At 37.3% G+C, this 144,179-nt stretch overlaps 1 protein-coding gene across 1 annotated transcript; it reads right to left on the reverse strand.

Annotated features, from left to right (window-relative positions):
• Window positions 1-44,051: 44,051 nt before the first annotated feature.
• On the reverse strand, window positions 44,052-107,522 carry LOC150099132 (uncharacterized). Its single transcript, XM_090404264.1, has 3 exons — window positions 107,387-107,522; window positions 68,287-69,653; window positions 44,052-45,443 (listed from the first exon to the last, which is right to left on the reverse strand). Exons 2-3 carry the CDS (start codon window positions 69,552-69,554, stop codon window positions 44,156-44,158), a joined length of 2,556 nt encoding a protein of 851 aa, XP_090260390.1. The 5' UTR covers window positions 69,555-69,653; window positions 107,387-107,522; the 3' UTR covers window positions 44,052-44,155.
• Window positions 107,523-144,179: the final 36,657 nt, after the last annotated feature.

Raw genomic sequence — 144,179 nt, forward strand, 5'->3', positions numbered from 1 at the left:
AACACAAAAAACAATTAGTTTTATCAAGTGACTGAATAAGGTTCATAGACATTTTCAGAATGCGCAATATATTTCTCAACAAATAGGGCAATTAGAGACAACTAAGAATATATAGACACTACCTAATAATCACATCTCCCCTCCAACAGAAACTGTTGTATAGACTGGAGCAAACCACATGTATGGTTTTGCTAGACATTACCCCATCATGAATGTGTTAAAACTAAGAAATATATAGTGAATGTATTTCAAATATTATGGAAATCGGTTTAAGAGACCTAACATTTCAATTCAGTTGTCAGCTTGTTTTGTTTGGGTCGTGTGATCTTTTGTTAATACAGGTAATAATGAAAATTAAAGAAGGGATACAGGGATATCCGAAGTTTCAGAAACACTGGTCTATTCAAAATATTTAGTCTGAAACATAGGTGTACATTACGATGTTCGTTTTCTTAAATCCCGCTTCGAATTTGGATAGACCAAATAGCATCTATCCAAATACGCACTTCTTACATTTTTTTTTTCAGTGTCATTTCAATTTTGAATGTGAAACATATTGAGTGTATTGTGTATTCCGTGTTTAAGTGACTTTGGACAATTTTTGACTTTGATTTAATTGTGCACTTATTTTTGAGTTTTCGATAGACAAATAAAATTTTTATTTGTCTATCGAAATTATTTTTTAATTATTTAAATTAATTATTTTAATTTAATTTAATTTTATCATTGATAAATAGCAAGCACTTCCATAGCGCAATTAGAAGAACGACGGTACGTTGTGCCCATCGATTAGAAAAGACCTAAGTTCGATTCTCGTCATGACGAGAGGAATCTTTATATATGGACTTTTCAATTGAAGGTGAGTTAGTCGATCTCATACGGAAGTAGCAGGTTTTTTCTGCCGGAAACTCGGGTTTTTCATCCCGCATAACAAATTAGCTCTTTAGAACATACGCAATTTACAGACAAAAATACCAGCTGTAGTGGTGGGCAGTAGATGGGGTTGATGTAGGTGATTGGTAGTAGAGTTTCGGTGTAGTAGTGGAGATGGAGTGTTGTATAGTAGGTGTTCTCCTGCGATGAGTCTTCGGACTCCTTGGAGGTGTCACGAATAATAGTAATGGTAATAATAAAACTCTTTATGTGATCTAGGTTTGTTTACACATACTGCAATTGGCCCTTTCTTGATATCTTTTTGGTGTATTTTTGCATCTCATCATTTTGTGTGTTACAGTGTTAGTGTGCAGTTGCCTTTTGTTTTATAAAATATTTTTATGGTTGTTTAGTAAATTTTTTTGTGAATTTGGATTATTATTCACATAAAGTAAGTACGTCTATTATATATTTGCTAAGTTTGAAAATCAGTTAAATTATTATCAATTGTTATCAATAAATTGTTGAAAATCAGTTAATATTATATAGAAAATAAATAACTTTCAATAAGAGATTTATTTATATTTGTTCTTGTTCTGGTTGGAAGACATTGATGTTGGGATCCTTTTACTAATTTCCTTAATAAATAATTTTGATATTCTAGAAATTTCTTAATTCTAAGTAATAAGTCTAACCAAGTGTGTTAACCCCTAGATGTCGGAAAAAAAGCCAAAGAAGTTATCTGGTGCACAACTGGACATAAACTGGCTGGATCGCTGAATAAATTTTTAAATTAAGGACCACATAAAAAACGAAGAACACAAAGATCTGACAAAGCAAGTACTCCATGTAGCTCTACTCCAGAAAAAGAGAGGACACAAGATAACTATGTTACATGCGAAAATGAAACTGGCCTGACTGGACTCTCTACAGAAGTCGCAGCAGAAGAAATATTGCATTCCGAATCAGCGAAACACGAAACTTCAAATTTTTCTTTAAATTTTAATGTTAATGATCCAGGTACTTGGCCGAATCATATAACTACCAAAGTTGGTGATTGTTTAGTTGAGCATTGCCCGTGTCAAGTAGTTAATAAAGAATTTCCCAAAAATGAATCTGGCCGCAAGGTTTCCGATTCATACTATTATCGAACTTTTACAAATGGAAAAAAACTTTTACGAAGTTATTTAGTTTATTCAGAATCGCGAAATTCGGTTTTCTATTATTATTGCAAAATATTTGGTAGTCAAAATTCGCAACTTACTAACGAATACTGTTGTAACGATTGGCGACATTTGAATCATATACTAAAAATTCACGAGATAAGTTCCGCGCACATTGAAAACTGTTCAAAATACAGCGGACTTAAAATGTCGTTGATTAAGAAATGCACTGTTGATTGCACACAACAAAGATTATACGAAACTGAGAAAAAATATTGGCAATCTGTTATAGAACGGTTAATCTACATAATAAAATATTTATCAAGACAGTGTATGGCTTTTAGAGGTTCTTCACAAAAACGTTTTGAAAATGATAACGGCATTTTTTTAAAGTTAGTAGAAACTGTCGTTAAATTTGATTCGGTAATGGCAGAACACTTGCATCGCATTCAAACATCACAAAAAAGGAACATTGCTCATTATTTAGGTGATAAAATACAAAACGAAATCATCCGTATAATTTCTGAAACTATAAAACAAAAAATTTAAAAATGGTTAAAGACGCGAAATATTATTCATTAATTCTTGACACTACTCCGGTTATGAGCCACACAGAACAATTATCTATTGTTATTAGATTTGTTAATCAAAATAAAGATACAAATATTGCAGAAATTCATGTACATTTTTTGGGTTTTCAATCTGTAGAAGATACCACTGGGCAAGGACTATTTCAATTTATAAAAAATTATTTAAAATTATTGAATTTTAACATTTCAGATTTATGCGGCCAAGCTTATGATAACGGTTCAAATATGCGAGGCAAACATAATGAACTGCAGAAAAAAAAAATCCTTCAAATAAATTCAAGGGCTTTTTTCATTCCGTGTGCTACTCATTCATTAAATTTGGTAGATAATGATGCAGCTAAGATATCTGTGAAACTGTAAATTTTTTTGGGGGGTAATACAGGAATTGTATAATTATTTTTCAATATTTGTGAAGGGTTGGGCTATATTAAAAAACAAATTTGTGTTTTAAATTTGAAACCACTTTCTGCTACTAGGTGGGAAAGTAGGGTAGAAGCAATAAAGCCACTTAAAAATAATATCAAGGAAATTTACCAGGCTCTTTTTGATATTACGGAAGATGAAACTAAAGATATCGATTCTAGAGTTCAGGCAGACAACTTAATTTCAAAGATTTATTCGTTTAAATTTATTTGCTCTGTTCATGTTTGGTATGAAATCTTAAGTCTCGTAAATGTTGCAAGCAAAATAATGCAGCATCCGACATTTGATATAGGAAAAATTACAGAAAATCTTGATTATGTTGTATAATAATTAAATACTCGCCAAACAGACCAATATTTTGAAAATATTATTAGAACTGCAAAAGAAGTAGCAAACGATCTTAATATTAATCCTATTTTTCCAGACATTCGCAAAAGAACAAAAACAAAAATGTTTGGTACGAAGCATCAGATGAGACAACGCATGATCCTAAACAAAATTTAAAATAAATTTTTTCTTCGCGATTTTAGTCACGACAATAACTTCGGTCAAGAGAATATTCATACTATTAAAACAACATAGCGAGGACTTTAAAGTTATAAGATACATTAGCAAATTAAAAGATTGGAGCGATGAAGATTTAATGAAACATTGTAAAGATTTGCCCTTAAAACTGAGCGACAATCAAGATTCCGACAATCGCGATATTGATGGTATGACTTTATTTGAGGAATTAAAAACTTTGCAATGTTTTATTAAAACAGAGTCGGCTCCTCAGGATGTTTTAAATTATATATACGAAAATAAATTAACCGACACGTTTCCGAATACGATTGTGATTCATATTTATTTAATATTACCAATATCGGTAGCATCTGGGGAAAGATGTTTTTCAAAACTGAAACTAATAAAAAATTATTTGCGGTCAACAATGTTGTGTGGAGAACGTCTAACGGATTTATCGCAGAACGCAGAACGATACTGACTTGATGGGTGAAGCATATATGCTTTTCATATTCCCCTTTGTCTGAGAAGGAAAGTTCTTTGAGTGGAGAATTATTGAGCTTTAAGCTCGCCCTGAAAGGGCAGTGAGATTAGCTGTGTTCAGCTGAGCATAGAATTGATTTGGGTCTCTTGTATTTGCAGAAATCTGCTTCATTGTAGTCTGATCAAGCTAAACACATAAGCTCAAATTCGGATAATTATTTTTCCTGATGAAGAATTTTTCTGCTAGGTCATGAAGGAGGGATGGGATGTAGGGAATGTCGACTTCTCTGTGAATCATGGGGCAACCAAACTCATTCTCAGACATTTGTTCTGTATTCTTTATAGCTTTTGAATATTTGTGTTCGAGGCATGGCTCCATGCAGGAGATGCGTTAGTGATGACTGGGCGTATTACCATCTTGTATATGAGTAGTTTGTTCTGAGTGTCCAGTTTACTTTTTCTGTTGATCATGGGGTAGAGCTGCGCAATTACTTTGGATGTCTTTGAGCTTATGTGTTTTATATGACTGGTGAATTGTAGTTTTTTGTCGAGCATTACGCCGAGATATTTGACTGTATTCTGCCATGGGATTTTAACTCCTAGCATATATATATCTTCCTTGATCTGAGACTTCTTTCTAGTGAACAGTATGGCTGAGCTCTTCTGTGGATTTGCTTGGACCCTCCAGTTCATCAATCATTTCTCTAGTGTGTGTGAATACTGTTTTGGAGTCTTTTGAAGGCTAGTTTGGGACTGAGTGATCTTGCTAATAATGCAGTATCATCTGCATATAATGCAGTGATTGCTGAGCTTTGGTTTTGAGGAATATGAGCTATATAGATAGAAAACAGCAAGGGGACCAGGAGTGAGCCCTGCTGCACTTCCGCCAGGACCTTGCGTTTGGTTGATACACTTTCATTTATTTTCACTTGCATGTATCTGTGTTTCAGGTATGAGTGAATTATTTTAACTAGATTAGTAGGCATATTGAATGTGATGAGCTTGTAGAGAAGATCCTGATGCCACACCTCATCAAAAGCCTTCGCAGCATCTATAAAACCGCAGCTGTGTGGAGGTTCCAGTTGAAGCCTTCGGAGATGAATTCGATCAGCCTGTGGATCTGTTGAACGGTGGTGTGGTTTTTCCTAAATCCAAACTGCTCATTAGGAATTATACCTAGTTTATCCATTTCTGATTGAAGCCTTGTAAGGATTACTTTTTCTGTGATCTTTCCAAGTCTGGACAGAAGACTGATAGGTCTCTAGCTTTCAGGGAGTTGGGTGTTTTTTCCAATTCTTAACATGGAATACGCTGTCTTCCATGTTAAGGGAAAATACTTGAGTCCGAGGATGGCATTAATTATGTTGACTAAATGTACAATGCGTTTTCTGGGGAGTAGTTTGATTATTTTGTTTGTGATTCCATCTGAACCTGGGGCGTTATTGTTGTTCAGGTGGGTTATGATATTTATAACTTCTGTTGGAGAAGTGGGTGTGACAGGTTCTAGGTCATCCTTTTGTTGTGTTATAGCCTGCTCGACTCGAATTTAAACGGATTTATCAATTATATCAATTGAAAATAATATTATGGATTCATTAAACATATTATTAAAAATTCCTTATTAATGAAATTCAGTGATTACAATGTTCAACTACTATCCTGATGGCTTCAACCGGCATTTTAAGGCCCACAACCTTCCAAGCATGCTTGGATTTCGTAACCGAAATACGAGGATAGAACGGTCATTCCTATGCCTCGAAGCATTCTTGGCTGTGTGTTCACGGGGCAGGTTTGCGGGATGAAAAACACCTGATAAACTGGCGGAAAAACCTGCTATCCATGCCCAAGACCGACTAACTTGGCTATGGCTGAGGAAGATCCTTCAGCTCCTCACGACTCTGACAGGAATTGAACCTAGGACACTCCTTCCCCAGGCATAGGGTTGCAAAGCGCAAAGCCACTAGGCTAACTGCGCTGACAATGTTCTACTACTGTTAAATAAAATTTATTTTTATGTATTCGTATAAACGGTTTTGTACTTTTAACAAATAAAATTTTTCGCAAAAATATTTCATGGAAACTTATTTCATGGGGGACGCTGAAAAAAGTTTTGCACAAGGGTGCCTCCTACCCACGGAGTGGCACAGTGCTTTACAATCAAATTTCAAGAGCACTGTAAGGATCGCAAGCATTTTATTCTAAATACGCATTCATGAGCTCAAAATCCGTTGCTAAACTGTTACCATCATCATCATTATAAATGAATACGTGTATTGTACGTCCACAGATGCGAGACCCTTCGACACTTCCACGAATGTCAGAAGAAGGAGAATCCATTCCGATCTTAGGGTAATATATGCGTTTCGGGAGATGAGTGTTTATTATTATGGGTCGAAAAATTAGCTTATCTTATATGAAAATTCTAGTTTTTAAAGTGGTAACTATTTTGCTCATGCAACAGTTGCATATTTTATGTATAAAGCAAGTAATAGCGCCTGTTGGTGACCAATTCGCATATTCATTTATCTATTTCTTCCCTTCACCATGAATTGACTATTCTTGGCACGTTGCCAGCCTCGATTCTACAAAGTATGGGTGTACAATAGCTGATGGTGGGAAAACAGGTGTGTTTTGTCTAGTTTGAAGAGAAAATATACACTGAGTTGGCTTAGCATTAGGAACACCCACCCCATAACGCGTTGGTCCATTGGTCCACCTCTCTGTGCAGTCACGGCTTGCAGAGGCCTAGGAACAGATTTCACAAGGTGTCGAACATCCTCTATATATAACTCGACCCATGTCCGTTGCAGCAACTCCGTCAGTTCACGTTCATTCCATGGAGGAGGATCAGAAGTTCTCACATGCGTTCTAGCATATCCCACACATGTTCAATTGGGTTATGGTCAGGGGAGTTTGGAGGCCAAGACAATGCAACATATTTCTTGTAGCGTTCCCAAAACCACTCAGCAATTGTACGAGTCCGATGAAACGGTACCTTGTCCTGTGGAAAGATAGCATGGTAGACCTTCTGCAGATATGTGTCGAGATAGTCGCATAACAGGTTCCTGTAGTGTTAACCATTCAGTGTTTGTGGGATGATAACCAACGGATCTTGAACGTGCCAGGGGAAAGCTCAGACCATAACACCACCTCAACTGGTCTGTTGAACTCCCCAACTGTGAAACCAGGGGATAGTGCTTTGTGCTCCGTTCCTGGTCCTTTCTCGATGGGTAGCGACGATTTCTTGCTAGGTTACCAAACGGGATGTTGATGTTGGTCCCTAGATCTGGAACTTAGAAGGTTAATGATGGCATTGCATCATTTTCCGCTGTTTTCGATGTTGTTGATGTTTATACGCAAAGAAGGAAGTTGATGTCAACTCTGGTTGTAGAAATCTGGACAATTTCTGCCTTGGATCCTTGGGAAGCTATAATTCCAAAGAGGTGAAGCTTGAAATCCAAATAATACCGAACAAGGTAACTTCTAACATGGTTGAATTGCAGTATCCTATTGTGGAAAGCAATGTTACTCATGTATCATTTTTTAGGACTTGGAGGCAGAATCTCTAGCTTTCCAGGAGGTTGAAGGATCCTATATCAACTTTCTGGCGTTATTTGTGCAAGAATAACTTTAACTGTGTAGGGTTTCCTGTACCTCCGGTTCTCTTGATGTTCTGAGACATCTATTATATTAATATTGCTAAAATGAGCACACATTGTCTTGATTACTGGGTCCTAGGAGGAAAGTGACATTAGTCTGTTTTCCAGTCTCTCAGGCTCTCGCTGGTCCTGGCGATGAGATGTTCTTCATCGACTTCAGGCTGAGCCGAAAAAGGAATCCCTAGAATGGTCTTCCTTGTGGACAACAGCCATTAGGATGTTAACGGGGTCAAAAACTCCACAGCTCAGTACATATGATGTATTGAGCTGTGTCTTGTCGGAATTTGCTTGCAGTCGTGGGATTTTAAATCTCTCTAGGATGTTAAGAAGATTCCTTATGAAGTCATTGTCCCTAATGTGCGCACTACGTCATTCGCGTAGTTGTTATTTTCGATTCCATAATGACGAGTGGAACTGATATTCCACTAATGGCACGAGAGTTGCTGACTGCCAATACAAAAGCCTTTAGGACCAGAGCAAAAGAAGTGGGATGAGAGGACATCCTTGTTTGACCCCTTTGGATGGTCAAACAAGTAGGGTAATGGGGTAGAACAAATGTCTGTTTATTTGAATACTTCTGGTAGCTTCCCAAAAAATGGAAGCCCCTAATAACCTCAACTTACTGAAGGATATGGAATAGATATAGGTTTCCGACACTGTCAAAAGCTCGGTTGAGATCAGTTGAAAGTAATACCATTGGAATTTTCTTGGCGGATAGGACACAGAGCAGATGTGTTATTAAGTACATATAAAATTCTATCAATTGGCCTGTGATGCCATAAACTTGGGTGCTTTTGATGATGCATTTCATCCAGGCTTTCACTGTATTGTTCATGACACCGTCTAGGAACTTAAATCCTTGTTAGAGACTTATCGGAAGTTAGTTCTTGATCATAAAGGAAACCCTGTTGGTCTTGCGGATGAAAATCAGTATGGCATTCCATGAACTCAACAGACACTGGTCCAGTTGTAAAGAACAGTTGTAGAATTTTAACTCTTGTTCTTAGGGAGCCGATTCCTCTCTGCATATTGCTGCTTTTCATGGATCACTTGGTGGCAGCGAGGGTGACCTGTGATATTTCTCCCCTCTTCAAATTATACATTTTCTGCAGGGGAAGGGTCATTGGCTTGAGAGTGAAGAGCCTTACCTCGGTTTTACTGGCTGCTCATGTTGCCGGTAGAACGACCTCTTCTGTAGGAGTTTCCAGTTCAGATGGTATTTCCAGCTCTTCTTCTGATGTTGATTTTGTTGGTTTCTCCGATGTGTTTTCCGGCTAGATGGTAGTTGCCGATGCCCTCTTAGCTGCTGATTTTTTTGCGAACGAAGTAGCTACAGGAGTTTCAGTCATAGCTACTTTCTTTATCTTCACGAGGACTGTCTCTGAGAAGGTCTTCTCCATCTTGTTCTTAGGGAGCTGTGGAAATTCACCCTGATTCCTGTTATGGTAGGCTGTAGTAATTTTGGCTCATTTGGCCCTTGCTCTCTCCGTGAAGGTGCCCAGCGGACAGCTGGTAATCGGATGGTCTGAATTGCTTCACTTTCGGCAGGGTTAGGCCACTGGCTGGAGATGTGCCCAACACTAAGATAATTGAAACACTTGACTCGGGGATAGTCTTTGCTTAGATGGTCGACCGAACATCAGAGTAAACGTTGTTGCTACACTCCAGTAGTTTACAATTGCCCGTGCAGTTCCGATTTTAACTAAGTAGGCCACAGGTTATATCACGTCTTGCAAATGTCACTTTCCCGGAGAAGCAAGCGGGATCTTCTCTGGAAATGGTGCGTTTTATGTTTCTCTCTTTTCCTCAATTCGGAAAAGCTTGTATTAACATTTCGTCTGCGGCTTCCATCGGGAACCTATCTGTTTTGAGATTTCGCACTTGGCTTCCTACCATAGCTAATGTTGCATGGTTGCTTTGTACAGAGAAACTCTCTAAAAGTTTCTCTCTCGAATCTGTGTTCTTGACGACGATGAAGAACTTACCCCCTTATGGAGTGAAGTGCATGTTGTATGCATCGATTATCTCCTTTAACACTTTTGTTAATAAGTGTTAAGTAGGGGAGTGAAAAATCCCGTCATCAGTCTATCGAAAAATAAAAGGGGCTAGTTTTCCACGGGAAAAAAGAAAAAGAAGGGACAGAAAACGACAGTGAGGTTGATGTGTGGAAAGGATAGAAGAATTGGAGAGGTAAGGAATGGGATTGGAAGGGAAGGTGGGGAGTGGAGGTTGAAGGAAAATAGGCATCAGCTCATATTACTAGCTCAGTGCTATCTGATGATAATTTTCTTCACAGTCTGCAAAGGTCTGTCTCAGATTGAAAGGACCAAGAAATTAACCGGTGCCCGGGTGATCCGCTTCTTTAGAGTGGTCCATGTCCAGTACATCTGTTCTGCCTGAGATTTTCCTCCGATTACCTCCGTGGAAGCGCATGAAACAAACTTGACCGAAGAACACTCAACCAAGACACAAAGACCAGAAATCAGAAATCATGGTCAACGTGCACATGAAACGAGCCTCCAAAGAAAATGCAACTGTGTACGGGTGAAATGACTAAGAGAAGGGAAATGACTGAATTTGGATAGAATTCCAATCAACAATCCATGATCCCATACTGAGATAGAAGGGAGTAAATGATAGTGCTAACGGCATGGGATGACCCACCACACTGACGAACATTACCGTAGGGTGGTACGAAGGATAATATTTAAAAACCGATGTTGAATGCGGAGTACAGAAAGTCGATGAGAACACGAAACGTCATCTTTAATAGTACAAAGAAAGTGTACATTGGAACGTAAAAGCTCTGAGTTATGTAGTTAAGAATCACGATGTTGAAAGTTTATTTTTCACTTGGTCGGACTATAATAAACTTAGTTTAATCCTTTATCCAAGTGTGTGTAAACAAACTTTGCGCCTGAAAGTATCTTCAGGACTGGAGTAAAGTGGTACAACACCGGGCAACTCCTTGCAAAGGTGGAGCAAGGTACCAACACTCCTATCTCAGTATCTCCCATATGCCCGATGAGCGTCTCTTACCAGAATGCGCAACCCGAACGATGAAATTCAGAGGTGGCAGTGTGATGGTATGGTTATTTTTCCCGGTGTGGCTTCGGATCTCTGTGATGCCATGAACGTTGATCTCAGAGAAGTAACTGAACATTCTGATGCATGCAATGCTGCTTTTTTCTGGTGTTTCTACGGAACTGAAAATTGCCCCTTTTAGCAAGACAATGCAATGGTCATAAGGTTGCTGTAACTGCGTAGTTTGAGGAAATGAGCGTCACGACACTTGACTGGCATATACAGATTCCTGATCTCGAATCTACTGAACATCTGAGGCATGAACTAGAGCTTCGGTTGAGGTCGAGGGACGTCCGCTACACAACAATATAGGAACTCATTACATGCTTGCAAGAAGAATTATCTAAAATTACTATCAATTGCTATCGTGCATGTGTGGAAATTGTGCCCCTTAGGATTGCGATAGTCATCCTCAGCGAAAGGAGGTCCTACAACTTAAAAAGGTGGGCATGGTGGACTCTGTTCCAAGCAGTGTAAGTCTCCTCTTTAGTTCGGAAAGGAGAGTAACTCCTTTCTCTATTTACTTTGCCACTGTATGCAAAGACAGAATGTGTAGTTCAGCTATTTGAAAATTAGTTGCAATAGCATCGTTGCTATACTAAGTGGAAAAGCAACCACATGTCGATTGCTGTAAAGATATAACTGCTGCCGCAAAGAAATCAAACCATCCAACTGAAGAAAATCGTTACTTTATGGAGGCGAAAGAAAATAGAGAGAGAGAGAGAGAGAGAGAGAGAGAGAGAGAGAGAGACCTTTTTCTTGAAGGCGAAAATACACGTAAATGATTGCATTACAGTAAAAAAAAAGAACAGGTTTCACTTTCCTGCCACTGAAAGCTTTGGAAACCATTATTTAGGTTTTCCCTACATTACATCAAAAACATTAAAAACCAATTGAAATGAAAACATTAAGAAAAATAGTCAATAAAATAAAATTGACAAAGCAAATAATGAAAATATCTTGCTCACTTTCCTAATATATATCAACCAGGTGTATGTAGTATGGTGCACAGTGCTACTGCTACGTTGGATGAAGAGTTAGAGGTTCATGAAAATGAGGTTGAAGAGCTTTTGCATGACCTGGATAACAATTTGTCAATAGCGACAGATGGAATATCTGCCCATTTGTTAAAGGAATATTCAGCTGAATTGGATAGGCCATTCGCACATTTGTATAACTTGAGTCTCAGCTCAGGAATGACACCACAGGAATGGAAGGAATGTATGATAGTTCCACCGCACAAGGGTGGTGCAAAAACTGATGTGTTTAACTACCGACCTATTAGTATTTCTGGTGTGGTAGTGAATATTTTAGAGAAGTTAGTAAGAACTAGCATACAGAAATGGGTAGACAATCATTCTATACTCTGCAGGGAACAGCATAGGTTTACTAAAAGAAGGTCATGTTTTAGAAATGTACTCATATTTTATAACAATGATAAGGCCGATTTGGATAAAGGGAATGGATACATTATGATAATGTTGGATTTTTCTAAGGCATCTGATAGGATACCTCACGATAGGCTGTTGCGTAAACTGGAGAATATGGGATTGGAACATAATCTATTGAATTGGGTCAGGGGATGGTTAACAGACAGATATCAAAAAGTGGTATACAGTTGGTGTGAATCTGTAAGATTTAAGGTATAGATTTAAGATTTAAGACTGGTCCCTGGTGTACCTGAGGGATCAGTCCTTGGGCCATTATTGTTCAATTTGTACATTAATGACTTTAAGCACGGTCTGTCATCAAATTTGCAATTGTTTGCTGATGATGCGAAGATAGGCAGGGCAATCAGAAATGCTTCTGATATTCAGCAATTACAAAATGATTTGAATAGACTAGAAATCTGGGCAAACGAAAATGGCTTTCAGTTTAATGTTAGTAAGTGTAAAGTTATGTACTTTGGCGTGATTAGAGTTCCAGTGGCATATTATATTAGCGGGGTTATGCTACAAGAAACTGAAGAGGCAAGGGATTTTGGTGTACTGGTGGATAAGAATTTAAAGTTCAAAGGCTACATAGCAAAAGTTGCAAATACAACTCAGAGGATAATTTCTATGCTGAAGCGAACCTTGATATGTAAGGATAAGGAAGTAATTTTTCCTCTTTATAAGGCTTTGATAAGACAACGTGCACAGATTTGGTCTCCCTGGTTTCAAGGGGATAATGAAGCTGTGGAAAGGGTGCAAGGAAGAGTTACAAAGATTATATCCGGATTATGGGATTTAGATTATGAGGACAGATTGCGAGTATGTGGATTACAGACTCTGGTTAACAGGAGAAAGAGGGGTGATATGATAAAGGTCTATAAACTTTTGAATGGGTGTTACAGCATTTCAAATGATGAAATTTTTCGTTATATGGAAGGCAGGGAGAGAACATGGGGGCATCCATGGAAGTTAAATTTATTTGCAGTCAAGGAAAGGGTAAGAGCTAGGTTTTTCTCTCAGAGCAGTGAGTGAGAGGAATAGTTTGCTCTCGGGGGTAGAGAGTTCATCTAGCTTAAATTAATTTAAGGGAAGGTACGATAGCTGGGTTGGGTAATTTACAGCATCCCTCGATGAGTCCTTGACTCCCTGGAGGTCTCAGAAAATAAGAAAAAATAATAATATTTCTGAAGAATGTCAGTTAGAATTCATAAATACATGGATAAGCCAGAGAAGATCGATTGGAATCAACTTGTTAATAAAACTGATCCAAAAAGGATATACACACCTGCCATTGAATTCGAGACATTCTTGTTAGTGTATGTCAACCTCACTTACCCAGTGTACATGCAAAATACTTCATCCCGTGTGTCAATGCGAGTTCTATTTCTGAATGTCACTGCTGGTCAACAGTTCTGATCGCAATGAGAAAATCAAAAGATCCTTCGGTTTCTATAAAGTGCTTATTGTGCGTCGTCTGGCCGGAGCCATAATTCTGATAACAGCAGAGCCAACTGTTTTCTCAAAAGATGATATATCCCAGGTGTTTAATCAATTGAAAAATAACCCACTTTCTTGTCTAGGAGAATGTCGGGAACGAGCTCGCGTTTTCCGAGAGGAATTGTACAGAAAATTGAACTTATTGTGTGCAGCAATTGCACAAAGCATGTAATGAAGACTGTTCTACAACCACATATCACTAAATTGTGCGCGGGTAATTGAATATGATAGGTATTGGCGGTTGCGTGCCTGTATGCAACTAAAAATTTCTAATTTAGTGGCTGGTATGTGTTGTTAAACTCTAAAGAGACTGGAAACCACAAACACGAAAAGTGAAGTTAGTAGGATCGGCCACGAAAGCGATGGAAAGGCTGCTTGCCTGGAATTATAGAGATGCAATATGCTCAGAGCAAGAAGAAGAAGAAGATGAAAATGACAAAGTGTAGTGGAAAAATTGGCAAATGAAAACGAGACCAGTGGATACCGCTGTTCACAAAATTGTAGACCAAGTTTACATTCCATTGAAGATCTTTGACTTACAGAAACAACAACAACGACAACAAAAAAAAGTGGAGTTTTTATGGATGTTAATGATAGTTTTAGGGTTTGAAAATAAAAAGTCTGTTGAGAGCAGAAAGGATCTCAGAAATTATTGGATGCATGCAGGAGAACAACTCATTATAAATTACTGAACTGCAGGTCAGATTGTGCGTTTTAGGATATTTAAAAGGGATAAACCATTTCGGGAGAATTTTATACACGAAATAATTTAACCGCCAATGTTTTTAATGCAATGATGCGTTAACGTTATTTTCAAATGCAAGGTAATTTTATAGTGGAGAAATTAATCCTATATATTCAAACATTGTGAACTACAAATGGATTCCCTTTGTACTTCACAATGTGCTTTAGTAGTTCACTTCACGATTTTATTTTTCCTCGTCAAGCCTGTTAAAACAGCCATAGTACCAATAATGGGTGGACGCATATTTTTGGTGGTAACCGCTTCGGCCTTAATTCGAAGAACACCACAATCTCACTTACCTCCTGTCAGTTCTTGCGATATTTAGGATTTTGGTAATTCTAATAATCAGAAGAAAAATGTGGAAAACTGCTTACAATACGAGATGAGTTTCCTCCCACAAAATTTGATTGTGTTTAAATCATTACTTCGCTATCATTATTTTCCCCTGAAAATAAGAACACATTTCCGTACCTGATAACTAATATCTGTGGGTTTCATCAGAGAGCACAATCGTTTAACACAATGCAAAGAAGATAGAGAAGATTACTTCGCTATCTTCTTTGCATTGTGTTAAACGATTGTGCTCTCTGATGAAACCCACAGATATTAGTTATCAGGTACGGAAATGTGTTCTTATTTTCAGGGGAGGAATATATATTGTTCAGTGGAAGTGGCGTTTGTTTCTTCAGCATTAAGCCCCCTAAAGAAAGACCTGAGTTTGATTCTGAATGCTGACTACACCAACTTTTTCTAAGCCTTTCTTTGATCGGTTCCCTGTTCCGCCCAATCGCTGGAACAGGCAGGCGAGTTTTTTCGTCCCGTGAACTCAAGAAAATCGACCACAGAAAACACACTAATTTCAGATAATAACGTGTCGTATTAGGGACGAGAGATAGCGGTATCTGTTTGCCATCCCTGTACTGCAATCCACTTAAAATTAGTGATAGTCTTGGGCCGACTACCTTTTATTAGCTACTGATGGAGTTAGTAGTTAGGATGCGTTAACGTTATTTTCAAATGCAAGGTAATTTTATAGTGGAGAAATTAATCCTATATATTCAAACATTGTGAACTACAAATGGATTCCCTTTGTACTTCACAATGTGCTTTAGTAGTTCACTTCACGATTTTATTTTTCCTCGTCAAGCCTGTTAAAACAGCCATAGTACCAATAATGGGTGGACGCATATTTTTGGTGGTAACCGCTTCGGCCTTAATTCGAAGAACACCACAATCTCACTTACCTCCTGTCAGTTCTTGCGATATTTAGGATTTTGGTAATTCTAATAATCAGAAGAAAAATGTGGAAAACTGCTTACAATACGAGATGAGTTTCCTCCCACAAAATTTGATTGTGTTTAAATCATTACTTCGCTATCATTATTTTCCCCTGAAAATAAGAACACATTTCCGTACCTGATAACTAATATCTGTGGGTTTCATCAGAGAGCACAATCGTTTAACACAATGCAAAGAAGATAGAGAAGATTACTTCGCTATCTTCTTTGCATTGTGTTAAACGATTGTGCTCTCTGATGAAACCCACAGATATTAGTTATCAGGTACGGAAATGTGTTCTTATTTTCAGGGGAGGAATATATATTGTTCAGTGGAAGTGGCGTTTGTTTCTTCAGCATTAAGCCCCCTAAAGAAAGACCTGAGTTTGATTCTGAATGCTGACTACACCAACTTTTTCTAAGCCTTTCTTTGATCGGTTCCCTGTTCCGCCCAATCGCTGGAACAGGCAGGCGAGTTTTTTCGTCCCGTGAACTCAAGAAAATCGACCACAGAAAACACACTAATTTCAGATAATAACGTGTCGTATTAGGGACGAGAGATAGCGGTATCTGTTTGCCATCCCTGTACTGCAATCCACTTAAAATTAGTGATAGTCTTGGGCCGACTACCTTTTATTAGCTACTGATGGAGCTCATTCTCCCAAAATCAGATAGGATTAAAAGTCTCTCCTACTCCCTATAAGGAATAACAAGGCGTTACAGATTTCTTTTTATATTCATAGTATTTGCATTTCTGACAATAATCCATTTTTTTAAATAGAATAAACACATTTTCTAAATAACTCCGCTAAATTTAGTGATCATTTTATGCGAGCTATTTCTGATTGGTTTACAGTAGACGTTGACTTCCTGCAGTCTCCAAAAGTTAAATATGGCTAAGCTGTATTTTGAGTTCGAATCTAGTTGCCGACTAGAGGAACTTTTTTCTAACATTTTCTTCAACTGCTTCGCGAATTAGTTAAATTCTACCAAGTGCAAGAAGATTTTTTTTTCTTCTAGAAATATTAAGTTTTACGTCCCAAAAGCTCAAAAGCATATCATACATCCACACTATTTCATTGAATAAATATATTGTGTTCCGGTTAGGGACTACAAGATTGAAGCACTGAATGCATTTCTTCGCTGGATGTCGATTTAGTGACAGTTTTGCGCCAGGCGTCTTTGACTGATACTGGCAGAGACTGAGTCTTTCCCTTAGCCTCCTCAAAGTTAGATAGGGCTAAACAGCCTCACCTATTCCCTAGAGGACAATAAAATGAGTTAATACATTTTTTATATTTTTACAAATCCTCAAAAAGCTTTCCTGTTTCACAAAGTGAGTGCTGTTTCAAACCAACCATGGGAAATCTTTGAGCCACCGTCTCCACTTATCCGTAACCAAAGGAGAACTCATTGTTATCTAATAATCTTCAAATAATTCATGATTATTTGGTGATCATCGCAGCACTGGAATGCTTCGTCCATGATTTCTACCATTCATAGAGGAACTGATATTACAGAACATCATTTTGTACTGAGAATCGTATTTCATATTATTGGAATTTTCTCTAGTGTTGTAGCATTTCTGTGGTCTTTTTTTTTTTTTCTGACATGCGTATTTAAAAAAATTTTCTGCACAACGCTATTTGCTTGTGCAAGACATTCACCAACACTCAGCATGTCGTTATGTTAATTGAACTTTGATGCAGACAAGTAGCTTTTTTCCTCTGCAAGATGCTCTGGTTTTTATCCATATAGAATAGACCTGAACGACCATAGAACTCACAAAATTTCAGACAATATGCACTAATTTCGTATTCGAATATACGCGATGGAAGTTAGTGTCCGTACTTCGTTCCTGTGGACTTGAAATTCTTCGATGGTCATCGCTAGTGAAGACTACTATGGGTGAAGAGTGTCTGATAAATTGCGAAAGTTGTGTATTTCCTAACATTAGCTTGAATACGTTATTATTAATATCTTTACTTGAAATATTTTCACATATGAATGTTGGTTTCGGTGTTTGTTTATTTTAATTGAATTTGGCTTCAAGCGTTAGTATACCTGTAATGAACCATACTGAAATCTTGGAGTGTGCTGGCAAAGTACTATTCCTGCTGCAGCCAACCAGCAAAAGCAGGGCCTAATTTAATTTATTGTACATCCCCCCCGGCCTTATATAATCCAAAATAGTGCCTATTTATTTGCTGAATATGTTTTAGCAATAAAATATATACTTTTGTTATAATTGTATCATAACTTGAGCAAATTTGGAATCTATCTTTATTAGCTGATAAACATAATGAATTAACTGCTATTAATAACCGTCAAATCCTTTGTTAGCTGCACTTTGACGCTCTTTGCCTTTCACTCAGTAGAGCCAAAGTCAAAAGAATAGACAAAAAAAAAAAAAGGATAATCTGGATTGGCAAGTCAAACATCAGAAGGAGAAAAAATTGTTCATTCTCTCTCTCTCTCTCATGCAACTTATATATTGATGGAATCAGCATTTCGTCTGGATGAACTATGACTACTCCTGGATGCCTCGAATACCAATTTCCTACTTTTCATGTGCTCATCCAAATAGTCGCTGATTTCACTTTACTCCATAAATTGTTGTTTCACAAAGTGAAACATTGACCCAACACTCTTTTGCTGAGATCAGTGCGACCGAATCATCGGAAAGTGGTGAAATAAATATTGTGTTACATAACATCTGGACCAGAAGCAATAGCCCAAATTCTGATGACAGTCTTATTTATAGTTTTCTTAAACATGTTGTAGAGAAAGGTCTTATGTAAAGTGTACACTCTGTAAAAAGGTTGCTTGGATTTCTTTTTTCTATAAATACTGCAACCTAGTGAAAAATCAGGCTGCAAGGCAAAGCAGAAAGGTGGGGGTACATTAAACGACTGTACATGTGTAAACTGCTGGAGAGGTGTGTTTACACTTAATTGCCATCATGATGCTGTCATCTTAGTTACGAATCAATCGATATCATTGCAGAAAAATTAGCACGCCTGAGATCTACTGGGGTTGTCTTTAAATGGTGTGATTGTGAAAAGAAACTCAATAACCAGCCAAGCAAGCAGACCACTAAACTGGCATAATGAGACCATAAGAGAAATGAAAAGCGTTGTGTGGTCTGTCATGTCACTAGATTCTCTCAATTACCAGTCGAGAGTGCGCAGTTCATGGTTCTTCTTTGAGCATTTGCATACCAAGTTCAAACTCATCATGTACGTACTGCAGTAGACGTGACAATCATTAACCCAACACACTTACGCAGAGATCACTGTGATCGGATCATTAGAAAGTGGTGGTATGAATATCGTGTTTGTTCCTCTATATCACTAGCTTCCAAGTGAATGGATGAATCAGTTTGGAGATTAGTACCGCCAAGACAACTTTAGCATTGTGTATTGTCTCATCTGTTAAGCTTAGTGATGTTGTATCATAATGCTCAGGGCAGGTGCTAGAGTTCATGTCGCCCGAGGGGAGACATGCATTTTACGTCCCTTATCCCCCCCCCCCCTACATAAAATGAAATAAAAAATTTGTTTTTTGAAATACCTTACCTATCAGAAGTGGGAAGAAATTTTCCAATGTTTTTAAAATTAAATTTTATTTAAAATATTTAACTTAGATAGGGTAAATGCCCCACCTGCTCCCTATATGGGAACAAATAGGCGTTAGCTGTTTCTTTTTCTTTTTTTTTTTTTAAATTTCACTTACATTACTACAGTAGTTTCACTGTTCGTTATTTTCATGGTTTCCTTAACAGTGCCTTTTCGTTTTCGTGAGAAAACGAAAAGGCACTTTTAAGAAATGTTAAAAATGTACTTGATGAGCTTTCTGGGCTGCAAATTCTTTAACAATTTCCTTGAAATCTAAATGTGCAAGCTCGTGTTCGATGGAAATAGATGCCACATGACCAAGTCGCTGTTCAGACATCGACGATCGAAGATAATTTTTAATTAATTTTAAATTGGAGAAGCGCTTTTCAGAGCTCGCCACACTTACTGGTAACGTTAATAATATTCTCAAATCCACTACCATGTTTGGGAATAAATCACGTTGACTTACGTAACTGAGTACTTCTAAGGGTGGGCTTCCTTTCTTATCAGAGCTTGATAAAACACCAATTCATCTGCCAGTTCAATTGCATCTCTGTCTTTTACATTTTTCGTGTGACCAGATAATTCACTTTCTAAATTTTTACATTTTAAAACAAGACCACTTATCTCAATTTCTTGTAATTTGTGAAGGCCATATAAAAATGTCTGTAATTGTCTTTTGTAATATGATGGTTTGAATCGGCGACCACAACTGTCTTACGGAAAATTAAATTTATTTTCTTCATCAGAGTTAGCAATTTGTACCGGTCCCTTCTCTACCATGAACTATCTAAATGAATCATTCATTATCTGAGACCATTCTGCAGGATCGTACGAAATTTCACTTCTTTCAGTTTCGTTAGCGGCGTTAGTGCTTTTAAATTCTTGTGATTCTGATTTTTACTTTTCTCATAACACTTCGGAAATCGGCTCTTTAGAAAAACGTAATTTCTAACATTACATTTTTCTCATTAGTTTCTAGACTTTGTGAAGTTGAAGCAACTATTTCACCAACACTCTCGTTAGAATTATCTGATTTTAAAAATTTACTCAAAGAACCACTCTTTTTTTTTAATATTTGCGTCTTTTTCCGCTTTACTTCCATGGTACTGAGCCCCCGATAAACCATTTTCTTCCGTATCCCGACATAATTCACGAGATTTCGGGAAATGCTTTCCTATGAAGGTAGTCACGCCACTGCGTGCCACCAAAAGTTCTAAGATTCGCAAAGTAAGCAAATCTGCGCGATCTTGAATGTGAGCGCACATGAGGAACTTGCTCAGTCAATCAATATTCAACTCGCGCCGTGTAATATAAATAAAATATATTAAAAAATAATACCCCTGAAAATTTCGTATAAATTTATGAAAATTTGTCGCCCTGTACGATTGCCTAGTGGACCCATGTGGTAGCGTCGGCCCTGATGCTTCTTGTGCAGATTAGAATCCCTTGCCGCAGTTGTGGTGACGTTTATATCCATAAACCACGTGTTTACACCAGCAGCTTTATATGTGGAAACATTGAATTGTGTGGAAGTCCAGATTCCTCTTGGATTTTAATGTTTGTGTCACCACAGAAGTCCAAGGATAAATCATGAAAAAAGGCCATCTTAGGGCCACCTCCGAATTTTAGTTGGTGTAATGCACTCTGGAAAGCTTCTCCCATATCAGTCCATGTGCTCGGTAGAGAATTTAGTGATATTTGTCACTCCATAACACAGCTTCCAGGTCACACTGTACATTCTCTTTCCTCCACATAAGATGATCGCACATGTTGGTTTCGTAATAATAACTGTTAATCTTATACAAATCACAAATCCTCCCAGCATTCAAACACTAATCTCACATATGGAGTGTGGCCCTACCCCATAAGCTCCAAACTCAATCCACTTGCTTTCGCACAGATGATTGGTCTCTTCAATATGTGTATTCTGCAATTTTTCCATGGAAAATGTTCATCTGAAATAGCATCAATAAATCCCCCACTTAGTACAAAACGCTTTGGAACATGCACAGCTGCTGCTCAATATTCGTTTACAATGCAACTTGAAACCCACAGAACAAGTTTCTTTTCCCTCTCTTTCATCCCTGCAACTGCTGTACTGTGAAAATTCTTCCACCTGTTGTGTTCCCCAAGGAATGCAACATGGAGCTCTTATGTGGAGCTCAACACAAAAATTTTATATTATTATTTTTATTAACAGAGACCTCCAGGGAGTGAGGAACTCGTCGAGGAAGGACACATACTCCACACACATCAGCTGTCATACTTATTCTTGAATTCATTCACATTGCTTGCGCTCACATTCAATGGCAATCCATTCCAATCACGCACCATCCTATGAGAGAAGAATCTAGCCCTCACCCCTTCTTAGCAGCATTCATTCTCAGTTTCCAGGGATGCCCTCTTGTTCTTTGCCCATCCTCCATAAATTAAAAAATTCCATCAAATGCAATCCTGCTTGATGCGTTCAGAAGTTTGTAAGTCAATCATATCACCCATTTATCCTGTTTGCTACTGTCTGCATCCTAGAAATTCTCAATTTGTCTTCATAATTAGTATTCCACAATCCAGGTATCACTTTAAAGTGATACCAGGATGAGTACAAAGTAGAGTATACTCTGTCCACTATATCAGAATCACAGCAGAAACCAGATCTGCATACAATAGTCCAAGTGAGGTCTTATCAAGGCCTTGTAAAGATGCAAAATGGAATCCTTATCTTTACATATGAATGTTCGTTTCAGCATTGCAATTTTCTTTTGAGTTGTATTTGCAACCTTTTGCTACATGTCACTTCAACTTCAACTTCGTATCTACTAACACTCCAAGATCCCTCCCTACCTTCGCCAGTTTCTTCTAGCATAATCCCAGCAATATAATACGACATTGGATATCTAATCACACCGAAGTGAATGACTTTACATTTACTGACGTTGAACTGACACCCCCTTTTCCCATGCCCACAATTCCTCCATTCAAATCATTCTGCGAGTACTGCATATCAGCATTCCTGATTATCCTACTTATATTTGCATCAGCAAATAACTGTATGTCCCTTGTCAAATCCATCCCAACATCATTAATGTACAGATTGAATAATAGTGGACCAAATACTGATCTTTGTGGTACACCATTTGTTACTTTAAGTCTTGCAGACCCACAACCACCGTATATCGTATTTTGATATCTTCAGTCAGCATATTGTAGTTGGTACTACCATGCAAGCATCAGTTCTAAATGACAGTCGATGCCTGGAACTCTGCATTCTACGTGTCGGCAGACTAATGGCAGTATTTAAATACACTTCATAGCATCCTATGCTCACGTTCGTCAGTGTGTGGTGGGTCGTCCACTGCAGGTGGAACGTGTAGTTGACCCTCTGCCCTTCCATCTCAGTATGGTATCACTGCATGTTGACCTGGGATGTTCCAATTTGTCAACAATTCGCCAAACATCTATGCCCGCAGCATAGCATCTTACCATGCCTCTTTGAAACTATCAGCTCTACTTCTTGCAACCATTTCACATGGATACAGTTAAACTGGCTTGGATCATATTCCTCCAGTTTACACTGGCTATGAACATGTGACTTATTATATGGCACAATGCACCTTGCTCATCGGGCATCCGCTATTTTCCAAGCACCTGTATATTATATACAGGCTGCCAAGTCCTTTCAAATTCACTTCTCAAACGGATATGATTTTAGTTCCATCGTTAATGGTTTTTCATTTCCTTTACCAAAAGCAACTGTGCTTTTCTTAATAACTCGAAATTCAGGATCTCAAGTGCTATTTAGATCAGTTTCCCCAGTACACAATATTCAATGCTTTTTTGTACTGAAGGTGGAATTTGCGCATAGAACATGTTAACAATGAAAAATAAATAAAATAAAGGGCTAAATAGGCAGCAGATTTTGTCATTTTATCGAATTCTAACTTAGAATATGTTGTTTTAGACATGATTTATTTTCTGTATCTATCGTTATACTAATATCACTAACCCTAATGTTTAACTTTAGGAAAATCGAAATCACTTTCCTTGTGAACGATAGCGGTCATGTTCTTTGGATATCTTAATATTCTATTGAGATGCTCAGACATTTGCAAATTTCTCGTATCTTCTGGCATAAAACTATCCCTAAATTTTTAATAAGCATCCAGCAAAAACATGCAAACAGGTACTGCCATCTCTTGGTCCCTAACAATATCATAATGTATTTATTGTTTGAAGTATTGTAAGTTGTAAGGTCGATTTTCTTGAGTTTATGGGACAAAAATAATAAATATGCCTACCCTCCTCGACTACCAAATTTCAAAATCATACACTTTGCAATATTCAATAGTAGTTACCATATCTTCTTGTAAGACTTCCTGCTCGACTTCTCACAGTTATTTCCAACTTTTCATCATCTGCAAGCAAACAGCTGCCTTTCTCCAGTTAAGTATGTGCTAATGTCACTAAAATACAAGTTAATGAATAATGACACCTGAACAGATCCATGTGGCACGCCATTAATGCTCTTCCTCTTTTAGGATACCACTCTTACACAACCTGTAGTTACTTATCTCAATAGTCTCCTATCCAATCCTCTTCTAATTTAGTTACCAGTTTGTTGTTTGATAATCTCTGAAAGGTTATGACTAAATCCAAGTAATATCACTGTACATGCATCTTCCTAATTCGATTAATGTTATTCAATGAATTTTAATAACTTTTTTTAAATCAACAATATATTTCACACACATTATTAAGGGAAATGACATGGAGATTATAAAAATAAATACTTTACATTTAACTTCATTTACTTTCATAAACTTAAACCAAAAATTAAGTTTGAGCAAACTTTAGTATCATTTTCTGTAATACAGTGTACAGAGAGAGAGCAAAAGTTCACCCGCCCCGTAATAATAACGGTAAGTTCATTTGTGGTCGTTTCTTGTTTTTATGAGAAGCGTTGCATGTGCTTGTTTAAAAAAGCTATTTACTTCATATTGTATTGGGCATTATCTGCTGCAGTATAAATGCCTAACAATGGTGGCAGCACGCCATTGTTTTCCCCAAGACACTCAGCATGCAAGCATTCACCATCCACTCTGGCAATGCTTTTCACACATGCACTGGTCACCATGCAAAAAATCTCCATTTCACTTCCTTAGGTGACCTTTGTAATTTGTAACTTTGTAATTCTTCTATCACCTGTTACCCTGCAATAATTCTATATATATCAGACAAGTTCCTCTTAAAAACTTTTCTCACTCATAGCAGATATTTACCAACCCCTGCAGGCATTCCATTACTGCCTCATACTCAATAGTATCGAATCATAGCCAGGCTTTATCTGCCCCTGCACTCACTCCTATGTTTCCTTACCATCTGTATAACAAGGTGACCAGATCTCTAGAGAGAAATCCAAATGTGGCCCGATTAGTACGTTTTACAGTGGAAATACTACTTCTTTATCCATACTTATCAGTTTCTTCAAATTACAGCAAATATTTTCACAACTTTTGCGCTATATCCACTGAAATTCAGTTCCCTATCCAACAGATCGCTTGGCTCTGCCTCCTGAGACAAAATTACTCCCGTTTGATAAACCAATATGAAGTGATATCTCCATTCTTCGGCTTAAATCACCAGCCTATTAAAATCCTCTTACAACAACATCACAGCAGGAGTTCCCGATTATGTATCATCAGCAAACAACTGAATATCATCTCTTAAACCTTGAACTATATATCACTGATATAAATGATAAACAACAGTGGTCCTAGAATAGATTGTATGGTACTCGGGCCATCACCTTGCTTTTTCAGAATGCTACATCCTCATACACAATTTGCTGGATCCTATCTGCCAACCATCCTTGCAATCAAACTATCCATCTCAATCCTGTCCAATTTCTACAGAGGTTTGACATGTGGTACTCTATCAAATGGCTTAACAAAATACAGACAAACCATTGTATAATTATCTCCTTGGTGCGATACACCAATCACCCGATTATGCAATGTAACCAGTTATAAAGCAAGATCCATTAACACTCCCATGTTGCTGTTAGATTTCCAATGTCATCAATTTAAGTTTGTATTTTGGTTCTAGCCGGCTTTTCTTAACACATTCACCATCAGACCAGATATATACACTTGTAGTTGGAGACCATTCACCCGATTACCTTTTGCAATGCAGTGTTTTTCTTTCTTTCTATGCCTTCTGGAACTGTTTCTGTTGTCAGATTCTTGTTGAACAATCATGTGAGGGGCAATGCCAGTTTATTTGTGTACTCCCTTAATATATATGGTCATATTCTATTGAATCTCCATATTATCATCAAGGGTATTTAATTCTTAATAAAGAATCAAACTTGAATATAGACCTGAACACCCTGGAAGAGTACATTAAGCAGTGTTAAGCAGTGGCACTTGAAGCCAAAATCAACGAAAAGTCTTCTCAGTATTCCACCTGTACAATCATTGTCCTTTGCTCAGAATACCAATTTATTATTATTATTATTCATGCCTCCATGGAGTCAAAAGAACTCATCGTGGGAGGTCCTTCGTAAGAAACATAAAGTCTATCATACCACTCTTTAAAGTCAGTGACCGTTCTCGCTCCCGCCACTCCATCAGGCAATGCATTCCACGGTTCAACCAACCTCCACGCAAAGAAACCACTCCTTACCCTCTTGCTCACAGTTTCTTTTCGTAACTTGCAGAGATGGCCTCTTGTCATCACTCCTTCCCGCTGTTCAACCAAGCGAAAGAACTCCCCGGTGTCAACCCTGTAACCACCTCTCAACAGTTTAAAAGTCTCAATCATATCACCTCTCCTTCTTCTATCCACCAAACTCTGCAGTCCACATTCTCTCAGCCGATCCTCATAACTATCCTTGTACAGTCCTGAAACCATCTTTGTATCCTTTCACAGTTAATTTATCCCCTTCAAATCCTGGGGACCAAATCTGAGAACAATAGTCCAAGTGTGGTCTGATCAGAGACTTATACAACGGAATGATAACCCTCTTATCTCTGCAGGTCAGTGTCCTTCTCATAATAGCAGCAATCCTCTGTGTTACCTTCACTTCCTTTGCAATATGTCCCCTAAACTTCAGGTTTCTATCAATCATCAACCCCCAGATCTCGTCTCCCCTACTTCCTCCAGTATAACTCCTCCCATAGAGTATGCAGCGTCCCATCGATGTGTCCCAAACCTCAAGACCTTACATGTTGCTGCATTAAACTGACACCTCCATTCATTTGCCCATCTATCTAGCTTATTTAAATCCTCTTGCAGGGCTACCACATCTGCACTATTACTAATAACCCTTCCCAGCTTTGCATCATCTGCAAACAACTGAATATCCACCTGCAATCCACTGGCTATGTCATTGATATAAAGGTTAAACAATATAGGTCCTAGTACTGAGCCCTCTGGGACCCCACTTGTAACCCTCTGTCTCCTTGAAATTGCTCCACCATACACAACTCTCTGATACCTATCAGACAGCCAATCCTGAATCCAGTTGACCAATCTGACATCCAGACCCATGCGCTGCAATTTAAATATTAGCTTATCATGTGGCACCTGTCAAATGCCTTCACTAAGTCCAAGAAAATTGCAGTATATGCCTTTCCCTCATCTAACGTTCTTATAACTTTATTATAAAAGGCTAGCATATTGCTAAAACAAGAGCACCCTTTCACAAATCCATGTTGACTCTCACAGATAACATTACCCTCATCTGCCCAATGCTGTATACGGTCCCTCACTACTTTCTCCAAGATCTTAACTACTGATGACACACAGACTGCCTATAATTAGACACTTCCAGTCTGTTACCACCCTTATGCAATGGCACTATCTTACCTTCCTTCCATTCCCTGGGCACCTTTGCCAAAGCCAGACTTTCATTGAAATGCCAGGTTAAAGGCACTGTCAATTCCTTAGCACATTCTCTCAAAACTCGTGGTGAAATACCATCCAGTCCCACAGCTTTACTGACACCCAGAGTACTCAGTATCTGAAACACACTCTCCTCCTGTGCCTCTAAACCTTGAACCAGCCCTATCCCTCTAGCATTAAAACTGACTCCTCTAGGATGAAATACTCCAATAGTGTTCATTGAACAATTCCACTATGTCCTCTGCATCAGTCACTCTATTCCCATTTTTATCCCACAATATCATTCTTCCACAGTCATTTCTCCTCCTACTGGCCACATAGCCAAAAAATTCCCTAGGATTTTCTTTGGATCTTAGGGCCAATCTCCTCTCATATTCCAGTTTCGCTTTCCTTACCACACTAGTCACTCTTCTGGCCTGTCTTATATTCTTCATTCATCTTCTCTTCACCTGTCTCCTTATATCTCTTCCATAGCCTCTTTTTTGCATGCCATTCCTGTTTAATATTGTTTGTCATCCACTTTACCCCAAATTTATTTAAATAATCCTGCAGGATGTCCACATCACCTTAATCAGCTATTGCCTTTCATAGTTTTGCACCATAATCAACTGAATATCTCCCTTTGAAGCCTTTTCTATATTATCGATATAGAAATTAAAGTGCAGTGGCTATAAAACAAAGTCCTGAGGCACTCCACTAGTCACCATTGTTATTTGCTTTATTCCACTCAACCATACATATATATATACATACAATTCTCTGGAGTCTGTCAGCTCCTGAATCCATGCTACTAACTTCATATATCCATTTAGCTTTTCATGTTGTATTCTGTCAAAGGCCATTATAAAGTCCAGTAGTATCATGGTGTATAGCCATTCCCTTTAACCAATTATACTGCCACTTTATTACAAAATGTGAATAAATTACTAAGACAGGAGCAACTTTTCAGAAAGCCTAGCTACTTACTGCATAGTATCATATTCTGATCCACCCACTCTTGTATTTTACCTTTAACCAACATTTCTAATATTTAACAGTCAGATTTGATGTATTAATTGGTCTGTAGTTTACTACTTGTCTTGGAGCCACATTCATATAATGGAACTATGATCCATGTTAAGAGGGCTGTGAGGAAAATAAATGTTTCAAAGACCATGCCACTTACAAAACTGTAGATAATGGCCCATTAAAAATGTCACCTCTTTCCTCACTGAATTAGTTAAAAAAAAAAATCCCTAACTTTTTACTTCCTGCACCACCAATATATTTACCTAAAATTCATAAATACAATAGCCTCTTCCACCTTAAACAGTTAGCTAAATCATTAAAGATATGAAGCAATTTTATCAAGTTGGTTTTAATCCTTTTTTTTTTCCCTAAGTAAGCAAACAAGCAATCTTTCTCTCATCCTGAGATTTTTATTTAATAAGGTCAATGCACCTTGTGGCAACTCATATGGGTAAAAACCATCAGTTCTGCATTACTTAAATCTTCGTATCACCACCTCAGGGTCTGGCTCCCACTAACAAGACCTCAATAAAGGTCGAAACCATTCTGGGTAGCGGCCCTTCCATCAATGCATAGCATCATACATGTCCACAAGGAGATGTGCTTTGCATTATGGGAGATACTAAGGCAAGTGATCAGAGCTTACTTCACCTTTACCATGAGTTGCCTCAGACCCGAAAATATTTCAGGTGGAAACATAGCTTACTTCTGGGGGAAAAAAAAGAATTAAAACCAAGTTTATAAAATTGCTTGGTATCTTTAACGTATATTATACCCAAGGTAAAAAACTTTCGACAGTTAACTAAATCTTTTAATTCCTCCCCCATAAATTCAAAACTCAACATGGGAGGTTCTTTCTAAGAAACACAAGTCTATTAAGACTCATCGAGGAAGGTCTCTCCTAGGAAACAAAAAGTCTATCATACCACTCCTTAAATGCATTGACTGTTCTCGCTCTCAACACTCCATCAGGCAATGCATTCCATGGTTCAACCACCCTCCATGCAAAGAAACCACTCCTCACACTCTTTCTCAATTTCCTTTCGTAACTTCCATGGATGGCCCCTTGTCATGACTCCTTTCCGCTGTTCAATCAAGCAAAAGAACTCCCCAGAGTCAATCATGTAACCACCTCTCAACAGTTTAAAAGTCTCAATCATATCACCTCTCCTTCTATCCACCACTCTGCAGTCCACACTCCCACAGCCGATCCTCATAACTAACGTTGTACAGTCCAGACACCATCTTCGTTATCTGCCTTTGTACCCTTTCCACAGTTAATTTTAATCCTTCAAATCCTGGGGACTAGATCTGAGAACAGTCTAAGTGTGGTCTGATCAGTCTTACACAACGGAATGATAATTTTATCTCTGAAGGTCAGTGTCCTCATTATTGCAGCAATCCTCTGCGTTACCTTCGCTACCTTTGCAATATGTCCCCTAAATTTCAGGTTTCAATCAATTATCAAACCCAGATCTCTTGTCTCTCCTACTTCCTCCAGTTTAACTCCTCCCACAGAGTATGCAGCATCATATCGATGAGTCCCAAACCTCAAGACCTTACATTTTACTGCTTAAACTGACAATCCCCCATTCACTTGCCCATTTATCTAGCTTATTCAAATCCTCTTGCAGGGTTACGACATCTGCACTATTACTAATAACCCTTCCCAGCTTCGCATCATCCGCAAACAACCGAATATCCCATTGCAATCCACGACCAATGTCATTGATATAAAGGTTAAACAATATAGGTCCCAGTACTAAGCCCTGTGGAACCCCACTTGTAACCTTCTGCCTCTTTGATATTGCTCCACCATACACAACTCTGATACCTATCGGGCAGCCAATCCTGCATTCGGTTGACCAATCTGACATCCAGACCCATGTGCTGCAACTGGAATATCAGCTTATCATGTGGCACCTTGTCAAATGCCTTTGCTAAGTCTAGGAAAATGGCAGTATATGCCTTTCCCTCAACTAATGCTCTTGTAACTTTATCATAAAAGACTAGCATATTGCTAAAACAAGAGCATCCCTTCACAAATCCATGTTGACTCTCACTGATAACATTACCCTCATCTGCCCAATGCTTTATATGGTCCCTCAATACTTTCTCCAAGATCTTACTAACTGCTGATGACACATAAACTGACCTATAATTAGACACTTCCAGTCTGCTTCCACCTTTATGCAATGGCAGTATCTTACTTTCCTTACATTCCATGAGCACCTTTCCCGCAGCCAGACTTTCACTGAAAAGTCAAGGGCACTGTCAATTCCTTAGCACATTCTCTAAAAATTTGTGGTGAAATACCATCCAGTCCCACAGCTTTACTAACATCAAGAGTACTCAGTATGTGGCATTCATCAGCATGCAGATTACTTTAATGTACAGTTCTGCATATCTAGGATATCTCAGAAAAAATACCCACAACATTAAAGAAATAGAATCTTGGCACCACTTTCAAACCTCATATGAAACTTGCTACCCTTCTTCACTCTCCTAAGAATCAACTTTTAAAATTTATTTAAAAAATTATGCCAATAACCACCTACAGACTTTAGGTAAAAATACACAGACCATGCATGGTTTATCTAATGATGTGACTAGTTATTCTGGGTGTGTACAAAATCCTCTGTTCTTGAAACTTGTCATATCATGAAAAAATAATCTGCCTTCAAGAACACAACTAATCAGCCAGCAGGTCTAACTAACTGTGTTTTGGACACCTTGCATATAATCAAATGCTTCACACCATGACAAATACCAACTTGAAAGACCTTTTTGGAATCATCATGAAATTTAAAAAAACAAATCTCTAAATAAATGTGCTTGTCTGAAACTTCCCAAGATTTAGGAAACAGTAATTATTCTTATACTTTCATCCAACAGCCAAGACTAGCTACCAGCACCACAGAGGGTCTCCCTCTTACGAACATCTGAAACCTAAGTGTTTTTGTTTGTGTTATTTCAATTTCTATATTGTATCCCAGATGTGATAAAGATAAATAATGAAGCTTCTAAACCTGTAATTAATTATTTTATTCCATTAAAAATGATTTGTGAATTTTGGAAGTCTTTTATTATCTAGAAGTTTTAGCATAACGAACACAAATCTCTGTTTTTGATGTGATAATTGATATGATAACTACAAGGTCTAGAGTTACAAAAAGTAAATAACATAGGAACAAAGCTTTTCAATTTATTTAAAAAATTGGACAAAATTATGCCAATAACCACCTACAGACATGAGGTAACAATACACAGACCATGTATCGTGTATCTATTGATAGCATAATAGCTGGTTGCATCATTAGATACACGATACATGCATGCATCGTGTATCTAATGATGCAACCAGCTATTATGTTATCAGTATCTTACTGCATGTTCTATACTGCTTTTCCTGATAATGGTGTCCGCTAATTGACAGTGAAATATCTCAAAGTTTGTCCAATTTTTTAAAATAAATCTGCAAGTCTTCTCTTACCACTTAGTTTATTTATTTGAAATTGCACAGTACATTGGAGATGCACTAGTATGCTGATGATTATACAATAATTCATTTCTCAGCCAAATTAGAGAGGACATGTAGATTTGAATCATACGTGCAAGTTTCAGACTGGATTCTTTGTGTATTAAAGATATGGAACATTACAAAGATCATGTCAATATTAAACCTCAAATCTGATAATGGGAATCATCCTAGGTGATGATGGCATGTTAATAGTTGACCTGAGATATCAATAACAGTTTCCTTCATAATAAGCAAGGATCCCGAGGAATAATTGAATATACAATAACTCTGAGAAGTAGATTTCTTATGTAGCGAGTTTGTTGGTGAGTGAAATGCATTGCCAGAGTGCACTGTGAATGCAGGGAGGGTAAGTAACTTCAAAGTTCTTTATGATAGACATGTTGCTATCAAGTGTTCCTCCCACGATGAGTATATTGTTTACATGGCGGTTACCAAAATAATAATAAGTATATGGTTCATTCAGTTATTCATCATCAAATTCTTGCCATGTACATTCAAGGGGTGCACTTTTTACCGTATCAATCCACCTATGTCTTGGTCTTTTTCCTGCCAACCTGGCAAAGACCACTTATTATGCTAATCTTTCTTCTCCCATTCTGTTTAAGTGACCATACCACCTGAGATTACATATACTAACACATTCCTGGATATTAAGCATCAAGTTCTTTACTATTATCCTCATTTTTAATATATTACCATTGATGCCATCTGTTCACGCCAGTAATCCTTCTCAGGACTCTCATATCTGCAGTCTCTAGTCTTTGGTCAAGTGTTTTACTTCTGACCCAGCTCTCAGATCCATAAGTTAAAACTGGTTTCAACACTGTCTTGTATACAGCTAATTTAGTGTTCTGACTAATTTCTATCTTATTCCGTATGAATTTATTCAACTGACATCCTACCATACCAGCTTTGTTGATTCTATTGTCTATTTCCATATTTAACTTACCATCACTAAAAATCGTGACTAAGTAGCTGAAATGTTTTTCTTGTTCTATAGGTTCTCCATTCACAATGCAGTTGATATTTTGTCTGTAAATTTTGTGTGTTCTGAAGTTATATCTTTGTTATATTCCCATGATTTCTCAACTATTTGTCGTAAAGTGAAGATCTGATCCCGACAGCCTTTATTTGGCCCAAATCCAGCTTGTTCTTCACCAAGCTTCTCTTCCACAATTCTTCTCAACCGTTTCTCAAGGACACTTGCATAAATCTTACCAGGAACTCAGTAGGGAAATACCTCTTAATTCTCACATTCAGTTTAATTTCCCTTTTTATATATATGGGTACTAGGAGAGCTCTACTCCAATCATCAGGAATACGTCCCTCTGTCCAGGACTTCTGAACTATGCAGAGCAGCCACTGTAGGACTTTTATATCTCCATACTTCAGCATTTCTGGTCAAATATCATCTACTCCTCCTGCCTTTCCACATTTCAGCCTTTGATGGCTTTTTCTACTTGAAGTATGGATATGTATTCCTGACTGTATGCCTGTTGAATCTTATTTACCACTGTGCTATCACTGCTTGTTACGTTTAGCAATTTTTCGAAGTAATTACTCCATACTTCAAGAATGTCTTTTTCTCCAGTTTTAATGTCACCTTTATCATCTCTAATTCATTTTACAACACTCTCTCCTCCATTTCTGAGCTTCTTCAACCTCCAGAATATCTTGTCACCTTCTTGATATTTATTTTCTATATTCTTACCAAAGTCTTCCCATGACATGTTTAGCTAATTTTACAGTGTTTAGCTTTGTTAAATTTGTCTCTGTATTCTCTAAGAGCACAAGCTAACTTATTTGCCAGGAACTTTTGATATGATTACTTCTTTTCATTCACTGCCTCTTTAACTTCCTGTGTTCACCATGGAGTTCTGATTTTTCTATTCCTTGCAGACAACCTCATCACATGCCTCTTTGGCTGAAACAATCAGGGTTTTCTTCAAGGCTTGCCACTGAATTTCCAAGGTCTCTTTCCTGTTCTCAAAATGTTTCGTTTTTTCTTCAATAATCTTTGTGTATTTTAGTCTACAGTTCACATTTGAGAGCTGCTCAACTTTTATTCGCTTTAAAACTTTCTTACATGTTCTTCTTTTCAATATGAAATTCAATTTTATCCTGCTCAAGACTAAATAGTGATCACTTCCAATTTCAAATCCTCTGTTTTGAAATTGGAAATCCTTTGTACTCTGGTGTCCTGCACCAGGGAGAAAGCATCACTATCGACAATAACATAGCCAATTAGACTTTTCTTATTCCTTGCCGCTTCTCTCCATGTGAATTTGTGCACATTTTTATATTGGAACATGGTGTTACTAATAACCGGTCCATGTCTTGAGCAGAAATCCAACAGGTATTTGCCATTATTCTTAGTGTTGCTCTTTTCTCCAAATTTTCCCAAAATATTTTAGTATGTCTGACAATCACTTCCTACTCTGCTATTTAGATCCCCAACAAGGACCAACTTTTCATTTTTCATTGAGTCATTTGCTTTCTCTAAAGCCTCAAAAAATTCTCCACTTCTACCTTAGTAGAACCTTCTGTGGGACCATAGGCACAAATAAGTCTCATTGTCCATTTCCCCATTCTGATATTTGCCCACACCACTCAACTTCAGACTACCATTCAAGATTAGCCTCATATTTAGTGTTAAATACTATGGCTACAACTTCTTCTGCTTGATTTTCATGGCCTGAATATAACATTTTGTATTTATCGCTCAGAAAAATCTCACCAATTTTTCTTTTTTGTTTCACTCACCCCTATTATGTGGATCTGGTACTTGTCTAATTCCTCAGCTAGCTCCATTTCTTTACCATTCAGGCATCTTATGTTGATAGTACTGATCTTTCACTTTGGTTATATTGAGTTGGGTGTGTTTTCAGATTTGTTCCAGTAGCTGACTTTTCTCTGTTTGCCCTGGCGATAACAACGGGGGCCTTGATTAACCGGGCGACGGCCCAGCTGGCATGAAATTCTGCCATTTTGCACCACATTTTGGTTTACCCAATAAGAATACAGTTTGGTTGGCTAAATCCCAAATTGCCAGTCCATCCTCATGCATTCAGTATCCGGGTAGATACCTAACAACAGGTACCTAAAGAACCGACCAGGTCAAAAGCCCTGTCAGGTTCTCTGCATTCCTTTAAAGGCTATGTGGTAGTCTCTCAGTTATACAGCTTAAGCACCCTCGTTCAGTTATTGTAAATCAATAACTAAATATGGATATGATGATTCTTTTTGGAGACTGTTATGAAGTAAAGCCCTAAGGTGTAACTTATGACAGAGATTCCCAAAGTGCAGGACGTGACCCACCCACGAGTGGGTCGTGAACTGATTTGGGGTGGGTCATGTTAAATATTGAAATATGAGAGTAGTTTTAACGCTCATTAGGAGAGTTTATGAATTAAAAACAAATTTCGAAATGAACTTCAATTAGCAAACGCCTTTTGTTTATGTGTCATCTGAAAATGACACATAAATGTGGATGTCAAAGACTTCATCAGCAAAAGTAGAAAACAATCCTATTCTTCACATACACTCATTATGTATCTGATTAATAAATTTAAAAGTAGTAAAGCGATATTTTTTATTCCCCCCCCCCCCTTTTAAAATATGCATTACAAGCAAGTGGGTCACAAAAAAATTACTGTTTTCGAAAGTGGGTCTGAACCAATAAAAGTTTGGGAAGCCCTGGTTTATGACATACTCTTTCTTCATGCTATAAATTGTTCACTCAGTACAGAGTACATTGGCCACACACTATATTGCCCTAAATTTTTAATGTTAAACACTACGAGCAAAGATGATTTAGCTGCTACTGTTCTTGTCTTAATCAGTATCATATAAAACACTTATGTACAAAATATACAAAACAAAACTTGCAGAATAAACACACTCTATTACACATACATAAAACAAGAAATACTAATAACAACATCATTTGCGGTTAGTAGTAACATCAGTACTACTTCCTAGCATTACTAGGAAGCATTCGACCTTCAATCAGTATCATCAATAGTACTAAAAACAATCAAAAATTCTAATTGACAGGCTTAGGTATCAGACAACCCATGTATAAAATGAACCCTAATTGTTCAAACCCAAAATTAAGAGATCAATATTTTAAAAATAAAACAGAACACATTTGATATTTTTTTAAATATTCAAAGTACAGTATATTTAGTAATTAGGTAATATTTTTAAGATACATACTAAGAAATTATATATTTCACTCTCAGTTCTGAGCATATCACTTTCTTCATCACTTTTAGTTCGAGGCATATTTTCTTACATTTTTATGTGCTGGTGCTCAAGATATCGTTAATACATTAACTTACCCCATCAGCTAGTTGCAGATGTATGAATGCTTTCAGAGTTTTGATTGGTTTATTCAGAATCAGCTGCTAATGACATCCATATTAACAGAGTTAACAAAAGCAAGAGATTGGCGGAAACCTGTTCGCGGAGACAAGGTACTGGAAGTTTCGCCACAACAAGCATGTGTTCTCTGAACCAGTTACCCCCCCCCACACACACGTATAAGATGACCCCCAATTTTTGGTCTAAAAATTTTATAAAAAGGTATCATCTTATACACAGAAAAATACAATAATTTTAATGGTATTACAACACAAAACAGAACTAAATTACAAAAATATGTTTATTAATTGGCATATATTTCACTAGATTTAAAATCAATATTTTCAGAGCAAGGAAACTTGCTGCAGTTTACATGCAATAAAGAGTAAGTAAAACAATTCAAATTGTAATGTAAGCAACAAAGGACAAACTCAATCCTCTAGAATATCCTGAAGTATATGAAATTTTCTGTGATGACTAACTTAGCCTACTACAGAGGAAAATTATTATTATTATTATTATTCAGGCCTCCAAGGAGTCAAAAGACTCATCGAGGGAGGTCCTTCCTAAGATATAAAGTCTGTCAAGACTCATCGAGGGGAGGTCCCCCCCTGAGAAACACAAAGTCTATCATACCACTCTTTAAACTCACTGACCATTCTCGCTCCCACCACTCCATCAGGCAATGCATTCCACAGCTCAACCACCCTCCATACAAAGAAACCACTCCTTACCCTCTTGCTCACAGTTTCCTTTCGTAACTTCCAGAGATGGCCTCTTGTCATCACTCCTTCCCGCTGTTCAACCAAACGAAAGAACTACCCGGTGTCAACCCTGTAACCACCTCTCAACAGTTTAAAAGTCTCAATCATATCACCTCTCCTTCTTCTATCCACCAAACTCTGCAGTCCACATTCTCTCAGCCGATCCTCATAACTATCCTTGTACAGTCCTGAAACCATCTTTGTCATCCGTCTTTGTATCCTTTCCACAGTTAATTTATCCCCTTCAAATCCTGGGGACCAAATCTGAGAACAATAGTCCAAGTGTGGTCTGATCAGAGACTTATACAATGGAATGATAACCCTCTTATCTCTGCAGGTCAGTGTCCTTCTCATAATAGCAGCAATCCTCTGTGTTACCTTCACCACCTTTGCAATATGTCCCCTAAACTTCAGGTTTCTATCAATCATCAACCCCAGATCTCTTGTCTCCCCTACTTCCTCCAGTATAACTCCTCCCATAGAGTATGCAGCGTCCCATCGATGTGTCCCAAACCTCAAGACCTTACATGTTGCTGCATTAAACTGACACCCCCATTCATTTACCCATATATCTAGCTTATTTAAATCCTCTTGCAGGGCTACCACATCTTCACTATTACTAATAATCCTTCCCAGCTTCGCATCATCCGCAAACAACTGAATATCCACCTGCAATCCACTGGCTATGTCATTGATATAAAGGTTAAACAATATAGGTCCTAGTACTGAGCCCTGTGGGACCCCACTTGTAACACTCTGCCTCCTGGAAACTGCTCCACCATACACAACTCTCTGATACCTATCAGACAGCCAATCCTGAATCCAGTTGACCAATCTGGCATCCGGACCCATGTGCTGCAACTTAAATATCAGCTTATCATGTGGCACCCTGTCAAGTGCCTTCGCCAAGTCTAAGAAAATTGCAGTATATGCCTTTCCCTCATCTAATGTTCTTGTAACTTTATTATAAAAGGCTAGCATATTGCTAAAACAAGAGTGTCTTTTCACAAATCCATGGATTCTCACAGATAACATTACCCTCATCTGCCCAATGCTGTATACAGTCCCTCACTACTTTCTCCAAGATCTTAACTACTGATGACACACAGACTGGCCTATAATTAGACACTTCCAGTCTGTTACCACCCTTATGCATTGGCACTATCTTACCTTCCTTCCATTTCCTGGGCACCTTTGCCAAAGCCAGACTTTCATTGAAAAGCCACGTTAAAGGCACTGTCAATTCCTTAGCACATTCTCTCAAAACTCGTGGTGAAATACCATGCAGCTCCACAGTTTTACTGACATCCAGAGTACTCAGTATCTGAAACACACTCTCCTCCTATGCCTCTAAACCTTGAACCAGCCCTATCCCTCTAGCATTAAAACTGACTCCTCTAGGATGAAATACTCCAATAAAGTGTTCATTGAACAATTCCACTATGTCCTCTGCATCAGTCACTCTATTTCCATTTTTATCCCACAATATCATTCTTCCACAGTCATTTCTCCTTCTACTGGCCAGATAGCTAAAAAATTCCCTAGGATTTTCTTTGGATCTTAGGGCCAATCTCCTCTCATATTCCAGTTTCGCTTTCCTTACCACACTAGTCACTCTTCTGGCCTGTGTCATATTCCTCATGCATCTCTTCACCTGTCTCCTTATATCTCTTCCATAGCCTCTTTTTCGCATGCAATTCCTGTTTAATATTGTTTGTCATCCACTTTACTCCAAATTGCATCCTCTTCTTCACTCGTGGTATACAACTTACCATTGCTGATAACAAATATTCTTTCACAATTTCCCACGCACTAGTGATCTCCCGGCCTTCCAATTCCTCCCTCCATGAAACTTCCCGAAGTTGACGTCTAAGACTATTATAATCACCTGCCTTATAATTCCACATAAGTTCCCGTCTCTTTGATACTCCTGCATGTCTATTCATTTTCCAAGTCAACACCATATGGTCACTCTCTCCAACTGGTGAGAGAGATGTCAACTCAGTTATTATCAACTCTTCTGATGCTATAACCAAATCCAAAACTTTTGAACCTCTTGTTCCCTCTGTTACATGTTGCCTAAGACATTTGTCCCTCAAGAATTCTAGAAATTCCATTCCACTATTGCTACATGCATCTTCCTCTCTCCAGTTTATACTACTGAAGTTAAAATCTCCCATAACAATCATTCTTCTTGCACTTGCCAAACTTAGCTGTCTAAACATCTCCTGGTCCCCATCCTCTATGCTCCTAGGTCTGTAGCAACACACCACTAAATATCCTGTCTTGCCTACCTCTACCTCACACCATATGCTCTCAAAATCATTTGTCTCACTTCCTTCCAAATTCTCCACTCTTAGAGGACATAGGTCATCACTTATCATAAGCAGCACCCCATCACCACGCTTTCTCCTCCTATCCTGACGAAAAATGCTATACCCAGCGACTTCTATTCCTGTTGTTATATCCCCTTCTGTCAACCACGTCTCAGTGATCACAATAATTTTTGGCCAGTCTGATGCTATCTGCGCCACCAATTCCTCTCCCTTATTCCAGATACTCCTGGCATTAGTATATAGCATATAAATGCTTTTGTTTCTATACCCAGCATTATCCCTTCTAGACTCCACTGGGCTCAGTGTTACCTGACATTGTCTCCCTTCTCCCAAGTATCCATTCCCACAAGAGGCCACCCCTGCTATCATCCTCCCTGGGACACACTGACTCGTTCAGAACAGCAATCTCTCCAGATGCCTATGTCCTTCCTCATTCAAATGTAAACGGTCTCTCGCATACAATTCCTCTCTTTCCTCAAATGCACTCCAAGCATCCACATATACCAGTCCTCTCTTGTCACACATTCTCGCTATTATGCCATTCAATATCACCGCTCTTCTGCTCAGCTCATCATTATCACACCTATGCAACACGCACACTATTTTTCCCCTCTCTTCTTCCGTACAGTCTCGAGCAAAAATCTCATATCTCTCGCTGCCCGACTTACATTACCACTCAAGTCATTCATTCCTACCATCACAATCAGCTCATCCACCCTTTCACCTCTCTTAATTGCCATAGCCACCCTTTCTATTGTTCCTCCTGGCAAGCACTCTTCACGCATCCTATCTTGAACACCACAGATCATTGAGTCGCCATACATTATACCTCTTACCATTCCCTCGCTCCTATTGTTTCCATTCTCTCCTCTTCTTTCATTCCCATACCTCTCTCTTCTACTGTTTCCATTCTCTCCTCTTCTAGCACTCCCATACATCTCTCTCATTCCCCCTCTCTCCTACTGTTTCCATTTTCTCCACTTCTGGCACTTCCATATCCCTCTCTCATTCTGTCTCTCCTACTACTGTTTCCATCCTCTCGTCGTCTAGCATCCTCATACCTCTCTCTCATTCCATCTCTCCTACCGTTTCCATTCTCTCCTCTTCTAGCACTTCCATATCTCTCTCTCATTCCATCTCTCCTACTGTTTCCATCCTCTCGTCTGCTAGCATTCCCATACCTCTCTCTCATTCCCTCTCTTCTACTGTTTCCATTCTCTCCTCTTCTAGCACCCCCATACCTGTCACTCATACTCCCTAAATTCTCTCTCTCTCTCCCCTACTCTGATTTGCCTTGCATTTATCTCTTCCATTCTCCTAATGTTATCTTTCATACTTCTGCTCTCTTTCACAAGACATTCCACCTCCTCTTTCACCTCATCTATTTCCCTCTGCAGGTCAGTCACTCTTAATCTAATATCTTCTGTCTTGAAGAACAAATACATTTGTTACCATTATTTTGGGAAGTTAGGAATGGCATGTAGAGCTTTGGACACTCTTTTACATAGGATTAGATGGAATAAAACCAGTGTGCTATACAAGTCATTAGAGGTCAGAGAGACTAATTTTAAGGTTTCAAAGGCTATGAAACATTCTCCTGACTTTAACAAGTATGGCTTCATTAATCTGCCAAAATACTGGGAGACTGTTTTTTAAAATTAACTGTTACTCAACTGTAATACTAACTTTAAATGGCACTAAATTATTTTTTTGTGTTGTAATAATATTAAAATAAGTTATGATCAAAAATATTCTGAAATAGTTTCTCTTATAGCACTCCTCTGTATAATGCAATCCACATTTAAATAGCAATAACAAAATTCCAGAATGACCAAACAACTAATGCTACATTCTCAACTTTAGTATTATTATTATTATGTGACACCTCCAAGTAGTCCAATGACTCATTGAGGGAGGACACCTACTTTACATCTCACTGTCTCCACTATTCAATACACCAGCTACTGCAAACTGAACCAACACCATATACTACCTACCACCATACAAATGTTTTCACAGACAATGACAAACATTCATGCCCACAGTGGAATTTGAACATAAAGCCTTTTGGCCGCAGAACAGACAAACAGCCCATTCTGTGGAAAAAAAGAATTAATGAACAGCAGTATTATATCGAATATGTGAAACCTCAAAAGCCTGGATTGGCACAACATAGTATTAACATTAAACACAATATCCAGTGTGATAAAGCTTGTCTTATTCATAGATGCAAGTTTAAATATGAACACCTTTTCAAAGAAAGATGCGAAGCCCTTTTATATTAGCCAAATCTGAATTGAAATGATTGTCTCTCTCTCTCTTGCTAAAGTTTGGGAGATTCTTATCTTATGTAACCAACAATAAAATATTTTTTAAGAATAATTTTAATAATATTATTTATTATTATTAATTTCTAGCACACAGGGCAACAGTTTTTTTATTGGTAAACCAATGACTTATATACTTTGCATTCCATTCCTTTGATTTGTTTGTTGTTTTACACTGATGTACTGTTAACTTCAGAACAAAATATTTGTTCCTTCATTTCATTAAAGTTAATTACTGTGGTTATCGTGTAATTTATTATTATAGTTATGCCAGAGGTACCTTTAAAGATTATTCTAAGATAGCAAGTTTCTTGGCCATGAGTCTGATATGAAGAGATAGGATTTATAACAGGTTATAACAGATTATAGTATCTCCACTTTTCAGTGCACGGACTGATGATTCAAATACTCAATTTCCATGGATGTTTCTGACAGAGCTGTGGAGTCAGTCACAGTCAGAAGCAATTCTTGGTTACTAGAGTCAGATTCAGTAAAAATGTACTGACTCTGACTCCTAATGAATTTATATTGTAATATAAATATGTTAAAATTTCCTATTTCACAAATAATAATTTCATTGAGCTATATTTACAGGATATATTTTAATTTCAAGTTCTTTGCAAATTTCAAAATAAAATATATTTTATGATAATTTATATATTATATTAGTGAAAGCAGCATCCCATTAAAACATTCACAATAGCAAAAAAAAGTGTCAACAGAGCCTGCTGATTTTGAATACTTTACAATAACAACAGATGGGAAATATAATGTGTGTCAATATATTATAGAAGATGGTAATTGTGAAAAAGCATGTGATGCAAAATGTTAGTAGTTTTTTTTTTGGTTCTGATAAAAACGCACCTACAAGAGCATCAAATTTAATGAGAAAGTCAGCAAAAAAATATTCCATCTACTTCAGAGATAAATTAAGATCAGAAATCTATTGGAAGCTAAACAATAACCACCAAGATTTTTCACAACTGATAAAAGTTATCATAGCAATGATGCAAGAAAAGTTTAAAAACCACATCATTGAAATGGCAATGAAGAATAGTGTACCTTTATCCTTTCTTTCACAACCAGCCTTTGTAGGCTTAAATGGAGGAATAGCTAGATAAATGGCTAGAGTAAGAGTCAAATTAAATTGAGCTAAGTGGAATCAGAATCTGAGTAAAATGTTTTATGTACCGACTCCACAGTCCTGGTTTCTGAAGGCCTTTAGGTAGTAGTAGCTCATTTCCATTACCACCATTCCATTTACTGGAAGCCTGACGTGGTGTGTAAATGGATTCTTGGATGATTTAATCCTCAGCTGATTCATGGTACTAATGTACTTTAGGTTTACAAACTTTCACACTGAGATTTTTGCATGAAAAGAAGTTCTCATTAGTGTGAGTTTATTATATTATTTGTCATAAATCATAAGCTTCCACAAGTAAAGGCACTCATGAATTCTTGTTATAGTTCACTCAATGTGATGTTATCATTAGTGAGAACATTATTGACATTATTCTTTTTAATAGTAACAGAAATGTGTAAGGATTATTGAAAGTTTATTTTTCACTTGGTCAGACTATAATAAATTTAGTTTAATCCTTTATCCAAGTGTGTGCAAACAAAGTTTGTGCTTGAAAGTATCTTCAGGACTGGGGTAAAGTGGTACAACACCGGGCGACTTCTTGCAAAGGTGGAGCAAGCTACCAACACGCCTATCTCAGTATCTCCCATAATGCAAAACACATCTCCTTGGATATGTATAATGTTATGCATTAAGGGAAGGGCCACTACCCAGACTAGTTTCGACCTTTATTGAGGTCTCTTCAGTGGGAGCCAGGCCCAAGTGGAGATACCAAGGCAGAAGCATTAGCAAGGTCAGCTCCTCCTATAGAAGCTGCCAAATGGTGGGCCACTTTTTTATTAAATTACTCTGGATTTGGAAAAAAATGTTGAAAGTTTATTTTTCACTTGGTCAGACTATAATAAATTTAGTTTAATCGTTTATCCAAGTGTGTGCAAACAAAGTTCTGGGTACTGAGATAGGCCTGAAAGTATCTTCAGGACTGGGGTAAAGTGGGGCTCCCACTGAAGAGACCTCAATAAAGGTCGAACTAGTCTGGGTAGTGGCCCTTAATACATAACATTATACATATCCACAAGGAGATGTGTTTTGCATTATGGGAGATACTGAGATAGGCAAGTTGGTAGCTTGCTCCATCTTTGCAAGGAGTCGCCCAGTGTTGTACCACTTTACCCCAGTCCTGAAGATACTTTCAGGTGCAAACGTTGTTTGCACACACTTGGATAAAGGATTAAACTAAATTTATTATAGCGTAAAGATTGTCTTTGGTAATCTCCATAAATACTTAAATTAAAAATATTTCACTAAGATTTTATGCAAGGATATTCAAATCTGGGTTCGTAGTGATGATTTTAATGTTGATTCCAGAAAGGAAAGCAAAATTTTTGAAATGTGACAGATAAAAGATTTCTCATAACTATGAACTCTTGAGTTGCCTAAGGGCAATGTCTTCAAATTCTGATCACACTTTACCACATATTTAACATGTGATAGATTTCTCATCGGTGTGAATTCTTCTGTGTCTTTTAAGATATAACCTTCGGGCAAATGATTTTTTACAAGTATCACAGCTAAAAGCTTTCTCATTGGTGTGAATTGTTTTATGCTGTTTAAGATGATGAAACTCTGAAAATGATTTACCACAAAATTCACAAGTAAAAGGTCTCTCGCCAGTGTGAATTCTTTTGTGCTTTTTAAGCCTGTCCATTCTTGAAAATGATTTTTCACAAGTGTCACAGGTAAAAGGTTTTTCATTAGTATGGATTATTATGTGCTGCTTAAGATCACGTAATCTTGAAAATGATTTACCACAAATTTCACAAGTATAAAATTTCTCGTTAGTGTGAACAGTAGCATGTTCTTTAAGTTCGTGAGAGGATGAAAATGATTTCCCACAAGTTTCACAAAGAAAAGGCTTTTCATGAATATTTGTGTGTTGTTTAAGAGCTCTAGATTTTGAAAATGAATCACCACAAGTTTCACAATGAAAAGGTTTTTCATGAATATTTGTGTGTTGCTTAAGAGCTCTAGATTTTGAAAATGATTCACCACAAGTTTTACAAACAAAAGGTTTTTCATGAATATTTGTGTGTTGTTTAAAGGCTGCAGATTTTGAAAATAATTCACCACAAGTTTCACAGGTAAAGGGTTTCTCATTAGAATGAACTCGTATGTGTTCCTTAAGATTATAAGACCTTGTAAATGATTTACCACAAGTTGCACAAGAAAAAGGTTTCTCATTAGTGTGCATTGTTGAATGTCTTTTAAGACTTTCCATTTGTGAAAATGATTTACCACAAACCTCACAGGTAAAAGGTTTCTCTTTGGTATGAATTCTTGTGTGACGTTTAAGATTTCCCAATTGTGAAAATGATATACCACAATTGTCACAAGTATAAGGTTTCACATTGGTGTGAATTCCTAAGTGTCGTTTAAGACTTTCAACTGTTGTAAATGATTTACCACAGGTATCACAGGCAAAACATTTCTCACTGGTGTGAGTTCTTTTGTTCAAGACTTGTTGAAGACTGGATTCATCCATAGTTTCATCAGTCCAAGTACTTTTATTTGGTAGAACAACAGTGTCTTCCTTTTGTGATCCATATTCCTCATATAACTTTTCTGAAGTTTTATCAATACTTGTTTCTCTAGTCTGTATTTCTTCTTTTTTATTCATTGAACTTGAAGATGAAGTGTTAACTGTTTCAGTTAGCAAGCACTCCTCCATATTATTTATCCACCAAAAGTGGGAAATCATACACATAAAACTTCAGGATTGACATGAAAGATTCTGTATTATAATCCAGATAGCAATTCAGTTCAGCACACTTCACTTTGTTGCATCAATAAACTTGATCTACCAAGGAGAAAAAATGTAATTCAGTATTCATACAATTTATTTTAAAATAATTCACTGTCAGCTATAAAGAAAGTAATAATATAATAATAATAATAATAATAATAAGATGAACCTCAAGGTTGATGTGAGTGTACTTGTATGTGGTGGTGTCTGTTCAATGGGATTTTATCTTTCACTTTCGGACTTTCTTGAGGGTCATGATCCTTGCCTCACATCTCTAGTTGCATACTTTTTTAATAAGTGTTATGTTAAATAAACTACCTGTCAAATTTACAATCTGTAAAACATCCACTTTTATGAGTAGACGGGTTTAATTTATTTGCAGTCCATCTTAATTTATTTATATATCTAGCATCTTTACAGCACAAAAACAGAATGTCTCAATAAAGAAAACAACAAAAATTTAATTAACAGTAGAACCAGTTTAATAAATTGCAATGAACAACATAAGGAACTGAAGTCCTAACTGGTGCCATCTATTGTTGGATAAAGAGAGAGAGAGAGAGAAAAGGGGGAAAAATGAGTATTAATTTGACCTTAACATGACTATCTACCGGATTCTTGGTAAATTGTGATAAGTTTGGAGAATACTTTAAAGCTGAAGTAGATTCTAAAAAGAAGAGCAGAGAATATGTTGTGGCCTAAAAACAAGACTTGAATACATTGAATGAATGGTGATGAAAGTTCAATGTTGCAAAATGTAAGGTTTTAAAATTTGGGAAACAAAGATGGGTTGTAGAATTTATGCTTAATGGGGATATATTGTTGGAGATGGAAGAAATAAGAGATCTTGGATGATAGTGGATAAGGATCTGAAATTTAAGGGACTCACTGCAAAACTATCAACAATAAATACAGATTTTTTGTCTGTAAACTGCATGTGTTCTGTTGCCTGATTTTCCTGTACACATGATGATAAACCCCAGTTTCCAAGACAAAAAAATCCTGCTACCACCATAGTGGTAGGTGGCATTTGTGTAGGTGCTGTCAGTTGGTGATTGAATGGTGGAGACGGAGTTGTAGAGCAGGTGCTCTCCCTCGATGAGTCTTTGGACTCTCTGGAGGTGTCAAATAATAATAATAAAATGAGATCAGCTAACTCACCTTCAACTGAAAAATCTCATATTATAAAGATTTCTCCCAGAATGATGAGAATTAAACTCAGTCCTTTTCCAGTCAAAGGGAGCAATGAATTATTTTTCTTCCAACCGTGCTATGAAAGAGATAGCATAAGTAAGGTGAGAGGTAATAATCACTTATATAAGAAGCATTTAGTGCACCCAAAGAAGTTAATGATGTTAATGCCTTACAAGAGGACTTGAATAAATTGCATGAATGGGTAGGTAAGTGGAACTATCAGTTCAATGTTGCCAAGTGTAAGGTTTTGAGATATGGTAAGCAATGATTGAATGCCAACTATACACTTGGTAGGGAAACTTTAACAGAAGTAGAGGAGATGAGAGATCTAGGAGTGATTGCGGACAAGGACTTGAAATTCAGGGGCCACATTGCAAAAGTTGTGAAGACATCACATGAATAATGGCAATGATGTGGAGAACCCTGACATGCAGAAATAGAGAGGTTATGTATAAGGCCTTGATCAGGCCTCATATGAATTATTGTGCACAGATTTGGTCGCCGGGTTTTCATGGTGATGATGTTGGAAAGGGTACAGAGAAGATTTACAAAAGTAGTCAATGGTCTTTGGAATGTGGAATACGAGGACAGATTGAGGGAATGTAAGTTGCAGAGCCTCGTGAATAGGAGGAAGAAGGGGAGATATGATTGAGACATATAAACTGGTCAGGGGGTTGTTATCAGGTAGACATGGAAGAGATTTTTCATAGAATTGGAGAGGGAAGTAGAACAAGAGGTCATTGCTGGAAACTGTATAAGGAGGGTGTGAGCAAAGGAGTGAGAAGCAGGTTCTTTGCATGGAGGGTGGTTGGTAAGTGGAATGCATTGCCTGAGTGTGTTGTGGATGAGGACACATTGAATCAGTTTAAGATGCGGTTGGATGAGTATTGTATGCAGTAGTGAGTACCTCCCATGATGAGTCTCTGACTCCATGGAGGTTGGGTGTTGATGATAATAATAATAATAAAGAGGAACAATAATCTGCATGTCTCTGCTCGTCAAGGTATTCTACAGTAACCAAGTGATCTGATGAGCTTCTTTAGCCACTTTTGCTATGTCCTCCCTAAACTTTAACTTCGTATTCCACTAACACTCCCAAGTCTCTGGCTTCATCAATTTCCTGGAGTATGGTTCCACCAATGTGATGTACTGCTGATAATCTTTTCATCCCAAAATGCATAATCTAAAACTTTGTCACACTAAACTGACATCTATTCTCCTTAGCCCAGTGTGCCAATCTACCCAAATCATCCTGAAAAATTTTGACATCATGTTTATTCACTATTGCTATACCCAACTTTGCATCATTGGCAAATAACTGAGCAGTTATTTGCCAATGGGAAATAACTCAGATCCTTTCCTATATCATTAATAAACAGATTAAACAGTAGCAGTCCAAGAACAGAACCCTGTAGCACACCACTAGTCACACACATTCTTTTGGACTCTACTACTGAATAAAGTACTCTCTGATATCTCCCATCAACCACCCTCCTATCTATCCCACCAACCTTATATATATCCATCTCCATGTGCTGCAGTTTACAGATTAGAATTCCATGTGGCATCCTGTCAAAGGTCTTTGCAAAATATCACTAAACCCATTACCTTTATATAATTCAGCTGTCACTGTATTATAAAATGTGATCAAGTTACTGAGGCATGACCTACCCTTCATAAAACCGTGCTGCCTGCCATACATTATCCCATTTTCATCTAGCCATTCTTATATTTTGCTCTTGACCAAATTCTCCAATACTTTGACAACTCCTGATATGCTGTTTGGTCGGTAATTTGTTACATCAGTCTTGTCTTGCAGCCTCCTTTATGCAATGGAACTGTTTTTCCCTCTTTCCACCCCCTTGTGACTGCAACTCAATGTGCATAACCACCTTACATTTTGCAACATTAAATTGACAATCATTGTCCTTTGCTCAGAATACCAGTTTATTTAAATAATCCTGCATTATAGCCACATCATCTTAATCAACCATTGCCTTCCATAGTTTTGCACCATATCAAACAACTGAATATCTCCCCATGAAGCCTCATCTCTATCATTGATATACAAATTAAAGTGCAATGGCCTAGTACGGAGTCCTGAGGGACTCAACTAGTCAATATTGTTATTCACCTTGATTCCATTCAACAATATATACAATTCTCTGGAGTCTGTTTGTCAGCCCCTGAATTCATGCCTCATATATCCATTTTCTGAAATTTTATAGTTTTTTCATGGTATAGCCATTTTCTTTATCCTATTCCAATGTCACTTTATTATAAAATGTGAATAAATTACTAAGACAGGAGCTACTTTTCAGAAAGTCCAGTTTTCTCAGCTTAATCCGTGTTAAGAGGGCTGCGAGGAAAATAAATGTTTCAAAAACCATGCAACTTACAAAGCTGAAGATAATGGCCCACTAAAAATGTCACCTCTTTGCTCAGTGAATTAGTTAAAAAAAACTCTAACTTTTTACTTCCTGCACCACCCTCCCAATATAATGTTTACCTAAAATTCATAAATCCAATAGCCTTCTCCACCTTAAACAGTTAGCGAAATCTTTTACCCCCCCCCCTTACTGACTATACCTCAGTTTATATAAAAAATTCTACTCAATTCAAAAATCCAAAATTTAGTTTTAAATAAGACTAATATCACTTTATCATCACTGTGGCAGCCCGTGAAGCTTTAAGTGGTGGTGCAGCCTATAAAAAATTTTAAAAAAAATCATTCTTTTTTCCTAATTAGTAACCAATTTATTAATAAATAAATCTGTAGATTTATTTATTAATAAATTGGCTACTGATTAGGAAAAAAATAATTTTTTTTAAATTATTTTGTATAGGTAGCACCCCCACTGTTTGCCACTATCTGCCTTCTGACACTTTAAAAATATTTTTACCCTGACATCACTGATCTCTTCAATTCTGCCATCCATACAGTTACTTTGCTTGAATATAATATACTGTATACAAGTATAGCCAACTTATATATGGAGCATTTTGAAAAATATGATCTGGATAATGGTGTACTCAAATCTTCTCTCTGGCTAAAATACATTGACATGTTCTCTATTTGACCAATAGCCAAGATAAATGTCCCCGACCTCCATCTCGACAACTAGAACACCATAATTCAGTTTGCTACAGAAAAAGAAAATAATGTGTGTCTTCTGGACACATCTCCCTGATGGCAATCTTTCTTTCTCAGTTTAGAGAAAACCTACCTGCCCCTCTGCCAACAAGATGGTATCATAAAAACCCTTGTTTACAACTTCCGTCAACGACGCGAGGAGCTCAAGGATCTTTCTCAGCCATCTTCCAAGTTAGTTGGTCTTGGGCGTGGACAGCAGGGTTTTTTCCTGCCAGTTTATCTAGTGTTTTTCATCCCGCAACCTCTGTGGAAACCACCTTTCCCTCCTGTCCAATGGTTATAGTTGCCAAAAAGATTAAAAAATAATGTTCCTCCTGCCATCTCACATTCCTCTCAACATGCAGATTACTTTAATGCTATTACAGTTCTATATATGTAGGGTATCTCAGGAAAAATACCTACAACTTTAAAGAAATAGAATCTTGGCACCACTTTCAAACCTCATATGAATCTTGATACCCTTGTTCACACTCTCCTAAGAATCAACTTTTAAATTTATTTAGAAAATTATGCCAATAACCACCTACAGACTTTAGGTAAAAATACACAGACTATGCATGGTTTATATAATGATGTGACTAGCTATGCTGGGTGTGTACAAAATCCTTTGTTCTTGAAACTTGTCATATTATGAAAAACTAATCTACCTTCAAGAACACAACTAGAATCAGTCAGGTCTAACTGCTTTGGACACCTTTCATAAAATCAAATGCTTCACACCATGACAAATACCAACTTGAAAGACTTTTTTGGAATCAGCATGAAATTTAAAAAACCAAATCTCTAAATAAATGTGCTTGTGTGAAACTTCACAAGATTTAGGCCTGGTTGGCTGAGCGGTTAGCATATCTGCTCTCCAGCCAAGAGGCTGTGGGTTGGAATCCCACTGTGGGCATGGATGTTTGTGATTGTCTGTCCACCATCTACTGTCTACTGATGGTGGACAGTAGATGGTGCTGGTGTAGATGATGAGGTTGAGTGGTGGAGACATAGAGTTGTAGAGTAGGTGTCCTCCCTTGACGAGTCTTGAACTCCCTGGAGGTGTAAAATAAAAAAATAATAATAATAGTAATATTCTTATACTTTCATCCAACAGTCAAGACTAGCTACCAGCACTGCAGAGGGTCTCCCTTTTAGAAACATCTTCCAATCGAGTGTTTTTGTTTGTCTTATTTCAATTTCTATATTGTATCCCAGATGTGAGAAAAATAAATAATGGTGCTCTTAAACCGGTAATTAATTATTTCATTGTACTTGTTGCATTCCATTGACGTCCGCGCAATTAGCCTAGTGGCTTTGCACTTCACAACCATATGCTTGGGGAAGGAGTGTCCTAGGTTCGATTCCTGTCAAGGACGTGAGGAGCTCAAGGATCTTTCTCAGCCATCTTCCAAGTTAGCCGGTCTTGGGTGTGGACAGCAGGGTTTTTTCCTGCCAGTTTATCTAGTGTTTTTCATCCCGCAAGCAGGCAAACCAGTTCAAGGACACACACGGATTACAGTCAAGAATACTGACCCGGCCATAGGTCTGATTCATCAGCCTATGCCAATTCTGGAACCCGGATAAAATTTGGGGGGACTAGATGGTGCCGTGAACTCCCGTAAAAAAGGGGATGCTGTATCATCACACGGAATTTATTTATTTATTCTATTAACCACCTTACCGGCCATTAAAGATCAAATATGCATCCTCAAAAGCTTCGTATCCATCATAAATTTCAATGTAATATCAATGGCATTACAATTTTAATATGCAGTTCGCATCCATGGAAATCTGGACGTATATATACATCCTGGCTGGTAGCGTGGTTAAAAATGATTTGTGAAATTTGGAAGTGTTTCTTTACCTAGAAGGTCTAGCATAATGAATGCAGCAAATCTTTGTTTTTAATGTTATAATTGTCGTGATAACTACAAGGACTAGAGTCACAAAAGTAAATAACATAGGAATAAGACTTTTAAATTTATTTAAGAAATTAGACAAAATTATGCCAATAACCACCTACAGACTTCAGGTAACAATACACAGTCCATGCATCATATCTAATGAGGTAAGTAACCAGCTATTATGCTATCAATATCTTACTGCATGTTCTCTACTGCTTTTCATGATAATGGTGTCTGTTAATTGACAGTGAAACATCTCAAAGTTTGTCAAATTTTTAAAAATAAATCTGCAAGTCTTTTAAACCCTTAGTTTATTTATTTGAAACTACACAGTACTCTGGAGATGCACTAGTATGCTGATGATTATAAAATAATGCATTTTTCAGCCAAATTAGAGAAGACATGTAGATTTGAATCATACGTGCGAGTTTCAAACTACTTGCTTGAGGCTGTACGAAAGAAGACACAGAAAGGAAAAATAGTGTGCGTGTTGCCTAGGTATGATAGTGACAAAAATGAGCAGAAGAGCAGTAATATTGATTAACATGATAGCTAGAATGTGTCAGAAGAGAGGATTGGAATATGCGGATGTTTGGAGGGAGTTTGAGGACAAAGAGGAATTGTTCGCAAGAGACCGCTTGCATTTGAATGAGGAAGGATATAGGCATCTGGAGAGATTGCTGTTCTGAACGAGTCGGTGTGTCAATGCAGGGAAATTAGAATGCCCAAGGTGGATGGTAGCAGGGGTGGCTTGTTGTGGGAATGGGTACTTGGGAGAAATGGGGGGGATGACATCAGGGGTAATGCTGGGTACAGAAACTGTGGCATTTTTATGCTTTATACTAATGCCAGGAGTATCTGGAATAAAGGAGAGGAATTGGGGAAGCTGATAACATCAGCCTGGCCAAGGATTATTGGGATCACTGAGACATGGTTGACTGAAGACAATATAATAACAGGAATAGAAGTAGCATGGTACAGCATTTTTCAGCAATGTAGGAAGGGAGAGCGTGGTGGTGGAGTACTGCTTATGATAAGTGATGACTTATGTCCTCTTAGAGGACATAAGTCATTGGAAGGCAGTGACACTAATGATTTTGAAAGCATATGGTGTGAAGTAGAGGTGGGCAAGATAGGATATTTAGTGGGGACCAGGAAATGTTTAGATCGCTGAGCTTGGCAAGTACAAGAAGGAGGATTGTTATGGAAGATTTTAACTACAGCAGTATAAATTGGGGAGAGGAAGATGCATGTAGCAAATAAAATAATAGAATTTCTAGAATTCTTCAATGACAAATGACTTAGGCAACATGTAATAGAGGAAACAAGATGTTCAAGAGTTTTGGATTTGGTCATAGCATCAGAAGAGTTGATAATAACTGAGATGACATTTCTTCCACCAGTTGGAGAGAGTGACCATGTGGTTTTGACTTGGAAGATGAATAGACATACAGGAGTGTCAAAGAGACAGGAACATATGGGGAATTATAAGGCAGGTGATTATAACAGTCTTAGACATCAACTTGGGGAAGTTTCATGGAGGGAGGAATTGGAAGGTCAGGATATCATTAGTGCTTGGGAAATTCGAAGGAATATTTATTAGCAGCAATAGTAAGTTGTATTCCACAAATGAAGAGACAATTTGGTGTAAAGTGGAATGCAAACAATATTAAACAGGAACTGCATGTGAAAAAGAGGCTATGGAAGAGATATAAGGAGACAGGTGAAGTGCAGATGCATGAAAAATATAAGACATAGGCCAGGAGAGTGACTAGTATGGTAAGGAAGGTATAACTGGAATATGAGAAGAGATTGGCCCTAAGATCCAATGAAAATCCTAGGGAATTTTTTATCCAGTAGACAGTAGGAGAAGAAATGATTGTGTAATTATTTCTCCACATTGTGGAATTGTGAAATAAAAATGGGAATAGAGTGACTAATACAAAGTACATAGCGCAACTGTTTAATGAACACTTTATTGGAGTATTTCTTCCAGGAGGAGTCAGGAAGAAATTTCAATTTTAATACCAGAGGGAAAGGGCATGTTCAAGGTTTAGAGGTGCAGGAGGAGAGTGTTTTCCAAATACTGAGAACTCTGGATGTCAGTAAAGCTGTGGGACTGGATGATATTTCACCACGAGCTTTGAGAGAATGTGCTAAAGATCTGACAGCTCTCTTGACCTAGCTTTTCAATGAAAGTCTGGCTACAGGAAAGGTGCCCAGGGAAAGGGAGGAAGGTAAGATAGTGCTACTGCATAAGGGCAGTAGCAGACTGGAAGTTTCTCATTATAGGCCAGTTTGTGTGACATCAGTAGTTGTTAAAATCTTGGAGAAATTAGTGAGGGATTGTATATAGCATTGGCCAGATGAGGGTAATGTTATCTGTGACAGTCAACATGGATTTGTGAAGGGGCATTCTTATTTTAGCAATATGCTAGCCTTTTATGATAAAATTACAAGAGCATTAGATGAGGGAAAGGCATATACTGCTGTTTTCTTGGATTTAGTGAAGGCATTTGACAGGGTGCCACATGATAAACTGATATTTAAGTTGCTGCAGATGGGTTTGGATGTCAGGTTGGTCAACTGGATTCAGGATTGGCTGTCCAATAGGTATCAGAGAGTTGTGTATGGTGGGGCAGTTTCAAGGAGGTAGAGGGTTACAAGTGGGGTCCCACAGGGCTCAGTACTAGACCTATATTGTTTAACCTTATTATTAATGACACTGTCAGTGGATTACAGGGGAATATTCAGTTGTTTGCAGATGATCTGAAGCTGTAAAGTGTTATTAGTAATAGTGCAGATGTGGTAGTCCTGCAAGAGGATTTGAATAAGCTAGACAGATGGGAAAATGAATCGGGGTTTCAGTTTAAGCAGCAAAATGTAAGGTCTTGAGGTTTGGGACACATCGATGGGACTCTGCATACTCTCGTGGAGGAGCTATACTGGAGGAACTAGGGGACACAGGAGATCTGGGGTTGATGATTGATAGAAACCAGAAATTCAGGGTACATATTGCAAAGGACACATTGCACAGAGGATTGCTGCAATAATGAGAAGGAAGCTGACCAGCAGAGATAAAAGATTTATCATTCCGTTGTATAAGACCCTGTTCAGACCACACTTAGACTATTGTTCTCAGATTTGGTCCCCAGGATTTGAAGTGGATAAATTAACTATGGAAAGATTACAAATGAAGATAAAAAAGATGGTTTCAGGACTGTACAATGGCTGTTGAGGATTGGCTGAGGGAATGTGGAATTCAGAGTTTGGTGGATAGAAGGAGGAGAGGTGATATGACTGAGACCTAAATTGTTGAGAGGTGGTTACAGGGTTGACACTGGGTTACAGGGGTCAACATCTTTCGCTTAGTTGAACAGCGGGAAGGAGTGATGAAAAGGGATCATCCCTTGAAGTTATGAAAGCAAACTGTAATCAAGAGGGTGAGGAGTGGTTTCTTTGCATGGAGGGTGGTTGAACCGTGGAATCCATTGCTTGATAGACTGGTGAGAGCGAGAACAGTCAATTAGTTTAAGGAGTGGCATGATAGATTTTGTGTTTCCTAGGAAACATCTCCCTTGATTACTCTGTTGACTCCATGGAGGCCTGAATAATAATAATAATAATTCTTTGTGTATTAAAGATAAGGAACATTACAAAGATCATGTCAATATTAAACTTCAAATCTGATCATGGGAATCATCCTAGGTGATCATGGCATGTTAAAAGTTGACCTGAGATATCAATTAGTTTCCTTCACAAGAAGCAAGGATCCACAGGAATAATTGAATATACAATAACTCCGAGAAATAGATTTTTTAAGTAGAGAGTTTGTTGGTGAGTGGAATGCATTGCCAGAGTTCCCTGTGAATGCAGATAATGTAAGTAACTTGAAAGTTCTTTATGACAAACATGTTGCTGGTCAAGTGGGTCTCCTATGATGAGTCTATTGTCTCTATGGAGGTTACCAAAATAATAATAAGTATATGGCTCATTCAGTTATTGTAAATCATTAATAAATATGGATATGATGATTTTTTTTGCAAACTTTGTTATGAAGTATAGCCCTAAGGTGTAGCTTATGACAGAGATTCGCAAAGTGCAGGATGCGACCCACAAGTGGGTCGTGAGCTGATTTGGGTTCGGTCACGTTAAATATTGAAACATGAGAGTAGTTTACATGCTCATTAGGAGAGTTTATGAATTAAAAACAAATTTCAAAATGAACTTCAATTAACAAACACCTTGCATCTGAAAATGACATATCAATGTGGATGTCAGAGACCTCATCAGCAAAAACAGAAAATCCCATTTTTAACATACACCTCATTATGTATCTGATTAATAAATTTAAAAGTAGTAAAGCGATATTTTTTATTCACTCCCCCCCCTCCTTTTAAAATATGTATTACAATCAAGTGGGTCACAAAAAAATTACTATTTTTGAACGTGGGTCTCAATCAATAAACGTTTGGGAAGCCCTGGCTTATGACATACTCTTTCTTCATACTCACTTTCATAATGTAAGTTGTTCACTCGGTATAGAGTACATTGGGCACACACTATATTGCCCTAAATTTTTAATGTTAAACTCTATGAGCAAAGATGATTTAGCTGCCACTGTTCTTTTCTGAGTCGGTATCATATAAAACACCCATGTACAAATGCATTTTTGAAAATTATGCAGACAACTACCGTGTTTGAATAAAAACTTTAGTTTATTATAACTAAAGCCTACATTCGTAGATCCGTAGATCTACATTGAATAAAGGACTTAACTATGTAATAGCACCTAAAAAGGTAAACAAATTGGATTTTATCTACCACATTGAAAGAGGCATCAGGTCCGTACATAACAATATAGCAGATAAAATACGACTAGAAACTAGTAATGTCCTGAACACTAAGAAAACCATACAGAACAATCTCACAAAAACAGAATTAGCAGCATTTAAGTCATTAAAAGCCAAACAAAACATAATAATAACGAAAGCAGATAAAGGCAATGCCACTGTTGTCCTTGACAGGTCAACATATGTACTTCAAATGAATCAACTAGTAGCCAATAACAACACATATAAAATGGTAAATTATAACCTAACAAAAAGGATAAAGGATAAAACAGAGAAACTACTCAAGTCCGTCACTTCTTGGCCACCAGACACAGTTAAAAAGCTCAAACCCCACTACGCCTGCCCCCCCCCCGAATATATAGGGTCCCGAAAATACACAAACAAAATGTGCCCAATCGTGGAAGGAATAGACAGTCCCAATTACCCCTTAGCCAAGAAATTAGCGGCAACACTCAAGGAGTTGGCAGGTCATTTCCCCTCCTACATAAAAAACACACAACACTTTATAAACAAAATTAAAAACATAACACTCGACAAACACGACTTATTAGTCAGTTTTGACGTTTCTGCTCTTTTCACTAATGTCCCCATCAATGACATAATTCTCCTACTACAGAACAAATTTCCACCCGACATTACGGCCCTCTTTCCCCTTGTTTTCTGCGTATAGTTGTATGCTCCAGAAGATGACCTTGACATAAAGATCGAAACGTCGAATGTAAATTTTAGTTATATTAAACTAAAGTTTTTATTCAAACACAGTAGTTGTCTCCATAATTTTCAAAAATGCATTCGATCACCGTGTAAGCTTAAAAGAAAGGACTCATGTACAAAATATACAAAACAAAACTTGTAGAACAAACACACTCAATTACACATGCATAAAACAAGAAAATACTACTAACAACATAATTTGCTGTTAGAAGTAGTATCAATACTACTACTACTACCTCTTCCTAGCATTATGTCCTGCTAGGAAGCATTTGGCACTCGATCAGTATCATCAATACTACTAACAACAATCAAAAAATTCTATTTGACAGGCTTAGGTATCAGACATTACTAATAACTTACATTATTTTTCTGTGTATAAGACGAACCCTACTTTTTCAAACCCAAAATTAGGAAATCAATATTTTAAACATAAAATAGAACATATTTAATATATTTTTTTAACATTCAAAGTACATATATTTAGTAATTAAGTAATATTTTTAAGATACATACTAAGAAATTATTCATCACTCTTAGTTCTAGGCATATCACTTTCTTCATCACTTTTAGTTCCAGGCATATTTTCGAACATTTTTATTGGCTGGTGCTCAAAACATGTTAATACATTAATTTACCCAACTAACAAGTTGTAGACGTATGAATACTTTCAGAGTTCTGGTTGGTTTATTCAGACTCAGCTGTAAATGACGTAAATTAACATTGTTCACAAAAGCTAGTGATTGGCAGAAACCTGTTCACGGAGAAAAGGTACTAGATGTTTTGCCACGGCAACCACGGGTTCTCTCAACCAGTTAACCCCCACCATGTATAAGACAACTCCCAATTTTTGGTCTACATAGTTTAGAAAAATGTATCATCTAATACACAGAAAAATACAATAATTTTAATGATATTACAATCACAAAACAGAACTAAATTACAAAAGTATGTTTACTAACTGGCATATATTTCACTAGATTTAAAATCAGTATTTTCAGAGCAAGGAAACTTGTTACAGTTTACATGCAATAAAGAGTAACTAAAACAATTTAAATTGTAGAAAGTATTTCACCTTGGGTATAATATATGTTAAAGATACCATTTAAGCTATTTTAAACCTGGTTTTACTTCATTTCCCAAGTAAGCAAACAGACAAAAAGTCAAGTTTACTCCTGCAAGTGTTGCAAGTCTAGCTGACCACAAACGTAGTGCAAGACCAAGGCAACTCATGGTAAAAATAGAATAAGCTCTGATCACTAATCTTAATATTCACCCATAATGCAAAGCCCATCTCCTGGAGGAGATGTATGATGCTTTGTATTAAAGGCAAGGGGCCACTACCCAGACTGGTTTCGACCTTTATTGAGGTCTCATCAGTGGGAGCCAGGCTAGAAATACCAAGATTTCAGCATATTATTATTATTTCGAGCTACTCCAGAGAGTCCTTAGATTCATCGAGGGTGGCCCTAAACATCATGTCCACACAACTATTCGACATTCTCACAGTATCTATCATACCTTGCCTTGAACTCGCTCACTGTCATAGCACCCACAACAGACTCTGGCAGCTTATTCCACTCATTTACCACTCTAAAAGTAAAGAACCCAGCTCTAACATCCTTACTAACCACACTCACCCAGCTTCGATAGGTGTCCCCTAGTTCTCACACCACCAGTCCTGATCTCAAAAATATCCTCTGAATTAATCCTATAGAATCCTTTTAGCAATTTAAATGTCTCAATCATATCTCCCCTTTTCCGCCTATCAACTAGTTTCTGCAACCCACAAATCTTCAACCTATTCTCATATGGTTCATTCCATTGACCTGCTATCATCTTAGTCACTCGCCTCTGGATTTTCTCCACCTCTTCCCCATGAAGAAGGAACCGAGGTGACCAAATCTGATTTGGTCACCTCGGTTCCAAAGGGCACAGTAGTCAAGATGAGGTCTTATCAGGGCTCGGTACAGAGGTACAATAACTTGCTTGTCTCTACTCGTCAAGGTATTTTTCAACAACCAAGTGAGTTGATGAGCTGATTTAGCTACTTTTGCAATGTGCCCCCTAAACTTCATCTCCCTATCCAGCAACACTCCCAAGTCCGTGGCCTCATCAATCTCTTAGAGTACAGTTCCACCAATGTGGTATACTGCTGCTAATCTTTTCACCCCAAAATGTATAACCTTACATTTTGTCACATTAAATTGACATCCATTCTCCTTAGCGCAGAACTCCAATCTATCTAAGTCATCCTGCAAGACTTTGACATCTTCTGCATTCACTATCGTCCTACCCAACTTTGCATCATCAGCAAACAAATGAACAGTTCCGCTTAGATCCTTCCCTATATCATTAATGAACAGATTAAACAGCAGTGGTCCAAGAACAGAACCCTGCGGCACACCACTAGTCACAGGCCGTCTTTTGGGCTCTACTCCTGAATAAACTACTCTTTGATATCTCTCCATCAACCACCCACCTATCCATCTCACCAACCCTATATCCATTCCCATATGTTGTAGTTTACGGATTAGAATTTATTGTGGTATCCTGTCAAACGCTTCTGCCAGGTCCAGCAGTATCACCGTAAACCCATTTCCCTTATCCAGTAGCCGTCACCTTGTTATAAAACTTGAGCAAGATACTGAGGCATGATCTACCCTTCACAAAGCCATGCTGTCCCCTGTACAGTATCTCATTTTCATCAATCCATTCTTGTATTTTTCCCTTGACTACTTTCTCCAAGACTTTGACAACGACTCCTGATATGCTGATCGGTCAGTAATTTGCCACCATAGTCTTGGATCCTCCTTTATGCAGTGAAACTATTTTCCCCTCTTTCCATGCCTTTGGGACTAAGCCAGACCCGAGACTCAGATTAAACAACATGGTCAAGGGCACTGATAATTCCTCAGCCGCTTCACGCAAGACCCGTGCCAGTATACCATCCAATCCCACAGACGTATTCACATTAAGGTTCTGTAATAGACTATTCACCTCCACTTCATTCATCACAATTCCCATATAAACTAATGGTTCCTTCATTTTTTCAATGTCACCACCTGAATGATATACTTTTGCAAAGTGTGCGCTCAGTAACTCCACTATATCGACTGGTTCAGTGACCTCCTTACCATCATCATTCCTTAAAATCATTTTGCCCTGTACAGTTTTTTTCTTGCTTGCAGCATATTGAAAGAACTGTTTGGGATTCTCTTTTGCTTGCATAGCTAGTTTCCTTTCATAATCCGCTTTTGCTGTTTTTACCACACTCGTTACCCTTCTGGCCTGCACTTTATACCGTTCGTGTGCCTGCAGGTCACCCCTTTCTTTAAATTCCCTCCACAGTTGTTTCTTTTTTTGCAGCTCAAGCTTAATGGTGTTATTCATCCATTTAACCCCTACTTGTTTTACTATTCATACCCTAGGTATACAATCAGCCATAACCTCCTGTAAATGCTCCTTGACCACTTCCCATGCTCTATCGACGTCCAGCCCTTGCAGTTTTACATGCCATGGCACTGATCCAAGCAATCTCCTAAGCTTGTCAAACTTGCTAGCACGGTAATTCCACATATACCCTGTCTTAATCAAAAATTCCACACCTTTAGCCACCTCCCAGGTCAAGACCTTATGATCACTCTCACCAATAGGTGGCAACATGGTCATATTCATTACAGTCAAATTGTGAAATGCTATTACCTGGTCAAGCACTCTCACATCCCTAGTATTTTCAATTACATGCTGTCTCAGATAGTTATCCCTTAATAATTGAATAAAACCCATTTCCTTCCTCACATGTGTCCTCTCCTCCTTCCAATCAATGTTACCATAGTTGAAATTCCCCATAATAATTACCCTCCTTCCACTCATTTCATCAATTTGTTTATGCATACTATCTCCACCACATATTCCATCACCTGGTCTATAGCAGCACCCAACTGTATATTTTATTCTGCCAGTCTCAATCTCACACCAAATAGCCTCAAATGAGCTCCTTTTACAATCCTGCAATACAACTTCAATTCTCCTTGGCTGCAGTTCATTGGCTATCATCAATAACACTCCTCGCCCCATATTATTCTCTCTGTCCCTCCTAAACACTCTATAACCTACACATTCTATCCCACTAACTATATCATCTTCCGTCAGCCATGTTTCACTAATGCCAATAACCTGTGGCCAGGAAGAGTCAATCAAGGCCAAAAATTCTTCCTTCTTGTTCCTAATACTCCTGACATTAGCATACATGAAATGCAGTGATCTCTTTGTCTCACCTCTATCTTGATGCATTATTCTAAATGTTCCATTCCCATTTTTTGTCCTTAGTGCTGGCTTGGGTACATTATATACATTTTTACACTCAACTGTCTCACTGAAGTTTGCATATCCACTCCCCCTCCCCCCTCCTTGGTAGTTCTAGTTTCCCTGGTTCTGCACATCCATTTTCACTTCATTCAGCAACACTTTTTCCAGTCTCCGCACACCAAGTCCATTCAAATGCAGGCCATCCATCTTGTATAAGTCCTTTTGCCCATCAAACTCAATCCACACGTCCACGAATTCCACACCACATGTAATACAGAGCTTATAAATAGTTTACCAGAATAGGTTACCATAAGGTGTTTTTACCTTATTAAATAAAAATCTCAGGAGGAGATATAAGTGTAGAAAGTATTTTACCTTGGGTATAATATATGTTATATGTTAAAGATACCAAGCTATTTTAAACCTGGTTTTACTCCATTTCCCAAGTAAGCAAACAGACAAATGGAATAAAACCAGGTTTAAAATAGCTTGGTATCTTTAACATATAACAATTCAAATTGTAAAGTAATCAACAAAGGACAAACTCCATCCTCTAGAATATTCTGAAGTATATGAAATTTTCTGTGATGACTGACAGCCTAATACACAGAAAAATTTCTTATTCTGCCTTGAAGAACAAATACATTTGCTAACATTATTATGGGAAGTTAGAAATGGCAGGTAGAGCTTGGACACCCTTTTACAAAGGATTAGATGGAATAAAACCAGTGCGCTATAGAAGTCATCAGAGGTCAGAGAGATTATTTTTAACGTCAGCAAAGGCTACGAAATATTCTCCTGACCCTAACAAGTATGGCATCATTAATTTGTCAAACTTCTGGGAGACTTTTATTATTATTATTCCTGACAACTCCAAGGAGTCTGAAGACTCATTGTGGGATGACACCTAGAACTCTCAACTGATACAACTGTCTCAACCACTACACTAAATCTCTACTACGAATCATCTCCATCGATGCCATCTACCACCCACCTCCACCACCAGCACAACTGGTATTCTATGTCTGAAAATTGCATGTGTTCTGAAGGGCCGATTTGTCTGTATGCAGGAAGAAAAACCAGAGTTTCCATGAGAAAAAAACCCTGCTACCTCCGTATGAGATCGGCTAACTCACCTTTGATTGAAAATCGTCCAGATAAAGATTTCTCCCATCACGACGAGAATCGAACTTAGGCCTATTCCAATCGAAGGACGCTATGTACCGTCGTTCTTCCAATTGCGCTACAGAGGCGCTTAAATTTTAAAATTAACTGTTACTCAACTGTAATACTTCTTTTATTCAACTTTAGATGGCACCAAATTAAGATTTAGGATCTTTATCTATTACAGATTGAATTATTTCACTCTTACTCGTTGTCACGTGTAAATTGTGATATGTTGTTTTCCTCTGAAGATCCTGGTTTGAAATCTGTGAAATATAAGTCACTTAAAAACATCCTTTTATAATTTCGTTTTTTTTTTTGTTTTTTTTTGGTGTTGTAATAACATTAAAATAAGTTATGATCAGCAATACTGTGAAATAGTTCCTAAAAAAACATTTATAACACTCTTCTTGTAGCACTCCTCTGTATAATGCAATCCATATTTAAATAGCAATAGCAAAATTCCAGACACAGGCACTGGCCAAACAACTAATGTTATATTCTCAACTTTAATTATTATTATTATCATGTGACACCTCCAAGTAGTCCAATGACTTATTGAGGGAGGGCACTTATTTTACATCTCACTGTCCCCACCACTCAATATGCCAACTACAACAAACTACATTACCAACACCAACGGCATCTACCATACAAATATTTTCACAGAAAATCACAAACATCCATGGCACAGTGGAATTTGCACCTGAAGCCTTTTGGCCAGAGAAGGGATGCGCTAACCATCTGGCCAGCCAGGCAGGCATGGTTAGGTTAATTTACTGTGGTTAAGATGGTCATAATAATAAATAAATAATAATAAAAAGCATTCCACTGTATATGTTTGAAAGCACTGTATTACTTTTTTTAAATAAAGAAGATTTTTTAAAATTTATTTTTAAATTATCAACCAAATCAATCTCGTATTTAATAAGAGATTAATCTGAAGAAAATTATTATTATTAACATTTGACGTCCATGGAGTTAGGGACTTACTGCAGGAGGGACACACTATTGCACACAATGCTTATCTAACTGTACTTTAAACTGATTCAATGTGTCTACACCCACAACACACTCAGACAATGCATTTCACTCATCAAACACTCTCCATACAAAGAACCTACTCGTCACTCCTCTACTCACACCCTCCTTATACAGTTTCCAATGGCCTCTTGTTCTACATTCCTCTCCCATTCTATGAAACATTCCCATGTAAACCGGATAACAACCCCTGACTAGCTTATGGCTCAATCATATGATCCCTCTTCCTCCTGGTCATCAGGCACTGCAACTTACAACCACTGACCACCTTTGTGAATCTTCTCTGGATCCTTTCCAACATATCCTCGTCACCATGAGAACCAGGTGACCAAATCTGTGTACAATAATCGATTTTAGACCTGATCAAGGCCTTATACAATGGCATCATAACCTTTCTATTTCTGCATGTCAGAGTTCTCTACATCATTGCCATTATCTGATGTGACGTCTTCACAACTTGTGCAATGAGGACCCTAAATTTCAGGTCCTTGTCCACCGTCACTCCTAGATCTCTCATCTTCTCTACTTCTGTTAAAGTTCCCCCAACAAGTGTATACTCTGCATCCCATCGTTGATTACCAAATCTCAAAACCTTACCTTTGCAACATTGAACTGATAGTTTCTCTTACCTGCCCATTCATTCAATTTATTCAAGTCCTCTTGTAAGGCCATAACATCTGCTTGACTTTTCATTGCTCTCAGTTCAATGAACTGCATTGTTCTCCCCAAATTAATCTAATATTGTTTATATCAGTGTTTCCCAGATTTTTCCTATGACAGAACACTTCACAAATTCTGAAATTTGCGTGGAACACCTTGGTTATTGTGTAATGTATTTATTATTAATTAATTAATTATGTCATAATCATAAAGAGTATGTATTAGTACACTTATGTATATGGTGTGACATGCTGACAAATATCAAATTACTTCTAAATCAGTTATCAATCACTGGACCAATGAAATCTTGTAGCATATTGTAGTTTCTTCAGGCCAACATTATTAAATTAATTTGTGTGAAATTCATTGACATATCCCATTCTGATCACCAAAAATTTATAATATTATTATAAGTACTTATGAGTGAATGCAGACGTTTTCTCCTGTGTGCTGGTAGTTTTCCCCTCCTTTTACATCCTGGAGATCAGTTTGTAGGCTGGAGGTGGATGAACCACTATCTTTTGCATCACAAAAATCTTCAATAAGAGATTTCTTAACACCAAAATTAAACAAAGTCCCTTGTCTCTTATTCATATTAAAATTTAAATCTGTAGGCCTATTACTTTTAAAAAACACATCACTATGGTTTCAAAACAAGCACTTTAACCCTACAATACGAACTTGCAAAGAAAGGATTCGGTATTACTAGCTTTAAGAACACCGGATACAGACTACCTTGATCTTCAATTTCCATGGAAAAATTTTCTTTATACTTCCTTGCTGATTGGTCACTAACATTTGCAACACGTGTTATTTTATTCAGTTTTGAGAACAGAGGATACGATACCCATTTTGTAATCGGCTAGCAGGCAATTTTTATGACCATCGTAAACAACAGTATTCCCTTTCCCAAATGTTGAAAGATTTCGATGTGTGAAAATTAATGATAATTCATGAATATTTCCATGTTTAAAGATATGCGGCTTGGTCATCGACATTTAAACACGTTATTTTGTTCAGTTTTGAGAATATGCTGCCCATGGTTGTAATTGGTTTGCAGGCAATTTTATGACTGGTCATAAACTGTGGTATTCCCTTTCCCAAATTACTTCCATGTTTAAAAATACATGGCTTGGTCACTGACTAATATCACCGAACACTTATGCACTTTCCGCGGAACACTGGGTAGAGCAGAACACAATTTGGGAAACCATGGTTTATATCTTCTTTTTTGGTCTTAAAGTAATACTAACTGCCTAAATCCCCATAGATGTTGGATACTGATCTTTGTCTGGATCTTCTTCATTTCATCAAACACTTATTGTTAACCTTTTCTCTTCCATTCTGTTTAAGCATCCATATCATCCTAGAGTACAGTTCTGCAAACACATGTCAAAATCCTAATAATGTGAAATTCCTTTTTAATACCTTCCCTTCATTTTTAATATGATTACTCAATCAGTGATATCTGTTAACTCCTAATTTTTTTCAGAAAGCTCACAGATCTATATCTTTAGATCTAGCCAGAACACACATAATTTACACACAGTGTAGATTGGAATAACCACCCTATCATATCAGTCAAGTTTCTAAGATAGCAATAATAATAAATTACACAACCACAGTAATTAACTTTAATAAAATAAAGGTACAAATATCCCAAAGGAAAAACTCTTCTCCATAGATGCAAGTTTAAATATGAACACTTTTTCAAAGAATGTTGTGAAGTCCTTCTACATTGGCAAAATCTGAATCAGAATGATTGTCTCTCTCTCCCTAAAGTTTGGGAGATTCTTACCTTATGTAACCAACAATAAAATATTTTTTAAGAAAAATTTTAATATTGTTTATTAATATTAATTTCTAACATGCGGCAACAGTAGTTTTTAATTGGTAAACCAACAACTGTTATGTACTTTGTATTCCATTCCTTTGATTTGCTTCTTGTACTACACTGATGATGTACTGTTAATTTCAGAACAAAATATTTGTTCCTTCATTTCATTAAAGTTAATTACTGTGGTTATCATGTAATTTATTATTATAGTTATGCCACAGGTACCTTTAAAGATTATTCTAAGATAGCAAGTCTCTTGGCCATGACTCTGACTTGAAAAAAAGAGATAGGATTTATAATCTGCTATAACAGTATCTCCACTTTTCAGCTCACAGACTGATGATTCAAATACTACATTTCCATGGATGTTTCTGACAGAGCTGTGGATTCAGTTGTGTCAGATGCAATTCTTGGTTACTAGAGTGAGATTCAGTAAAAATGTACCGACTTTGACTGCTAATGAATTTATATTGTAATATAAATAATATATTAAAATTTCCTATTTCACAGATAATAATTTCCTTCAGCTATATTTACAGGATATATATTAATTTCAAGTTTTTTGCAAATTTCAAAATAAAATATATTTTATGACAATTTATGTATTATATCAGTGAAAGCAGCATTCCATGAAAACATTCACAATGACAAAAAAGTGTCAACAGAGTCTGCTGTTTTTGAATACTTTACAATAACAACAGATGGGTAATATAATGTGTGTCAATATATAGAAGATGGTAATTGTGAAAACACATGTGATGCAAAAAATTAGTAGTTTTTAGGTTCTGATAAAAATGCACAAGAGCATCAAATTTCAGTGTCAGAAGCTGTGAATGAGAAAGTCAGCAATAAAAACATTCCCTCTACTTCAGAGATAAAGAATGATCAGAAATCTATTGGAAGCCAAACAATAATCACCAAGATTCTTCACATCATACAAAAGTTATCATAGCAATGATGCAAGAAAAGTTTAAAAACCACATCATTGAAACGGCAGTGAAGAATAGTGTACCTCTATCCTTTCTTTCACAACCAGCCTTTGTAGGCTTAAATGGAGGAATGGCTAGAGTCAAAGTCACCATTAAATTGAGCTAATTGGAATCAGAATCGGAGTCAAAGGTATGTACAGACTCCACAGCCCTGGTTTCTAAAGGCATTTAGGTAGTAGTTCATTACCACCATTCCACTTACTGGAAGGCTGAAGTAGTTAAAAAAGACTTCTTGGATGATTTAATCCTTAGCTGATTCATGGTACTAATGTGCATTAGATTTACAAACTTTCATAGCGAGATTCTTGCATCAAAAAAACTTTCATTAGTGTGAGTTTACTATATTTATTTATGATAAATCATAAGCTTCCTCAATAAAGGTTTTCTCATCATAAATTCTTGTTATAGTTTACTCAATGTCACATGTTATCATTAGTAATGGATGAGTCTTTGACTCCATGAGGACTTGGAGTAATAATAGTAATAGAGATTAGTAAAGATTGTGTTTGGCAATCTGCATAAATTATCATTATTTATCACCTCCAGGAACTCAAATGACTCATTGAGGGAGGGCATCTACTCTACAACTCTTGTCTCCAACACTCACACTCCACCAACTGACACAACTACAACAACACCATCTATCGCCAACCACCACTGCTAGTATTTCCACACACAATCATCCATGCCTTCAGCAGGGCATGGATGTTTTGAATGCACATCCTTTTGATTGATGGAGTAGATACTATAACCACTTGGTCAGCAATGCTGGCTTAAATAGTTAAATTAAAAAGATTTCATGCAAGGAGATTCAAATCTGGGATCATAGTGATGATTTTAATGATGATTCCCCAAAGGAAGGCAAAATTTTTGAAATGTGAAATGTGTAAAGATAATTAAATCAGAAATGTGATGTATAAAAGATTTCTCATCAACTCTAAACTCCTGAGTTGCTTAAGGGCAATGTCTTCAAATTCTGATCATACTTTATCATATGTTTATCATGTGAAAGATTTCTCATCGGTGTGAATTCTTCTGTGTCTTTTAAGATATAACCTTCGGGCAAATGATTTTTTACAAGTATCACAGCTAAAAGCTTTCTCATTGGTGTGAATCGTTTTATGCTGTTTAAGATGATGAAACTCTGAAAATGATTTATCACAAAATTCACAAGGAAAAGGTCTCTCACCAGTGTGAATTCTTTTGTGCTTTTTAAGCCTCTCCATTCTAGAAAATGATTTTTCACAAGTGTCACAGGTAAAAGGTTTTTCATTAGTATGGATTATTATGTGCTGCTTAAGATCACGTAATCTTGAAAATGATTTACCACAAATTTCACAAGTATAAAGTTTCTCGTTAGTGTGAACAGTAGAGTGTCCTTTAAGTTCATGAGAGGATGAAAATGATTTCCCACAAGTTTCACAAAGAAAAGGTTTTGCATGAATATTTGTGTGTTGTTTAAGAGCTCTAGATTTTGAAAATGATTCATTACATATTTCACAAACAAAAGGTTTTTCATGAATATTTGTATGTTGTTTAAGAGCTCTAGGTTTTGAAAATGATTCACCACAAGTTTCACAAACAAAAGGCTTTTCATGAATATTTGTGTGTAGTTTAAGAGCTGCAGATTTTGAAAATGATTCACCACAAGTTTCACAGGTAAAAGGTTTCTCTTGAGTATGAACTCGTATGTGTTCCTTAAGATTAAAAAATCGTGTAAATGATTTACCACAAGTTGCACAAGAAAAAGGTTTCTCATTAGTGTGCATTGTTGAATGTCTTTTAAGACTTTGCATTTGTGAAAATGATTTACCACAAACCTCACAGGTAAAAGGTTTCTCTTTGGTATGAATTCTTGTGTGACATTTAAGATTTCCCAATTGGGAAAATGATTTACCACAATTGTCACACGTATAAGGTTTCACATTGGTATGAATTTTTAAGTGTTGTTTAAGACTTTCCACTGCAGTAAATGATTTACCACAGGTATCACAGGCAAAACATTTCTCACTGGTGTGAGTTCTTTTGTTCAAGACTTGTTGAAGACTGGATTCAACCATAGTTTCATCAGTCCAAGTATTTTTATTTGGTAGAACAACAGTGTCTTCCTTTTGTGATCCATATTTCTCATATAACTTTTCTGAAGTTTTACCTAAATTTGTTTTTCTAGTCTGTATTTCTTCTTTTTTATTCATTGAACTTGAAGATGAAGTGTTAACTGTTTCAGTTAGCAAGCACTTCTCCATATTATTTATCCACCAAAAGTGGGAAATCATACACAAGAAACTTCACAATATACATGAATGATTCTATATTATTATCCAGATAGCAGTTCAGTTCAGCAGACTTCACTTCGTTGCATCAATAAACTTGATCTATCAAGGAGAAAAAATGTAATTCAGTATTCATACAATTTATTTTAAAATAATTCACTGTCTGCTATAAAGAAAGTAATAATATAATAATAATGATAATAGTAAGATGAACCTCAAGGTTGATGTGAGTGTACTTGTATGTGGTGGTGTCTGTGCAATGGGGTTTTGACTTTCACTTTTGGACTTCCTTGAGAGTCATGATCCTTGCCTCACATCTACTTGTGATAGGTTTGGAGGATACTTTAAAGCTGAAGTAGATTCTAAAAAGAAGACTTGAATACATTGAATGAATGGTGATGCAAGTTCAATGTTGCAAATTGTAAGGTTTTAAAATTTGGGAAACAAAGATGGGTTGCAGAATTTATGCTTAATGGGGATATTTTGTTGGAGATGGAAGAAATAAGAGAACTTGGGGTGATAATGGGTAAGGATCTGAAATTTAGGGGACTCACTGCAAAACACTGAAGAAGAGGCAAAGAATTCTGGGAATGATGCAGAGGACACTAACTTGTAGAATTAAAGAGATTCTTGTTCCATTCTATAAGGCTCTGATTAGGCCACACATGAACTACTCTGCACAGATTTGATTTTCAAAAAAGGACAAGACGTTGGAAAGGATCCAGAGGCAACTAACTAAGGTAATTTCTGATCTCTGAAATGTTGAATATGAGGAAAGGTTGAGAGGATGCAATTTACAATGTCTCGTGGATAGGAGGAGTGATATGATACAGACCTATAAGTTAGTAAGGGTTGTTATAGGATCAATGTTGGAGATGTTTTACAGAAAATGGTGGGAGATTAGAGGAGAACCAGAGGTCAGCTCTCGAAACTGGATAAGGAGGATGTGAGCAGGAGAGTGAGAAGCAGGTATTTTGGATGCAGAGTTGTGAATGATTGGAATGCCTTGCCTGAGAGTGTGCTGTCTGCAGACAATTTGAGTTGTATTTCAGGTGTAGTATAATGAACTGTGTATGACAAAAGGACCTCCTAGATGAGTCTTTGACTCCATAGGGGGTCTTGAGATAATAATAAAAATAAAAAAACTCTCTCAGTTATGACTTAAGTGTAGCACTTTTGTTTTCTTCCATTTAGACAAGATTTGTCATAATAATAATTCCAAAAGATTTTTTATGTTCTCCAAAGAAGATGCCAACAGTTCTTCCTATCTGTCCATAGTAAGGTAAGTCAGGTCGAGTATAGGAAAAGTACATACTTTATCTTCCTATCAACTAAAATTCCCAGATCCCTTGCTTGATGAATTTCTTCTTGTATAAAGACACCAACATTTACTAACAATAAACTGACAGCCATATGTCCACAATTCCAGGCTATTCAAATCATTTTGAAAATACCGCATATCAGCTGCATTCCTGATCGTTCTCTCCCTATTTTTGTATCATCAGCAAAGAGTTGTATGTCATCTGCGAGATTCTTCCTATAATCATTAATGAAAAGATTGAATAACAACGAACCAAGGACTGGTCACTGTGATACAACACTATCACCTTAAATATTGCAGACTCACATCCCCCACATAGCACTTTCTGATATCTATCAGTCCTGCAATTTATGTGACAGACTTGATGATGAATGCTATCAAAAGTCTTAGTGAAGTACCGCTACACAGAACTATAATTAATGCCATCTATCATCAATCAACAATAAAAACAGATTTTTTGTCTGTAAACTGCATGTATTCTGTTGCATGATTTTCCTGCAACATGATGATAAACCCGAGTTTCAAGGACAAAAAAATCCTGCTACCACCATAGCAGTAGGTGGCATTTGTGTAGGTGCAGTCAGTTGGCGATTGAATGGTGGAGACAGAGTTGTAGAGCAGGTGTCCTCCCTCAATGAGTCTTTGGACTCTCTGGAGGTGTCAAATAATAATATGAGATCAGATAACTCACCTTCAGCTGAAAAATCTCATATAAAGATTTCTCTCAGAATGATGAGAAAACTTACTCCTTTTCCAGTCAAAGGGAGCAATGAATTGTTTTTATTATTATTATTCCGGGAAACTTCAAGGAGTCAACAGACTCATCGAGGGAGGCCCTAACATCGTGTCAAGAACAACTATTCGACATTCACACAGTATTTATCATACCTTGCCTTGAACTCATTCATGGTCGCAGCACTCACCACAGACTCTGGCAGATTATTCCACTCATTCACCACTCTCCAAGTAAAAAACCTAGCTCTAACACCCTTGTTAACCACATTCTTGCCCAGCTTCCATGCATGGCCCCTAGTCCTCCCACCACCAGTCCTATTTTCAAAAATATCTTCTGGATTAATCTTACAGTAACCCTTCAGTAATTTGAATGTCTCAATCATATCACCCCTTTTCTGCCTATTGACCAATTTTTGCAATACACAAATCTTCAACCTATTCTGATAAGGTTCATTCCACAGACCTGCTATCATCTTGGTCACATGTCTCTGGATCCTCTCCACTTCCTCCCCATCACGAAGAAACCCTGGCACCCATAACTGGGCACAGTAGTCCAGATGTGGTCTTATCAAGGCTCGATACAGAGGAACAATAACTTGTTTGTCTCTGCATGTTAAAGTATTTTTCAGAAGCCAAGTGATTTGATGAGCTGATTTAGCCACTTTTGCAATGTGCCCCTTAAACTTCAATTCCCTATTCACCAACACTCCCAAATCCCTGGCCTCATCAATCTCCTGGAGTACGGTTCCAACAAAGTGATATACTGCTGCTATTCTTTTCAACTCAAAATGCATAACCTTACACTTTGCCACATTAAATTGACATCCATTTTTCCTAGCCCAGTCCTCCAAACTATCCAAATCATCCTGTAAAATTTTGACATCCTGTACACTCACAATTGCTCTACCCAACTTTGCATCATCAGCAAACAAGTGAACACTTCCTCAGATCCTTTCCTACATCATTGATGAACAAATTGACAAGTAGTGGTCCAAGAACAGAGCCCTGTGACACACCACTAGTCACAAGCCGTTTTTTAGACTCAACTCCTGAATAAACTACCCTTCACAAAACCATGTTGTCCCCCATACAATATCCCATTTTCATCTATCCAATCCTGTATTCTTTTCTTGACTAATTTCTCTAAGACCTTGACAGCAATTCCTGAAATGCTAATTGGTCGGTAATTTACAACAGCAGTCTTGGAACCACCTTTATGCAGTGGAACTATTTTCCCCTCTTTCCACCCCCTCGGGTCTAACCCAGACCCAAGACTCAAATTAAACAAAATGGTCAAGGGTGCCGACAATTCTTTAGCCGCATCTCGTACGACACGAGCTGGTATACCATCCAATCCCAGAGATGTATTGACATTGAGGTTATGCAATAGACAACTCACCTCCACTTCATTCACCACAATTTCCATATAATCTACTGATTCATTCATTTCTGCAATGTCACCACCTAGATGATATATTCTTCCAAAGTGCTCACTCAGTAACTCAACTATATCAACGGATTCAGTTAGCTCCCTACCATCGGCATTCTATAAAATCATTCTGTCATATACATTTTTCCTTTTACTTGCAACATATCGAAAAAAAACTGTTTAGGATTCTCTTTAGCCTGCATGGCCAATGTTCTTTCGTAATCCTTTTTTGCTTTTTTTTACCACACTCGTTACTTTCGGCCTGCACTTTATACCATTCATGTGCCTGCCGGTCACCTTTCTCCTTAAATTCCCTCCATAGTTGTTTCTTTTTTTGCATCTCAAGCTTAATGGTGTTATTCATCCATTTAACCCCTACTTGATTTATTATTCGGACTCTAGGTATACAGTCAGCCATTGCTTCATGCAAACACTTCTTAACTGCCTCTCATGCACTATCAACTTCTAGTCCTTGCAGTTGTACATGCCATGTCACTGAACCAATCAAACTCCTAAACTTGTCATACTTTCCAGCCTGATAATTCCACATGTACCCTGTCTTAATTGAAAATTCCACACCTTTAGCCACCTCCCAAGTCAAGACCCTATGATCACTCTCACTAATTGGTGGCCATGTGGTCACATTTGTTACAGCCAAATCCTCAGATGTAATTACTAGGTCAAGCACTCTGACTACTAGTATTTTCCATTACATGCTGTCGCAGATAGTTATCCCTTAATAACCGCATAAAATCCAATTCCTTTCTCCCATGTGTCCTCTCCTCACTCCAATCAATGCGACCATAGTTGAAATCTCCCATAATAATTACCCCCCTTCTCATTTCTTCTATTTGCTTGTGCAAACTGTCTCCACCATCTTTTCCATCACTTGGTCTATAGCAGCACCCAATTGTATATTTTGTTCTGCTAGCCACAATCTCACACCAAATAGCCTGAAATGTGCTCTTTTCTCTATCCTGCAATTCAACTTCTATTCTCATTGGCTGCAGCTCATCATCTATCATCAACAATACTCCTCCTCCCCCATTTTATTCTCCCTGTCATTCCTGAACACACTATACCCATCACATTCAATCCCACTAGCTATATCATCTACAGTTAGCCATGATTCACTAATGCCGATAACCTGTGGTCTGGAAGTACCAACCATGACCAAAAACTCTTCATTCTTGTTCCTAATACTCCTAGCATTAGTGTACATGAATTTAAGACCCCCATTAGCCCCATCCCTAACTTGATGCCTTATATTAACTATCCCATTCTGATTTGTTGTCCTTATTCGCTCAAGCATATTATACTCATTCATACATTCAACTGCCTCCCTAGGTCTGTATATCTACCCCCCTCCCCTTAATAAATCTAGTTTACCCGATTTTGCACATCCACTACATTCAGCAACACTTTTTCAAGTCTCCTTACACCGTATCCATTCAAATGCAAGCCATCCATCTTATATAGATCCTTTCGCCCATCGAACTCACTCCACACGTCCACAAATTCCACACCACTCGTCATACATAACCCACACATAAAGTCATTTGCAATTATGGCCCTCCTTTTAAACATTTCACTGTCATACCGCGGCAAAAGAATAATCATCCTAACTCTCTCACTCTTTTCTTTTGCTACCTCAATTCATTCAGGTCCTCTATCATTTCTATTTTATCTCCTTTCAAATCATTCGTATCTGCCACAACAATCATTTCTTTCACCCTTTCCTTTTGCTCTCTTCTAAGTTTTTCTTCCGAAGAAAGAGGTAACATAAGTAAGGCGAGAGGCAATAATCACTTATATAAGAAGTATTTAGTGCACCCTAAGAAGTTAACCCAGCTCATATTGAAAATATGGAAGTGCATTATGAGTAGTACTTAAAGAATGAGCACCCCCCCACCCACCCCCGTAAAGAAATATCCCAGGAAGTTCTTTCTGTATGTGATTATGAAGCTAAAAGTCACATATTAAAAGTTAACTTTCATCCTGAAGATTTGTTCATGAACATTCATCTTCATGATCTGACATTATGATACTGGAATATGAGTGTAAATTTAAAAATAATAATAAAACAATACAACTCAATAACATATCACATTGCATGTTTTAAGATGCAGTTTTCCCCCCTAAGGAGATAAAAATGGAAAATTCTGCAGAAATTTAGCATTTAGGAAATTTTGTCAGCCATTTCTCATTCAGTGATTATGTGTGATTGAGTATACTGTTAGAAAGAATTTTTATTTCCAATTATTATAAGTTCATTTGTTCACTGATGATGCAAAGTTGGGTAGGGCAATAGTGAATGCAGAAGATGTCAAAATCTTGCAGGACGACTTGGATAGATTGGCATTCTGGGCTAAGGAGAATGGATGTCAATTTAATGTGACAAAATGTAAGGTTATGCATTTTAGGGTGAAAAGATTAGCAGCAGTATACCACATTGATGGAACTATACTCCAGGAGATTGAAGAGGCCAGAGACTTAGGAGTGTTGGTGGATAGGGAGATGAAGTTTAGGAGGCACATTGCAATAGTAGCTAAATCAGCTCATCAACTCACTTGGTTGTTTAAAAATACTTTGACGAGCAGAAACAAGCAAGTTATTGTACCTCTGTACTGAGCCTTGATAAGACCTCATCTCAACTACTGTGCCCAGATTTGGTCACCTAGGTTTCTTCTTGATCGGGAGGAGGTGGAGAGAATCCAGAAGCGAGTGACCAAGATGATAGCAGGTCTATGGAATGAACCTTATGAGAACAGCTTGAAGATTTGTGGGTTGAAGAAATTAGTTGATAGACGGAAAAGGGGAGATATGATTGAGACATTCAAATTGCTAAAGGGTTTCTATAGGATTAATTCAGAGGATATTTTGGAGATCAGGACTGGTGGTGGGAGAACTAGGGGACACCTATGGAAGCTGGGTAAGAGTGTGGTTAGTAAGGATGTTAGAGCTGGGTTCTTTACTTTTAGAGTGGTAAATGAGTGGAATAAGCTGCCAGAGTCTGTTGTGGGTGCTATGACAGTGAGCGAGTTCAAGGCAAGGTATGAAGATACTGTGAGAATGTTGTATAGCTGTGTGGACATGATGTTTAGGGCCTCTATCGATGAGTCTAAGGACTCCCTGGAGTCGCCCGTAATAACAGTAATAGTAATTATTTGCAAAGGCACGTGTATTGCATTCATAACTTGTGTGTGGATTAGATTTTCTGCTTTAAGAGCGGTGAATGACTGGAACGGATCGCCAAAGGGTAGTTGTTAGTTCTCTGATTGAGAGTTTAAAGAAAGACACGATAGATATTGTGTGTAAATTAAAGATATCAAGAAATTATATGCTTGGTTTCATCCTTTATTCAAGTGTAAACAAACAAAGTTTGATGCAGAGTATCTTCACAACTGGGCTACTTATACAGAGAGACTAATGACTTGACATCAATTGCTTAGTATCCCATAATGCGAGGCACATTCTTAAGGACATGTATAGAAACTGGTCTGGGTAGTGGAACTTCCCATAATACATAGCATCATAAGTATCTGTAGGAATATTTACCTTGCATTATGGGATACTAAAGCAATTGATTTGACATCATTAGGCTCTATATATAAGTAGTCCAGTTGTGAAGATACTTCACGCACAAAATTTGTTTGCTCACACTTGGATGAATGATGAAACTAAGAATATAATTTCTTGGCATCTTTAATTTATAGTATAACCAAATGAAAAAAACATTCAACAGATATTATGTGTGTATAAAGTATAGTATGGGCCTCCTGTGATGAGTCTTTTGACTTCATAGAAATATCTGTATGATAACAGTAATAATTTATGCATCAGGATAATTTTTCCAAGATTACTATAAGTTTTTAGTGCATTAGTAATAAAGAAATCCTTGGGTTGATAAATATTTTGATGAATAATTTAATTATTAATAATATTTCCAAAGTTTTTTAGGACATTTAGTGTATATATATTCCAATTGTTTTTCCCATTTAGTATAGTTTTACAACTCTGCAGTTGGGGAGGGGTCTCCCCCCCCGTGGCAGTCGTAAGACAAGATAAAGGAGGAGGCGCAAAGGGATATTTCTCCATAAAAGTTCCTTAATTATGGAAACAGAGATCCCAAGAAAACAAGTATACCACATGTGAGATGTGTTGGCTTGCAGGCTAATGATCACTATTTAAATTGGCCAAGGAATAATGCATGGATGAAAATTCAAGGGTAAATCCTTCAGGAAAGTTTGAAACAGATCAGGTCACCACTTTCACATACCATCTAATTGTAAAACATGAATTGCCACATGGAATGTTACAACTACAATTCAAATTGAAAAGACACAGGAAGTCATATAGTAAATGGGAAAGTATGGAATAGATATATTAGGAATAAGTGAGTTGAGATGGACTGGCTTTGGAAGAACTGTCGGTGGATAACAAATATTGTATTTAGAATCAGATGAAAGTCATGAAAGAGGTATGGCACATATATTTAGTGCAGAGATAAGTAAAAGTTTGATAAACTGGAAATCCATACGTGAGCAGATAATAGCAACCAGATTATATTCAATATGTATTAACTTAACCATAATACAAGTAATTTTTTTTTTTAGTTATTAGTCTTTGGCTATTTTAGAGATAGCTATATATGCCACCATCTATGGAAATGACTATGAGCAAGAGAAATGGCTATGGTTTCCTGTTTCCTTCCTTGCTGTATTTTGTCCTATGACTGTAGCCATGGGCCAGTTTGCCTGCTTGCGGGATGAAACAACACAGGTAAAGTGGGGAGAAAAACCCCTGTGAGAAAGATCCTTAAGCTCCTCACGTCAATACAAGTATATGCACAAACAAATGAGAAGGATCATGAAGAGAAGGAGAATTTTTATGATAAGTTAGTAAATGTATAGATTAAGTACAACTACATGACATGGTTATTTTTTATGGGTAAACATGAATGCTAAAGTTGGCAAAACAAATAATGAAGAGGAGAGGGCAGTAGGTAACAAAGCATGTGGTTCAAAAAAAGTAGAATGGTGACATATTATTATTATTATCTGAGCCCTCCAGGGAATCAAGGACTCATCTAGGGAGGCTGTAAATTACCCAACCCAGCTATCATACCTTCCCTTAAATTCATTTACACTAGATGCACTCACTACCCCTAAGGGCAAATTATTCCACTCACTCACTGCTCTCTGAGAGAAAAACCTAGCTCTTACCCCTTTCTTGACTGAGAACAACCTTAACTTCCATGGATGCCCCCTTGTTCTCTCCCACCCTTCCATATAATGAAAAATTTCATCATTTGAAATGCTGTAACACCCATTCAAAAGTTTACAGACCTTTATCATATCACTCCTCTTTCTCCTGTTAACCAGAGTCTGTAATCCGCATACTTGCAATCTGTCCTTATAATCTAAATCCCATAATCTGGATATAATCTTTGTAACTCTTCTTTGCACCCTTTCCACAGCTTCTTTATCCCCTTGGAACCTGGAAGACCAAATCTGAGCACGTTGTCTTATCAAAGCCTTATAAAGAGGAAAAATTACTTCCTTATCCTTACATATCAAGGTTCGCTTCAGCATAGAAATTAACCTCTGAGTTGTATTTGCAACTTTTGCTATGTGACCTATGAACTATAAATTATTATCCACCAATACACCAAGATCCCTTGCCTCTTCAGTTTTTTGTAACATAACCCCGCTAATATAATATGCTACTGGATCTCTAATCATGCCAAAGTGCATAACTTTACACTTACTAACATTAAACTGACAGTCATTTTCGTTTGCCCAGATTTACAGTCTATTCAAATCATTTTGTAATTGCTGAATATCAGTAGCATCCCTGATTGCCCTGCCTATCTTCACATCATCAGCAAACAATTGCAAATCTGATGATAGACCCTGCTTGAAGTCATCAATGTATAGATTGAACAATAATGGTCCAAGGACTGAACCCTGAGGTATCCCACAGGTTACCTTAAATCTTGCAGATTCACACCAACTGTATACCACTTTTTGATATCTGTCTGTTAACCATCCCCTCATCCAAGTCAATACATTATGTTCCAATCCCATATTCTTCAGATTACGCAACAGCCTATCGTGTGGTATCCTATCAAATGCCTTAGAAAAATCCAACATTATCATACTGTATCCATTTCCTTCTTTCCTAATTGTAAAATATGAATTGCCATATGGAATGTTAGCACTACAATTCAAATTGGGAAGACACATGAAGTCATATAATAAATGGAAAAGTATAGAATAGATATTTTAGGAATAAGTGAGTTGAGATGGACTGGCTTTATATCTTTATCCAACTCGGCCATAAGATTGTTATAAAATATGAGCAAATTGCTAAAACATGACCTTCCTTTAGTAAACCCATGCTCTTCCCTGCAGAGTATAGAATGACTGTCTACCATTTCTATATGTGAGTTCTTACTAACTTCTCTAAAATCTTCACTACCACACCAGAAATACTAACAGGTCGGTAGTTAGCCACATAATTTTTTGCACCACCCTTGTGCAATGGAACTATATTACATTCCTTCCATTCTTGTGGTATCATTCCTGAGCTGAGACTCAAGTTATACAAATGCGTGAAGGGTCTAGTCAATTCAGCTGAACATTCCTTTAACAAACGGGCAGATATTCCATCTCTCCCTATTGGCAAATTCTTATCCAGGTTACACAAAAGTTCTTCAACCTCATTTTAATGAACCTCTAACTCTTCATCCAACGTAGCAGTAGCACTGTGCACCATACTACATACACCTGGTTGATATATCTTAGCAAAGTGAGCACTCATTAACTGCACAATCTCCTTAGCTTCCGACAGTCGTGTACCATCTGCATTCAATAAAGTTATTCTTCCACATTCATTCTTTCTTTTGCTTGCAGCATAACGATAAAATTCTTTTGGATTTCCTTTAGCTTGCATGGCCAATTTCTTTTCATACTCCGTTTCAGCTTTTCTCACAATACTCGTTACTTTTCTGGCCTGAGCTTTATATATTTCATAACTGCTCTCACTCTTATTCGCATGATACTCTTTCCACATCATCTTCTTCTTCTTGCGGATTTCTAGCTTAATAAGGCTGTACATACATTTCACACCCAACCTATTTACTCTTCGAACACTAGGGATACATTCAGATACTGCCTCATTCAAGCACTTTTTCAAAGATTCCCAAGCATTGCCGACATTTTTTCCATTCAGTTAACTGATACCAAAAGATAAATGGGACCAAAGATAGTATTCTTCTAAGTCGATCATAATTTCCAGCTTTGTATTTCAGCATGTAGCCTGTTTTAATCAGAGCTTCAATACAAGTAGATACTTCCCATGAAAGAACAGCATGATCACTGTCACCAATTGGTGGTAAAATAGCTATATTCTTGACAGAGATCCCTTCTGACGCTATGAGCAAAATGAACAGTCTTTGACCTCGAGTTCCTTCTTTCACATGCTGCTTGAGAAAATTATCCCGCAGCAATTCAATAAATTCCTGTTCTTTCTGATCATGAGATTTCTCTTCTACCCAATCAATGTTTGGAAAATTAAAGTCACCCATAATGATCATTCCCTTGGTACCCATATGGCTAAATTGGTGATGCATTTCTTCGTCCCCTACAACTGAGCTGACAGGTCTGTAGCAACACCCCACCATATATTTCCTTCTGTTAACCTCCACTTCACACCAAACAATGTCGCTACGTGGGACATTGTTACCATGATTGTTTTCTTGTATTTCTACCCTAACTGGACTTAAGTCATCTGATATCATTAGTAGCATGCCCCATCCTCTCCTATCTCTTCTGTCATTCCTAGAAATAGTATATCCGTTACACTCGATCCCACTTACCATATCTGATTCTGATAACCAGGTTTCACTAATGCCAACAATCTTAGGCCACATCGTACTCAATAAAGCAACAAACTCAACCCCTTTGTTTCTAATGCTCCTAGCATTTGTGTATAGACATAATAAATTACGACCTGGCCTATTGTTATAATTAGATATACAATGTATTTGGTCTTGTTCTAGAATTTTCTCTTTTCCCTCCTCAGACATACCTAAAAGGTCCGAACCCAAAGCATATTTTTCCACTCCTACGCCATATACATAACCATGATCAAAGGCATTTATATCTTTATCATGTTTGTATACCATAGCTGAATTTCACACACATTTTTCCTATTCCTCCCTTGATGATCTAGTTTCCCTGACTCTCTGCATTAAGTCTCATACCAAGAAGTAATTTTTCCAGACTTCTGATGCCAAATGAATTCAAGTGCAGGCCATCATACTTATACAAATCTTTTCTGCACCAAACACACCCCACACGCCTAAAAATTCACATCCATATCTTCTACATAGCCTGTGCGTGAAATCATTTGCTATCATCACCCTCCTTCTTAACTCAGTACTATCGTATCTAGGTAGTAATCCTACAATTTTTACTCTCTCACACATTTCTTTCTCGCTTTTTCCAACAGACCTTTCATATCTTCTCTTATACTATGTTTGTCACCACTTAAATTATTAATACCTACCAGCACTACCATTTCTTTTACATTTCTTTTTTTGGTTTTCAATTACGTTTGTCATATTTTTAATTTTTGCTCCCGGGAAACTAGAAGTGGCGACTCCCTCAGCAAGCACAAATTTTAAAATTGAGTCACCATACCATATTACCTCTTTTTTCTTAGATATTAACTGACTTACCTTGTTGTTATTAATATTTTGATTACCAAGTTCAGTATTTTCCTGCCGGTTCTTGTTCTCAACCTTTTTCTTATCCCGTCGAAGTTTAAACAAACGTTTTTCCACGTTTTCCAATTCCCTGGTGGATTTATTAATTTCTAATAATCACTAATAATTTCTATTAGTGACATTTTGTGAAATGAATAACTTTGTGATAGGAAGAAGCTTATTTATGCATAAAGACATACATAAAATGACTTGATTGAGATCATATTGCAATGAAAGATAATTTTAGGAGTTTACTCTTAGAAGTTAAAGTAAGACAATGAGATGATGTAGGATCTGATCACTACTTAGTAGCAGCAAAAATTAAATTAAAACTCCATGGAATGAAAAATTAGAAATCCTTTTCTATTGTGATAAAAAATCAATTTCATATTTTGGAAAAGGAAAAGCTAGAAGGTGAGTAAGTAGAAAATCCAGAATAGATTATTGAAATGCAATGAAAAATTTTTAAAATACACTGCTAAAAACAATTAGAGGATATTTTAGTTTCTGTCAGATAATTATAAATTTCTGCAAATAATTAACTATTGGGTACTTTATAATGAATAAATATTTCTTACTTGTTGTTTTTCTTGTGAAAATTATTTCACACTAAAATGTGTAATTGATGAGATATTGTTTAAATAATTGATATTTATTACAAATTTAACAAATTATACATTTTAGTGTGAAATAATTTTCACAAGAAAAACAACAAGAATAGCCAAAAATGATTTTGTTAATTTTTAATAGGGCGTGTGTTCTCCATTAATAACCAAACATGGACCAGATAAGATGATCAAACAGTTCTTGTGGGATATGGAAGCTGAGCAAGAGTGTGGTTAGCAAGGGTGTTACAGCCATTTTTTTTACTTGGAGAGTGGTGAATGAGTGGAATAAGCTGCCAGAGTCTGTTGTGGGTGCCATGATTGTGAATGAGTTCAAGGCAAGGTATGATAGATACTGTGTGAATCTCGAATAGTTGTTCTTGACATGACGTTAGGGCCTCCCTCGATGAGTCTATCGGCTCCTTGAAGTTGCCGTAATAATAATAATAATATTTGCCCACCTTCTGTGAGAGCAATTGCGAGCTCTTGAAGTGATCGTGTTGGCATCAGTCAAGAAGAAATGCGCCTACAAAAAGCATCCCAATGATGTTCGATTGGATTACAATCCGGTGAACAGGTAGGCCAGTCCATTTGTTCAATACCTTCTTCCTCAAACCACTCTTGTATCAAATTTGTACGGTGTAAACGAGCACTGTCATCCATAAAAATGAATTCTTGGCCAATTGCTGCAGCATATGAATGAATTATAGGTTCCAAAATCTCATCGTGATACCTTCAGGCTCTTAAGGAACCGTTTCTGATAAAATAGAGATCAGTATGGCCACCTATATTTATTCCAGCCATACCATCAAACTATCACCTTGATGTTGGGGTCTTTCATGAATAAACTGTGGATTATTTCTTGTTCCACTTTCACGGCATATCAAGTACAGTCATCCCTCGACTTATGTCGGGGTTCTATTCCATCTGGCAGGACGTAAGTCGGTTTGGATGTAAGTCGATATATTAAATCAGAGTTATAGGGGTTAGGGACTTAACCGTATGAAGTATGCTGTCATTTTAATTCTTAAAACTTATAAAACTGTACTGTGTATTACTGCCACTATAGTAAGAGGAAAATAATCATCCAAATCTTCTTCCATGATCACATCTTCATTACCTTCCTTATGTGAAGGACCATGATGCAGTTCTTCTGGTGTAACCTTTGTTTTTTTTGATGAAAATATCCAATGTGCTTTGCTTATTCCTCTTCTTCTTTTCATCATAAATTTGTTTATAGCAAGCAAACGCATCATGTACTTTCCTTTCTACTAATAAGTAGCATTCAACATTGGGATCCATGTCTTCAGCTGTTCTGAGAACATCGCTAACTGCCGAGAACATTTCTGCAAGACCCTGCACTGTGAATTGTTTAACTATCTCTACTTGTTTCTCTTTTTCCTCTTCTTTTTCTAGTTCTTCCTCTTCTGCAACACATTCCTCCACTTCAACCAATTCTTCGTTGGTCAACTCTTCGGGGGCATTTCCTATGAGTTGAATTATGTCATCATCATTCACTTCTAGATTCAGATTGTTTCCTAGGTCCAGTATTTCTTCACTCAATTTACAAAAGTCTTCATTTTTTTTTGAAACTTCCAAAATCGTGCACAAACCTTTTTAATGTCTTATTCCATATGCTCATTCATTGGTTGAGAGGTCACTTCATCCTAAGCCACAGCAACATTTTTAATAGCATGATAAATATTAAATGCTTTCCAGAATTGCATGAGAGTTTCCTTCATCAGAAATGGCTGGCGAAAAAGTTCTCCGCAGATAATAAACCTGATCCATTGGTTGGATCAATGAAATAGTGCTTGGAGGGAGAAACATGACCTTGAACTTGGTGAAGATCACCGATATAAGACGGATGACCTGGAGCATTATCTAGAATTAATAAAATTTTAAATTCTACATTTTCTTTTACACAATAGCTTTCCATTTCACTTGCATAACAGTTGATTAAGGCATCCGCAAACAATTTTTGATTCATCTATGACTTCTTATATCTTTGCTAATGAACTGGAAAATTATGCTTCCTAATGTTTTTGAAGACTTGTGGATTCTCACTGTGCCATATCACAAATGGTTTCAGTTTATATACAGCAATATTACTCCCTAACAGAATCATAACATGGTCTTTAAGAGCTTTGAAACCTGGCATAGATTTTACCTTTTTTTGTGGATGAATTGTCTGCTACGGCATTTTTTTCTGATGCAAGGAAGTCTCATCCATATTACATATTTGCTGTGGCAAATAATTTTCCTCCGTAATAATTTTTCCAATTTCTCCACAAACTCCTTGGCAGCTTTCTCATTGGAACTTGTAGATTCACCATATATTTTCATATGGTGAAAATATATGGTGAAAAAAATGCTGCTTGAATCTCATGAACCAACCGGATCAAGCATTGAATTCGTAGTCGTAATCAGGCCTTCGGCATGTTGAAGAGACTTAGTGCCTTAGTGGTTATGGTCATAGTGCTAAGAGGTATGTGCTTTTGATTCGGGTCCTATATGTATGATGGAAGTAGCTTTTCCAATCAATGACAGGACCTTGTCGTAGCTTTGTCATCGTTGAACTTACAACTTCGTTTCAAGATCAATTACTCACCTCTTTTTCTGTGATTCTTCACTGTTTTTTAATTGGACGTGTAGGGACTATGTTGCGCAAAATATTGTGAAATAATAAATGATAAATACACAAATAACATATTTTTTAAACACAAAATAAACAGAGGAACTATTGAAGCCAAGTCCTGACTGCCAAGGGAGGTTGGCACTGAATGCACTGTTGCCACTGCATTGTTGCTAAATAAAAACCTTTTTACTTTACGCTCGCTTGCATCTTGTTCGAAAGTATAGTCGAAAATGTTATTTATTCCATTATGGGATCATGGATGTACATCGAAGGATGACTGTACGTCGGTTATCTGGTTGCAGACTGAACCTGGACTCAACACTAAAAGGAAACATCAGCCCTCATTTGACCAATTGCAGTGTTCCTGTGCCCAAATTCTTTGGGCTCTTTTGCGATTTGCATTAAGTGGATTGCATGCCATTGGTCTTCGAGCATATAAACCTATGGCATGAAGATGATTTCGTACTGTCTGTGTCAATACCAGCCTCCCTGTTGCTGTGGCAAATTCGCTTCAAAGTTGTGTTGCGTTAAATGTTCGATTTCTTCTGGCAAGTAATGACAAACACTGATCGTCTCTTGGAGTTGTTGGTGATGGGAGACCTTGACCTTGTCTTGGGCAAACATTTCCCGTTTCCAGAAAGCGATTCCAAAGTTTCAAAATTGTGCTTTGAGATACACAATATGCTTGAGCAACAACTTGCTCCGTTTGTCCAGCTTCGAATCGACTAATGGCTCTCCAAGCTATGGATTCCAGTATATTATGTTGCTCTGCCATTTTTAACAAAATAATGGGTGAGAGGTGACAAAAGTTTACAATTGAAGTGATAATTATGCACTGTGGAAGTGAGCACAAAGCCATGCTTTTATACTCCCACATGCTAATATGGCTAAGACGAGTTTCGAAATGATTTTGTCTTAACATGATTTTGTACAAAGTTGCATGTTCTACACTGTTGTTTATTAAGAATATTTTAAAATAAATGTGTTACATTTGTAAATTATTTTTATAACTTTATAATTTACAAGAAAACTAAAAGATCCCCTAATTGTTTTGTGCAGTGTAGTATACGTGGGTGGACTGAAAAGTTCTCGACCTCGACCATAGATGGCAACACTATCATCAAGATTTATTTTTGTCTAATAAACACACATCTGTCGTAAGCCTCCATGTGAAATTGCAAGTCATTATATCAAGTAGTTTTTTTTAATACAGCTGTCTGAAGGATAAACGGTATCGGGCGGTTATAAAATTCTTTGTAAAAGAAGGTTTAATGCCAAAAGAATTTCATTCGAAGTTCATAAAATTTTATGGGCACTCTTCTCCTTTGTTTTCAACAATTAAGAAATGGGCTGCTGAGATTAAACATGACCGTACCAGCCTTGAAGATAATCCATGTGAAGGATGTCCAAAAAGTGTAATAACACCAGAAATCATTGATCAAGTGCACAATATGGTATTGGATGACTTGGGAGTCAAAATGCGTGAAATTGCTGAGACTATAGGCATTTCAAAAGAACGTGTTGAATATATTTTGCATGAAGAATTGCAAATGAAAAAGCTTGGCACAAGATGGGTGCCGTGCTTGCTCACAGCAAATCAAAAATGTACTCGCATGAAAATCTCTGAACAGTGCTTGGAGTGTTTTAACAAGAATAAAACTGATTTTGTGTGTTGATTTATTACTATGGATGAGACTTGGATTCATCATTACACATTAGAATCCAAACAGTAATCAAAAGAGTGGACAGAAGTCGGTTGTTCAGTGCCAAAGAAGACAAAGTCAGTTCCATCAGCAGGAAAGGTCATGGTATCAGTGTTTTGGGATGCTAAAGGCATTTTGTTTATTAATTACTTGAAAAGGATAAATCAATAACCGGGGAAGATTATTCCGATCTTTTAACTAGACTAGATGAAAAAATTCGTGAGAAAAGACCTGGTTTGCAGAAGAAAAAAATCATCTTTCATCAGGATAATGCACCTTCTTCCCACAAAGGTGTTTTGGCAATGGAAAAATTAAGGGATCTGCACTATGAATTGTTGGAACATCCACCCTATTCCCCAAATTTGGCTCCCTCTGACTTCTATCTCTTCCCAAAAGTAAAACTCTTCCTCACTCAGCGTTTTTCTTAGAATCAAGAGGTGAATGCAGCCGTAGAGGGGTATTTTGCAGATCATCTTACTGAGAACTACTACAGGATGGGATAATGGTGCTGGAGCAACTCTGGAATAAATGTATTAGTCTTAAGGTAGGTTATGTTGAAAAATAAAAATAATTTTAAAATTATAAATTCGTTTTTTCACTGTTAGGCCAAGAACTTTTCAGACTACCCTCATATAATGAGATTTCAAGAAACTGTGGCAACTATGAAAGGAAACAAAAATGTTTGGTTGTCAGACAAGATCTGGAGACTCATAAAAGAAGGGCACAAAGTTAAAATGATGTTTGAGAGTACTAAATCCCAAAAATTATAGAGAGAAACACAAATTAATTAAGAGATCTGTAAGAGAGGATATAAAGATTATGTGGACAGTTTAGCAGAAGAAGCACAAAAGTCTGCAACATTAGGGCATATTAGAAGACTGTATAAAGCAATAACAAAAATATGCTCTGAATAAAAAAAAGAAACAATTAAATGCTATAATCGATAGATGGTTTCTGCTAACTGAAAAGGCCTAATAGAACAATTTGAAAGAGACAACAATATAACTGACATTATTAGAATTTCAATAATGGAAAAACCTCCTGTAAGCATAAATTTAAATATTACATCAGAACCTATATCTAAAAATGATATAACAAATGTAAGAGAGAAAATGAAAAGTGGAAATGCTTTGGGCAATGATAATATAGCAATAGAAATGTGTAAAACAACTAAAAAAAACTGCTGCTGGTAAACTGCAACTGATTTTTAACATTTTCAGCATACTTCTTTCTTGGAGTTTGTGATAGATGACCAGCCAACATATGAGTGAAGTTAACTTGTAATGCTTATTCTCTTTGGAGAAATTCAATAAATTTCCAAATGGTGGGATAGACAATTCCAACATTGGACTGGAAACTTCTGTGCCATCCTATTGAATTATTTGTTTTTGGTAATTCATCTTCGGATCATTGATACATATTCCACATATTGATTGCATAAGTTGGTTGCCATCATCCATGGCGTTGTGGTGTCTTCCAATGTAAGAATCTTCAAAATCTGTAACTGGTAAGCTACCTGAAGATAGAAATTCATACAATTCTACAAAAGCACTGAAAACTTCATCTGTCAGAACAAATGCAAAAATCACTTTCTCCTTTCCTTTATTCAATTTTATAAATTCCATCATGGATAGTCAAAAATATTTTATAAATATTATAATAGATTGAAAAAAAAAATTTTGTTTTCAGTTTCACTTCGACAACAGTTTTGACATGCTCGATGTTATTATCGAGACTACAATAATTCACAAATGTAAATTACTTATTTATATACAAATATTTAACCATAATATTTACAAGTTTACAGTAATAAGACTAAACAGATTCAAAATTATTTGTTGACAGAGATTCCTAATCCTATGATCTTAACGTAAATCGCTTCATCCTAGAAATGTCATCAGTCCCTTTGATTGTGCACTCAAAGATAATACCCGAAGAAGATTAAATTATTTATTTTTTGTTATTGCAACTTTAAAACTTTTTTTAAATTTCTTTTTTTATCATATTTAATATCATCTACCAATATTTCAAACGGGAGGGTTCAATGTCTGGGGTTTTTTTTGCACAGGGGGTTAATGTCTGGGGGGGGGGTGTCAAGGAGGGAGTAATTGTCCTGTTATGAGTTTCCAACGATGGCCTCTTGTTCTACCCCTCTCCCATTCTATGAAAAATTGCTTCCATGTCAATGGTCTGACCTGTGGTACACCACTAGTGACCTCTCCTTCTGGGATACTGGATCCCTATATACAACTTTCTGATACCTATCTAACAACCAGTCACCGATGCAACTCAGAAGTTTGTTATCCAATCACATCTGTTTCAATTTATTTAACAGCTTGTCATGTGGAAGTCTATCAAAAGCCTTTGCAAAATCCAAGTACACCACTGTATATGCATCTCCCCTATCCAAGGTATTTGTTGCTTTGTTATAAGTTAGTAAAACATGATCTCCCCTTAACAAACCCATGCTAAAAACTGCAAAGAATATTGCTGTTATCAACCCATTTCTGTATCCTACTTCTCACCCATCTCTCCAGTACCTTCATAACTCCAGATATACAGATTAGCCTATAATTTGAAGTTACAGCCTTAACACCACCTTTATGCAATAGAACAATTTTACCCTCATTCCATTCCCTTGGAATCTGTGCAGTTGTGAGACTCATTAAACAGGCATGCCAATTCACTGGAACATTCCCTTAAGATGCAGTGATATGTCATCAAATTCAATCACTTCATTGACATCAAGGTTATTTATATCCTCAAATACCTCCAATTCACTGACAATTAAGTCATCCTCTCCTCTGTCCTCTACACTAAGATCCTCATGATTCTGCCCTCAATCAGATTGAAACAACTTATGAATTGATGAATACCTCAATAATATAGTAAGCATCTGGAGCGATTGCTGTTCTGAAAAAGTCAGTGTGTCTCAGGGAGGATGGTAGCAGGAGGTGGCCTCTTGTGGGAACGGGTACTTGGGAGAAGGGGGACGACATCAGGTAACACTGAGCTCAGTGGAGTCTAGAGGGGTTAATACTCGGTATAGAAACAACGGCATTTATATGCTATACACTAATGCCAGGAGTATCCGGAATAAGGGAGAGGAATTGGTGGCGCAGATAGCATCAGCCTGGCCAAAAAAAATTATTGGGATCACTGAGACGTGGTTGACAGAAGAGGATATAATAACAGGAATAGAAGTCACTGGGTACAGCATTTTTCGGCAGGATAGGAAGGGAAAGCATGGTGGTGGAGTACTGCTTATGATAAGTGACGACCTATGTCCTCTAAGAGTGGAGACTTTGGAAGGCAGTGACACTAATGATTTTGAAAGCATATGGTGTGAGGTAGAGGTGGGCAAGACAGGATATTTAGTGGGGTGTTGCTACAGACCAAGAAGTACAGATGGTGGAGACAAGGAAATATTTAGACAGTTGAGTTTGGCAAGTGCAAGAAGAATGATTGTTATGGGAAATTTTAACTACAGTAGTATAAACTGGGGAGAGGAAGATGCATGTAGCAATAAGGGAATGGAATTTCTAGAATTCTTGAGGGACAAATGTCTTAGGCAACATGTAATAGAGGGAACGAGAGGTTCAAGAGTTTTGGATTTGGTTATAGCATCAGAAGTGCTGATAATAACTGAGATGACATCTCTCCCACCAGTTGGAGAGAGTGACCATATGGTTTGGACTTGGAAAATAAATAGACATGCAGGAGTCTCAGAGACAGGAACGTATGTGGAATTATAAAGCAGGTGATTATAATAGTCTAAGACGTCAAATTGGGGAAGTTTCATGGAGGGAGGAATTGGAAGGCCGGGATATCACTAGTGCGTGGGAAATTGTGAAAGAATATTTGTTAGTAGCAATGGTAAGTTGTATACCACGAGTGAACAAGAGGACACAATTTGGAGTAAAGTGGATGACAAACAATATTAAACAGGAATTGCATGCGAAAAAGAGGCTGTGGAAGAGATATAAGGAGACAGGAGAAGAGAAGATGCATGAAGAGTATAAGACACAGGCCAGAAGAGTGACTAGTATAGTAAGGAAGACGAAACTGGAATATGAGAGGAGATTAGCCCTAAGATCCAAAGAAAATCCTAGGGAATTTTTTTTTAGATATGTAGCCAGTAGGAGGAGAAATGACTGTGGAAGAAAGATATTGTGGGAATAAAAATGGGAATAGAGAGAATGATGCAGAGGACATAGTATAATTGTTCAATGACCACTTTATTGGAGTATTTCATCCTGGAGGAGTGAGTTTTAATGCTAGAGGGATAGGGCAGGTTCAAGGTTTAGAGGTACAGGAGGAGAGTGTGTTTCAAATACTGAGTACTCTGGATATCAGTAAAGCTCTGCAACTGGATGGTATTTCACCATGAGTTTTGAGAGAATGTGCTAGGGAACTGACCTGGTTTTTCAATGAAAGTCTGGCTACTGGAAAGGTGCCCATGGAATGGAAGGAAGGTAAGATAGTGCCATAGCATAAGGGCGACAGCAGACTGTGTCTAATTATAGACCAGTTTGTGTGTCATCAGTAGTTAGTAAGATCTTGGAGAAAGTAGTGAAGGACCGTATACAGCATTGGGCAGATGAGGGTAATGTTATTTGTGAAGGGGCACTCTTGTTTTAGCAATATGCTAGCCTTTTATGATAAAATTACAAGAGCATTAGATGAGGGAAAGGCATATGCTGCCATTTTCTTAGACTTAGCGAAGGCATTTGACAGGGTGCCACATGATAAGCTGATATTTAAGTTGCAGCACATGGGTCTGGATGTCAGATTGGTCAACTGGGTTCAGGATTGGCTGTCCGATAGGTATCAGAGAGTTGTGTATGGTGGGGCAGTTTCAAGGAAGCAGAGTGTTACAAGTGGGGTCCCACAGGAACCAGTGCTGGGACCTATATTGTTTAACCTTTATATCAATGACATTGTCAGTGGATTGCAGGGGGATGTTCAGTTGTTTGTAGATGATGCAAAGCTGGGAAGGATTATTAGTAATAGTGCAGATGCGGCAGCCCTGCAAGAGGATTTGAATAAGCTAGATAGATGGGCAAATGAATGGGGGTGTCAGTTTAATGCAGCAACATGTAAGGTCTTGAGGTTTGGGAAACATCGATGAGACACTGCATACTCTATGGGAGGAGTTTTATTGGAGAAAGTAGGGGAGACAAGAGATCTGGGATTGATGATTGATAGAAACCTGAAATTTAGGGGACATATTGCAAAGGTGGTGAAGGTAACACAGAGGATTGCTGTAATAAGGAGAAGGACGCTGACCTGCAGAGATAAAACAGTTATCATTCCGTTGTATAAGACCCTGATCAGACCACACTTGGACTATTGTTCTCAGATTTGGTCCCCAGGATTTGAAGGGGATAAATTAACTGTGGAAAGGGTACAAAGGCTAATAACAAAGATGGTTTCAGGACTGTACAATGATAGTTATGAGGATCGGATGAGGGAATGTGGACTGCAGAGTTTGGTGGATAGAAGAAGGAGAGGTGATATGATTGAGACTTTTAAACTGTTGAGAGGTGGTTACAGGGTTAACACTGGGGAGTTCTTTCAGGTCGTTGAACAGCGGGAAGGAGTGATGACAGGAAGCCATCCCTGGAAGTTACGAAAGGAAACTGTGAGCAAGAGGGTGAGGAGTGGTTTCTTTGTATGGAGGGTGGTTTAACCATGGAATGCATTGTCTGATGGAGTGGTGACTGTGAGAACAGTCAATGAGTTCAAGGGTGGTATGATAGACTTTGTGTTTCTTAGGGGGGGACCTCCCCTCGATGAGTCTTGATAGACTTTGTGTTTCTTAGGAAGGACCTCCCACGATGAGTCTTTTGACTACATGGAGGCCTGAATAATAATAATAATAATAATAATGTCTTCTGCAGCAGTTACCATTCTACCATTTTCATCCATTAACATCATGTCAAGATGATCATTCTTCTTTCTACTTGCCACATATCTAAGAAACTCTCTAGGGATTTTCTCTCTCTGATTTGCCAATTTCTGCTCATACTGCACTTTTGTTTTTCTTACTGAGTTACTCTCCTGGATTGTTCTTTATACTCGTCATGTAATTGATTATTACCATTATTCATCTTGTACTTCCTCCAAAATACCATCTTTTTCCAGATTTCATGCTTCAGCTCCACATTCATCCATTTTACACCTACCTTATTCAGCCTTTTGGCCTTCGGAGTACATTCACACATTGATGCTGTTATGAATTTCTTTGCCAGTTCTCATGCAACATTTATTTCCTTATCATTCAACTCCTTGTTCCATGCTATAGCTCCAAGCTGTCTCCTAAACTTGTCATAATCACCAGCCTTATAATTCCGTATATATCCTTTCCTCACAAAAGTTTGCATATGGCTAGTACAACCCAGGTGATCACTTCATGATCACTCTCACCAACTGGAGAAAAGTGTGAAACCTCACAATTACATCCTCTGATGAAATGATCAGATCTAAAACTCTTGATCCTCGCATGCCTTCCTTTACATGCTACCTGAGATAGTTATCTCTCAAAAACTAGAGAAATTCATTTTCTTATTTCCAAATGCTATCTCTTCATTCCAATCTATGCTAACATAATTAAAATGACATATAATAATAAATAATAATTACCCTTCCTTTGTTTAATAATCTGAATTGTTTATATATTTCTTCACCACTGTCCACATTTCCAGGCCTATAGCAACACTCAACTAAATATGTCTTCCAATCAACTTCCATGTTATACCATATTGCCTCATACCCATTGCCACTATTTCCCTTTTTCATGCCTACTTTATGTTGACATAGTTCCCCTGCTTTCAGAAGCAGCACTCCACTTCCTTTCATGTCCTTTCTATCCTCACAAAAAATACTGTGTCATTTGATTTCCATTCCAATTTAGAATATCATCTTCATTCAACCATGTTTCATTTATTCTATTCATTTTGGGCTGAATAAACTCAATCAGTGAAACCATTTTATTTCCCTTATTTCCGATACTTCTGGCATTTGTAAACAAACAAACACAGTAAATCAATTTTAGGTCTATAACTAGTCCTATCCAAGCCACTTGTTGGTTGTGATATCCCCACTACACCTGACCAATCACCTATATCACCACTTACCACATATATGTGCTGTCTCAACTTCCCCATCCGCATTGCAATATACTCCATCTTTATACATGCATTCACTGCCACTTTCAACATCCATTCTTCTTATGCCATGTCTCCCTGTCCACACAGGCTCGCTCCTCATTTCCGTGTTCCTCTTGCATTCCCATTCTGTCTCCATCTCTCACACTACTTCTGTTTTGATTGCTAAGCACTTGTCTCTTCAATACCACTCTCCTAATTTTCCACTTCATCTTTTGCATGCATCACACCATATACTTCCATCCAGCAACACTTTCTCCAGTGCACTCCCTCCAAAGTCAGTCAAATGCAACCTATCATGCCTGTATGATTTCATTCTTCCCTCAAACATATGTCATACATCCACAAACTGTACTCTCTTTTGTTGGAAGTTTTTTCCCACTTGGTTAGACTATAATAAATTTAGTTTAATCCTTTATCCAAGTGAAAGCAAAAAAAGTTTGCACCTGAAGTATCTTCAGGACTGAGGCAACTCATGGTAAAGATGGACCAAGCTCTCATCGCTCCTTGTCTCAGTATCTCCCCTAATGCAAAGCACATCTCCTTGCAGACATGTATAATGCTATGCATTAAGGGAAGGGCCACTACCCAGACCAGTTTCAACCTTAATTGAGGTCTCATCAGTGGGTACCAGACCCAGAGGTAGTGATACTAAGGAAGAAGCAATGGAGAAGTCATATTTACCTATGCGAGTTGCACCACATTATTAAATTACTCTGGATTTAGAGAAAGAGGTTGGAAGTTTTTTTCTACTTGGTTAGACTATAATAAATTTAGTTTAATCTTTATGCAAGTGTAAGCAAACAACTTCTGGTGCATACTTTTTTTGCTTACACTTGCATACTCGTATAGGTAAATATGACTTCTCCATTGCTTCTGCCTTAGTATCACTAGCTCTGGGTCTGGCTCCCACTGACGAGACCTCAGTAAAGGTTGAAACCGGTCTGGGTAGTGGTCCTTCCCTTAATGCATAGCATTATACATGTCTGCAAGGAGCGATGAGAGCTTGGTCCAGCTTTACCACGAGTTGCCTCAGTCCTGAAGATACTTCAGGTGCAAACGTTGTTTGTGCCTGCTTGCACTTGGATAAAGGATTAAATTAAATTTATTATTGTACTCTCTTTTCCTCACACAGCTCTGCTAGCATACTATTCATGATTTTAACTCTCTCACAACTTCTCATTGTCACACCTCAGCAACACACTACAACCATTCCCACTACTCTATCTTTCACCCTTCTTAACTTCCTGATAATCACCCTCGCATGCTCCTTATGTCTACTTAGATCATTTGTCCCCATAATCACCACTAACTCTCTTACTTGTTTCTTCCTCATGTCTAACATCTGAATTATCCTACTAATTTTCCCTCCTGGATAGCAGACCTCATGGACTCTCTCATTAACTAATCCTATAACTATGAAATCTCCATATACTGCTATCCTGCAATCACTCGTCACCTCTTTTACTGGTTTTTCTTTCATTCTATTCTCTTGCACACTTTTAGTTTTCACTACATGTCTAACAAATCACTCTACATATTCCTCATTTGATTTTTCATTTTCAATAACTGTTTCATCAAATCCTGCATTCTGAAAGAACATGTTACCTAAACCCATTTTACAGATTTTGCTAAAGCATTTCATAGTAATGAAAGAGAAACAGAGTTAATTATTAAAAGTTATGGAATTCCTCACAAATATGTGCGAATAATCAAAGAAATGTATAAGGGAAATAAGAGTTGTGTTATTGCACAGCAAACAACATCTGAATGGTTTTTGACACAAGATCTGTGTAGATTGCTCACAGTTGGATAAAGGATTAAACTAAATTTATTATACTCTAACCAAGTGAAAAATAAACTTTCAACATCTTTCTCTAAATCCAGAGTAATTTATTAAAAAGGGTGGCACACCATTTGGCAACTCCTATAGGTAGAGATGACCTACTAATGCTTCTGCCTGGTATCTCCACTTGGGCCTGGCTTCCACTGAAAAGACCTCAATAAAGGTCGAAACTAGTCTGGGTTGTGGCCCTTCCCTTAATGCATAACATTAGACATATCCGCAAGGAGATGTGTTTTGCATTATGGGAGATACTGAGATAGGAGTGTTGGTAGCTTGCTCCACTTTTGCAAGGAGTGCCCTGGTGTTGTACCACCTTACCCCAGTCCTGAAGATACTTTCAGGCACAAACTTTGTTTACTCACACTTGGATAAAGGATTAAACTAAATTTATTAAGATCTGTGTAAGGCAGGGTTGTGTAATGTCTAGGTTATTGTTTAATACAGCCATCGAATGGATTATGAAAAAACGTTATAGGTGAAAGAGGAATCAAATGGATTAATATTTCACAGTTAGAAGATTTAGATTATGCTGATGACATAATTTTGATATCATCAAAATACAATAATATACAAACAAAATCAGAAGATTTGTATAAAACATCTCAAATGGTTGGTCTTTAAATAAATATGACTAAAATGTGCTTAAACTAAACAGCAAATGCCTCAAAGAAATCAAAATTAATCAGCATGCTATTATTATTATTACACCCTCCATGGAGTCGACAGACTAATCATGGGAGGTTCATTCAACTGACAACATACTTATCATATTATTATTATTATTATTATTATTATTCCTGATACCTCCAAGGAGTCCGAAGACTCATCGCGGGAGGACATCTTCAACTCTCTCTACACCTTACCTCTACTACGAATCAACGCCATCTACCGCCCACCTCCAACACCACCACAACTAGTAATTTTTGTCTGTAAATTGCGTGTGTTCTGAAGGGCCGATTTGTATGTATGCGGGATGAAAAACCTGAGTTTCCGGGAGAAAAAACCCTGCTACCTCCGTATGAGATCGGCTAACTCACCATCGATTGAAATCGACCAGATAAAGATTCCTCCCGTCGCGACGAGAATGGAACTTAGGCCTATTCCAATCGAAGGGCGCAATGTACCGTCGTTCTTCCAATTGCGCTACGGAGGCGCTTTGAATATTGAATCTTCAAATCCTTAACAATCCTTGCATTAACAACATATTCTCGTAATGCATTCCATTCACTGACAATTCTCCATGTAAAATACCTTCTTCACCACACTTTTACATAACTTCCAGGAATGACCTCTGGTTCTTACCCTCTCACATTGTACTCTTTTTATAATCCCCTCTGAATTAATCTGATAAAATCACCTCACTAACTTAAATATCTCTATCATATCACCTCTCTTCCTCCTATCCACCAAATTCAGCAATCCACATTTCCTTCAATCTCTCTCCATAGCCAGCATTTCAAACTCTTGATATTGTCTTAGTCACTTATCTCTGGACCCTCTCCAATGTCTCCACATCACACTGAAAACCAGATGACCAGATCTGAGCACAGTAGTCAAAGTGAGGTCTGACCAGTGCCTTATACAGTGGCACAATCACTTCCTTACCCTTGCATGTTAGTGTACTTCTTATCATAGCAACACTATGATGTACAACCTTTGAAACACTAGCAATATGCCCTCTAAACTTCAGTCTACTGTTAACCATCACTCCCAAATCTCTAATCTCACCCACTTCCTGCAGTATGGCACCATCAATATAGTACACAGCCTATGTACTATATCGATGGTGCCTATGTATACAGTATTCAGCACCAGCAGTGCTACTTATAATTCTTCCTAACTTTGCATCATCAGCAAATAACTGAAGATCCCCAGTCAGTCCACAGGTGATATATCATTTACAAACAAGTTAAACAGCAGGGGGCCCAAGAACAAAACTCTGGGGCATGCCACTGGCTATGCTTCTTTTTAGAGACACTGCTCTATCACACACACAATCTGCTGGTATCATTCAGAGAGGCAATCTCTGATCCATCTAACCAATATATTCCCATCCTCTGTAGCTTGTACACAAACTTATCATGTAGTAATCTATCAAACACTTTTGCAAAGTCCAAGAATATCACTGTACATGATTCTTTCTTATCTAACACACTTGTCACCTTATCATAAAATTCAAGTAAATTACTAAAACATGACCTATCCTTTATAAACCCATGCTGATCATAATAAAGAATGTTATGTCCATCAACCCAATTCTGTATTCTATTCCTTAGCAATCTCTTCAACACCTTGACCACAACTGCATTTATACAGACTGGCCTGTAGTCAGGAGACTTCTGTCTTAGAACCAAGCTTGCGGAGTGGTACTATCTTGCCTTCTTTCCACTCATTAGGAACCCTACACACTGCAAGACTTTCATTAAATAACCAGGTCAAAAGCACAACGAACTGTAGTGAACATTCCTTAAGAATGCGTGGTGATGTGTCATTCTTTCCCACAGCCTTATTCACATCTAACCCAAACAACATCTGATACACCTCTGTTTCTTTCACTTAGAATTCTAATACTTTACTCTCTAATTTACCTAATACTTTACTCTCCTAATAAAGTGATCATTCAATAATTCCACTATATTCTTTGCAGCTGTTAGTTTGCTGCCATGACTGACCACCAATGTTACTCTGCCATAATTATTCTTCCTCTTACTTGCCATGTATTGGAAAAATTCCCTACCCTATAACAGCATCCTATCAGATACACTAACCTGTTTATTTCAACTTCACATCCCACAGAATTATTATTAAATTACTCTGGATTGGATATAGTTGTAAGTTTTTCCACTTGGTTATACTATAAATTAAAGATACCAAGAAATTATAAACTTCATTTAATCCTTTATCCAAGAGTAAGCAAACAAGTTTGTGACTGAACTATTTTCAGGACTGAGGCAACTCACATAAAGAAGCACATCACTTCACATTATTTGCCTTAGTAATCACTTCATTACTTGCCTTATTCCATGTAGTGACTCTTCCCATAATGCACAGGATTATACATGTCTGCAAGGAGATGTGCTTTGCATTATGGAATACTAAGGCAAGTAATGTGAAGTAATGAGCTTCTTTATACGAGTTGCTCCAGTCCTGAAAATAGTTCAGGTGCAAACTTGTTTGCTTACACTTGGATAAAGGATTAAACCAAGTATATAATGTCTTGGTATCTTTAATTTATAGTATAACCAAGGGGGGTGCTTAAGGGTGAAAGCTGTATAAAGATGAGACCTTCACATAGGCTTTAAAGGAATGCAGAGAACCGACCAGGGCTTCTGACCTAATGTCCAATCCTCATCCTGTTAAGTATCTACCTGGATACCAAATGAAAGAAGATGGGTTGAAATTTGAGATTTAGCCAACCAAATTGTATTCTTATTGGATTAAACCACAGTATAAAATGAGGGTACAACATGACAGATTTTCATGCGGGCTGGGGAGTCGCCCGGTTAAACAAGGACCCCCTCCCTTGTTTTCCCCAGGGAATGAGGGAGAAGAGCAAAAGACAGCTAATGGAACAATTCCTAAAACACACCCCAACTCAATATCACCAGAATTCAACATTGGTACTATGAACATAAAAAGCCTGAATGGCAAAGAAATGGAGTATAGCCGAGGAATTGGATACATCGACATAATAGGGGTGACCGAAACAAAAAAAGATAAAAATTGATGAGATCTTTGCTAAGGAAAAGAAGGAGTAGCCAAAGTATTCAACACTGAATACGAGGATAATCGTCTTCTTGAATGGCAGGCAATTTCAACTAGAGTGATGTGGGCAAATATTAGAATGGGGGAACTGGACAATGAGACTTAGTTTTGCCTATGGTCCCACAGAAGGTTCTACTAAGGTAGAAGTGGAGAATTTTTTGAGGCTTTAGAGAAAGCAAATGACTCAATGAAAAATGAAAAGTTGGTCCTTGTTGGGGATCTAAATAGCAGAGTGGGAAATGATTGTCAGACATATAAAAATATTTTGGGAAAATTTGGAGAAAAGAGCAAAGCCAATAATAATGGCGAATACCTGTTGGATTTCTGCTCAGGACATGGACTGGTTATTACTAACACAATGTTCCAACATAAATATGTGCATAAATTCATGTGGAGAGAAGATGCAAGGAATAAAAAAAGTCTCACTGACCATCTTATTGTTGATAAGGCTGTTTTCTTCCTGGTGCAGGACACTACAGTGTACAGAGGATTTGAAATTAGAAGTGATCACCATTTAGTCTTGAGTAAGATAAAATTGAATTTCATACTGAAAAGAAAAACATATAAGAAAGTTTTAAAGTGAATAAAAGTTGAGCAGCTCTCAGATGTGAACTGTAGATGAAAATACACAAACATTATTCAAGAAAAAAAATTAAAGAGTTTGAGAACAGGTGGCAAGCCCTGAAGAAAACATGGATTGATTCAGCCAGAGAGGCATATGGTGAGGTTATATGCAAGGATAAAAAAATCAGAACTCCATGGTGGACATAGGAAGTTAAAGAGGCAGTGAAGGAAAAGAAGAAAGCATATCAAAAATTCCTGGCAAATAAGTCAGCTGGTGCTTTAGAGAATACAGAGACAAATGTAAGAAAGCTAAACACTGTGTAAAACTAGCTAAACAAAAGGCATGGGAAGACTTTAGAAAGAACATAGAAAATAAATATCAAGAAGGTGGCAGGATATTCTAGAGGTTGTTGAAGAAGATCAGAAATGGAGGAGAGAGTGCTGTGAAAGGAATTAGAGATGATAAAGGTGACATGAAAACATGATGTACTTAATTATTATTATTACTGATACCTCCAAGGAGTCCAAAGGCTCATCGCGGGAGGACACCTACAACTGTCTCAACCACTAAACCGAACCTCTACTACGAATCATCTCCATCAACCACCCACCTCCACCACAACTAGTATTTTTTGTCTGGAAATTGCGTGTGTTCTGAAGGGCCGATTTGTCTGTATATGGGATGAAAAACCAGAGTTTCCGGGAGAAAAAACCCTGCTACCTCCGTATGAGATCGGCTAACTCGCCTTCGATTGAAGTACTTTGAAAAATTGCTAAATAAAACAATCAGTGACAGCACAGTGGTAAGAAACTGACTAGGCATGCAATCCGGAATACATATCCATATTTGAAGTAGAAAAGCCATCATTTGCTAAAAGGAGGTCATATTTTAGTAATCTACTTAGTTATTACAATAAAGTGACTGCTTCCTTGGACAGAGGAGAAGGATACACAGTAACATACTTGGATTTCACAAACGCTTTTGATAGAGTACCTCATGATAAATTGACAGTGAACCTAGATCAGATGGGGTTGGATATTAGATTAGTGCATTGTATTGGAGACTGGTTATCTGATAGGTATCAACAAGTTGTGTATGGGGAGAGCGATATCCAGGAAAAGGAAAGTCACTATAGGTGTGCCTCAGGGGTCTGTTATAGGGCCATTACCATTTAACTTGTATATTAATGATATTGGTGAAGATTTGGATGGAGATATTCAGTGGCTTGCAGATGATGCAAAGTTGGGACAAACCATGAAGAGTAGTGAAGATGTTGTGGCCTTACAAAAGACTTGAATAAATTGAGTGATAGTGCACAGAAATGGGGATGTGAGTTCAATGTTGCAAAATGTACGGTTTCAAAATTTGGAAAACAAAGATGGGATGCAGAATTTATGCTTGGTGAGGATATATTGTTCGAGGTGAAGGAAATAAGAGATCTGGGGGTAATAATGGATAAGGATCTAAAATTTAGGGGACACATCGTCAAAATTGTGAAGACAACACAAAAGCTTCTGGGAATGATGCAGAGGACACTGACATGTAGAAGTAAGGAGATTCTTGTTCCGTTGTATAAGGCTTTGATTAGGCCACACATGGACTATTGTGTCCAGATTTCATCACCTGGTTTTCAGAAGAATGAAGAGATGTTGGAAAGGATCCAAAGGCAACTGACTAAGGTAGTTTCTGACCTCTGGAATGTCGAGTATGAGGAAAAATTGAGAAGATGTAATTTGCAGAGTCTGGTGGACATGAGGACGAGGAGAGATATGACAAAGACCTACAAGTTGGTAAGGGTTGTTATAGGATCAATGCTAGAGAAGTTCTAGTGAAAATAGTGGGAGATCGGAAAAGATCCAGAGGTCATCCCTGGAAATTGTATAAAGAGGATGTGAGAGGTAGGTTTTTTTTTTGCAGAGTTGTAAATGATTGGAATGCCTTGCCTGAGAGTGTGGTGTCTGCAAATAGTTTGAGTGTGTTCAAGACACGATATGATGAGCTGTGTGTATGATAAAAGGACCTCCCAGATGAATCTTTGATTCCATGAGGTCTTGGGGTAATAAAAATAATAATAAAAAGCCAGAAATGTGCAGCTCGAGTAGATGATATCTGATCAGAAATGCTCAAGTATAGAGGTATAAAAGTTTTATAGGAGCTGCACTGCATAGCTCAGAAGGGCTGGACAGAAGGACAAATTTCACATGATTGGAACAGAGCTCTCATAGTACCCATATACAAAAAGTGAAATAAAACTGAATGTGAGAATTACAGAGGTATTTCTCTACTGAGTGTTCCTGGTAAGATCTCTGCAAATATACTTGAGAAACGGTTGAGAAGGATTGTGCAAAAGAAGCTTGATGAAGAACAAGCTGAATTCAGGCCAAATAGAGGCTGTCAGGAATCAGATTTTCACTTTACAACAAACTGTTCAAAAATCATGGGATTGTAATGTTGTGTCGGAAAAGGTGCCGATTCACTTTTAATGAGTCATCCTATTTCCAACCCAACATAAGGTAACGTTAAAAACCATGGATATGGACATGCTTATGCCTCCAGAAGAAATGTGCATTTTGGTAACTCAGAACTGTGTCTAACCATTTTTCTAGTGGATATTAAGTGATTTTTGAGAAACCCATAATTTAAATAGATAATGTTTGTGGATTATTTAACAAAGGAAAATTATGTATAAATGCTGAAAGATGTATATAAAACGATATATGTATTGAGCCATGTCAAAAACAGTTCGGAGTTGTGGTGACCAATCGGCCGCCGCTACGTGCATAACGTAGTCACCAAGACAGGGTGCTCACATTAACTATATAGGTTTCGGCGTGTAATTTAATCACTCTCTTATTTTTCTGTTCCTGGTTCAAGTGCTGGATAGCTGTTAAGCTTGCCGCGTACCCCTCAATATTCTCTCGTTGCTGTGCGTGCCGTGTCGACTGTAGCCACAACTGAGGAATGCGGCCAGAGTTCCAGAAAGGAGCAGTTGGTTAGCCATGCCAAGGTACAAATCAGCGAAGAGGTGAACCTTTTCGAAAAGAATAGAAGTATGTCGCAGATGCCATAAGAAATATACGGTGAGGAAACCCAGAAGTCTAATTAAGGAAATTCCAAGAACTACCAGAAAAGCAAGAATGGTAAGGTGCAAGTTTTCATATTAAAACTGAATAATAACCAAAGCGGGTATAGGAACTAGAGGGTTAAGTAGCTCCATATAGTCAACTTCCACTTTGTATCTAAAGAACTGTATTCTTTTGGACATTTCTGTCTACGTCTAAAGAGCAAGTGACACTCTAAGCTTAAGCTGAGCTGGGAACCAAGATTTCGAACTGTTTATGTTGGAAGAAACATTTGTATCATTAATTTAAATTTAAATTTGAATATTAATTGAATTTTGGGGGAGGGTAAAGCCTGAGGATAGCTGTCTTGCAAATTTCACATAGGACAATATTCATGAGAATATTGTCCCATGTGAAATTTGCAAGACAGAGAACCTCTGATATGCTTCATATTAGGATTGTAGAATGTATCTATGTATATGTGTTATTCCTATATATATGGGAACTGAGCAACTCTGTAAGAATTAACCTTCCTTGTGTAACATAGTTACACAAGGAAAAGTATGAGATTGCTAGAATAAGATTTTAGAGTAAACCTTTTGGATATGTTAATTTAAGAGGGGGGGGGAGTTCAGGCTCTTTAGAATTGGAATTTCTAACTAAAGTGTATATATGTATTTGTCTAAATAAATGTATTTCTTTAATTCAAACCTCATGAGTCTGTCACTGTTCTGAGAATTGAGTTACCACTTGTTAAATTTCAGACCATGCATAAGTAATAGGGGAATCCATTAACAACTAAGAAAGGAGGACTATGACTGCAAACCACTTGATCCCTATATTGTTTTTCAGCAGTTTTAAATTGTGTGTCAGAATTCAGTTGCCGACTGGCACAGTCAACTTAAAAGAATATAAATTTGTCGGCGACGGAATAGCTGAGAATAAGTAAGATTAGTAAATAACATAACTAATAATAACAGGGCCAGTACGAAGACGTAACAATAACAAAGATCTGTATTTAAGTTTTGTAGATCCGGAAAAGGCATATGACAAGGTGCCAAGAGAGAAGCTATTCAATACGCTACAGTTTTATGCTGCCAGTGGGGCATTATATCAAGCAATACTTAGTGTTTGAGTTATAAGTCAATAGTTGGAACTGAAGGAAGTACAGGTAGATGGTTCAATGTTAAATCTGGTGTCAGACAAGGATGTACATTATCCCCTATGTTATTCATTATCTATATGATCACATTATAAAAAAAAGTGTTATTAAATCTAATTTGTTAAATAAATTCAGTTATTTATTAGCTTTAGACATTTGGTTTTATTTCACTAAACATCAAAATCAGTATAATAAATTTAGTTTAATCCTTTACCCAAGTGTAGGCAAACAAAGTTTGCACCTTAAGTAGTTCAGTACTGAGGCAACTCATAGCAAAGGTGGACCTAGCTCTCATCGTTTCTTGTCTCATTTTCTCCAATAATGCAAAGCACATCTCCTTGCAGACATGTATAATGGTATGCATTAAGGGAAGGGCTGGGTAGTGGCCCTTCCCTTAATGCATAGCATTATACATGTCCGCAAGATGTGCTTTGCATTATGGGAGATACTGAGACAAGAAACGATGAGAGCTTGGTCCACCTTTGCTACAAGTTACCTCAGTCCTGAACTACTTCAGGCACAAACTTTGTTTGCCTACACTTGGGTAAAGGAGTAAACTAAATTTATTGTAGTCTCACCAAGTGGAAAATAAACTTCCATCAAAATCAGTGTTGTTGTTGAGATTTTTTTTTTGTTCAGTGTTGCTGGCTTGATTCTGCAAAAGAGTTATATTAATAATAATAAAGCCATTTCTTGTTCTTTTTCTACTTTTGAATGAGATACCATTTCAATTATAAGATTAAAAATGCATACATCTTCTGATCTGCTGTTAAAATCACCATGGCTAAAGTCACTCTTGATGTGTTATTAATTGCAATTTTTTGAAAATGTAGTAAATCTGATGTACAATTTGTGCTTGTAAAGGAACAAAGGAGTATACAAATAAAGAGCAAAAAAAAACCCAAGTTTTTAATTGGATTCATTTCCTGAAATATCACATAATTGAGATATTTATTGACATTTGCACCAAACTACACGTAGACCAAATTCTGTCTAAGAAATTAACTTATTTCTTTAAAGTATATGTAATGTGGTACACTCTAGTCAGACTTTGAAAACCAAGAAATATTCAATAGTAAGGCCTAGTACAATTGGAAATCTTGATTCAAAGTTCTGGATTAATTTATTATTATGGTTATTATTCAGGACCTCTGCAGAATCAAAACTTATTGTGGGATTCCCATCTTAGACTATACAAAATCTATCATATCATTCCTTAAACTCATTAACCATTCATGCTGTTGCTACTCTATCATAAAAAAATCTACTTCTATTGCTGTCAGGACACCCTCCTCTGTGAATCACATTTTTCTGATTTCAACAATATTTGGGCAAGCTAAGGTTGTTCCCTTTATTCCTGATACTCCTGTCATTTGTAAGAAGATATCAGTGCAACCTCAACAAACGTTATAGGCATTGGTGAGACTTATGGGATGGGGGGGGGAGTAGTACTGCTGAAGATATTATATGAATTGCAACCAAAAAGAATAGGAGACAGGTGAGAGGGTGGCTGTTCATTTGAAGCAATCTGGTGTGAGATTAAGGCTAGTCACACAAAATATAGTTGGTTGTTGCTATAGGCCAGAGAGTTTCACAGATGCTCTGGAAGACATGCATTGCAAAATTAGCAGAATGCGTACCGTTCGAGTGATTATTATGGACGGACTTCAACTGTGGAGATAGATTGGAAGGAAGAAAGATCACATGGCAGAAAAGAAATAGAATTTATACACATGCTGAGAGATAATTACTTAAAGCAGCATATAATATAGGGGACCAGGGGGTAGGTAGGAGAGTATAGTACCTGGTCATAAGATCAGAAGAGATATCCATAACCAAGGTGACAACATTGCCTCCAATTGGTGAAAGTAACCATGCAGTCTTGACTTGGCAGATTGTAAAACATGAGGAATAATCTATCAAGAAGGGGTATTTGTGGAACTACGAGAAAGGTGATTATGACATGCTTAGGAAGAAGCTTAAATGTGTACCATGGCATAAAACACTGCAGGGTAAGGATGTTAGTGTGCATAGGATATAGTTGAGGATTATTTTGGGAAACGCTGATCTAGAGGAAGCAGAATTAAGTTGTATATCTAGAGTAAGGAAGGTTAATTGGGTGGGAGTTAGATGGACGAGTGATATTATCAAGTACAAGCTGCAGAAGAAGAAAATGCTGTGAAGGGAATATAAGGAGAAGGGTAAATAGAAAACTCATGAACATTACAAGGTAACCAGCAAGGCAAGGAAGGCAAAATCGGATTATGCAAAATCAGATTTGGTCTACGCAAGGCGACCAAAGGAAATCCCAAACAGTTCTTTCGTTCAATGAGTAAATAAGAGGAAGAATGACTATGGAAAATTAACCTTGGTGAGTGATGATGGTCATGAGGAGACAGAAGCAGATGAAATAGTTGAGTTACTGGGTGACCAATTTGCAAGGACATATCATCCTAGTGCAGAGATTTTCAATCAGTGAGCCGTGGCACACACCTGAAGCTCCCGTATTTATATTTGACGAAACTTACAGTTGGTGAATCTGTAAGTTTAAAGGTGTGAGTTAATTAGCATTAGCTTTAATCTTTTGATAACTGTATTCACAAATAACTTCATTTAATTCTCTTATTTTTAAGGTAACTAGTAAGAGTTCTTTTATTGTTTTTTTTTTCATTCAGTTAATTTTATTCAACAGTATTCCTTTAACATGGATAAATTTGTAATAAAAAAAATGAAAATTTGAAGACAACAAAGAAAGTGAAGCTAGTACGTCGAAAGAAAAAAAAAAAAAAAAAAAGGAAAGACAGAAGAAAGTGAAGTTAGTTTTGCCCAGCACATCAGCAGCTGATTCCATATCTAGTACCGGATCTTCTAAAACTAAATTAAAAACTAACGTTCGCCATTGCGGAGAAAATTATTTGTCATTTGGCTTTATTTCTAGTCGAGAAGATCCGCCACGTCTTCATTATAATTAGACTACCATGGAGTCAAAACTCTCAACGTGCAAGACATCCACACACAAAAAAAAAATTCGAACCACACCTTAAACTAATTTTTGTACTCACCAGTCTCACGCAATGTATTTCACTCTCCATGCAAATAACCTATACCTCGCTCCTACTATTCTTAATATAGCTTTCAGAGATTCTCTCCCTCTCCCTCTCCCCTACAAAAAATCTCGTCCTTATTCATCTTGATAACAGTCGGTCACTTTAAAACATTTTCTGATCGAAGGGAAGAAGAGAAAACATTTTTGGTAATTCTAGCAGATGATTTCGCCAGGAAATAATCCACTTACCAATACTAAAGTTCGGCTGAGTTTGCAATATGTTGATAAAGTGCCTAGAAAAAGTTACGAACTACTTGTAGCAATTTTAATGAACTTTATCATATGACAGTTTTGCACCTTACATAAACAAAGAATGGTTTTCAGGTTTTGTAAATAATACTATTCCTCTACAATCACTACACTATAGCTATTGATTTGGTGAAGAAGGATACATCATTTTTTTTTTTGTATGGTTGTATGTTCAAAATAGCAAAAAGTACTAATTTCCAAGTATACTACTTTACTCTTCAATTTCACCGCGAGAAACTTGATACTGATAACATCCCGTGAGGTGTGGATAGAAATTGAAGCAAAACAAGGGTGACCATCCAGCAAAATTATTTTGTACCAACTTATGCAAAAGCTACTAAATCTGGGGGGGGGGGGGAGGAATACTAGAATTACTTAAGTTAAGGGATATTACATCCCATATTGTTTCATAGCCGAATATAGAAACTATATAAAGTTCGGCGAGTCCAATTAAATAATTTCACGTCGCCGAATTGAAGCCTTTGGCTCTTCATATAATTAGTAAATGCTAGAATTTTATGTAACATTTCATGTAAATAATCTAACTTTAAATTTTCAGTTATTTAATATTCTATTTGCATATATATATAGTGGTTCCCACTCACAAGAAAAACAATGGAAGTATTAATTCATTATTTTTAGTACATTTTGCTAAATTAATTAATTCTTTAGAGATAGTAATATCTGAGTCTGCACGGTTAGCCTAGAGGTAGTAGTTTAGTTTTATGTATCAAAAAATGTCAATGACGGTTTATATAGTGGAAGAAGTCGATGACATTTTGCTGATCCGGTGGGTAACTCAAATATCTGCCAAAATGTAACCCTCTCCTTCTATGTTAAAACAAATACTACATATGTATATAGACATTTGCAATCTGAAAGTGATAAGGTATATGTAAACAGCGCTTAACACTTCATGATAAATTAATAATGTATAATCCCAACTATATCTGTATAATCCAAACTATAATCTGTATAATCCAAACTGTATAATCCAAATGTATAATGTACAATCCAAAATGTTCACAGCCAAATGTAAAAGTGTCAAGTCAAACATAACAAAGGGCTAAGTTATGTTACATTAAAAGAAAAATACTGCTCAACTCATGTAAAAAGGACTGTAGGAAGAAGCAGACACTGAGCAGATTACTGATGTTAAAAATAAGGAAAAATAAATTGTACATAATATATTATTAAGACCAAGAATGTAAATCAAAATAAGCATTCTATGTACAAATGTATATATATTTATTTGGAATGTATGTAGATGCTTTATGGTTAATAAAATATTACTAGTTGCTTTGCAACCATATACCTGGGGCGGGAGTGTGATAGGTTCGATTCCCGTCGAAGACGTGAGGAACTTGAGGACCTTGTAGCTAGAGCTTTTGCCGCCCGGGACGGTCCCTGAGTTTGTCGCCCCTCTCAATACACACCAAAAAGATTACAGAAAGTCAAAACGACGTATAGGGAAATAAATTAAAACACTATGTTTATTTTTGAAGTAAAACTTTAATTTCAACATTCTAAAATGTTATTTTGCTTACTTTGCTTTTATCAAAATCGTTGATGATATTGGCGAAGTCTGTTTCATAGTAATGTAGGTAATTCTTAATCAATTTTATTTAGAAAAACTCCTCTCACAACTAGCAACACTTACAGCAATTGTGAGGAAAATTCGCAGTAGTATTGCAATATTTGGAACTGAGCTCTCGAGACTGTATTTTAGAATTAACTGCAAAATTTCAAGGTGCCGCCCGGGGCGGACCGCCCCCTCTAGCTATGCCTCTGTCTGTAGCCGATGAATGTTTCAATTTTTCTTTTGTCAAAAGGAGTCCATTCATCAAGGGAGTTTCTAGTTGATTTCTTATTTTATTCTTATTTGTTGTCACTGCTGAAAATATTCTTTCAGTTATTGCTGATGAATGAAGGAAGCACCGTACAGCTTTAACTGATGTTGTTAAATTAGGAAAAATTTCTTCTTCTACAGCATTTTTCATTTCAAAAACTTGATTCCAAAAAACCACGAATTCTTAACCAGCAAAGGTTGGTCGATTGGTAGAGCCTCAGTAGTATGGGATGCAGTCTGAACCAGATCAAGATCAAGATAAGATAAGGAATCGTGACGTGACTGGTTGTTTATTTGATGACGTCATTGTGTGTGACGCCATCTGTTTGGAATGTTTGGAATTTCCCTGAGGGCATAAGTGTCAATGGCTTCAGTTCTTGTGTTTTGGTTCACGTATGGAATTATGGGTGATGGTACAGATAAGGATTCATGTCGTGATTGGTGGGCACTTCTGACCAGATCAAGATCGAGATAAGATAAGGATTCGTGACGTGTGATGACGTCATTCTGGTGGAGGCATGGCTTGACGTCATGAGTTTGAAATTTCCCTGGGGGATGATGTTTAGTTGTAAATAAGTGACCTTATTGTTTTGAATGGAAAGGAAGATATATTAGTGGATAACGATTCGTGTCGTGATTGGTGGAACACTTTTAACCAAATCAAGATCAAGATAAGATAAGGAATCGTGACATGGATGTGTGTTGTTATCAGATGAAGAAAAGTTACATAATTGTTAGTTGTAAATAAGTGATGTTATTATTTTGAATGGAAAAGGAATATATATTAGTAGATAAGGATTAGTGTCGTGATTGGTGGGTCGCTTTGAATAAGATCAAGATAAGATAAGGAATCGTGTCGTGGATGTGTGTTATTATCAGATAAAGATAAGTGACCTAATTTGTTAGTTGTAAATAAGTGGCGTCATTGTTTTGAACGGAAAAGAAGATATATTAGTGGATAAGGATTCGTGATGTGATTGGTGGGACACTTAAAACCAAACAGGGTAGGGTGAATGCGGGTAGTGACATCAGTGTCATGGATATGTGCTGCTATGAGTTTTAGATAGGTTAATGGTTTGCATATGGCATTATGGGTGATGGTTAGTAATAAAATACAGTTTGGAATTTCACTCGGGGGCCCCAAATCTGTCAGGGACTTCACGTTGTGTGTTTGGTTCGTGCATTGCATTGTGGGTGTTTTAGAGATAAGGAAACGTGACGTTATGTGTTTGGAAATTTCTGGGGAACATATCTCTGTGACATCACATGTTGTTTTAATTTGTCTATGGAATTGTGGGCGATGTTTTTGAGATAAGATGTCTTGGAATTTTCCCAGGGTGACACACATCCCTCATTGTCGTCATGTTTTGTCATTGGTTGTCTATAAATGGCAGTACTAATTTCCAATACAGTTGGGTATTTCTTTCCTGTTAAAAGACTCTTGGAATTCTTAGAGTATAGTAGAGTCTAGTAGCGGCAGCGTTTATGCTTTTCTGAATAATGTCCTGCAAACACACACTTTTTCCCCCATAACTCATCCATATTTATTCATATTCTAATTCTAATTCATATTTTATTCATAACTCATCCGAATATTCGATTTGTCTAAAATTAAGATCTTAAAGTTCAATCCATAAATAAATAAATAAATTGTGTGTGAATTCACTGTAATTTCAAAAGTGATCTTACTTAAATATGCATAACACATCAACGACACTGTTTGTTCTTTCAAGTTTACACATTTATTTCACAGATATTATTTACATGCAATATGTAGAAATGGGAATTCACAGATATCACCAGTACATGTGGTGTTTTTCTTGTCGTAACATTTCTTTGATGAGACATGTACGATTGACTGATTTTGATACTGCATCACAGATGAGTATGTCAATTTTCACATACACTAATATTAGCAGTATAAAAGCAAGTATCTGCCACTTTTGCGATGGTTCTTGATTTTCACCTGCAAAGAAAAAACAATATTATTGTTAGATGGAAAAGTTAGCAGATTACTATAATCCTAACCTACAACACAATACAACCTACTTATGTGAGACATAAACCCATTAAAAGAAAGTTTAAACGCAATCAAATCAAAGTCCCGACACTTTTACACACTTTTCGATATGATTTGGCAGATTATGTCATCCCATGCAAAAGAGAATGGGGGCGTATGTTTCCTTCTTGTGTGCATTGATTGTTTTTCCCGATTTGCGTGGGTTCGAACACTGAAGAAGAAATCAACAGACGCTGTTGTTAATGCTTTCGAGTCTATTTTTAAAGAAGAAGTGCCATGTTACATAAACACTGATCAAGGAAAAGAGTTTTGCAACCAGAAAGTTCGTGCAATGTTTAAAAACCATAATATTCATTTCTACACGACCAGGAGCAAAATGAAAACACCCATTGCAGAAAGATTTATCAGAACATTGAAAACAAAGATCTACAAATGGATGACGTACACTACAAGTAAAAGTTATACGAAAGTTCTGCCGACCCTTGTACATACGTATAACCTCACACCACACCGCACTATCGGTTTGGCTTCTTCGGAAGTTAACCTTCACAACGAGGATCGTGTTTGGAAATATTTGTACGGAACCCAAGAGGAGACTTCCAAACCAAAATTTCAAGTAGGTGATAGTGTGGTTTTAAGTGATGATACCCACAAATTTAGAAAAGGGTTTAGGGATAAGTGGACACGAGAACTGTTCACTATTGCTCAGAATATACAGAAACCCTGTAGTATATAGAGTTCGCGGTCGTGACGGAGTGATAGTGGACGGAACTTTCTATGAACCTCAACTGCAAAAGGCTGTATACCCAACGAACTTCCGGAAGACATGTATCTAATCGAACAAGTACTTAAACAGAGCTTATTTTCTTTCATATTTTCTTTTTGATAGTTTTGCCTTTTGTAATAATAACAATTCTTATTAGTATTAGGATTTTTTTCTTATCGTATATACTGTAAGCTGTTTATGATTATATGTATAATATCTTGGTGTGGAGTATTTAAATCAATCTCTTCCTTTGCTTCCAGTATCCTTTTATTTATTTCCGTTTGATATATTTTTCTATTTTTTTGTTCAAGCATTTCATTTATTATGGAGTCATCTGTTGTTTTTGCATAAGTTTTCTCGCTTCTTCTCTTGTGTTTTTACTTCTTTTTTACTCTGATTATATTCATTAATTATAGTGAATGAATATAATATGGTATTCTTGATTATATTCATTCTGTTGGTTAGAATGTAATTTATTTCATTTTTTTGGTTATATCGTGTGGTCCTTTCCACGTTTAATTTTGCTGAGATCTTTTCTTAAAGAAGTGTTGGCTATTTTTAGCTGAGGTTTGGTTTGAAATTGAATTAATCTTTCTCCGCATTCATTCCTATCTCCTATACCAAATTTCCTTGTTTGGATACTGAGGGGAGAATACTCGCCATTGACTGGAAGTACTGGGGCTGCTCTGCCAGGGTTATAAACATCTACGCTACGCTACGGTAAATTCTACAGAAAAATCAAGATTCTTCCAGTCACTTAACACCTACATGAATGTCGTACCACGTGTCATCATGATGTGGACTTTATCTGCATGGAGAACCCGACCCGAGATAAGGTAGGAGGAAATCCCACCACTGGCACTGCTAGCTACACGTACCTGGAAGTTAACCTCAGAAATCTCCAGCTTGAGGGCATCTGGAATGCTCACAACCCCTGCAATCGGAATTATATGTGGACTGGCAAATGAATAGGCAAATGGCTTGACTGCTGTTTCTTGTCACCATCCCACGTCTCCGTATTCGAGTCCATAAGGCAAGCTGACATCGATGCTAACATCTCGGACCACAAAATGCTTATGATCGCATATCATCTAGAAACAGTAGAAGTTGGTCTGGGTCCCTGGCAGTTACCATCAGACTTATCGGCCACGCTTTACCAGCTGAGCTCCACCTGGGCCATGCTGGCTGGGAATGGGACAGGTGTGCACAAGTGAAAAGTCAGCATCAAAGAAAATATGATTAATGAGGCCAAGAACGTGCCTTCATTCACAGATCTCGACTCCGTGAACTACAAGAAAAGTAGATAGTTCGTGGCCAGCCAACGCGAAGTCTTTCCATGTGTAAACATCACCCGTGATATCAATCCCGACATCGTCATGAAGAAAGAGAATCAGGTAGAGGAAAAGAACGTCAAGATCAGAGAGACTCCACTTGCGCTAGGAAGATAGGTAATCGGCCGCATTTTACAACAGGTGCTTTGTCAATTTCCGGCAGGAGCCAACCATCACTAAAGGCAGGTGCGCAAGCACCACTAAACCTGACATCATGATAGCCTTCTGGTGGTACTACTACACTCAACTCTAGCTAGATAACAGTACTCTCCAGATATACTCCTATTGGAACATTGATTCTATTCCTGCATACATCCAGACAGGGTTGGATCGACCAGTAACATCGGCCTTCAAGCAATGGCGAAACAAAAAAACAGCCTAGACAGGACGGACTAGGGACGCAACTTTATCATGTGGAATGGGATTCCATTCTTCCGATTTTCGTGGAATTCTTTAAAACCTTCCTTAACTCCGGAAATGTGCCGCGAGAATTTGTGGAATGCCATACTGTCTTCATCCCCAAGGCTAACAGAGATCCTGCCTACATAAAAAAACTAGAGGCCCACCAGTCTATCGAACACAGATTACAAGATCCTCCCTATATTTAAGCGACATGCTGAGGTGTGGATAAGGTACATTATCTACAGTATTCATATGTATGGTTTCCTGGCCGATCGATAGAATTCACTCTCATCCTAATAAAATTACTGTTATGTCTACTCAACATCAAAAAGTATTCAATGGCATTGCTGTTCATTAATCTGAACAGAGCGTTGGATAGCGTGAGTCATTCCTTTCTGTTCAACATGCTTCAGAATGTTGGGTTCAGCAGTGGACTTCTTTCCATCATCAGAGGAAGTAGCAACAACAGTTCTACATGCCTTTTTATCAACGGACACCTATATCCAAAATGGGGTTAAACATGATTGTCCCCCTCAGTACGCTACTTTTCGCGCTAGTACTTCAGCCATCAACAACTCTTGTGCTGTCAGAGGGATTCCATTGCCGCTCACCACGAATGACCATAAAGTAATAGCTTACATGGATTGCATGGTGTGCACCTTATGAGACAACGGCTCCATTCTTTAAATCTCCAATATCTTAGAGAAGTTCAAAGTGTCGTAGCTCACATCTAACCCCGACAAAACCAAGATCAAAACGTATAGAATCTCTGAGATCCAACATCCCTATGTTATTTATTCATTTAGCTTGAGCATAATAAAGACACATGACATCAGAATATATAAATACATATTTGTGCAGATAAAAATGAGACAAGTAATGTACATATACAAATATCGGGTAAAAAAATAAAGTCACTAAAATTTCAAGTCTAGTTCAGATAGCAAATCAAGAGCTGAAGGAACTGCCTCAAAAAGTCTCTCGGGTCACCAGGGTAGGCTCTTATGCTGCAGTCCTTCACAATGTGCTGGATAGTTTGATTTATGGCCCCACAGTGGCGTTGGGGTGTAGGTGATCCCCACTTGTGTAAGCTGTCTGAGATGATACCATGTCCCATGGGTATCCTATTTAGGGTTTTCCATAGATGACATGGAAGCTCAATCCCTTTCCGATTTTGACTGGATAGATATACTTGAAGGATATACTTGCTTACGTCTGGTGGCCATTTTTCTTTCCAAGTTTCTAGCCACTTCGAATTAACATTGAAATTGCTATTTGCTAGTTCTTCAAGCAGAATTAGTGGGGACTGTCGGGATATAAGCGATTCTTATTTTATATGGGAGGTCTTCATGTATTGGAAATAGGGGACTGCTGTTTATTTATTGTACTCTTTTACTAGAGCATTTTGTCTGCACAGGTTTGTTGGTGCAATATTGCTCAAAGTTGGAAGCTAGTAGAGGGGAATGGATTTGATACAACTTGTTATTGTCCTCTTCACTGCATTTATTTCCGTGTCGATTTTCTTGATATGAGGACTGTTTAGCCATACTGGTGAACAATATTCTGCCGCAGAGTAGACTAAGACCAACGTGGAGTATCGCAGTTTAATGGCAGAAGAACCCCATGTAGAACCGCACAGGTTTTGCATGATATTATTACTGGTTCTGATCTTTAAAGAGAGAGAGATTCTCCAGATATCTTTTGAAAGATAATATTCTATCCAACGTAACACCCAAATATTTAGGGAAATCTTGGTGCTGCAGCATTGTGTTCGTAAAGCAAACCTGAAGTTTCCTATTTGCCAATTTGGTGTTTAGGTGAAAGGAGCTAACCTCGGTCTTATTGAGGTATGCCATTAGTCTCCATTATGAAAGCATTCCCCAATGGTTCTAAGGTCATTTGGGAGAATATCTTCAGTTACTTCGATGTTCTTGTATTGGGTGGCGAGGGCTATATCATCAGCATAAGCAAATTATTTTGACCTAGTTGTCGGTAGATCAGATGTATATAAATTGATAAGATTGGTGCTAATACTGAGCCCTGCGGGAGCCCATTGCTCAGCTTTCTCAATCTTATAATGGATAAGTCTTATGATGGATTGGCATGGTATGACTTGTATCAGCTTATATAGCATCCACTCTTTCCATATCGTGCCATATGCAGCAATAAGGTCAACAAACACAACAGAAATTTTGGGTAACAACGTAATTGCACAAACCAAGTACTAAGCTAGTAAGGCTTAGTACTTGGTTTGTGCAATTACGTTGAGTCCTAAAGCCTGCTTGCTCAACAGGGTTAGCTTCAGGGTTAACGTATTCCAGCCAGGTATGTATTCCTTTCGGAATCCCCTTGGAATATATTTCTTCACTGTTGATATGACAGGTCCAATGAATCTGTTGTAGTTTTCACTCACAGGAAGTATCCATCTTACTATTTTATGCAGTTCTTGTGAAAAATCCTGCCAGTTCGCTTTTCTAAAATTCCATCTTGGTCATGGAGTACACCGTATTATTGGTATTTGTATTCCTACTTCTACCAATACTGGGCGATGTTGGCTTTGTGGAAAGTCGTCATGGATTTGTTTCATTGTGTTTATCAGCTGATTTTGCAAATTTTGGGTAGCAAAGCAGAGGTCTGGGTTGTATTCATTCTTCCATGCTGCTGCCTATAAAGTTCCTTTGTCCTTTGCATCAAATATTAAGCTAAGATTGTTTGCTCAGTGCAGTTTGTTTATGCTTCATCATTTCCATCATTATTATTGTAATTCCACATGGTGTGATGGCTGTTAAAATCTCCTATGTAAATAGTAGGATGTAGAAATATGGGAATTGCTTCAGGTGGCCATTCTACCAGGGGAGGCTTATAGATGTTAATCACTGTGAGATCCCAATTTTGGCTATGATAGTGTGTATATTCTGATTAATATGTGCTGATATTAAGTGGGAATTCTCTATATTATTGCATACGTAAGTTGCACAGCCATCACCAAGTCACCACCAGCACATCTCCATCACCTCTAGTATACCATACCCTGCAATTTTCCCTCTAGATTTCAATTCTTGTTCATTATGTGTGTGTGTCATGAATCGGAGCTATGTTTATATCACATTGTCTAAGGATTTTTGAGAGATATTGACTTTTAGCAAAGCTGATTCCTTCAATGTTGAGTTGGCAAATCCCGAAATTATCACCCAGTGTTATTTTCTTGTGTTTCCTGTATATTGTGTTTCTTTTGTGTCCCAGCCAGAAAACTTTGGTCGATTGGTAGAGCCTCTGCTACTAATGACTCACACAAAAAGTTAAGCAGGTTTGAGCGCACAGTTAGTGGTTGGAAATGGTTCAATCGTTCGATGCTGTTGGCATACTCTCCCTCGATGAGTCTTTGGACTCCCTGGAGGTGTCACATAATAATAATAATAATAATAATAATAATAATAATAATAATCCCTATGTGTTTTGTCCTTAGAACCCCCCCCCTCACTCTATTGGACGTACCATTTACAGTGCACTCTGTATTCGACTTTGGAATGTCACAGCTTAACTAGTCGAGAACCACAAGGAGCGGTCAAACAGACAGCTGTCACTTTCCTCCAGAATTACAGTCATCAGACTATCTTGTGTCCAGCCTACTAGTACATTGGCGACCAACAAAATCAGCAAGGATCAAGAAAACCGGATATATAGGAAACCTTTGAAGTTCTTCTGTGGCAATCTGTGCTAAGACTTTGATGTGAACATCCTTGAAATTAAAAAACTGGCAGCTTCGGCTTCACCGTCTTGAACATTAGATACCTGAGCTATACTGCTTTCCATCTAAACAGGATACTGCAAAATAACCATCTCTGTGGTTATCCTCTGCAGCATTTTTTAGGTTCAGAGAAAACCAAGGTCGTAAAGCAGAATTTGTCCTCTGGGACAAATTCTGCTTTGGGACATCAGGCTTTGCCAGCTAGTAGAACAACACCACTCCTCGGATTTTAACACCGATGGCATTTTCTATGAGTCTACCTCGGTCTATTTTGTTCCATGGTCTCCCAAGCAGTAACTCGGAGGAAAAACCCTGGCAGCGCAGGCCTACTCGAGTCGGTTCACCCTGAAGAGGTGGATCACCTGGGCAGCAGTTACCATCGTGGTCGTCTCAGTATGAGACAGACCTTTCAGAAAGTGAAAAGAGTTAATATCAGACAGCATTGAACAGCAAAACCTAGTACCACCACTCCTTTTTTAACATCCTTCATACCAAATTTCCGGATTTATTGCATAATGACACAACCCTCTTTGGTCACCTCTCTAAACATCGAAGCTTCAGATCAAGAACGATATTTGCATGAACGACAGCACATGAAAACCGTCTAGTTAATCTCAACATCTGGAGATTTCACATAACCAGGAACCCCTTCTCTGGCTACTGCTAGAGTTTGGACACCTAAGAGCATGCCTTCTTGGAGTATCCTTCAACTAACATCATATGGAAGAGGTTAAGCAATGTCCTTCGCATCCTCCTGCTACTCCAGGAACAAGTTATCTACCTGCAGTTCGCTCCATCATTCACCCCTGGACAGAAGTTACTGGTAATTACATTTAACAAGCTGAAATACCACATCTGGAAAGTAAGGAGAATTTTTTGAATGATGCTAATCCTTCCAGTCTGTTGCACTCTCTTAAGTCATCCTCAACAAAACTATAGCTTTTTAAGGAGATTCTTACATCTAGAGAGAGAGAGAAAGAGAAGCTATGAGAGTGAACCAGATTTAACATACAGTGATGTACAACTCCCATCCTCTGTACTAACAGTAATAACACCATCAAATTCTTTTTGATACTGCTTTAATATCTCTCTCAGCAGTAGCATCTCCACTCCAAGCCTGATTTCTGGTCTTTGCATCTTCTATAAGTCCACCTCGGTCTATTTTGTTCCACCATCTCCCAAGGAGGTAACTTGGAGGAAAAACCCAGGCAGCACATGCCTACTCAAGGTGGTTCATCCTGAAGAGGTGGATCACCTAGGCACCAGTTACCTTCATGGACCGCTCTATATGAGACTCCACTCAATGGAACTATTTAAGAACAATACCTTTGTAAGTAGAATAAACCAGCCTGAAAAAACGAGGGTATCTAGCAGAAGGAAGTAAACACGTCTGTCCTCGACAAAATCTCGATAAAAACTCCATTTAACAACACACAGTTCCATGCCTCCTTTTATACCAGTGAGTGAGTGACATTGTGGTGAAATCTAGACGTCATTTTACGAATTACACAGGGGTGTCCGGATACTTTTGTTCAGATAATGTAGTTATGATGAGCTTGATAGAGAATGGAACTATTAAAGACTGTGGAAGCATTGATAAAAAAAATATTATTATGTGACACCTCCAGGGAGTCCTAAGACTAATTGAGGGAAAGTGTGCCAACAGCATCAAACGATTGAACCCATCCAACTACTAATCGCGCTCAATCTTGCTTAATCTTGCTTAACCTTTTAGTGAGTCATTAGTAGCAAAGGCTAGTAGTATGGGTGGCAGTTTGAACCAGATCAAGATAAGATAAGATAAGGATTAGTGACGTCGTTGTGTGATGAGATCATTGACGTCATTGTGTTGGAGGTGTGGCGTGACGTCATGAATTTGGAATTTCCCTGGGGGCAGATGTTTAGTTGTAAATAAGTGACATTATTGTTTTGAATGGAAAAGAAGATATATTAGTGGATAAGGATTCGTGTCGTGATTGGTGGGACATTTTAACCAGATCAAGATAAGATAAGATAAGGATTCGTGACGTCGTTCTGTGATGAGATCATTGACGTCATTGTGATGGAGGCGTGGCGGGACATCATGAGTTCATGACTCACATCCTCCCTTAGATGTTTTGTGTAGTATTATTAGTTCGGGGTTCGAGTATGTGAACGAAATGTTTATAGATAACTCAAACATTGTCAATAGGTAGCATTAGACAATTTTCTAAAATAATCAATGACACGATATCAGTTTCTCCAGTTTTTTTTAATCCAATACATATAATTCTAATCGATAAATAAATTGTGTGAATTTCTTTACCCCATACTGTAGATTTTCAAATGTGTCATTCTTAAACTGTGTTATTTCCCTGAGCTTTTTCGTTGAGCCTACTTTTGAACTTTTCTGACTGGGGCATTTATCTTGAAGATGTCTGACTCATTTCTGGTCATTTGGTTTTTGCTCTCTTTCAGATACTATGGGAATATTAGTTTAGACATTTGTAAATCATTAATCACTTCCTTTCACAGATGCATCACGGTTTTCTTCAAAGGTAATATTTTCCCAGGGTTGTGTGTTTCTCACTATTTCTGATGTGAGTAAATGTTTCGAGGTGATACACGAATTGTTTAGACTAGTGTTGGATACCAAAGGTTTGGAATTTGACCTCATGTGATCGACGAGAACTAAGTTTTTCGATGTCATGTGTTCTCGTAATTGGTTTTCCATTGGTTCTGACTTTTTATAAATAGACAGTAAACGGATTCAGAGATTTCTCAAGTATTTGGAATATCTACATGCAGTCAGAATTTCGTAGTTCCAAGAAGAGGTATTCTGGAGGAAATGTAAGTTAATGCTTTTAACATGGCAATGTTATTGAAAATATTAACATTAGTTGAGTTTTTTTTTTCTTTAGTGACTACATTAGCGAATATGTTTAAGTTTTAATAAGCAAATTTTGTCTAAGTTTTAATATAAGGTTATAAGGTGGTTTTGCAATGGAAAATTAAAAATGATGCTCATGATTTTCAATCTGTTTTGTGTTAAGTGAAATCCCATAAGTTATTATATATATGTGTGTGTGTGTGTGTGTGTGTGTGTGTGTGTGTGTGTGTGTGTGTGTGTGTGTGTGTGTGTGTGTGTGTGTGTGTGTGTGTGTGTGTGTGTGTGTGTGTGTGTTTTGCTTGTTAGTGATTGGGAAAAGATATTGAGGGTGGTTATTTAGTAAAATTGTGTTATTGAAAACATCACTTAGTGTTGCATAGCAAAATCACTTTATGATGATTAACATTTATTTAATTATTTATAAAAGAGATTTCTGAATCTAGAAAGTTAAATTTTTTTTAATAGCGATCATCAGTCATTCGGTTTGTTAGTGGCGGCAATGTGTATAATCATGCACCAGTTATCGTGGAGCTGGATTTGAGAGATTCATCTGTAGGTGAAAATGAACAACACACTAGTCATAGGGTTAGTCCTGATGTTACTATGGCTAGTATGGCTGGGCGGGAGTCGTGACCCCCTCCCAAAATTTACATTCAGATTCTGTATGTGAAACTAAACTCTCTGCAACTACTACTAATTCTACTACTGACCCCTCACTCTACAGGAATTTTTATACAGTTTCAGTGGGCCGATCACGTTTCTCTATCAAATATCAAACTCATCAAATGGAGTATCAAATTAGATTTTGTGATCTTGAACTCCTCCCACCAAAGTCTTTTTTGGAATGTTTCGAGATATATGCTTAATGAAATCATTCAGTGTTTATCGAGTTTAGGAACTTTTTCTCACTTTCGGTTCAGTGTTAGTGCATCCAGTTAACTTAACTTACCATTCATGTTGCTTTCTGAATTAACTATCCAAAGGATAGTTGATGCATTTTATGCTATCACCCAATCGAAACGCGAGTTTCTTTTGGCAAATGATCTTGCTATAGATGTTGTACTTATGAATATAAGTAACAATGGTGGTTGGTGGTGGTGGTGGAAAAATCAATGTAAAAAGAAGAACGCTGTTTAGCCTGGATGAATTTATGAAAACAAAAAAAGCTATTGTGGAAATTACCAACAAAGACATCTTTGCATGGCCCAAGCACTTGTTCTGGGGTGTTTCTGCATGCAGTGATGATGCCCAAACATTCAGACAAATGCAGTTAGATCATAAAAAGATACAAAGAGAGCTTTAACTCTCCACAAAATTGAAGGGGTTCCGCTCACTTCTGGCGGTGTTCCAGAAGCAGCTCTCTTTCAAAAGCATTTGACTCCGGAATACCAAATCGTAATGTTTTCTGCAGATGCTGATTTTTCTGTGGTGTTTTGGGGGCCAAATGTAAATAAACAGATCTGTCTTTTATACCACAACTTTCATTATGATTTTGTGCATAGTGTGCCAGCTCTGTTTGGAGAATCCTATTATTGCCCCAGTTGTATGAAAGCATATAGCACTTCTATCAAAGTGCACATGCATAGATGTAAAAATGTGTGCACCCACTGCCTCACAAACGCCAGTCATAGTGTGCTGGACCTTCTTTTGTGTGAGTCATGCAATAGATTTTTCTATGGCAATGAATGTCTGAATTTGCACATGCAAAATAATATTTGTTCACAATTCCATCGTTGCAGATAGTGTTTGGCTACTTTCTCTAAAGCTAAAAGCCACATCTGTCAACCTGAAAATTTCAGCCACCACTGCAAGTTAGTTTACCAAAAACAGATGTGTTTTGTGCAATATCGGAGATCCCAAATAAGCAGGTTTCTATGATTTTGTTTGACACAGAAACTATTGCTAAAAATCATCATCATGTTCCTGTATTATGTACAGCTGATTTTGGTAGTCATGAACGTGAGTTCTGGGGTAAAAACTGTGTGGGTCAGTTTGTAGATGAGTTGTTTTCTGTCAAGAATATCATGAAAAGGGAACAAGATTGTAGGATCCTTCAGACTCTCAATCCAAAATACGAAAATGTTCGTGTGATTGCACACAATTTTCATGGTTTTGATGGGTATTTTATTTTGGAATATCTTTTTACAAAAAATTTCCAACCCCATGTAGAGTTTGATGGATTGAAGATACTTGCTATCTATTATAACCCGTTAAACATCATATTTCTTGACAGTTTTTCATACATTAGTGTCCCTGTAAGAAAACTACCAGCCATATTTAATCTCCCAGAAGTTCGTAAGGGTTTCTTTCATCATAAGTTTCATACATCTGATTTTCTGGATTATCGCGTAGTCATCCCCAAAAAATCATATTTCCAGCCAGAATTTATGAACAAATTAACTCGTACAGATTTTTCGAGACTTGGTATGAAAATTGGCTAGACACTGAATACTGTCTGAAAGCAGAACTATTAGCTTATACAAAAGATGACGTGCGTGTTTTGCATGACAGGTGCAATACTTTTCACATTCTCTTCATACAGCTCACCCAGATCGATCCGTTTCTTCACGATATTACAATTACAGGAGTATGTTTGAGAGTATTTCTCCAGAACTTTAAAACCTTACACTTTTGCCATACTTCCTGCTCGTGGTTACAGGGGGGCAAATGTGCAAAGTCAAAAGGCTTTGGCTTGGCTCAAATGGCAAGAACAACAGAACAACATAACCATACAACATGCACGTTCTGTGGGGGGGGAGTCTGAATCAGAACTTATTTTGTCAATGGGAAATGTGAAAGCATTTTATATGAATACTTCGTTTCTTCTATCATGGTTGTCAGGAATGCTATAGAGCAAATACTTACCAACCATACAGAAACAGAAACATGATCACCCTTTTTGAGCAAACAAATGATCAGGAAAACTATTTTTGTAGCTAAGGATTCGATGTGATCTGAATTTGGGAATGCCAATTTAATACACAAATTTCTGAAAACACAGTCTTGAAAAAATGTATTGCTGCTCTGAAAGTTCCAGATCCAATTCTACCTTGTAGTGCTCTGCATGGTGGCAGAACTGACTGCTACAAAATGTATCACAAAATTCAGTCAGAAGGGGAAATTATTCGCTATTTGGACTAAATAGCCTTTATCCATGGGTAATGAAATACCAGGTATTTCCTAAGGAGCACCCGATGTTTTTCTTGATAATTTCGGCTATTCTCCTTTGCCATGCAAAAGTGGAAGCACCTGTCGAACTCTTTTTACCGATTTTGCCCATCACAGTGAACGAAAAATTAATCTTCCCCCTGTGTGGAAAGTGTGCTTCCGAAATGGCCCCATTATCCTCTCATATGGACCGTTCTTTTACAGGTTTTTGGTGTACTCCAGAATTAGATTTAACATGTGCTCGTGGTTATAAAGTTATAGAATTGTACGAGGTGTGGCATTTTTCTCAAAAATTTGAAGGTGAAGAAAACTTCTTTGCTCACTACATTGATACCTTTCTGAAGCTGAAACAGGAGGCATCTGGATGGCCTGAAGGTCAAAACCGACAGTCTTATCTGGATGAGTTTTTGCTAAGGGAAGGTGTTATGTTAAATAGTGAACACATTAGTAAAAATCCTGGTAAATTTACTTGCTAAGCTTTGTTTGAATTCCGTATGGGGAAGGCTTGGTATGAGACTGTTAAGAATCAGATTCAGGTGATTTCCTCTTATGAAGACCTTGCAGAACTTTTTTAGATAACAGTATAGTTATCCAAGATGCCAGGTTAGTTTCAGAAGAGCAGATGATGGTTGCCTACTCTCCTATTGAAGCCACCGAGCCTGAAAATAGGAAAGGGAATGCTGTCATCTCTTCATTTGCAGCTGCCGATGGTAGGATAAAGTTATATGAGGTCATGAAACCTTTGCAAAGATGGCTTTTATACACAGATACCGATTCTGTCATTTTCAGTGAAAAACTGGGTGATTACTCACCATCCACTGGTCACTGCCTTGGGGAGCTAAGCGATGAACTCGACAGTGACTTTATGTTGAGTTTGTTACCACAGGCCCCAAATCTTATTTCGACAGAATGCAGGGGGGGGGTAAGATTGTGACCAAATGCAAAGGCATTACTTTAAATTCTCACGTGGCCACTGATATTAATCTGGAATCTATGATAGCAGCAGTAAGGGGTGATCCATAAAACATCCAAATTCCTGTACCATTTTCTGTCCATGGAGACAAATAGAGCTGTCAACAAAAAACGACCTCCGTAACAGAGGGATTTGGATACACTTTTGCAAAGTGCATAGTGTCCACAGACACATTCTCTTTTCCCTATGGGTATTTTAAAGGATAATTCCTTACACTCATACCCCATAAGCAAAAAATGCCATCTATGGGACAGAAAACTAAACAACATTCTACCTGCTTGGTAAAAATCCATCACTGTTTCCCAACACGATAATTTGCAGTGTTGCCGTTCTCTTGTGCAGTTTTCACATCAATGTTACTGTTACTATTATTCCAAAATAGCTTTTTTTTCTTAGAATTAAAAAAGAAAAAAATTCGTCTTGGCATGATTACATGGTGACTGTGATAAACAAAATCTTGATGGGGAGATTTTTTTGATATTAAAAACAAGTATCTATATGTTTTACATGATCTCTGATTATATAAAAATAATCACAGTCTAATTTTGTTATCACTTTCGCTATGTTCATTCATCCATTTACATGCATTATATCCAGAGCTACTCAGACAAGAAAAAACAGCATTCGTGTTATCTCTCATAGAACATTGTAATCAACTAATCAAACCACCACCGGAGCAAATCGTTTACTGTTACAGTGAAAATCAGAATAAATTAAAAAAAAATTACCAACATAGAATTCGTGAATGGTTTGAAGTTACCTGAATTTGATTCAAAAGTGAGAAATTTACTCATAATAGATGATTCGGTTCACCAGGCTAAGGACATCACGGAAATAGCTGATGTTTTCATAAAAGGTTCACATCACCGTAACCTCAGTGTCATTCTACTGACACGAAATATATTTTGTAAAGGAACACATTTTCGGACAATTTCTATCAATGACCATTATGTTATCGCTTTTAAAAATCCCTGAGAGTCTTTACAGTTTTCTCATTTAGCTTCCCAAGTATTTCCAGGACAAACGAACGTTTGAGTTCAGATTTATAAAGATGCAACACGGGAACCCAACTCGTATTTAATTTTAGACTTTAGACAGGAAACACCTGATATTTTAAGCTTAAGGTCACGGATTTTGCCAGGAGAAGAACCCAATACAGTGTTTATTCCTGAATGGCTGATAGACTCAAACGCTGTGAATATCTCATCAAGTACTTATCTCATTCCTCTCCAAACAAGCAAATGATGCTTTGAAACACTGCACTTCTAGCGAAATCACCGCACTCTGTGAAATCTGCAAAAATGTTTTATCTGGAAATATTCCACTTAAACACAACCAGAAGTCACACCTACGAAGGAAAAAAAAATTATAAGAGCACTAAGCAGCAAATTGCTTCCCTTCATTACTAGACGAAAACTGGTTTTACAGCACGGGGGAGCACTTTTCCCATTATTACTATCATTGTTCCTTTATTGAGTTCACTTATTAGAAAATGAATATGTTTAAAAAGTTTACTCTTCTCCAATCACCAGAGGAGTGTGAACTTTACACATTCGACGACGAAATGAGTGCCATTTTAAAAATAAGAAATAAACATGCAGATGAAAAAGTAAAAGCATATTTAAATGTTCTGCAAAAGTATTTAGGTTTGAAAAACCAATTGGCTCACACAGAAGGAGTACAGCAGGAACATAGACTGTCACATCTAGAACCTACACTGAACAAACTGAATACCCAGAACCATTTCCGTCAACCATCAACATCAGCCAGTCCCAGTGAGGAAAATGCTCCCAGTCCACTCCCCGCCCGCAGGAGAGCTCGAAGAACCAATAGCAATTTCGTCTTTTTATCTTCCCGAAAGCTGCGTGGGAATAAGAAACTGGTGTGGAAAAAATGGTAAGTGAAAAAAACAATTTTTTTTTAAATTATTTTTTATTTTCAGTAAATGATATGTAACAGCATAAGTTACTACAATATCATTTAACCACAAATCCTTAGAATAACATTTGCTAACAATATTTTGCATAGAAAGACCACGACATCTCAATATTAAAAAATATACACACTGCAAACCACAAGCGACGAAATCATTAGCTTGTACAGGTACACTATTATAATGCCATATATTAGTGTTGATATTCAGAAAGTTAACAATATCGCTTTCGGGTGGACGACCGAAGCTATCAAAAAAAACACCGTTTTTGTCTTTGATATAGATAGCTTGCCAATGTTGTCCTGGCAACCCAGTCGGATCTGTGTTCACGAACATCGACTGTCGTTGTCTGATCGGGTGTTGTGGCAATTCATCACGAGCACAAACTCCTAAACCCACTTTTCTCGTGGTGGGTTCTAACTCTAGTATGCTTACTAATTGTTCAGTGTTCATAGTCCAGTAACACAGAACGACCCTTTGTTATGGATAACATATACTCAAATTCTGCATAAAGAACCACTGTGATGTTTCACAGTGATATGTTTACCAAAAGTGAATGTGGGATGCAAAGACGACAAGCTCGAGTTAACCAATCGAACAGTGTCCAGATATTCGGGCGAATACACTCTAACATCATCCACCAAGACTGATACTTGATCAACAACGTTTCTGTTCGTGTTCATATGGTTCGCAGTTCTCTCGAATTTTGTTTACTGACTGCAAATGCTGATGCTAAGGCTAAAGTACAAATTGAAGACGCTACACTTTTTTTCCGCAAAGTCAAAATAAACCCAAAGATTCAATTGGCTCACCTGTCTGTGTTAGACAAGTCAAGCATGGTATATTATTATTATTATTATATCACACCTGCAGGGAGACCAAAGACTCATCAAGGGAGGGCATCTACTCTACAACTCCTCGTCTCACTACTCCACCAACCTTCATCATCTAACACCAACGCCATCTACTGCCGACTACCACCGCTAGTACTTTCACAGACAATCACAACATCCATGCCCACGGTGGGATTCGAACCCGCAGCCTTTCGGCTGGAGAGCGGATACGTTAACAACTCTGCCAACCAGGCCTGCAAAATTCCGTCAATCGAGTGCGAGTGTCCTATTTTTCGATTCCCAAGGGTATGTCAGATGCCACACGAGACAATCTGTATCTAGTTGAAATACCATCTAGATTAATTATTGGACTGGTCACTAGTGATGGATTTAATGGCACTTTCAACAGAAATCCATTTAATTTTCATCATTTCAATCTGAATTTTCTTGTGGTGACAGCTGACGGTATTCAGTATCCCTCACAACCTTTGACTCCGAACATCAAAGAAAGGCATTACAGCAGATGTTACATGTCACTGTTCACATCGCTAGGCAAATGGAACAGAGACTGTCGTAATGACATTTCTTATGAGGAATACGTAAAGGGAAACGTTCTGTGATTTGACTTATTGCAAGATCAAAATGCCGTTGCCCCCATGTCAGTCTGTTAAGAATAGGAAATGTGCGCCTCGAAGTTAAACTTGCTCAACCTCTTCCTGCATAAATAACCTTCCTGCATACATCAACAACATCATCTTTAACAAATAGTTCATTTGTCAGTTGAGAGTTTTTATCATCTCTGTCATAATTTAGCTAGTTTTCAATATAAGCCCTATAAGGATATGTGTATGATGCCACATTCACTAGTTTATCTTGGAGAAAAAAGTCAATTTGACTGAACAGGAATGGAAAAAATTGTTCACGACAACAACTGAAGAATCTTCAATAGGTTTACTATCATTGTCAGTGATGCGCACACGAACACGTAGGTATGAGTTTCCCAAATCCAAGTATTCTTCAGATATACCTGGTATGCAAAATTCCACGGGACCTCCACTGTCAGTACTGGATATTGGTTGCTAGGTGACATACGAACTTCTTTCCACACACAAGTTGACACGAGGGTGGGAAAAAAGATCTAACTCTGTCATCATATCCTCATCAAAAGATGTCATCTCTTTTGCTCTTTTTAGTATTTGTTTTCTTCTTCTTGCTTCCTTGACCTCTCTGAAGTAATCGGCTGTGTACTTTTTCAGCAATGGTTTTTCCAGATTTTGCTGCTCTGTTTATAAAGGCACGACATACAGGTACTCCTTCCAATACATCATCTGTCATATGCTGACCGGCTTTTAAGGCTTCACGACCGACGAATTGAGCTGCAGGTTTTAAAAGTGGACGTAGAAAGGAGAAGGCACTTCTGAAAATGCTACCTAATCCATACCCATGCTGTATTGGGGGGCCCGTAAACACTTGAGCTCCACCTGCCTGCAGTGTGTAATATCTGAGATAATCAGTCATCCTTCATTTGTCGGAAGTGTAATTTAAATATTGTCTTGCATCCACGAAAGTGAAAGATTTCGCCGGTGTCAGAACGGATTTCAATGCTGACTGACTGAAATGTTTGTTTTCGTAACGGATAATAATCAGGGTGAACAAAAACGAAGGAACACTTGGTGCTGCACTCAACAACTCGTAACAATGGTGCACATGTATCACCAACTATGTGTTTTTGTATTAAATCAGAATAAACAAAATATGCGGCTACACCCCTCTTTATATCAACTGGATATTTCCCATTGATTGTGCTACCTTTCAGTTTAACACCAATCTGATTAAAACCCAATAGAAGGCCCAAACCCGTGGTCTCCTTGCGAAACAACAGGTTGTAATCTTTTGGGACTGTCAGAGAAATAGTGTTGTTTGGGTTCTTTTTTCCAGTAATCACAGAACTCACATCAAACACTGCTTGAAGAAGTTCAGCAGGTGAATTGTAACTCTTTGTAAAATCCTTCTTTAGACTTTTCTAAAACTTTATTTCCTGTGATGTTGTTGTCGATAGTGTTGACTCCTCCTCCTGCAACTCCACGTATCATATGAAACTCATCGTAACCGGAATCGATTTATTAAATTCTCCCGGAAAATGAATTTCGGCAAGAGCAACTTCCCATTTACCTTTAAGTCTGATCTCGTGTGGTAATTCCACTTGAAATTTCGTTTGCGTGTTAGTAGGAAACATACTAACACGCAAACGAAATATTTTCATACTGGCGTTACTGGAAAGGGTTAAGTAAAACATCTTCGCTACGAACCCAACAGTTATACGATGGCGGATAACCGAGCCACTTAACAAAATAGTGAAGCTTTCCTTTCTGCGAATATAACTCAAAGAAAGTAAAAGAAACCATCGAAAATAGTAAAACCGTCAACACTATGATAATATTACATGAGGGAAATTACAAATAATCAACGTTAAAGACAAGAACGGTCAATTGATCCAGGAAAGACAAATAATAATAAAAAGAATCGAAGAATCCTACAGTAATTATATAGCTCTAAATACTGAAAGAAGAAATAAAAAAGCCTTAAAAGAAATTGCCAATAATAAAAGCCCACAACCAGAGTAGATGTGATAGAACAGTGAAAAAGTAATGACTAAAAAAAGCTTCAAATGTCTTTTTAAATAAACGCCTGACAGAATCTAAAAGCCAGATGACTGGAACAAAGCACAAACACTCTTAAAATGTACAAAACAGAAGGCGGTCGCACAGATCTAAAAACCTACAGACTAATGAACCTGCTTTCACATATAAAAAAACTACTCACCAAGGTACTGACCAATTCGGTGAAAAACAAACTAGAGTTCCCACGAACAAAAGAACCAAGAAGGAATGGATATTCAACTGATGACCACTCGAAACTATTCATCAGATAATGGGGGGGGGGAATGAATACAATATGCCACTTTGTATAGCCTTCCTCGATTGTGAAAAGAGCATTTGGTATAATAAAGGAACAACAATAATAGAGGCGCTAAATAAATAACCAAGGTAAATAAATAACCAATAAATAACAATACATGCATACCAGAATATGATACCAATATATCAACAAGTAATATACAATTAAATAATCTAAACGTTACTCTATAAATTAAAATATATAGAGGAACAATATAAGGAGATACAATATCACCAATAATATTAATGCTTTTCTACATTCAATGCTTGCTTACAAGTAATATTTAAACATCTTAATTGGAAAAAAAAGTATAATAAAACAACTAAAGATATGCAGATGATGTTGCGCTACTTCCTAAAACTCCTGAAGAGCTAAAAGAAATTATAAAATAATTACGTAGAGAAAGCAACATCTGGTCTCAACATAAATGTTGATAAAACTAAAATAATGTACAACAAAAATACAAACTACAGCCAGAAAATAGATATAAATGACAGAAAAATAGAAAACGTAACTGAAATCAAATATCTAGGACAAATAATTAACATTGATAGAAATTAGTAACATGAAATAAAACAAAGAATAAACCAAGGATGGAGACAAATAGGATAAAATTTCTAAGAAAACATCTGTCTAAAAAAGAAAAGCATACGATTGTGTCATTCAGAATATAAACAAAATTGAAATATTATAGCTTGGAAAGAAGTGAAAGGACACCCCCATGTTTAACGATTATGTGCCATGCAATGAGTCACGTGTTTGCAGCCGGTAGAGTTTGGAGGAATATTATGCTCTGAAATCAATGCAGCTGTGTACGGGTGAAATGGCTATGAGAAGGGAAATGACTGAATTTGGATAGAATTGCATGTCGCAGGCCTATCTGTTCAGCAAATTGGTGACACATGGGCCATCTCAAGTCAACAATCAATGTTGACATACTGAGATAGAAGCAGAGGAAGTCAACTGCAAGTGTTAACGGCATCGGATGACCCACCACGTAGAAACACCACCTATGGTTACTTAAATATAAAGAGCCAACAGGCTTCACTTCGGCGATGCGACATTATTTAAATTAAGGGGATATTAAATCCCACATTGTTTTAAAACCGAATAAGAAACTCAAAGATTGGAATCAGAGAGTTTCATGCCGATATAAGTTCTTTTCGCTATACCCTTTGGTATCTATTTGGTCTAGCTACTCACTGATGAAGCCTCAATAAAGGCTGAAACCGGTCTGGGTAGTGACCTCCCACCATAATGTAATAACAGCATACATTTTCTAGGAAATGTGTTTTACATTATGGAAAATACCAAGAATAGTGATCAGAACTTTACTACCTTTGCTGCGAATTGCCCGAGTGTGTACTACGTACTAGGACTACTTGCATTAGCTCATGCTACTAATCACCGATACTTTTATAGTTTACCACATATGGTGTTTCTACGAAACTGACCATTGTCTTTTATCAAGACAATGCACAGTGTAGGCTTCTGGTTTGTTATTGTGTGGTTTGTGGACATAACGTGGACACACTTGACTGGCCTCCACCGTGCCCTCATCTCAACCTATTGAAGTACCTGATCATTCTGTACAATGCAATGTTTCCTATTTTATAGCATTTCTGTAGAACTGACCATTGTCTCTTTTATCAAGACAATGCACTGGGTCATAAGATTGTTGCAACAACTGAGTGGTTTGTGGACATGAACGTCACCCCTCTTGACTGGCAAGAACAGAACACTGATCTCAACTCTACTGAATATCAGTGACATGAACCTGAGCGTCGGGTGAGGTCAATGGACGTCTTCCCTACAATAAAACAGGACCTCCAACAAGAAGAATGATCCGAAACTACTATTGAGTGTTATCGTACATATGTGGAAATATGCCCCTTAGGATTGCTGCTGTCATCGTAGTAACTTTTTCTAAGCCTTTCTTTGAACGGCTGCCTGTTCGGCCAGTCGCTGGAATAGGCAAGCGGATTTTTTCGTCCAGGATACTCGTGTTTTTTCGTCCTGTAAACTCAACAAAATCGACCATAGAAAACAAACTACATTCCTGACAATAATATATGGCAGTATTATTTTCTGATGACAGTCGGTTATAGTTTTCTTAAACATTTAGATAGATGTTTCAGGTAAAACTATTTATAAAATGTACACTCTGTAGAAAAAGTTGTTAGATTTTTTATCCCTATAAACAATGCAACATTGTGAAAAATCTGTCCTCAAACAAAGCAAAAAGTTGAGGATATGTACACTAAAACGACTGCACATGTGTAGACTGCTGGATAGGAGTTTTTACACGCAATTGCTATCATGATAGTTATAAATCAATCGATATGATTCGAGAAAAATTAGAACACCTGAGATCTACTGTGGTCTCAGTAGATCTCAGGTGTCGCCTTTAAACGGTGTATTTGTGAAAAGAAAAAATAATCAGTCAAGTAAGCATACCATATAAACTGCACAATGAGACCTTATGAGAAATGAAACTTGTAGTGTGTTCTGTCATGTCAATGGATGGATCAGTTTGGATAATAGTAGCTGCCAAGATAACTTTTACTTTACATTGCGTATTGTTCCATTTGCCAAGTGTAGTGGTGGTGTATTGGAATGGTTTGTCCCGATTAGAATCCCTTGCTGTAGAAGCTACAAAAATATCGTTGATTACTTTTTTGTTCTTCTGTTTAAAATTGGTACATCATCAATTTGATACTGTTTAGTATCAAAGTCATTGCACGTTACGTCATTCCCAACTGTAACTGCTCAAACGGCAGTGTATTTTTATTATCCTTGCGCGCCTTATTTCTGTGAGATATGAAACGTTTATTATTGGTGCTGCGTGTGCCTGATAAACTATTTATTGTAAATCTTATTTTATTTTGTTAAAATTATTTATTTTAACAAAATAAAATAATTGTTTTATTTATTTATTTATTTATTTAGATACAAGGCTGAATTATGACGAGTGTCACCGTTGAAAATATGAAAAGAATAACATTTTTTCAATTATCGTTACACGAAAACAAATGCACTGCGATCTAACGCCGATATTCGTTGCACGTTACGTAATTAGATACACTGCCGCTTGGATGCCTGCGCTCGTTATTTCTATGAGGTATGAAACCTTTATTATTGGCGCTTGTTGGTGGTGAACTATTTTTTTAAATTGTTTTGTAAATGTTATTTCATTTTGTTAAAATAACATATAATTATTTATTTATTATAGATACAAGGCTGAATTATGACGAGTGTCACTGTTGAGAATATAAAAAGAATTATATTTTTTCAATTATGGTTACACAAAACAAATGCACTGCAATCTAACGCCGATTGCACTTGTCATTGCTATTGATACGAATCTTTTATTATTGGTGTTTGTTCGTGGTGAGGATGAAATATTTTTAATAAAGCAATTTTTAATATGTAAAGTTATTTATTAATAAATTCGTTACTGTTTTGATACTGAGCAATATTCATTGCTCCATAACACAGTTTAACAGACCTACTGTACACTCTCTTTGTATTTGCATATTGAATTTGATGCTGAATGTTGGTTTGGTTGATATGGGACTTACACATTGTAGTTATTACAGAAACGTTTGTTGGAATCTTCGATTCTAAATGATTTTCTGGAGCTTCTTGTTACAGCTGATGCCCAGAACTCTGCATTTAACATTTTGGCAGGCTAATGGATATGTAGATATCCATTATCTATACAGGATACGTAAACACATCATTTATAGCACCCTATGGTTACGTTCATGAGCGCGATGTGTCGTTCACTGTAGGTAGCACTTACAGTTGACCACTATACTTCCATCTCTGTGTGGTATCACTGATTGCTGATCTGGGGTAAACCAATTTATCGACCAGATAGGCCTGAAAAATGGCATCTTATCATGCCTCTTTCAAATTCTATCAGCTGTACTTCTTGAAGCCATTTCACCTGGATAAAGTTGCACTGGCTTGGATCATATTCATCCAGTTTCCACCTGATATGAGCACATGATTCATTACATGGTACGACATCCATTGACTTTTTCCAAGCAGTGAATATTATATACACACTTCCCGAGTCCTTCCAGAAATTCACTTCCCAAACATATGCTGTTACTTCCATTCTTAATGATGTTCATTTCTCTTTCCAAAAGCAGGTCGACTTTTTTAAAAAACTGAAATTTCAGGATCTAAAGTTCTATTAGATTAGTTTTCCTAAATGCAAAATATTCCATGGTTTATTGTATTGAAGGTGACATTTCAGCATTTTTTCTGTGATAGATCATGTTAAGAATGAAAAATAAATAAAATAAAGGGCTAAATAGATAGCAGATTTTATATAATTTATAAAATTCTAACTTAGAATATTCTGATTTTCATATGATTTACTTGCTGTCTCTATTGTTCTCCTAATGTCTCTAACCCTGTTGTTTAACATTAGTCGAAATCACTTTCTTTGTGAACAATAGTGGTCATATTCTTTAGATATCTTAATGCTCTATTGAGATGCTGAGACGTTTGCAATCACAAATGATCTCGTAGATCTTTTATTCCCTTATAGCGAGTAGGTGAGGATGTTTTATCCCTCACACTTTTGGAGACTGAATTGGAAGTATAGTCTCATCTGATAGTCATTCAGAGATAGCTGGCCAAAGATTATCCCTAAATTTTTAAGTGGCATCCAGTGAAAAGGTGGCAATCAGGCACCGCTATCTCTTAGTTCCAACTCTAACAGAACATATTTAATTTTTTAAGAATTGTGAGTTGTAAGATCGACTTTCTTCAATTTACTTAAACAAAAATAAAGAACATGCCTACCCTCTTCGACTAACAAATTTCAAGCTCATACACTTTGCAACTTTCAAATGCAGCTACATTCATATCTTCCTGTAAGGTTACAACTGCTCGACTTCTGACAGTTCTTTCCGACTTTGCATCATCTGCAAGCAAACTGCCTTTCTCCAATTAAGCCTTTCTGAATATCATTACAATACAAGTTAAGCAACTAATGAGATACCTAAACAGTTCCCTGTGGCACGCCATTAATGACCATCCTCGTTTAGGATACCACTCTTACACAACCTGTGGATACTTATCATCTGAAGAGTCTCTTATCCAATCCTCTTCTAATTTAGTTACCAGTTTGTTGTGTGACAATCTATGAAAGGCAAACTAAATCCAAGTAATACTTGGATTTAGTCAGTGCCTTTTTTATACAGTGCTTCGTCCGCTGTTATTCAATCTGTACATTAATGATTTTGGAAAGGATTTGACAAGTGACATACAGCTATTTGCTGATGATGCAAAGATAGGAAGGGTAATCAGGAATGCTGTTGATATGCAGTACTTTCAGAATGATTTGAATAGAATGGAATTGTGGGCATTGGGAAAATAGATGTCAGTTCAATGTAAGCAAATGTAAAGTCATTCACTTCAGCATCATTAGATATCCAATGCCGTATTATATTGGTGGGATTAGGCTACAAGAAACTGATGAGGCTAGGGATCTTGGAGTTTGGTAGATAAGAAGTTGAACTTTAGGGGCCATGTGACAAAGGTTGCAAATACAACTCAAAAGACAATTGCAACGCTGAAACCAACGTTCACGTGTAAAGATAAGGATGTCATTTTGCCTCTTTACAAGGCGTTGATAAGACCTCACTTGGATTATTGTGCGCAGGTCTGGTCTCCTGGTTTCCGTTGTGATTCTGATATGGTGGAGAGAGTGCAAAGGAGTGTGTTAAAAATGACAATAGGATTGTGGAATACTGATTATGAAGACAGATTGAGAATTTGTAGACTGCAGACACTAGCACAAACATGAGAAAGAGGGGTGATATGATTTCTGAAAGGGTCATACAGGATTACGGTCGATGGAATTTTTCAATTTATGGAGGGTGGGGAAAGAAAGAGAGGGCATCCTTGGAAGCTGAGAATAAAGGTCGCCAAGAAGGGGGTAAGGGCTAGATTTTTCTACACCTCACACCATTCCAATCACGCACCACATTGTTAAGGATGGTTCGTGATTGGAATGGATTGCCTTTGGATGTTGTGAGAGCATGCAGTTTGAATGAATTCAAGAATAAGTATGATTGCTGGTGTGTGTAATATGTGTCCTCCCTCGATGAGTCACCCTGGAGGTCTCTCTTAATAATAATAATAATAAATTAAAAAATTGAAAAAAAAATAATAATAATAAATTAAAAAATTGAAAAAAAAAATAATAAATTAAAAAATTGAAAAAATAATAATAATAATCCCCCCCCACAGGGAAAGCGGCTTTGTCGTGGCGGTAAGGCTTGTGTGCTTCAGTGATGTTGAGAGATATTCTGGCGGTAGCATAGCTGCCAACAGGTCTACCCTTGTCAGACAGGTCTCAACTGAGGAGCCAGACTAACAGAGTTCCATCCTCCATCATAATGGTGAAAAGTAAGAAGTGATCCATACCGGATCAGTAGACGCCCGGGTCATCAAGAACTGCATCAGATGTTGGGGATCCTGGGCATCAGGCGACAAGTGGGCTACAGGACCCAGCTACCCTTGCTGGGCAATCAGGGCAAGAAGCTGAAAAGCGACTGGAAGAAACCAAACGTAACAAATGGACTGCAGAAGAAAACAGAGAAGTTATGAAATATTTTTACACATCATCGCTAGAAATACAAGGTTTTAGAAAGCGTATGCATTTAATTTGGAAACAAAAATTCCCGCAATCTGCAATAACAGAACAAAGACTTGTAGAATTTCATTTTCCATAACAAAATATTTACTAAACTTGATCTGCAAGAGTTACGTAATAAACCCACAACTCCACTAACAGCAAATCATCAGGAGGTAGCTATATCAAACTTTGGAATTCAATTCAATAAGCATCAAGCTGACGACATACCTCAGAATGTTTTGGCAGAAGTGCATTGTAAAATGAAGTCAGGGATATTGAAACATGAGAACTCCATAAATGACCGTATAAGACTACCACCATTAAAAGCTTTACATAAATCTAAGCTAAAACAACTCCTCTTAGACGCAAATGCTGTTATTAAAACCATCACAACCAACAGCATAAAGGAAACAAATCAGCTCCTATAGCAGCCTATATCATTTCAGTGAAGCTTGGCTGCAAATCGCAAGAGCAAAAGCCGAGGATAAAACAATCTGCATCATGGAAAATCTGGTTGGAACGAAAAGTCAACAAATTTCGAGCTGACTTGAGCAACTTAAAGAGTTTTAAAGAAGGACGGCTGAAAACTAAGAAGTGACTGAAGAGGTAAAACAAATTATAGCATCTACACAGAAAATTAAAAGATATCAAGATGAATAAAGCAATATATGCAAAATAAGCAATTTCGACAGAACTAGCGTCAGTTCTTTCAGTCTCTCCAGAGAAATACAAATGCGAACAATCATTCACCAGAAAAAGAAGAAATACTCAAATTTTGGAAGACAAGCTAGGATAATCCTATTGAACACAACAAAGATGCCTCATGGATTAAGGAAATAGAATCAGAAATGAAACAAACACAAATGCAAAATATCATTATCACTAAAGAAATGGTCATCGCACAAGCTAGAAAATTAAAAAAACTGGAGTGCACCTGGAAAAGACGAACTACATGGATTTTGGTTAAAGCATCTAACCAGTCTGCATGATTGAATGGCAGAAAAATTTAATTATTTGTTGCAGTCAGGCTCAGTGGAAGACGATGATATCTGGGCGCACTTTTCTTTTCATAAAAGATATGGATACGGTATACACCCAAGTAACTATCGCCTAATAACATGCCTACCAACTGTGCGTAGGGTTCGCTGAAGTCATAGTAAATTCCATATACCACTATTTATAAGATAATCAGAATTATCCGATTAAACAAAAAGGCAATTTTCAAAAATCCAGAGGAACAAAAGACCAGATCCTTATTAAGAAAATGATTCTCAGAAACTCAAAAAGACGAAAAACTAAGTTAAACATGGCCTGGACAGACTATGAGAAAGCATTCGATTCCCTTCCACGCTCCTGGATCCTAAAATCATTACAAATATTTGGAATTAGCAAATCGTATGGTCCTTTCTGGCCGCTGTTACGAAATCATGGAAAACAACATTAGTAGTGAATAATGAACGATTCGGAGACATCAGCATTAAACGTGGAATTTTCCGAGGTGATTCCTTGTCACCATTGTTCTTCAACATTTCTTTGATACCTTTATCTATGATTCTGAACAAAACAAAACTTGGATATGAAATCCCTAAATGAAATATTAAAATTTTCCATCTATTGTATATGGATGACTTGAAGTTACATGGAAAATCGGCCCAGCAAATAGACTCTTTACTGAACACTGTTCGTATTTATCAGTCAGGATATGAAAATGGAAAATTTGGTTTAGATAAATGCGCAATTTTATCTATTGAACGAGGAAAATTTAATGACACTAGCAATTTTAATTTTGATCAAGAGAAATATATAAGAGCAGTTTCAGCTAACGAACACTATAAATACTTAGGAATATTAGAAGCCAGTCACATCCTCTACTCGAAGGTTAAACAACAGTCAGCAGCAAAATAAAACAAAATAGTTAGAAATATTCTAAAAACGAAACTAAATGGATTAAACACAAACAGAGCAAATGAATTCTTGGGCTATACCAGTGATCCGATACACAGCTGGCATAATAGATTGGACAAAAGAAGAACTGGACAAATTAGACCGCAAAACTATAAAATTATTGAATATGCATCATGTATTACATCCACGAAGTGATGTTGACAGGTTGTGCCTACCGAGGAGAATAGATGGACGGAGTCTTCTGCAAGTGAGACAGACTGTGGAAGAAAAGGAAATTAGCTTACAAAGTTACATCGACAATAGCTCTGAGCAAATGCTTCAAACAGTTACACAAAAGGGTCTTCTGAAAGGAACAGAAAACAAATGCGCTTACAAAGGAACAGTTAATTAACCGATATGTGCGCTGGAAAAATAAATCTTTGCATCGCCAATTTCTTAGAGATACTGAGGACAAAACTCACGTGAACAAGACATGGCAATGGCTAAAATATGGATATATTAAAAAAGAAACAAAAAGGATTTATTCTACCAGCTCAAGAAAAGGCATTACAAAATAATGCAATGTAAGCAAAAATTTTGAACATCGATAATAACAGCAAATGTAAATTATACAATCAGAATGAGGGGAATGTGGAACATCTAATCAGTGCCTGTAGCAAGATAGCTCAAACTGACTATAAATACCGCCATGCACAAGGGTACAAAATAATTTACCGGCATGTATGCAAAAAATATGGCTTTCCTACATCTGATAACTGGTGGCAGCATAAAATAGAGAGTGTATTGGAAAACGAAACAGCAAAAATTCTCTGGGAGTTTCGAACACAAACTGATTGGCATTGGGAACAGGATAGATCTGACATCACAATTATCGAACATCGACAGGTTTGGATTATTGATATCGCAGTACCCAGGGATAAAAATATTAACTACAAAGAATTGGAAAATTTACTAAATATCGAGATCTGGCAATTGAAGTTGCAGGCTGTTGCTTAAACACACTAAAGTGGCCAGCCTGGCTGGCCGAGTGGTAGCGGATTCGCTCTCCAAGCAAAAGGCTAGATCCCATAGGGTTATTTACATTATATATTTAGCAAAAATTACATAGAGACAAACAAGGTTATTTTTGTAACAGTTCTCATGAGACTTGACCTCTGTAAAAATCGATGTAAAGCGCTGTGTTATTTTTAAGCTACATCGAGTTTTACAAAGGCCCCTTCATGAAAACTTTTAAGCCATGAAAAATTTTTCCATACAGTGTTTCTGTGTCGTGGGTCATATGTATTCTCTGAGTCGAATAGTACTCAGGTTTGTCATCTAATTTTTAACAGGGAACGTCCTCAGCCTGACCTGTCGGCTCTTTTGGGTGTAACTGATGTTGGGACTCATGTTTGTCACTGTCCCTCGGGTAATTTATCCCTTTATGACAACCTGCTCTCCTTATTATATTTCTCCCGTTACCTGGGTGGTGAATATTATTACTACTTCTCTCTATTCCTAATGTGTTCACTTCTATTTCATTCTTTGCATTTTTATTTGTGGCCTCTAATTCCCCTTTCTCATTTGCCGCTACCTTGGCAATGGAGATGTGTAAGGTCTCTCCCCCTTTTGCCTGTTCAGTATCTCTATCAGTTGGGGAATCAGGCAAAGAATTTCCCTGTCTTTTTTTTATCAACAATTTTATTTATCTTGCCTCCCCTTTCTTAAATGGGAATGGTCGTTCCGTGTGTTGCTCTCATCAACATTTTCACCAGCGTGACCCCTTTGACTGTCTCTCTGCCTTGCAATTTGCTTAAATCCCAAAATGGAAATCTCCCCTTTAGAGAAATCACAAGAGAACTTACGTTTCTCTTAAAAGTCAGTTCCGAGTACTACATTTTCTGTAGTTCTAGAGGTCTCTGGGAAAATTAACAACTCTGGTGAAACGCTTAACTTAAAATCCGGCAGCTTCACTTTCTTCGAGGCATAAATGGTGGGTTTGTTATTCCCTTCAACATGACAGGTGTTCTTAGTTTATTGATACTGTCGGATACTCGGGATCGCAATTTTCTGAACAGAGATCCGGTTATCACTGACTTTTGGGAACCAGTATCCAGTAAAACTCTTCACTTTAGCCCTCTTATTTTCCCCATTATTAATATCATCGAGTTTTCATGCTGATCTCTAATATTTCTTGGCCACCGCTTAGTCCTCTGTGGTTGATGATGGCGAGTCATTTCCACATTAGATTCCCAATGCATCCTTCTATTTCAGTCTCTTCTACTGCTATAGCAATTTTGGCAATGTTCCCAAATTTATTTCATCTATAGCACTGAGGTACTTTCCTCCAGTTTTCCTTTTAGTACACTCTTGTTCAGAGCCCAGCTTCTCCTTGGAGGTTTTGCTTTGAACTCCTCTAACTGGTTTAGAATGGAGTCAAGTTTATCTAACAAGGACTGCTGTAGTCTTTCTACCTCTCTTCTGATATAAGAGTGCATTTCTTCCATGTCAATAGACTCTGCAACATTCAATCTGTTGTGGTCTATTTTATTCATTTCTCTGGCCTTATTTTCCTGTTTTCCTCCCTTCTGTTGGTCTTTACTTTTTTCTTTAGAATTCCCTGGATTTTTCTCTTTCTCAACCTTTCTTTTGATCTGACACTTCAGTAATGTTGTGTATCTGGCTGGCACTGGATTCGGGATGAAGATCGCCTAGCCTTTCTTCTTTTTTTTTATGGCCTGATAGCATTCTTCTAAGGTGTTTATTTTCCTTTTGTGTGCTGTCTTTTATATTCTTCTTTTACTCCTAACCTGAATTGGTTGAAGACAGCCCAATCAAAGTGACTCTTTACATCACTGGACAAGCTCAAGCTATTAACTAAGGTGAGCAGCCTATTGTAATAATCAGTGATGGATTCTTTTTTTTGTCTACATTTTTGCAGCCTCCACAGGATCGGACCCATGCCTTTAACTTTGGAAAACTGAGATATCAGGGTATCCTTGAATCTGTTGTATTCCAAAGTGTCTCTCAGTATGGTCGAGGAATACAAAAAATTCTTGGCCCTTCCAATCAGTTTATTCCTTAAGATTATTAGAAGCTGGAAGTCCGACCAGTTTCTGACGTTGCTTAACTCTTCTACAAACTTGAGGAAAGACAACACATCATTGTGGTCCTCTCCAGAGAATTGAGGGATTATGAGGTGAAGATTTACCATTCTAAAGAATTCTACATCCCCCATCTTGTTAGTACTAATGGCTTCTGAGTTACTGCTGTTCACATTCATGGTTCTTAAAAACATTTCTTACACTATATATATATATATATATATATATAGTGTATATATATATATTTCAGGAACAGTGCATTGTAAAATAAATAATCAGGCGGCACTCTATTGACATATAATTAGAACACATTTATTTACATAAAAAACAAAGTACATTAAATAAGCGATAGGGAGGTTACTCTTCTCTCTCTACTCCTTTATGCTCTTGGTATAAAGATATAAACTTTCCCTTTTCAATATTAAATGACTATACAATATATATAATTACTCAGTTACTTCTCTGCTTAAAAAAAATCAAATTGCCGAGACTATATTACTCATGAAGAGATTAGCTAGCTATGGCAAGTCAGCTTACAATTTATATTCCAATTAACAACAAATCACAGGACTCTCTTATACATATTTCTTATTACTATTTCTTATCAGTCCATCTATGACATATCTCCTAGATTAGAAAAAGAATTTACATTAGAGTTTGGCCACACCTACAGAGGCTCTTTGTGATGACACCTTCCATAGTTCCTGCATAAAAGTCATTGGTTCTTCTTTGATCTCAAGCCTTGGTTCAGGGGGCAGTTTGTTGAAGGATCAGTGGTTCTTGGACTGCAATTTTCCTGGTACTCAAAAGCTCAGGCAAGAAGTTTCGGCATATAGGCTTTAAGATCGTTCTGTAGCTTTTGGCTTCGGTTGAATTCCCCATTTTTTCTTTTGCATGGATTCGCCATAAAGTTTATTTCTCTGGGTCAGTATGCTTCTGGTTCTCCACCGACTGCCTCTGGCTCGCTTCGGTAACTGGACCTTGTCCCTGCTCTCTCGGCAGCTGGATCTCGCTTCCCCTCTGTCAGAAATTGGACCTTGCCTCTCCTGTCAGCAACTGGATGTCACCTCATCTTGACTGCCTCTGGTACTCTGGCAAAAAACTGGCCCTCTGGTTCTCTGCCAGAAACTGCCCACCCATGTTCGGTTCAGTCCTCTTTAATTTTAGCTTTCTCGGGACCTTGCACCAAGAGTTGTAAACTCCGAACAAATCGGTAATTCTTCTTGATCCTTTTGTTAAGGCCGGCCTGTTCTTTCTTCTCCACTGTGCGCTCTTTTTTCCTTGTCTTCTCTGAAACTAGCAGACCTTTTTGATACTAGCTTTGAAGGTGTTCATGCGCAGAGCGTACAAACAACTTTCTCACACACTTAATCGTAAACAACTTTCTTGTACATAGCTATTATACATTATACAAAGTTCGGATGGTAAAGCATTGCCTTTGTTTTTGACATTCTAGAAACTTTAGTTAAAACGGTGAATACAATCAATTCCCATATGGTTCTTTACATTATATATTTAGCAAAAATCACCTACAGACAAACAATGTTATTTTTATAACAGTTCAAATGAGACTTGACCTCTGTATAAATCGATGTAAAGCGCTTAGGTATTTTTAAGCTACATCGAGTTTTACACTTCCCTTAACAAACCTGTACTGACCATCACAGGGAATACTGTCATTATCGACCTAATTGTACATCGTAGTCCTTAACCCCATTTCCCGCACATTAACCACTGCTCTCCCATCCCCACAGACTAGCCTATAAATTTGACGTTTCAATCTTATCCTGCTCTCTGCAATGTGAAACAAGTTTACCATGTCCACACTACTTTGGCACTTGCCCTTTTCAAGATTCGTGTTAAATAGGTATGTCAAGGGTGCCATTAACTCTGGAGCATTTCTTCAAGACTGGGTAATATGATGCAAGTTCTACTGCCATAATTAACATCAAGGTTACATAATTATTCACACACCTCCTTTTTACTCACCGTCAGTTCCTC

Source organism: Typopeltis vanoorti, chromosome 14 (assembly GCF_054136105.1).
Source record: "Typopeltis vanoorti isolate ZY-2024b chromosome 14, IOZ_Tvanoo_1.0, whole genome shotgun sequence".
NCBI lineage: Eukaryota > Metazoa > Arthropoda > Arachnida > Uropygi > Thelyphonidae > Typopeltis > Typopeltis vanoorti.

Excerpts from the sequence above, each read along its gene's own strand:
- LOC150099132 (XM_090404264.1), bottom strand. The coding sequence starts at position 69,554 with ATGATTTCCCACTTTTGGTGGATAAATAATATGGAGAAGTGCTTGCTA. Across the intron at positions 45,444-68,286 it reads CACACCGATGAGAAATCTTT|TTTTATGTGTATGATTTCCC; the intron begins CACATGATAAAC and ends TCAATCCTGAAG.